Source organism: Bufo gargarizans, chromosome 2 (assembly GCF_014858855.1).
Source record: "Bufo gargarizans isolate SCDJY-AF-19 chromosome 2, ASM1485885v1, whole genome shotgun sequence".
In the NCBI taxonomy this organism is placed as follows: domain Eukaryota; kingdom Metazoa; phylum Chordata; class Amphibia; order Anura; family Bufonidae; genus Bufo; species Bufo gargarizans.
In genome coordinates, this window is record NC_058081.1 from 486,281,940 (window position 1) to 486,426,118 (window position 144,179).

The 144,179-nt window shown below is 44.6% G+C and overlaps 2 protein-coding genes across 3 annotated transcripts; one reads left to right on the plus strand and one right to left on the minus strand.

The window, feature by feature from the left end:
- Positions 1-53,362: 53,362 nt before the first annotated feature.
- ATOX1 (antioxidant 1 copper chaperone) lies at positions 53,363-73,885 on the minus strand. Its single transcript, XM_044281177.1, has 4 exons — positions 73,718-73,885; positions 60,182-60,257; positions 56,066-56,224; positions 53,363-53,641 (listed from the first exon to the last, which is right to left on the minus strand). Exons 1-3 carry the CDS (start codon positions 73,883-73,885, stop codon positions 56,097-56,099), a joined length of 372 nt encoding a protein of 123 aa, XP_044137112.1. The 3' UTR covers positions 53,363-53,641; positions 56,066-56,096.
- On the plus strand, positions 73,834-114,691 carry G3BP1 (G3BP stress granule assembly factor 1). Of its 2 annotated transcripts, none has more exons than XM_044281175.1 (12): positions 73,834-73,949; positions 106,957-107,070; positions 107,199-107,280; positions 107,357-107,530; positions 108,327-108,417; positions 110,228-110,321; positions 110,408-110,621; positions 110,713-110,814; positions 111,134-111,248; positions 111,959-112,084; positions 112,272-112,381; positions 113,579-114,691. In XM_044281175.1, exons 1-12 carry the CDS (start codon positions 73,870-73,872, stop codon positions 113,786-113,788), a joined length of 1,512 nt encoding a protein of 503 aa, XP_044137110.1. In that variant the 5' UTR covers positions 73,834-73,869; the 3' UTR covers positions 113,789-114,691. The 2 variants fall into 2 exon arrangements, with proteins under 2 accessions (XP_044137110.1, XP_044137111.1); XM_044281176.1 differs by lacking the exon at positions 73,834-73,949 and adding an exon at positions 102,014-102,166.
- Positions 114,692-144,179: the final 29,488 nt, after the last annotated feature.

A 144,179-nucleotide genomic window follows, 5' to 3' on the forward strand; every position in this document is an offset into this window, starting at 1 on the left:
TCTTTGGTCCGGATGACATGGCATCCCAGATTTCCAAAAAGAACTTTGAATCGTGACTCGTCTGACCACAGAACAGTCTTCCATTTTGCCACACTCCATTTTAAATGATCCCTGGCCCAGTGAAAACGCCTGAGCTTGTGGATCTTGCTTAGAAATGGCTTCTTCTTTGCACTGTAGAGTTTCAGCTGGCAACGGCGGATGGCACGGTGGATTGTGTTCACTGACAATGGTTTCTGGAAGTATTCCTGAGCCCATTCTGTGATTTCCTTTACAGTAGCATTCCTGTTTGTGGTGCAGTGTTGTTTAAGGGCCCGGAGATCACGGGCATCCAGTATGGTTTTACGGCCTTGACCCTTACGCACAGAGATTGTTCCAGATTCTCTGAATCTTCGGATGATGTTATGCACAGTTGATGATGATAGATGCAAAGTCTTTTTCGCTGGGTAACACCTTTCTGATATTGCTCCACTATCTTTCTGAGCAACATTGTGGGAATTGGTGATCCTCTACCCATCTTGGCTTCTGAGAGACACTGCCACTCTGAGAAGCTCTCTTTATACCCAATCATGTTGCCAATTCACCTATTTAGTGTTAATTGGTCTTCCAGCTCTTCGTTATGCTCAAATTTACTTTTTCCAGCCTCTTATTGCTACTTGTCCCAACTTTTTGGGGATTTGTTGACTCCGTGAAAATTTGAATCAATGTATTTTTCCTTTAAAATGATACATTTACTCGGATTAAACGTTTGATCTGTCATCTACGTTCTATTACAAATAAAATATTGACATTTGCCATCTCCACATCATTGCATTCAGTTTTTATTCACAATTTGTTTAGTGTCCCAACTTTTTGGGAATCCAGTTTGTACAGCCTCACTGCTCCTGTCCTGCAAGTCACCAAGAATGGTGATACATATGGGGACAATACTGCTGCCAGTGGAGGAGGGGTTTTCAGGGGATAATACTGCTGGCAGGGAGATCTAGCAGATTGGGTCTCCAGCTTCTGCCGTTACATGGTGAATGGAGGAAGTGGCATAGCTGTAAGCCAGTTGACATGGTGAACATGTGTCACAAATTGAGGGGGCGCAATACTTGGCTTGCCTTGGGCGCTGGCAACCTATGCTACACGCTATACCATTGCTATGATGTGATGTGGCAAACACAGACACATAATTAGAAAGACATGTTGTTAGTTAGACCCAAACTCTAACTCTCCAAATACATTGGGACAGATTTACTAATACTGTCTAAAAGTAAGACAGTGTAACCTAAGACAAGTGCCAGATTCATCACAGTGACTATTGCTAAATGAAAAAGCTCTTCCATCTAGACTGTCTAGTCTACGTTAACACCAGGGGCAGGGGCTTAACGACCATAGCGGCAGACCATGCGACTGCTATGGGGCCCAGGGCAAGATGGGGCCCAGTCTTAGCCGGGATTATCTCCTCTTCTACTGGAGGTGAAAACTTGGTCAGGATTCTACCCTCTAAAGCAGGGGTGCCCAACCTTTTCTGGTTGGGGGCCACATTGTCAGCCTGAACCAATTCCAAGGGCCGAAAATAAAACTTAAAGGAGATATTACCAACTGAAATACTATATTTTTGGCATATTAAACATACAGTATATATCATTAATGTCTGGTTACACTTCTAGTACTCCCATCTAATGGGAAAATACATGAAAGATACATGAGAGCAGACACTAGACATAGGCATACAAATCTGTTACAGGATGGTTGGGGGCCGCAAAGAATGGTATCGAGGGCCGCATGTGGCCCCCGGGCCGCAGGTTGTGCACCCCTGCCCTAAAGGAACAACTTTTAACAAATAAGGCAGTGGAAAAATTGCCCAAGAGTCATTGAAAAGGGTTTAGGCAGAAACACTTCTGTCCTGTGTGGGGAACCTGGTTTGATCCTTGCTATGGGGCCCTTACTTCTCTAAGTACGCCTCTGATCAGGGGCTTAGATATAGTGGAAGCAAGGGAAGAGGCTGTTATGGGCCAAAACTCAGAAGGGGCCAGTCAGGGAGGAGGACTAAAAGATTATACAATGAGATTATATACAGTGACATGACATACAGTATATACCTGTAGGATATGGATGGAGTAGCTGCCGGCTTGGTCTGAAAGAGTGATCTTGACTAGCTGCAGGAGTAAGGGTTGCAGTGGGGCATTCAAAAATTGAATATATGCCTATCATCCTGTGCTAGCTTGTGTGTGCATGGCGACTTGAATAAATAGTTTCAAGAATAGGTGCACTACTGTGGTGGATGCAAACAGTAACATCTGACTAAACCCTCACACTGATGTTAAAAATGAGACTTTAGCCAGTATATCCTTATAGTAAGGACATATCTGAGCCCGCGCACAACACCAAGGTTTCTCAAGTGGCACGGGACCTAGCGCTAAACCTACCTGTACCGTATGGGTAGTACCAGGAGCCAGTGGGCAAATTACAGCAGCGTAAGGTCTGACTCAAAGCAAACAGCTCCCAGTTCCCTCCAGTGTGACTAACCACACATACAGTGGGAGGAGGGAGGAGGCTTAGAGTCCCACCCATGGCTGGCTGATATGTTGCAGGCCTCACAGGTGCACCTAAATGCTGCCTATGGATGGTAATCAAGGCGCATTTAGATTGGAGTTTATACACCTGCACATATAAATATACATTTAAATGACAAAAGTACATGGTCTCAAAAGGCAGGAAATGCTCAACCCCAAATGCAGTTGCTCGGGGGAGCAGATACTGCGCTTGTGGTCTGTTGCTAAGGGCGATCCTCAGCAAAAAATGCATACAGTGGAGGATGCCCGCAGCAGACCTGCTCCCCCGAGCATAAATGCACAACTGCATTTGGGGTTGAGCATTTCCTGCCTTTTGATACCACGTATTTTTGTCATTTAAATCATGGTGACTTGAACCAACAACACAGAGGTGCCTTTTTTAACTAGATGTAACCTCTGTCCTCAGTATAGCGTGCTACTATTATCTGTGGTTCCAAGATCAGGTTGTATGTTTGGGCTACAGTGGGTCTTATCATAGATACAGTAAGTCTATGAAGTCTATGTGAAGTTAGAATTTTGCTTTGAACACAGTGCAGCTTGTGAGACGTGGCTGAAGCGTTGAGCTCATGAACAGTTGAAAGACTTTCCAAATCTGTTGTGAGTCATATTGAAGGAATGCCTTTCATTAACGTATTTTGTTCTGCCCAGATTTCATACAGTTTTTTTTTATAGAATTGTACAACTCAGTAGATGATAGATTCCTGAAAAGCAGGTTCGGACTGGCCCACAGGGGTACAGGGGAATCCCCCGATGAGCCCCTAGTCCCCCAACCCCTGTACAAGGGGCACATAACACAGTACACTGACTGCACTACATATAGATAGGCAGAGTACAGTATCTTAACCAGCCTATGTTCATATAAAAAACGATGTGGATTATTTAACAGTGTATTATTATAGATGCATTGGTTGGCTCAGGCTGAGACTACTTATAGACAACGGGCAAGCCAGCCAGTATCCTCATTTTCTGGGGGCTACTTATAATAATATAATCACCTAGTAACGTTTTGCTGCTGTCTGCTCCTGTGTGAATGGGTAATATTTTAATGTATCTGTATAGTGGGCCCCCAGAATTAATTTTTACTGGTGGGCCCTAGGCACCCCAGTATGACACTGCTGAAAATGCTTTACACTTCATCTCTTTTCTGCTTTATCATTGTCTTAAATGAACACGAAATACAGAAAATGCTAAAAAAAAAAAAAATTATTACTATCCCATTCCGAGCCCTTGCTCTTTTAAACATCTCCTTTCATTTTATACTAATTGTCTTATATTAGAATTAAATCTGAGAAAAATACACAGAAATATTCTCAGTGCTTTCCAGGAGCTCCGCCAGGTCATTCCTCCTCACTGTGCTATGTCTGGTTGTAAGATAACTGGCTGCAGCACCAGCTTCCCTCCACTGCCCTGCCTGTAGTAGGGCAAAAAGATTGATAAGCCTTGCCCCTTTGCTAAGTCACGATCCTTGGAGGGCGATATGTTGAACCGAGATCAGTGTTTTCTGCGGGTTTTATACAAGGATCCTACAGAATATGCTGCAGATACAGAAGGAGTAAGAACAATTGTATTTCTTGTTTACTTTATGATTCATTTCTTGGATTTGTGTGCCTTTAAAGCTCAAGCGGGCCTTAGGTTGTATGTTGCCCTGTGCAGTACCTTCTGTTGGTGCCCCAACATATAGTGTGGCGTCATACCAGGGTCAAATAATTTGGTTCTGAATTATTAGTTTCGTTAGAACATTGTCTTAAAGGAGTTGTGCAGTATATTGATGACCTGTCCTCAGTATGACCTTCTGCACCCCCGCCGATCAGATATCAGACAAGGTCATGGCACTCATGCATGTATGGCCTATAATCCTCACGCCGACTAAGGCGCTCTCTCCCCAAGGAGAGATTGTACCTTAATCCTGACTTGTCCTCTCACCCAGTTAAGCCAGTACTCTCTGCTCTGCACTGATGAGGGGAAATCACGCAGAAACAGCTGTCTGCAGATGAGTTGCTGGCTTATTTAATATCAGAGTAATATCTCAAGGCTTATTTAAATGGTTGAACATTGACTTATAGGATATCTGCCTTACATCTGGTGGCATTAGAGGCAGAGCTTGTTAAGAGCTCATTTGCATCCCTTTCTTCTCTGTTTGTTTGAATGGGAGGAGCAGTGTAATTAGTTAGCAGGCAGTTAAACAGAGAAGAGGACGGAGCACAGCAGCCTCTTCAAACAGCTGATCGGCAGGGGTGTCGGGAGCCAGACCTCCATTAATCTGATAAAAAATGACTGATATACAGTGGAGGAAATAATTATTTGACCCCTCACTGATTTTGTAAGTTTGTCCAATGACAAAGAAATGAAAAGTCTCAGAACAGTATCATTTCAATGGTAGGTTTATTGTAACAGTGGCAGATAGCACATCAAAAGGAAAATCGAAAAAATAACTTTAAATAAAAGATAGCAACTGATTTGCATTTCATTGAGTGAAATAAGTATTTGAACCCTCTAACAAAAAAAGACTTAATACTTGGTGGAAAAACCCTTGTTTGCAAGCACAGAGGTCAAACGTTTCTTGTAATTGATGACCAAGTTTGCGCACATTTTAGGAGGAATGTTGGTCCACTCCTCTTTGCAGATCATCTCTAAATCCCTAAGGTTTCGAGGCTGTCTCTGTGCAACTCTGAGCTTGAGCTCCCTCCATAGGTTTTCGATTGGATTAAGGTCCGGAGACTGACTAGGCCACTCCATGACCTTAATGTGCTTCTTCTTGAGCCACTCCTTTGTTGCCTTTGCTGTATGTTTTGGGTCCATTGTCGTGCTGGAACACCCATCCACGACCCATTTTCAGTTTCCTGGCAGAGGGAAGGAGGTTGTCGCTCAGGATTTCACGATACATGGCTCCGTCCATTTTCCCGTTTATGCGAATAAGTTGTCCTGTGCCCTTAGCAGAAAAACACCCCCAAAGCAAAATGTTTCCACCCCCATGCTTGACGGTGGGGACGGTGTTTTGGGGGTCATAGGCAGCATTTTTCTTCCTCCAAACACAGCGAGTTGAGTTAATGCCAAAGAGCTCTATTTTGGTCTCATCAGACCACAGCACCTTCTCCCAGTCACTCTCTGAATCATTCAGGTGTTCATTGGCAAACTTCAGACGGGCCTGCACATGTGCCTTCCTGAGCAGGGGGACCTTGCGAGCCCTGCAGGATTTTAATCCATTGCGGTGTAATGTGTTTCCAATGGTTTTCTTGGTGACTGTGGTCCCTGCTAATTTGAGGTCATTAACTAACTCCTCCCGTGTAGTTCTAGGATGCTTTTTCACCTTTCTCAGAACCATTGACACCCCACGAGGTGAGATCTTGCGTGGAGCCCCAGAGCGAGGTCGATTGATGGTCATTTTGTGCTCCTTCCATTTTCGAACAATCGCACCAACAGTTGTCACCTTCTCTCCCAGCTTCTTGCTAATGGTTTTGTAGCCCATTCCAGCCTTGTGCAGGTCTACAATTTTGTCTCTGACATCCTTGGACAGCTCTTTGGTCTTTCCCATGTTGGAGAGTTTGGAGTCTGCTTGATTGATTGATTCTGTGGACAGGTGTCTTTTATACAGGTGACTAGTTAAGACAGGTGTCCTTAATGAGGGTGACTAATTGAGTAGAAGTGTCTAACCACTCTGTGGGAGCCAGAACTCTTAATGGTTGGTAGGGGTTCAAATACTTATTTCACTCAATGAAATGCAAATCAGTTGCTATCTTTTATTTAAAGTTATTTTTTCGATTTTCCTTTTGATGTGCTATCTGCCACTGTTACAATAAACCTACCATTGAAATGATACTGTTCTGAGACTTTTCATTTCTTTGTCATTGGACAAACTTACAAAATCAGTGAGGGGTCAAATAATTATTTCCTCCACTGTATATCATGAATATACTAGCACTGCACAACCTTTTTAATAGCCTTCCTGCAGAAGTGGCAGCTGCAAATGCATGGGATAGGCAGAAGGCCATCCTTCATATAAGATAGGGCCAGGGGCTATCCATAGTATTCAGTATATTGGGCAGACTAGATGGGCTAAATGGTTCTTATCTGCCGACACATTTTTATGTTAATAATGGTCTCATGTGTTGGTAACTGAAATATAATATACTGTATAGTTCCTCATAATGCCAAAATAAATACCACCATGAAGTGCCCAAATATGATCTCTATACTGTATATATATTACGCTAACTACAGTACCAATATTTTTAAAGGGGGGTTACTTTGTTATAAAGTGATGGCATATTGCTAGGATATTCCCTCACTTTACAATAATGAAGGGCCCCCAGTTCTGATTTAGGACTATTCTTCCTGTACATTCCCTGTAATGGGGACACGCAGTGCTTAGGCCCATTCATTCGTGGATCCCAAAGGCTGTACTCATTTCATCATAACTTGAAATTAAAAGTGGTTGTTTGTGCAATAGTGGTAGGACATAAGAATCTATACATATTTGATATCCTTGTAATCATCCTGACCTGCAGAATAAAGTTAAAGTTATTTAAGCTGCAAAGTGAATGGAAAAATATATATGATGCAAAAACAATGGAGAAGTTGCAGTTTTGTTCCCCCCTCCCCCAGAAAGAATTAATAAAAGATTCACATTGCGGCAGAATAAGTAATCGTGTAGATGGCAGAAGCTTAGACAGGCTGTCTAGCCATGCACCACCTTTATCACAGGGGCTCAGGCTGGGTCATAAACATGATGCATATGCACTACGCCAGTACCCCGGTGCAATTGTTTGGTAAAGGATTGTACTGTAATGTTATGTTATACACTGCTATGTAATGTGACACACCAAGTATGCTTAAGCATGAGACAGGCATTGCCAGAGTTAAAGGGAGTCTGTCACCCCCATATGGCCATATCCAGTGCTTACATTGCCCTATAGCACACCTATACATGAATGTTATGGTGACTTTGTCTTTGTCTTTACACTTGCAGAAGCTGGAAAAACAAACTTTGATTTGTATGCAAATGAGGACTCGCAAGTGCCCAGGGTGGCGTTCTCTGTGTTGGAGCCCAGGCTGCTCTGCCTTTTTTCATTGTTTCCCCGCCCCAGCCTCTGCCTATGCTCGCCCTCCTATTCCTCGGTCCGGCCGAGATCCCCCGACTGCGCACTGCTCATTGTTGGCACGGCAGCGCTTTAACTACTGCGCATGCTCCGGCGAACGGCGCAAAACCAGCGGCATTGTGGCGTTTGCCGGCGCATGCGCAGTAGTTAAAGAGATGCAGTCGCGGGATCTCGGCCGGACCGAAGGATGAGGCAAGGGAATAGGAGGGCGGGCATATGCAGAGGCTTGGGCGAGGGAACAATCAAAGTTTGTTTTTCCAGCTTCTGCAAGTGTAAAGACAAAGACAAAGGTACCATAACATTCATGTATAGGTGTGCTATAAGGCAATGTAAGCACTGTATATGGCCATATGGGGGTAACAGATTCCCTTTAACTATCATGGTCTAGCCCTCCCTGGAGCTTAGGGTGTCTGCTGGGACCACCTCCTATTTCCAGAAGATTCTAGTTGTGCCAGTAGGAGGCAGTTTGAGGAAGTGCCTTGAGAAGGCAGCGGGCTAACAGTATGCGCTACTCTTATCAGGCATCCCAGTTCAGTGCCTCTGGAGACTAACAGATCCCTGTGTGTCCTCCACTACCATCAGAGATAGAGGAGAATTTGAGAATTTTCATGGCTACAGCGTAAGCATTAAAGACTTTGCAGTGGCTTAGGGGTAACAATTCGTAAATATGAGCCATTTTACTCCCCCTACAATGGTGCAATTATTGAAAAACATAACTCACAAAAAAAATAAGCTCACATAAAGCTACGTTGATGGAAAAATAAGATATTATGGCTCTTAGAATGTGAAAATGAAAAACATGAAAAATGCTTTAAGGCCCCAACAAGCTTGGTCATTAAAAGGGTTGTACCATGTGAACATTTATGACACAAAGAGCATGTGACCACTGAGGCCAGTGATTGGCAGCTGCAGTCTACTGATCAATGAATGGCGCATGCCAGCTGAAGGTCCAGTGGGGATCGGAGTGGTGGTATGGGAGCAGCAGGATATTTAAAAGGAGTGGGTTTTCTGTTTATTTCATGTAGCCTGTTAGGACATATGGCTGCTCAGGATATCCTCTATTAGGCTCCATTCACACATCCGCAATTCCATTCCGCATTTTGCGGAACGGAATTGCGGACCCATACATTTCTATGGGACCGCACGTCGTGCGGCCCCGATCCGGAATTGTGGACCCGCAATTCCGATCCTGAAGAAAATAGAACATGTCCTATTCTTGTCCGCAATTGCGGACAAGAATAGGCATATTCTCTTAGTGCCGGCAATGTGGATCGCACATTGCCGCTGTCAGTGTTTTACGGACCCGCGGATCCATGGACCTGCAAAACACACACAGATGTGTGAATGGACCCTTAGCCAGAGCAGCCAGTGCAAATTTACTGGTGAGCCCCAGCCTTGTATTAAATACACTGATATTCATTTGAATGGATGCCCAGTATTGTTACATTCAGTGGGCAATCACCATGGGTCAGAGAAGTCATATTTAATCTTGGTGATGTGGCAACTTATTTATTGTAGGGATATAATCTTTTTTAAGGCAGTCTGTCTTCTCCTACAAGCATTATTAAAGAGGACCTTTCACTCGTATACAAACTAAAAACTAACTCTATCTGTGGGCAGAGCGGCGCCCAGGGCTCCCCCTGCACTTACTAGTATGCCTGGGCGCCGCTCCGTTCGCCCGGTATAGGCTCCGGTGTCTCAGCTCCGTCTGTTGTATTGGACTGATTTTTTGTAGGAGGCGTGTCCCTTGCTGCAGTGCTGGCCAATCGCAGCGCACAGCTCATAGACTGGCTATGAGCTGTGCGCTGCGATTGGCCAGTGCTGCAGCAAGGGACACGCCTCCTACAAAAAATCAGTCCAATACAACAGACGGAGCTGAGACACCGGAGCCTATACCGGGCGAACGGAGCGGCGCCCAGGCATACTAGTAAGTGCAGGGGGAGCCCTGGGCGCCGCTCTGCCCACAGATAGAGTTAGTTTTTAGTTTGTATACGAGTGAAAGGTCCTCTTTAAGGCCTCATGCACACAAACGTATTTGCGGACCATATACGGAACTATTAATTTTAATGGGTCCGCAAAAAAACAGAAGTTACTCCGTGTGCATTCCGTTTCTGTATGTCCATTCTGCAAATAAATAGAACATGTCCTACTCCTATTATTGTATGCATTACGGGCAAGGATAGGACTGTTCTATTAGGGACCAGCTGATCTGTTCCGCAAAATACGGAATGCGCACGGATGTCATCCGTATTTTTTGCGGATCACAAAATACATAGAGTCGTGTGCATGAGGCCTAAGTGCAATACTATATGGCTAGCACTGCTAATGTTGATACTCGCCTATTCCCCGTCTGTGCTGCCAAAAAAGCACCACCATAATACATTGAGGGGACTTCTGAGCTCACACTCAGCGGGTCCTCTCCATTACGAGCACAAACTCAGAAGTTCTCTTATTGTATTCCAGGGGTGCTTTGCAGCGGCACAGTGGGGGAAGAATGGTCGGAGGTATCAACATATAAATTGGCAATTCGGAGTCAGGGGCAACATTACTGTGCCAGCGCTCGCAAGAGGTGACAGACACCCTTTGAGAGGTTTAGATTTACTGTGAAGATAATTACTGTAAGTTTTTTAGGACTATTAGGTCATAGCGTTCTGCCAGTCCCACCCAATGGTCTAATGAGTGCTGAATAAATTGTATTTGAGCTTAGATTTACTGCAGGCTATGAGATGTCTCATCATTTACAGCATGGCTTCTGGGCGTGCCTCTGATGTGACACGTTGCTGAGCAGACATGATTTTTCTATCCACAAGCTGAAAACACATCCCCTGCAGCAAAAAAAAAAGAAAGAACCATCAACGTAGACTTCTCCTAGAAGCGGAAGTTCAGCAAAAGGACTGAAGAGATTCTGATATAGCTACTTAACAAGTTTGTACAGTGCCAGAATGAGCAAGCATCTGCCATAGGACTGCAACGTCTACAAGGGTTAGATTGAATAGATGGACCACATCAATCATCAGAATCAGACATGCCCAGAAGCGTGATCAGTGAGGGTTCAGTTGTGAATGGCTATATCATATACTGTAACTTTGGTAGTCTGCTTCTCTACCAGAACAGACTACCAGAGTTACCAAATGTAGAGGTGAATCTACCCTAAAAGAACCCTTGAAATGAGTAACCTATAGGTTACCCCTATAACAGCAATCACCTCCACCAAATGTTTCCTATAGCTGCAATCAAGGTAAAAATAATGGTGGGTAAGTCAAGGTATAACATCATGAGGCTTGTCAGCCCTCCTCCCCAAAAATTACTATATTTTTAAATGGAGGGAAATGGCAGTGTGTCTTATAGTCTGAATGCTAATGACCGCTTCCATTATGGATGCGGTCATTAGCATGCAGGAGGCACAGGGAGCAGAGAGGGAATTACTGCACGGCTGTATTCACCCTCTCTGGTCTTCATCCGGAATCTGCTCTGCATTGTGTCCTAACAGGTCTGATGGAGGACTGATCTGAGGATCCTGACAGTTTGATCTGAGGCTGATGGAGGTCTCATCTGAGGCTCATAGGGGTCTGATCAAAGGCTGATGGAGGTTAGGGGGGTCTGATCTGAAGCTGATGGAGCTTGTGGGTCTGATGATGGTTTCATTTGTTGTCTGATGGAGATTGGGGGTCTTATTTTGGGATCTGATTTGAGGTCTAATAAGGAATGAGGGTCTGATTTGGGGGTCTGATGAAAAATATTTTTTTTCTATTTTTCTCCTCTAAATCCTAGGTGTGTTTTATAGTCCAGTGTGTCTTATAGTCCAAAAATATGATATTTTGTAGCTCAACATTCTTAGACTGTGTCGCTGCAGACCCCTTAACCAATACACTAGGTGGCATCACTAGCACTTCTAATCTATGCAGACATAACATTAGTTTTATACAATTGTAATAAAAATTAGCACCGTCTACGTATACGACCCCTGCCCAATTACTTGGTATGATAGCACTATTTCTACAGGTTAACAAGTTTGTATTTATTCATTGGTCTTAACTGTGTAAACCCTCCCATTTTGCATGTACCAACTGGTTCCTAGCAGTTTAGACTGCAGCTATGCTGACCAAACTGTGTACAGTCTGGACAGAGGTTTCTCCTTGTTTTCTCAGAATGCATCTCTAGGTCTCCATGGTGTTAACCAAGAAGATCTTGATCATGATCATCATTTATGCCACAATGGCAACATATTGTCACGGCTGAGGATGGGGAAAACCCTCAGCCGTGCAATGCCAGAAGATGTTAGGCTGCTCGGCCAGGACGGCAGGATTAGGGAGCAGGTCACCTCCTAAAGCGTCCCTAACCTGACCCTAACTCCTAGCTGCATGGGCCGACCTTGAAGGTAGAAGGGCCCATACTCAGGAACCTCGGATCCCTAACTCACCCTCCTACCGGTCCCTGAACTAGGAGTCAAGGTAAGACGGCCTGTTCCTTCTGGACACGGAGGAACAGGGGTCTCACTGGCCAAGCTACAAGGGATGGGGAAACACATACAACATACAGATATGACAGGGGAACAACTAGTCACGCTGACTGGAACCCATGCATGCACTACTAATGTCCACAGAACAACTAGAGGACACAGCACACATAACACACAGGTAACCAGGTGTCATGGTCTTACCTCCTTGCTGTTCCCTTCGTTTGACATGTGCTGGCGGCCATCTTGGTTTCTGGGTTTTCTTGTAGCCTCCCACCCTGCGGCTCCTCCTTCCCACTGGGAGGAGCTGGATGCCCAGCTCATATATATAGGAGGTCTGTGGCTTCAGTTCCTTGCTTGGTCCTCCTGTGTTCACATGCTTCCAAGACTGCTGCTGCTTCTGGTTCCTGATCCTGGCCTCGTCTGACTACCCCGTTGGTTCCTGATTCCGGCTTCGTCTGACTACCCCGTTGGTTCCTGATTCCGGCTTCGTCTGACTACCCCGTTGGTTCCTGTTCCTGGCTTCGTCTGACTACCCTTCTGGTTCCTGACCTCTGTCTCCGCAAGACCCTGCTTCGGTTTAGCCATCCGTTCGGACTTTGCTTACGGCTTGCTCTTCAATAAAACCTTCTTATTTTCCACTTATCTCTTGTTGTACGTCTGGTTCATGGTTCCATGACATTAGGACCAAGCCATGAATTCTGACGGTACAGGGCCACCCTCGCTACCTACGCTGGTTGCCAGACTTGATCAGCAGGATCACCTGTTGGGTCGGTTCGCTGTGGCGTTGCAAACCCTGCTTGAACGCACGGCTCATTTAGCTTCCGTTGCCGATGGGTCGGTTGTCGCTCCTGGGCCCGCTCCTACTGCCGCTCCGGTTGTTGCGCCAGAGTCTACCCTGACACCTGTTGCTGCGCCTGTGGTGTTTCAGGGTATGACCGGTTCTGCCCCCCTTCCACAGCGCTTTGGGGGAGAGCCAACTCAGTGCCGAGGTTTCCTTAACCAGGTGGGCATTTACTTCGAGTTGCTGCCACATGCCTTTCCTACTGAGAGATCAAGGGTGGGCTTCTTGATCTCGCTGCTCTCGGACAAGGCCTTGGCCTGGGCCAGCCCTTTATGGGAGAACAACAATCCGGTGGTTGCCGAGTTTTCCGGTTTTGTTGCTTCTTTTCGGAAGGTATTCGATGTGCCGGCTCGTGCTGCCTCTGCTGCGAAGCTCCTTATGTCCATCAGACAGGGTTCACGATCCGTAGCTGAATACGCCATTGAGTTTCGTACCCTGGCAGCAGAGGTGGGCTGGAATAATGAGGCTCTGGTCGCTGCTTTCTCTCATGGTCTCTCGGATGCCTTGAAGGATGAGGTTGCAGCTAAGGACCTACCAGTGGAGCTCGAGTCTCTTATTTCTTTCCTGATTTTGATTGACACCAGACTCAGGGAGAGACCTTCCTTTAAGGAGAGCCTGCGGAGGTCTCCTAACAGATTGGCGCCTACGTTTGCTGTCCCACCCGTGCCTCCCTCTCCTCCCACGCCTCCTGGGGATGACTTGTCTGGGGGTGAACCCATGCAGCGGGGGTTTGCTCGCCTGTCTGAGGGGGAGAGGGTACTCCGGAGACGCGAGGGCCGATGCATGTACTGTGGTCGCGGTGGGCATTTTCGGTTGGCATGTCCGAACCGTCCGGGAGAACGCTCGCACCTGAGGTCCTGTCGGGGGCAGATCTTGGGTGGAGTCTCCTCGTCCCCGGTTTCCCGTGTTGACAAACCACTGATCACGGTTGTCCTCTCCTGGGTCGGGGGCTCGGTGACGACCCAGGCGTTGGTGGACTCTGGTGCTGGTGGTTTGTTCATTGATAGAGTGTTCGTTGCCGCCAATTCCATTCCTCTGCAGCCTCGAGGTTCCCCACTGGCTCTTGAGGCGATAGACGGCAGACCCCTTCTGCCGCCACACGTGACTCATGAGACCCTTCCAGTGGGGATAGCCATTGGTGCCATTCACAGAGAGTCGGTCTGTCTCCAGGTTATTTCGTCTCCACACTACTCGGTGGTCTTGGGGTACCCCTGGCTCCAGAAGCATAATCCGACTTTCGATTGGAGATCGGTCGAGATCCTCTCGTGGTCACCGCAGTGTGGGGCTAGTTGCATCCATGGGCCTGTCAAGTTGCTGTGTACTTCCTCGGACTCTCTGTTGCCTCCTGAATACGAAGAGTACCGGGATGTATTCGATAAGGTGCGCGCGGTTGCCCTACCTCCGCACCGCCCATACGATTGTGCCATAGAGTTACAATCCGGTGCCGTTCCTCCTCGTGGCAAAGTCTATCCACTGTCGGTAGCGGAGAATGAGGCCATGGAGGAGTACGTGAGGGAGGCGCTTTCACGCGGACACATTCGCAAATCCTCGTCCCCGGCAGGGGCTGGATTTTTCTTTGTGAAAAAGAAGGGCGGCGAGTTGAGGCCTTGCATCGATTACAGGGGTCTCAATCGCATCACGATCAAGAACGCTTACCCGATACCCTTGATTTCCGAGCTGTTCGATCGCCTCAAAGGGGCCACGGTCTTTACCAAACTCGACCTGAGGGCGGCATATAACCTGGTAAGGATCAAGGCGGGCGATGAGTGGAAGACCGCGTTTAACACCAGGACCGGTCATTATGAATCCTTGGTTATGCCCTTTGGGTTGTGCAATGCGCCCGCAGTCTTCCAGGAATTCATCAACGATGTTTTCCGTGACCTGTTGCAGCAGTGTGTGGTGGTCTATTTGGATGACATCTTGGTATATTCTGCATCCATGGAGGCCCACATTCTGGATGTCAGACGAGTGTTGCAACGCTTACGAGAGAACAAGCTGTTCGGTAAGCTTGAGAAATGCGAATTTCACCGATCCCAGGTAACCTTCTTAGGTTACATCATTTCCGCTGAGGGGTTCTCCATGGATCCTGAGAAGGTTTCGGCTGTCTTACAGTGGCCCCAGCCCAGTGGGCTTCGTGCCCTGCAGCGCTTTTTGGGCTTCGCCAATTATTATCGGAAGTTCATCAGGGACTTTTCCATGCTAGCCAAGCCTCTCACGGATCTGACCAGGAAGGGCAGTAATCCTCAGGTCTGGCCGCTCGAGGCCATCCGAGCTTTTGAGGCTCTAAAGTCCGCCTTTGTGTCGGCTCCGATTCTGTCGCATCCCAACCCTGGGTTGCCTTTTGTCCTCGAGGTGGACGCGTCTGAGACGGGAGTAGGCGCCCTCCTGTCTCAGCGTAGAACACCAGAGGGTCCTCTGCTTCCTTGTGGGTTTTACTCCCGGAAACTGTCTTCCGCGGAGTGCAACTATCAGATTGGTGACAGGGAGTTATTGGCCATCGTGCAGGCCCTTAAAGAATGGAGGCACTTGCTCGAGGGCTCGGTGGTTCCGGTTCTCATCCTGACGGACCACAAGAATCTGACCTACCTCTCTGAGGCCAAGAGATTGACACCACGTCAGGCCAGATGGGCTCTGTTCTTGTCACGTTTTAATTACGTGGTCTCCTACCTACCCGGCTCCAAGAACATCAGAGCGGATGCCTTATCACGGCAGTACTCCGAGCTGTCCGGGGAGGAGTCGATTCCGACTACGGTCATACCCCCGAATCAGATCCTGGCCGCTATTCGCACCAGCCTGACTTCTCCTCTGGGTGAGCAGATTTTGGCGGCTCAATCTGGTGCTCCCTCTGGGAGACCCAACGGCAGATGTTTTGTGCCTGAGGAGTTGCGCACTCGGTTGTTGCGAACCTACCATAACTCCAAGGCCGCGGGGCACCCTGGAAAGAATCAGCTGTCCTGGGCGGTTTCACGTCTGTTCTGGTGGCCTTCTCTACGTTCCGACATCGCCGCATATGTAGCGGCATGCTCCGTTTGTGCCCAGAGTAAGTCCCCTCGGCACCTTCCGTTGGGCCTTTTGCAACCCATAGCCACCGGGGAGCGTCCATGGTCACACCTGGGGATGGATTTCATTGTGGACCTCCCTGCATCCCGAGGCCATACGGTCATTCTCATGATTGTGGATCGGTTTTCCAAAATGTGCCACTGTGTTCCTCTCAAGAAGTTACCCTCTGCACAAGAGTTGGCCTCGATTTTTGCCAGGGAGGTCTTCCGGTTGCACGGTTTGCCCAAGGAGATTGTGTCGGATCGGGGGAGTCAGTTTGTGTCCAGGTTCTGGCGCGCCTTTTGCTCCCAGTTGGGGATTCATCTCTCTTTCTCCTCGGCCTACCACCCTCAGTCCAATGGGGCCGCAGAACGATCCAATCAGGCCTTGGAGCAATTCCTTCGTTGCTATGTCTCCGATCACCAAGACAATTGGGTTGACCTCCTGCCTTGGGCTGAGTTTGCCAGGAACACGGCGGTGAACTCTTCCTCTGGGACGTCTCCCTTCATGGCCAATTATGGGTTCCAACCTGCCGTGTTACCGGAGGTATTCTCTCCCCAGGATATTCCGGCTGTGGAGGATCACCTTTCCGTCCTACGTGCTTCTTGGGTACAGATCCAGAGGTCCCTTGAGGTCTCTGCGCAGCGCCAGAAACTCCAGGCTGATCGCAGACGAGCGCCCGCTCCTTCCTACCAGGTCGGAGACCGCGTATGGTTGTCCACCCGCAACCTCAACCTTCGAGTGCCCACTCCCAAGCTGGCGCCTCGCTTTGTTGGTCCCTTCCGAGTGCTTCGCAGGGTAAACCCGGTAGCCTATGCCCTTGCGCTTCCTCCTGGCATGCGGATCTCCAACGTGTTTCATGTCTCCCTGTTGAAGCCACTGGTGTGTAATCGTTTCACTTCCTCGATTCCTCGGCCTCGTCCGGTCCAAGTGGGCAATCGTGAGGAGTATGAGGTGAGCAATATCCTGGACTCACGCCTGGTCCGCGGCCGGGTGCAGTTTTTGGTCCATTGGCGTGGTTATGGTCCAGAGGAGCGTTCCTGGGTTCCCTCCGCAGATGTCCATGCTCCTGCTTTGCTCCGAGCCTTCCACGCACGCTTCCCTCAGAAACCGTTCCTTACTCCGCAGAGGAGGGGCCCTTGAGGGGGAGGTACTGTCATGGTCTTACCTCCTTGCTGTTCCCTTCGTTTGACATGTGCTGGCGGCCATCTTGGTTTCTGGGTTTTCTTGTAGCCTCCCACCCTGCGGCTCCTCCTTCCCACTGGGAGGAGCTGGATGCCCAGCTCATATATATAGGAGGTCTGTGGCTTCAGTTCCTTGCTTGGTCCTCCTGTGTTCACATGCTTCCAAGACTGCTGCTGCTTCTGGTTCCTGATCCTGGCCTCGTCTGACTACCCCGTTGGTTCCTGATTCCGGCTTCGTCTGACTACCCCGTTGGTTCCTGATTCCGGCTTCGTCTGACTACCCCGTTGGTTCCTGTTCCTGGCTTCGTCTGACTACCCTTCTGGTTCCTGACCTCTGTCTCCGCAAGACCCTGCTTCGGTTTAGCCATCCGTTCGGACTTTGCTTACGGCTTGCTCTTCAATAAAACCTTCTTATTTTCCACTTATCTCTTGTTGTACGTCTGGTTCATGGTTCCATGACACCAGGACATCCGTAGTTGCAAATAAACAGAGACAAAGGAAAACACCAACTGAACATCAAGACATAAACTTCACAGATAAACCTATGACCACAAGGGTGGCCCCCACTGGCAGATGATATACACAGGAGGCTGCTCCAGCTAAGCATGGCTGAAGCAACCCACTGACACATGCCAAACACTGAGGCTTTATAGGCCTAAGAGGCCACACCCACACAGACACACCCAGTGTCTCACACACACAGAAAGGGAGTTAACCCTTCCAACACCAGGGAAGGGAAAACACCACTTAAAGGGGAAGTGCACACAATAACATAAAACCAAGTGCACACATACACACATACCAAATGCAACCGCATGCACAACATAGCTAGCTGCCACGAAACAGCTCAGGCTGCTATGCTGCCACATACATACTGTTGCCAGCGGCAACCACAGGTGAGGCAAATACCACAGCCCTCACCTGTGATTGACAACAGACCAGACCGCTGACAACCGCATGCGGTTCAGGAGTCACGACCATGACCATGGCCGTGACACATATTTGGTTTGCAACAGTTTTTTTGCGTTGGAATGTGAACTATAGGCAACCCTGAACAGTCGCCATGGGAGACCTGTTGGGTAGAGGCAATATTGTTTTACTGAGCAGCAGATGATGATGTCATTCTATGGTTTACCAAGTTGGACAAAAACATCTGATAAATGTATGTCATCATTTGCTATGTCTATAGGAATAGGAGTTGTGTCTGCTGGTTACATCATTTTATACACAGTGAGACAAGAGACACTGTAACCATATATAGAACACTATACAGAGAAATGGGGCACCAGCAGTGGTGTACCTTAAATGGAGGTAGACCAAGTGATTGTTGCAGGGCCCCAGTGGGAAAACAGGCCCTGTCAATGAGCTGCTTTCACTGCTTCCTGACATTGTCAAGTAAATTTCCTGCAACTGCCACTAGGAAAGCTAAAGATTTATACAGCTCCAATTGAGTTCTATGATAATTATATAAATTCATACATGCTTAAACTCCCCCTAGTCATGGCTGCAGGCAATGGGATATGGAGCTCACTGGGAGAAATTAAAGGGAGTGAGCAGATCCAGCAAAGCTCTTAATTACTCAGAGCACATCTTAAGGAGAAAGTTTGTAATATACTTGATGCTCCAAAATCTGGTTGATTGGCCTCCTGGGAACTCCTCTTCTGAAAATCCAACTTCCGTTGACGTCATGTTCTTTTGACAGCCTGGGCTATGGATGTTAATTCACATCTTCTGTTCACGGAACCAACATTTTTCCTCACCTTGAAGCATGCACAGTTGATTCAGGAGTTTGTGCATGCACAAGAAAGGAATTGTTTTGGCCCAGTCCACAGCAGAAGTGATGTCCTATCCATAATCCAGCAAAAAAAAAAACTGTACTGAGTAGCGTCATGTAAATGGGTACCCAGGAGGCTGATCTGTGCAACTTCAGAACAAACTTTCCCCTACAGGTGTGTAATGTGTAATTGAGGTGGGTTTGTGGGACCTGTTTGGTCCTGCAAGACCCCTTTAGGGGGTGTATTCATAGCAATTTATAGCATATATACACAAAAAAGCCATGACTAGCTGTTAGTATTAGGGAAAAATAAAACGTACAAAAAAACTTTTTGAGGCATTTTTCTTCTCTTTTGGTGCATTTTCAGGTCAAACAAAATCACAGAAATATAGTGGCAAAAATGGGGGAACTGCTCAAACCCCAAACACTGTATTGTGTTTCTCATTGGGGGAGCAGTCCCACCGCATGTGGACCTCAGCAAACGACCATCCCCAGCAAAAAATGCGTACAATGGAGGATGCCGGCGCGGTCCACATGCACCACAAAGGCATCCTACACAAAACGGAGCATTGTGTGGATGAAAATATAATTATGTAAATCACAGAAAAAAATGCACCAAACGGATATGCCACTGACTATACTAGCTAGTCATACAAACAGATATTAAAAGCTGAGACTTTTGACAATATATTCCTGTCAGGAACACATCGGAGCCCATCATGCACCACGTCACGGTGGCAAGGGTCCTACCACTACGCTAACTATGGTGTGAACACAATGAGAAACACGCTACAGTGTCTGGGGTTTGAGCAGTTCCCCCATATTTGCCACTATATGTCTGTGATTTTGTTTTATATGTATTGAATGTGCCTTTACCTGGCATTTAAACATTCCTTCGCACCTGGTAGCCTCCATCACACGGTCTGATATGGGTGAGGCTTACAGTCTTGCTTTATTCACATTGCATTAGTTGTCCTGCTATGCGGTTGTGTGGAAGCTTGGCTGTGAGCTGGATTACATCACCTTCAGACCGTGTTCACACCATAGGTAGCGTAGTGGTAGGACCCTTGCCATGCTGAGAGACCGTGATGTGGTGCATGATGGGCTCCGATGTGTTCCTGACAGGAATATATTGGCAAAAGACTTAGCTTTTAATATCTGTTTGTATGACTAGCTAGTATAGTCAGTGGCATATCTGTTTGGTGCATTTTTTTCTGTGATTTATATAATTATATTTTCATCCACACAATGCTCCGTTTTGTGTAGGATGCCTTTGTGGTGCATGTGGACCGCGCCGTCATCCTCCACCGTATGCAAACATTTTTTTGCTGGGGATAGTCGTTTGCTGCGGTCCACATGCGGTGGGGCTGCTCCCCCAATGAAAAACACGCTACAGTGTTAGGGGTTGAGCAGCTCCCCCAGATTTGCCACTATATTTCTGTGTTTTTGTCTTGTTTTATATGTAGTGTATGTGCCTTTACCTGGCATTCAAACACTCTCTTTTGCACCTGGTAACCTCCATTACATGGTCTGATATGGGTCTGGCTTACGGTCTTGCTTTGTTTACATTGCATTAGTTGTCCTGCTATGCGGTTGTGTGGAAGCTTGGCTGTGAGCTGGATTTCATCACCTTCATACCGTGTTCACACCATAGTTAGCGTAGTGGTAGGACCCCTTGCCATGCTGAGAGACTGTGACGTGGTGCATGATGGACTCCGACGTGTTCCTGACAGGAATATATTGGCTAAAGTCTCAGCATTTCCAGGTCAGTGGCACTTTTCCACCAAAAAAGCATTTGAAACCACACATCTAAAGTCATTTGACTATTTTCACCTGTTTCACTTAGGGTACAGCCACACAGTCGGGTTTCCTAATGTAGTTTTGGAAGAAAAAAACAGTAGTTAAAGGGGTAACCTGGTTATAGAATGTTATCCCCTATCCACCCACCGATCACAAGAACAGGGGCCCAGTATCCCATGGAGTTCCCCTGAAATGGACAGAGTGGCTGGTCAGAAAAGCATGCTGCTGCGCCATTCATTCATTCTAGTAGGACCCCCACCTTTATCCCCTATCCTGTACCCTCTGATAATTTTATATAACCAGAATACTGCTTTAATTCATGAAATTCGTATCTGCCCTTTATATCTCTCCTTTTATGATACAATCCTGATTTTGGCTTCCAAAACTGCATCAGGAAACCTGAACATTTGTCCTGTACCTTTGAAGTAGCTCTAAGTCACTTCAGCAACTGGAATTTATATTGTAGAGAAAGTTAATACTTACTAATGTATTGTTATTACCCATACTGCTTCCTTTGCTGGTTGGATTAGTTTTTCCATCAAATTATACACTGCTCGTTTCCATGGTTACGAACACCCTGCAATTCAGCAGCAGTGGTTATAGCAAAAAAAAAAATGCCAGCCTCTCTGGTGGCCAGGACCATGGGAGCTCACATAGGCTGGTGTGTTTTTTTTATAGAATGCAAGCATGGCCACTGCTGCTTGATTGCAGGGTGGTCTGTAACCATGGAAATGAGCAGTGCATAATGTGATGGAAAAATGAATCCAGCCAGAAAAGGAAGCAGTATGGACAATCACATACATTAGTAAGCGGCTTGTATTAACTCTCTCTACATAATACATGCTATTTGCTGAAGTGAGACAACCCCTTTAAGTAATTTGAAATGCATTTACCTATACTGGTACTGGATTGTATACCACTTTGGGCAAACCTGTAATCTCCTGAGAAAAGCCAAGTGAGTGCTGCAGTGAAGGGGGGCCAGATGACTTGGACAGGCAGCCTGATGACTTGGACAGGCATCGGGGCTTGCCTTTTATGGAAGCCTAGAAGAACCAGCCCCCAAGTCTACTAGGCAACTGTCAGTGTATTACATATGCAATATACTGACAGGCAATGGATTACAATACGCATGTATTGTAATGCATTGCAGAGGGGATCAGACCACCAAAAATTGAAGTCCCACAGTGGGACAAAAAAAAATTAAGAATAAGTATTTTTCATAATAAAAAAAAAAAAAGTTTCAAGTAAAAAAGAAATATGCCCCTTTCCCATAATAAACATATAAAGTTGGAAGAAAAAAAAAAGGCATATTAGGCATAGCCACGTCCGTAATGACTGGCTCTATAAAAAATACCACATAATCCACTCAGGTAAACACCATAAATTTTTTATAAAAACTGTGTCAAAAAAGCTATTTTTTTTGTCACCTTACATAACAAAAAGTGTAATACCAAGTAATCAAAAAGTCATGTATACCACAAAATAGTACCAATCAAACTGTTATCTCATCCTGCAAAAAAAGAGCCCTTAAATAAGACAATCGCCCAAAAATATATATATATAACTTTAAGAAAATTGAGACACAAAACACGATTTTTTTCTTTCAAAAATGCTTTTATTGTGTAAAACTGAAATAAAGTAATAAAAAGTAGACATATACAGTATCACCACATCCATAACCACCTGCTCTATAAAAATATCACATTAGCTTCCCCCTCAGGTGAACGCCACAAAAAAAAAATATATATAAAACTGTGCCAAAAAAAAGCCATTTTTTGTCACCTTACATCACATAAAGGGTAATACCAAGTGATCAAAAAGCTGTATGTAACCCAAAAAACTGTCACCTCATCCATGAGCTTCTACATAAGACAATCTCTGAAAAAATAAAAAATATATGGCTTTCAGAAAATGGAGACACAAAAACATGATTTTTTTTCTTTCAAGCACTTTCACCAGGCCGAGATCTTGGAGGTTACGGTGGGAAACCCGGGGCTCATCCCGGACCTGGGCCTCAGTAGAGAAGTGAGATGTTTTAGCGGTATGATATAAGCATGTATAACAGCATTGTGGGGCCCACCCTGGCAGAGCACATCGGTACAGGGCACAGGGTACAGATGTACTGTGCCAGAATTAGCTTGGGAGAAGCACAGGCAGGAGCAGCGATCTGTGCGGCCTTCTCCACTGCAGCAGAAATTGCTCAGTATTTGCAGAGTTTTATACCATCTGGAAAGTGTCTTGTAATTCAATTCTTGGAATTTTATCGAAGTAGAGAAGTAATAGTAATTCCTCAATATAGATTGATTGACTTATTTGATGGCATATGAATTTCTTTTTATCTATGGGCAGCACGGTGGTTCAGTGGTTAGCACTGGTGCCTTGCAGCGCTGGGGTCCTAGGTTCAAATCCGACCAAGGGCAACATCTGCATGGAGTTTGTATGTTCTCCCCGTGTTTGCGTGGGTTTCCTCCGGGTACTCCGGTTTCCTCCCACACTCCAAAGACATACTGATAGGGACCTTAGATTGTGAGCCCCATTGGGGACAGTTGGATGATAATGTCTGTAAAGCGCTGCGGAATTAGTAGCGCTATATAAGTGTGTATAATAAAAATAAATCTAGATCTATTTCCCATTTATTTAAAAAAGCTGGTCTATTTGTGTGATAAGCAACTTATAATATCGAAGTTCAAATGTTTAATTGCGTTGACCTAATTAAAGGGTATTCTGGTTATATAAAGTTATTCCTTATCCACAGGAAAGGGGACAAATATTACATCGGTGTGGGTCCTACCACTGGGCAGCATGCATGCCCAACAGGCCACTGTTCTCGTGAGGGATTCCCGGCGGTAGGACCCCTACCGATCTAGTAGTTATGCCCTATCCTGTGAATAGGGAATAACTTTATATAACTCAAATACTCCTTTAATGCCTGATGCCTGGAAACCTGAAGTATCTGTATAAAAGTGTTGAAAGGTGTCCATTCCAATTTTTGAGTAAAGAATAAAGTCAGAAGAAATTGCTGTTAGTTTTTCTGTGTTTAGTGAGTCATCAGAAGATTTTGTTTGTAAGACATCTGTACTTATTGGGGACTAAAGAAGAGAAAGGTGTATATTTACTTATAGTAGGGGAAAGGTTCAGTCTGATATATATATATTATATATATATATATATATATATATATATAGTTTATGCCAGGTTCTAATTGATTAATATTAAGATTTGTTATATGGAGTTTACTAATGTCTTTTGTATTCTAAGTCCATCCAATTTTTCTTACATTTGCCCAAGCTACAATTATTAAAAGGTTGCACCAATTGGGGGAGGGGAAATTTATGCCTGGAAACAAGTGAAAATGTTGGTGAAAAACTATTCACATCGGGGACTGGAGTACTTTTACGCCAAGCGCACAGAGCGCCATAGATGCTCCTAAATTATGATGAGGTGTGTGCCTCATCAATAATTAGCCGAAACTTACACATAGTTGGAAATCTATGACAGTCGTAGAAAGCCGGTCTTGGTAAATAACCCCCTGTATCTATTCTGGTTCACCCAGCAAGTTCCTAAAGTCTACATGCACCACAGCACATCTTCCATTCATACAGACAAGCAGGAACAGCTGTTCAAATAACAGACATTCTTAATTCCACTGAACAATTCCAGTCTTCAGCTCTGACAAGAAGGAAAATACAGCCTGGTATCAGGAAACCTGGGGGTGGTGAGTGAGCAAACAGTGATACGTAGGCAGACAGGGGTTGCAGCTATAGAGATTCAGAGGTAGCAGTCACAATTGGGCCCTGGTGTCTAAAGGGGATTGAAGACACCACTGCCCAGGAGATTTTGATTACTCCATTAGAAACAGTGTTTAATACTCCCAGAGCATTTCCTAATTAACATAACAGGGGGGAACTACTCTCCTTAGGGGAGAGCACCTTAATCATAGTAACATAGTTTGTAAGGCCGAAAAAAGACAACTGTCCATCCAGTTCAGCCTGTTATCCTGATCATCCCAAAGATGGCAAAAACTCCACGTGAGTTGTAAACCAATTGTCCTCATTTAAGAGGAAAAAATTCCTTCCCGACTCCAATCAGGCAATCAGAATAACTCCCTGGATCAACGATCTCTCTCTAGTAGCTATAGCCTGTAATATTATTACGCTCCAGAAATACATCCAGGCCCTTCTTGAATTCCTTTATTGTACTCACCATCACCACCTCCTCAGGCAGAGAGTTCCATAGTCTCACTGCTCTTACAGTAAAGAATCCTCTTCTACGTTTGTGTACAAACCTTCTTTCCTCTAGATGCAGTGCATGTCCCCTTGTCATGGTCATAGTCCTGGGTATAAATTGATCATGGAAGAGATCTATGTAGTGACCCCCTGATATATATATTTAAATTTATATTTTGCTGTGCAACCCCTGTACAAGATAATTTATAAATATATTAAAAAGGATATGGCCCCATACTGACTCCTGTGGTATCCCACTAGTGACAGTGACCCAATCAGAGTGTGTAACATTAATAACCACCCCCTATTTTCAATTGCTGAGACAGTTACTTACCCACATGCACACATTTTCTCCTAGTCCAAGCATTCTCATTTTATATACTAACCTTTTATGTGGCACAGTATCAAATGCTAAGTCTAGAACTTACCTCCTCATAGAAACTGATTAAATTAGGCTACTTTCACAGTGTCGTTTTGGTTTCCGTTTGTGAGATCCGTTCAGGGATCTTACAAGCAGTCCAAAACGGATCAGTTTTGCCCAAAATGCATTCTGAATGGATAATGATCCGCTCAGAATGCATCAGTTTGGCTCACTTTGGCTCCGTTCTGCCTCCATTCCGTTTTGGAGGCGGACACCAAAACGTGTTGGTGTCTGTCTGACAAAACTGAGCCAAACGAAAGTCAATAGAGGACAGATCAATTTTCTATTGTGCCATATTGTGTCAGTGAAAATGGATCCGTCCCCATTGGCTTACATTGTGTGTCAGGACGGATCCGCTTTCACTGACACAATATGGCACAATAGACAACAGATCCGTCCTCCATTGATGTTCAATGGTGTTCAAGACGGATCCATTTTGGCTATGTTAAAGATAATACAAACGGATCCGTTCTGAACAGATACATGCAGTTGCATTATCTGAAAGGATGCGTTTGTGCAGATCCATGACAGATCCGCACCAAACGCGAGTGTGAAAGTAGCCTTAGTTTAACAGAACTAATCCCTAATCAAGCAGTTGTCACCGCCAGTTCAGTGAGAAGATCTGGCAGACGTTTTTCTCTACCTCTTGTATGATGTTCTTTGTTTTGGTTTCACTTTCTCGTCTCCTTTCCTTCTGCCAGGTGTCACTTTTTTCGACTAATCATCTTCCTTTATAATCCCTCCCATACTGCCTCACTTTGCGGTTTATACTACTTCCTGGATGAGGTGTTCACTGCTGGAGGCTGCATCTGCTGTTTGTACAGATAAGTCTTTTACTTTATTGTGTTTCCTTGCTGGCTTGATTCTAGGTGACCCTGACTCCGTCCGTATTAAGTGCAGGGAGCCGGTGGTCGTGTCCCCTCACTATTATAGGGTTTATAGGTGTCACACAGTATTAGGTATGCGGGCATGCAATCGTCTACCATACAGACCCTTGCATGTGCATAGCAGTCAGGGAGAGCTCTTAGGGTTTTTTAGGGCTCACCTCTAAGCTCGTTAGTTTGGGATTAAGCCAGTCGCTCGTTTATTTATATGTTCCAGCTATCTGCTAACTTCATCCGTGACAGCAGTGCTGATTCGCTGTTATTCATTTATTTTCATTAAGATATTCCAGGATACCATCTCTTAGAAAACCTTCAGTTTACCCACGACACAACAGATGTTAGACTTACCGGTCTATAGTTTCCTGGCTCAGTTTTTTACCTCTTTTTTGAATATTGGCACCACATTTGCTAAGCGCCAATCCTGTGGAACAGATCCCTGTGGTTATAGAGTCCTTAAATATCAGAAGGGTTTGTCTATAAGATTACTTAATTCTCATAGGATACAGGGGTGTATGCCATCTGGACTTGGTGATTTATGTATTTTAATCTTTTTAAGAGGCCACATTTAATGGGGAGTTTACTTTTACATTCTGCATTTCATCTGACAGTTCTTTTTGTTAGAGAATACACTGGAGAGAAAAAATCGCTTTCTCCTTATCGTTCTCTGCAACTCCTCCCTCATCTCTCCTTAAAGAGCCAACACTTTCAGGTTTAAACTTTTCAGGTTACTCAATAGATTGTTCAGTTTTCCTCAATAAATGTAATCCTCTAATACTGTAATCACATACATATATCATCATTACATTCACACATATAAAGTTTCATTTGATTCCAACACCTTCTTGGTGGAGATTGCAAGCTGTTGGACCTCCTGAGGATATGCCATCAATATCAAAATCTTGGACAATACCCTTACAAAGCTTTGGAAGGTTACTGGCAGCAATCACTACAGCCTATTTATAAGCTATGTACAATTTTTACACCAGGGGTGTAGCTAGAACTAACTGGGCCCCACAGCAAATTTTTTATGCCCTTCGCCCCCCACTTACTTAAAAAACAATATATTTAATACACTGGTGCTATCTCCAATATACAGAATACGCAGATGTTGACACAGATACACAAACACTGACACACTTATTTACTTACAGGCTGTAGGTTCTCCTTTCTCCTTTTTCTCTGGTGCCTTTTGAAGGGTAAAGGACCTGCAATCATGTGACACGCTGACATCATCAAAGGTCCTTTAGCTGATCCTTACACCTATGACAGGCACGGGTCCCCAATGTGACTATATCTGGAGGGGCCCAACCTGTCCTGAATTGTAATAGAAAAGACACTGCTCCAGGGCCCATTCTCAACTCGTGCCCAGAAGCAGCAGCTGTAGTTACGCCACTGGTATACGCCCAGTAATTCAGCCACTGCTTTCACTTATGCCAACAAAAAACAAGCAGGGCATGCTTGCTGACAGCGTGCTTATTTATGAGACTGGGCTACTAGGCTTCTAGAAACTATTAGGCTACTTTCACACTCTCCTTTTGGGCTGATCCATCATGGATCTGCAAAAACGGATCCAGTACAATAATACAACCGCATGCATTCGTCATGAATGGATCAGTTTTTGCAGATCCATGACGGATCAATGTAAGTCAATGGGGACGGATCCATTTTCTCTGACACAATCTGGCACAATGGAAAACGGATTACATTGTGTGCCAAGATGGATCCTTTTGGCTCCGCTTAGCCAGGCGGAATGGAGACTGATCGGAGGCAAACTGATGCATTCTGAGCGGATCCTGAACGGATCACACAAACGGAAAGCCAAAACGCTTGTGTGAAAGTAGCCTTACTCTGTCACCATAAAAATGCAATGTACGCTATGGGCAACATGCTATAGAGCAGGAGGAGCTAAGCAGATCGATATATAGTTTTATGGGAAAAGATTCAATATAGCGTGTAATTTATACATTTCCTTCAGTGAGGCGGTCCTATCAGTGACTGACAGCCTTCCCTCTATGACTGTATGATCAATCACTGAAAGGACTGACGCAGGAATTGAAATGTATAAATTACAAGTTTACTGGATCTGTAAAATGGTGGTCGTCAATCTGAGCGATTCATTTGGGATGTCACAAATGTTTTGGATTTGCTGATGTGTGTAGAATTATTTCAGTCATCACTAGCTAATATGTAGGGAATATGTTTTGAAAACCATTAGAAATTCATACTTTAGGCCTCATGCACACTGCTATATGAAATTGGAGCCATACTGAGGTACAGTATGGCCACTTAGGTTTTTACAGACTTTATTTGGGTCATTTATAAAACTGGTGTAAAGTAGAACTGGCTTAGTCGCCAATAGCAACCTACTAGATTCCAACTCATTTTTAACAGCTCCTTTTAAAAATGAAAGGTGGAATCTGATTGGTTGCTGGGGGCAACTAAGCCAGTTCTACTTCACATTAGTTTGATAAATGACCCCCATATATGCCCATAGAAATCAATGGTCTCAAATCTAATTGCCTGCCATATTAAGGAAGAATGGCTGAACACAGCTTGGCCCCAGCTATGTGATACATCCCCCCAGGCCTTCTGAGTCTTGTCTACGTGAGGTCTCATCTCTATTCCTAGGTGCTTGTGTTCAGTTTATGGCCTGTGTTTGTTAATGGGCTACACGAGCTTTCATTTCTTTTTCCTCTTCTCCACTCTTTGTATTGACTCACTTAAAGGGGACATTCAAATACTAGAAGGGAATTTCTACATACTCATGAGCATAGGTTCACTATTAAAATGGAAGCATCTCTACTCTTCTGGACAGCAGCAGACTGAAAGACACAAATCAGACACAAGAAGGTTACTGGCAGCAATCACCGCGGCCTATTTATAAACTGGTACAAAGAATACACCCAGTAATTCAGTCAATGCTTTCACCCCTGCCAAAAAAACAAACCAAGCAGGACATGCCAGCTGATAGCGGCCTTGTTTAGGAGACCAGGCTACTTGGCTCAGGGAACCTTTTATTAAGGGATTTAGTAATATCTCTGTAAGGCCTGATTAACACGTCCATTTTTGGAGGCGGATGAATCCTTCTCTGTCTTCTGATCTGTAAAATGGTGTCCGCCATTTTGAGCGATGTGGGATCTTACATAAATCACTATTGCCAAATCCAAAACTTTTCTGATATCCCGCATAAATCACTTAAAATGGCGGCCACCATTTTACAGATCAGAAAACAGTGAAGGATTCATCTGCAACCAAAAAAGGAAAATGTTAATCCGAGATTTGCCTAGACTCTTTAGACTTCAAGACACGGCATGTGGAATGACGTGTACGATGTTTTAATTAAGCCTTTACATTGAACATACCCTTATATATGAGCGCCATCTGGTGGTTATTTTGGAAAATACTCTTAAAGGGGATATGAAGTTTTGCAACAATTTTTTGTGTTCCAATACAGCTAAAATAAAAATAACTTTAAAATATAGCAACTTTTAGTCTTAACAAAAATTCTAAATTCTAAAATAAGAATAGGATAAGCTAGAACCAGCCGAAAGCCTACCACAACATTCTAAGGATCTGTTCACACTTTCTATTGCTGGGTCCACATTTTGTGTTACTTTTCATGGCAAGAACAGTCCATTACTTCTCTGACTTTTAAAACAAGGAAACCATGATGTACTCCTAGCAAATCTCATAAGTCAAAAAAGCCTAAGTAGCATCTGGAGGTCTGAGATCATGGACTTAACCATTACTGAACATAGGTTAGTAAATTAGAGGACAGATGGAAGGCAGTATGACTGCAGGATCAGACTACATAGAGATTGTTTGTAGTCTGTTACCATGGAGACACATCAGTCTAGAGCTATAGGTACAAAATGGTAGATTTTTTTTAATCAACACAGTTTGCAAAGTTGCTTCACTTTTCATGAAAAATGACAATAAAAATGACCTACAAAGGTGGACTATTTATTTATCAAGAGAATTAGAATGCTGGAAGAATTATATTTACTGGTTATTTTTATTTTTTTTATGAGTTTGCTCTTTAAATTACACATACAGTTTAGTCCAATTCTATACATGTCTTCTAATCTATGAAAATAATTTTGTGTTAGTACCCAAATATGCCAAGACACCTTAGATAGGGAATGTTTAGCTAAAATGTCTTTTCAATGGGAAATAAGGAATAAGCCACTCATACCTCTCAACTTTTGATAAGGACGAAAATCAGCGTGTGCAAATTTATTTATACTAATCTGCGCCTCTATCACTGCCCAATGACTATATATATTTGTCCAAATCTGCCCAGTCCCCATGGTGCCCCCTCACAGTTGTGCTGCCCCCTTAAGGGCCCCTTTACAGTAGTGCTGCCTACTTAGTCCCCCCTCATAATAATGCTGTCCCATTAGAAAAGTGCTCCCTTTTAGTGCCACTTCATAATAGTGCTGGCCTCTTGTTGCCCCATTACAATAGTGCTGCCTCCTTAGTGCCCCCTCTTACAAAAATGCTGTCCCTATATAAAAAAAAAAAAAAGAACCACTCTACTACCTCTGCTCCACGATGAACAGAGCACATCATCTCAAGCCTGTGCTGTGCGCGGCAGGTGCAACGACATCACTTCATTGTGCCAGCTGTTGGGGAGCTGACGGCTCCCTGCTTCACCATTGTATTCACCTGTATCTGCGTCCTCAGGACACAAATGCAATTGAAAACGGGACATGTCACAGACGTCTCTGGTCGCAGGATAGAAACCGAAATCCGGGTCTCTCCCGCTGGTTGGAAGGTATAGTTTATCTCCAATGGGAACAAAGGGCTGAAATCCAACATCTGGGATTCTTGCTCTGAAATGTGTATACAGGCACCTTTATTTGCCCCTTGGGGCCAGAGTGACCTATGGGTCTGTTTTTCACATACATTTTTGCCAACATTCTGGAGCCCATGAAGAGTTGAATCCCTGAACAGACCATAGTATAAACACATAATATTTGAATGTGGAATGTAAAATAAATTTCTCTTCAGAATAATACCTCTGCAAGTTTTTCCTTTCAATAATCTGCCTAGGCCTCTCACCACACAAATATCCCATTACTTACAATTGCGTCCTGTCCTGGCGCGTACAGGTTAAATATTTTTTATAATTTAATAAATTGGGCATTTTAAAACATACAATATAAATTATGATTTTATTTATTTTTTGTAAATTGGAGAATGGGGGTGATTTGAATTGTTACTTTTTTTACATTTTTAAAAGCTTTTATTTTTTTACTCGATTTTTAGTGCTGCTGTGGAACTTCCAATCAATTCCAGTGATCACTGAAGCAGGGAAGCATAAGAACTTTATTGAAGTGTACAAACTTCACTATGGAAGGCCTGGGAGACTTCGAAAGGCCCCAAGCTGTCATATCAACTGAACAGTTCCCACAATCTTGTCAAAGGGAAGGGGACGTTTGATCACCTGGAGAGTCCCCTCCCTCCAACTGACCATGGCAATGGGGGTTAAATGTCCTTGATAAGAGTTGTCTTTGTCTCCGGAACACTGCCAGTGGATATCAGCTCCTGTGCATGTGCCTCTTTAAAGCTCTGACATCCACCATCATAGGCAGAGTGGCCATAGACCCTTCAAGGAAATTTCCCAATGGGCTGATGCCCAGAGGTCCACCCAAACCCTACTCTTGGTCGCCAGCCAGATACATAAAGACCTGATGCTCTCAGCATCAATTAATTTAAACGCATCATACACTTATGCATCTGGCCAGCAGCAGCAGTGCCCTCCTAAATTAAACTGTATTGCAACCGTCAGGACGACGATGATACAGTTTCATACTGTGGCGCAGGCAGCATTTTTTTGTGCTTTGTGCTGTACTGTGGTATTTAGTTCTGCTGAGGCAGTATTTTGTGCTGCACTGTGGTATTTGGTTCTGCTGGGGCAGTATTTTGTGCTGCACTGTGGTATTTGGTTCTGCTGAGGCAGTATTTTCTGCTGCACTGTGTTATTGGTTTTGCTAAGGCAGTATTTTGTGCTGCACAGTGATACTGGTTCTGCTGAGGCAGAATTTTCTGCCTGCTGCACTGTGGTATTGGTTCTGCTGAGGCAGTATTTTCTGCTGCACTCTGGTATTGGTTCTGCTGAGGCAGTATTTTCTGCTGCACTGTGGTATTGGTTCTGCTGAGGCAGTATTTTCTGCTGCACTGTGGTATTGGTTCTGCTGAGGCAGTATTTTCTGCTGCACTGTGGTATTGGTTCTGCTAAGGCAGTATTTTCTGCTGCACTGTGATACTGGTTCTGCTGAGGCAGTATTTTCTGCTGCACTGTGGTATTGGTTCTACTGAGGCAGTATTTTCTGCTGCACTGTGGTATTGGTTCTGCTGAGGCAGTATTTTCTGCTGCACTGTGGTATTGGTTCTGCTGAGGCAGTATTTTCTGCTGCTCTGTGGTATTGGTTCTGCTAAGGCAGTATTTTCTGCTGCACTGTGGTATTGGTTCTGCTGAGGCAGTATTTTCTGCTGCACTGTGGTATTGGTTCTGCTGAGGCAGTATTTTCTTCTGAACTGTGGTGTTTGGTTCTGCTGGGGCAGTATTTTCTGCTGCACTGTGGTATTGGTTCTGCTGAGGCAGTATTTTCTTCTGAACTGTGGTGTTTGGTTCTGCTGAGGCAGTATTTTGTGCTGCACTGTGGTGTTTGGTTCTGCTGAGGCAGTATTTTTTGCTGCACTGTGGTATTGGTTCTGCTGAGGCAGTATTTTCTTCTGCACTGTGGTGTTGGTTCTGCTAAGACAGTATTTTGTGCTGCACTGTGGTGTTTGGTTCTGCTGAGGCAATATTTTTTGCTGCACAGTGGTATTGGTTCTGCTGAGGCAATATTTATTGCTGCACAGTGGTATTGGTTCTGCTGAGTCAGTATTTTCTACTGCACTGTGGTGTTTGGCTTTGCTGAGGCAGTATTTTCTACTGCACTGTGGTGTTTGGTTCTGCTGGGGCAGTATTTTCTTCTGCACTGTGGTATTAGTTCTGCTGAGGTAGTATTTATTCTGCACTGTGGTATTGGTTCTGCTGAGGCAGTATTTTATTCTGCACTGTGGTATTGGTTCTGCTGAGGCAGTATTTTCTGCTGCACTGTGGTGTTTGGTTCTGCTGGGGCAGTATTTTGTGCTGCACTGTGGTATTTGGTTCTGCTGAGGCAGTATTTTCTGCTGCACTGTGTTATTGGTTTTGCTGAGGCAGTATTTTGTGCTGCACAGTGATACTGGTTCTGCTGAGGCAGAATTTTATGCCTGCTGCACTGTGGTATTGGTTCTGCTGAGGCAGTATTTTCTGCTGCACTGTGGTATTGGTTCTGCTGAGGCAGTATTTTCTGCTGCACTGTGGTATTGGTTCTGCTGAGGCAGTATTTTCTGCTGCACTGTGGTATTGGTTCTGCTAAGGCAGTATTTTCTGCTGCACTGTGGTATTGGTTCTGCTGAGGCAGTATTTTCTGCTGCACTGTGGTATTGGTTCTGCTGAGGCAGTATTTTCTTCTGAACTGTGGTGTTTGGTTCTGCTGGGGCAGTATTTTCTGCTGCACTGTGGTATTGGTTCTGCTGAGGCAGTATTTTCTTCTGAACTGTGGTGTTTGGTTCTGCTGAGGCAGTATTTTGTGCTGCACTGGTGTTTGGTTCTGCTGAGGCAGTATTTTTTGCTGCACTGTGGTATTGGTTCTGCTGAGGCAGTATTTTCTTCTGCACTGTGGTGTTGGTTCTGCTAAGACAGTATTTTGTGCTGCACTGTGGTGTTTGGTTCTGCTGAGGCAATATTTTTTGCTGCACAGTGGTATTGGTTCTGCTGAGGCAATATTTATTGCTGCACAGTGGTATTGGTTCTGCTGAGGCAGTATTTTCTGCTGCACTGTGGTGTTTGGCTTTGCTGAGGCAGTATTTTCTACTGCACTGTGGTGTTTGGTTCTGCTGGGGCAGTATTTTCTTCTGCACTGTGGTATTAGTTCTGCTGAGGTAGTATTTCTTCTCCACTGTGGTATTGGTTCTGCTGAGGCAGTATTTTATTCTGCACTGTGGTATTGGTTCTGCTGAGGCAGTATTTTCTGCTGCACGGTGGTGTTTGGTTCTGCTGGGGCAGTATTTTCTGCTGCACTGTGGTATTGGTTCTGCTGAGGTAGTATTTTCTACTGCACTGTGGTGTTTGTTTCTGCTGAGGCAGTATTTTCTACTGCACTGTGGTATTGGTTCTGCTGAGGCAGTATTTTCTGCTGCACTCTGGTATTGGTTCTGCTGAGGTAGTATTTTCTGCTGCACTCTGGTATTGGTTCTGCTGAGGCAGTATTTTCTGCTGCACTGTGGTATTGGTTCTGCTGAGGCAGTATTTTTTGCTGCACAGTGGTATTGGTTCTGCTGAGGCAGTATTTTCTACTGCACTCTGGTATTGGTTCTGCTGAGGCAGTATTTTCTGTTACACTGTGGTGTTTGTTTCTGCTGAGGCAGTATTTTCTGCTGCACAGTCGTATTGGTTCTGCTGAGGTAGTATTTTCTACTGCACTGTGGTATTGGTTCTGCTGAGGTAGTATTTTCTGCTGCACTGTGGTGTTTGGTTCTGCTGGGGCAGTATTTTCTTCTGCACTGTGGTATTGGTTCTGCTGAGGCAGTATTTTCTGCTGCACTGTGGTATTGGTTCTGCTGAGGCAGTATTTTCTGCTGCACTGTGGTATTAGTTCTGCTGAGGTAGTATTTCTTCTGCACTGTGGTATTGGTTCTGCTGAGGCAGTATTTTATTCTGCACGGTGGTGTTTGGTTCTGCTGGGGCAGTATTTTCTGCTGCACTGTGGTATTGGTTCTGCTGAGGCAGTATTTTCTACTGCACTGTGGTGTTTGGTTCTGCTGAGGCAGTATTTTCTGCTGCACTGTGGTATTGGTTCTGCTGAGGCAGTATTTTCTACTGCACTGTGGTGTTTGGTTCTGCTGGGGCAGTATTTTCTTCTGCACTGTGGTATTGGATCTGCTGAGGCAGTATTTTCTGCTGTACTGTGGTATTGGTTCTGCTAAGGCAGTATTTTCTTCTGAACTGTGGTGTTTGGTTCTGCTGCACTGTGGTGTTTGGTTCTGCTGAGGCAGTATTTTTTGCTGCACTGTGGTATTGGTTCTGCTGAGGCAGTATTTTCTTCTGAACTGTGGTGTTTGGTTCTGCTGCACTGTGGTGTTTGGTTCTGCTGAGGCAGTATTTTCTGCTGCACTGTGGTGTTGGTTCTGTTGAGGCAATATTTTTTGCTGCACAGTGGTATTGGTTCTGCTGACGCAGTATTTTCTGCTGCACTGTGGTATTGGTTCTCCTGAGGCAGTATTTTCTTCTGCACTGTGGTGTTTGGTTCTGCTGAGGCGGTATTTTTGGCTGCACTGTGGTATTGGTTCTGCTGAGGCAGTATGTCCTTCTGCACTGTGGTGTTTGGTTCTGCTGAGGCAATATTTTTTGCTGCACAGTGGTATTGGTTCTGTTGAGGCAGTATTTACTGCTGCACTGTGGTATTGGTTCTCCTGAGGCAGTATTTACTTCTGCACTGTGGTGTTTGGTTCTGCTGAGGTAGTATTTTTGGCTGCACTGTGGCATTGGTTCTGCTGAGGCAGTATTTTCTGCTGCAATTTGGTATTGGTTCTGCTGAGGCAGTATTTTCTTCTGCACTGTGGTGTTTGGTTCTGCTGAGGCAGTATTTTATGCTGCACTGTGGTGTTTGGTTCTGCTGAGGCAGTATTTTTTGCTGCACAGTGGTATTGGTTCTGCTGAGGCAATATTTTTTGCTGCACAGTGGTATTGGTTCTGCTGAGTCAGTCAGTATTTTCTACTGCACTGTGGTGTTTGGTTCTGCTGGGGCAGTATTTTCTTCTGCACTGTAATATTAGTTCTGCTGGGGCAGTATTTTCTTCTTCACTGTGGTATTGGTTCTGCTGAGGCAGTATTTTCTTCTGCACTGTGGTATTGGTTCTGCTGAGGTAGTATTTTCTGCTACACTGTGGTATTGGTTCTGCTGAGGCAGTATTTTCTGCTGCACTGTGGTATTGGTTCTGCTGAGGTAGTATTTTCTGCTGCACTGTGGTATTGGTTCTGCTGAGGTAGTATTTTCTGCTACACTGTGGTATTGGTTCTGCTGAGGCAGTATTTTCTGCTGCACTGTGGTATTGGTTCTGCTGAGGTAGTATTTTCTACTGCACTGTGGTGTTTGTTTCTGCTGAGACAGTATTTTCTACTGCACTGTGATGTTTGGTTCTGCTGGGGCAGTATTTTCTTCTGCACTGCGGTATTGGTTCTGCTGAGGCAATATTTTCTGCTGCACTGCGGTATTGGTTCTGCTGAGGCAGTATTTTTTGCTGCACAGTGGTATTGGTTCTGCTGGGGCAGTATTTTCTACTGCACTGTGGTGTTTGTTTCTGCTGAGGCAGTATTTTTTACTGCACTGTGGTATTGGTTCTGCTGAGGTAGTATTTTCTACTGCACTGTGGTGTTTGGTTCTGCTGGGGCAGTATTTTCTTCTGCACTGTGGTATTGGTTCTGCTGAGGCAGTATTTTCTGCTGCACAGTCGTATTGGTTCTGCTGAGGCAGTATTTTCTGCTGCACTGTGGTATTGGTTCTGCTGAGGTAGTATTTTCTACTGCACTGTGGTGTTTGTTTCTGCTGAGGCAGTATTTTCTACTGCACTGTGGTATTGGTTCTGCTGAGGCAGTATTTTCTGCTGCACTGTGGTATTGGTTCTGCTGAGGCAGTATTTTTTGCTGCACAGTGGTATTGGTTCTGCTGAGGCAGTATTTTCTGCTGCACTGTGGTATTGGTTCTGCTGAGGTAGTATTTTCTACTGCACTGTGGTGTTTGTTTCTGCTGAGGCAGTATTTTCTACTGCACTGTGGTATTGGTTCTGCTGAGGCAGTATTTTCTGCTGCACTCTGGTATTGGTTCTGCTGAGGTAGTATTTTCTGCTGCACTCTGGTATTGGTTCTGCTGAGGCAGTATTTTCTGCTGCACTGTGGTATTGGTTCTGCTGAGGCAGTATTTTTTGCTGCACAGTGGTATTGGTTCTGCTGAGGCAGTATTTTCTACTGCACTCTGGTATTGGTTCTGCTGAGGCAGTATTTTCTGTTACACTGTGGTGTTTGTTTCTGCTGAGGCAGTATTTTCTGCTGCACAGTCGTATTGGTTCTGCTGAGGTAGTATTTTCTACTGCACTGTGGTATTGGTTCTGCTGAGGTAGTATTTTCTGCTGCACTGTGGTGTTTGGTTCTGCTGGGGCAGTATTTTCTTCTGCACTGTGGTATTGGTTCTGCTGAGGCAGTATTTTCTGCTGCACTGTGGTATTGGTTCTGCTGAGGCAGTATTTTTTGCTGCACAGTGGTATTGGTTCTGCTGAGGCAGTATTTTCTGCTGCACTCTGGTATTGGTTCTGCTGAGGTAGTATTTTCTGCTGCACTGTGGTATTGGTTCTGCTGAGGCAGTATTTTCTGCTGCACTCTGGTATTGGTTCTGCTGAGGTAGTATTTTCTGCTGCACTGTGGTATTGGTTCTGCTGAGGCAGTATTTTCTGCTGCACTGTGGTATTGGTTCTGCTGAGGCAGTATTTTTTGCTGCACAGTGGTATTGGTTCTGCTGAGGCAGTATTTTCTGCTGCACTCTGGTATTGGTTCTGCTGAGGTAGTATTTTCTGCTGCACTGTGGTATTGGTTCTGCTGAGGCAGTATTTTCTGCTGCACTCTGGTATTGGTTCTGCTGAGGTAGTATTTTCTGCTGCACTCTGGTATTGGTTCTGCTGAGGCAGTATTTTCTGCTGCACTGTGGTATTGGTTCTGCTGAGGCAGTATTTTTTGCTGCACAGTGGTATTGGTTCTGCTGAGGCAGTATTTTCTACTGCACTCTGGTATTGGTTCTGCTGAGGCAGTATTTTCTGTTACACTGTGGTGTTTGTTTCTGCTGAGGCAGTATTTTCTACTGCACTGTGGTATTGGTTCTACTGAGGTAGTATTTTCTACTGCACTGTGGTGTTTGGTTCTGCTGGGGCAGTATTTTCTTCTGCACTGTGGTATTGGTTCTGCTGAGGCAGTATTTTCTGCTGCACTGTGGTATTGGTTCTGCTGAGGCAGTATTTTTTGCTGCACAGTGGTATTGGTTCTGCTGAGGCAGTATTTTCTGCTGCACTCTGGTATTGGTTCTGCTGAGGTAGTATTTTCTGCTGCACTGTGGTATTGGTTCTGCTGAGGCAGTATTTTCTGCTGCACTCTGGTATTGGTTCTGCTGAGGTAGTATTTTCTGCTGCACTGTGGTATTGGTTCTGCTGAGGCAGTATTTTCTGCTGCACTGTGGTATTGGTTCTGCTGAGGCAGTATTTTTTGCTGCACAGTGGTATTGGTTCTGCTGAGGCAGTATTTTCTGCTGCACTGTGGTGTTGGTTCTGCTGAGGCAGTATTTTTTGCTGCACAGTGGTATTGGTTCTGCTGAGGCAGTATTTTTTGCTGCACAGTGGTATTGGTTCTGCTGAGGCAGTATTTTTTGCTGCACAGTGGTATTGGTTCTGCTGAGGCAGTATTTTCTGCTGCACTCTGGTATTGGTTCTGCTGAGGTAGTATTTTCTGCTGCACTGTGGTATTGGTTCTGCTGAGGTAGTATTTTCTGCTGCACTCTGGTATTGGTTCTGCTGAGGTAGTATTTTCTGCTGCACTCTGGTATTGGTTCTGCTGAGGTAGTATTTTCTGCTGCACTCTGGTATTGGTTCTGCTGAGGTAGTATTTTCTGCTGCACTCTGGTATTGGTTCTGCTGAGGTAGTATTTTCTGCTGCACTCTGGTATTGGTTCTGCTGAGGTAGTATTTTCTGCTGCACTCTGGTATTGGTTCTGCTGAGGTAGTATTTTCTGCTGCACTCTGGTATTGGTTCTGCTGAGGTAGTATTTTCTGCTGCACTGTGGTATTTTGTTCTGCTGAGGTAGTATTTTCTGCTGCACTGTGGTATTGGTTCTGCTGAGGTAGTATTTTCTGCTGCACTCTGGTATTGGTTCTGCTGAGGTAGTATTTTCTGCTGCACTCTGGTATTGGTTCTGCTGAGGTAGTATTTTCTGCTGCACTCTGGTATTGGTTCTGCTGAGGTAGTATTTTCTGCTGCACTCTGGTATTGGTTCTGCTGAGGTAGTATTTTCTGCTGCACTCTGGTATTGGTTCTGCTGAGGTAGTATTTTCTGCTGCACTCTGGTATTGGTTCTGCTGAGGTAGTATTTTCTGCTGCACTCTGGTATTGGTTCTGCTGAGGTAGTATTTTCTGCTGCACAGTGGTATTGGTTCTGCTGAGGCAGTATTTTTTGCTGCACTCTGGTATTGGTTCTGCTGAGGTAGTATTTTCTGCTGCACTGTGGTATTTTGTTCTGCTGAGGTAGTATTTTCTGCTGCACTGTGGTATTGGTTCTGCTGAGGTAGTATTTTCTGCTGCACTGTGGTATTTTGTTCTGCACTGTTCTATTGCTGGACCCAACTAATTCTATTGTCTCGCCTTCTGTCAACTTGAACCAACCTACAACATGGGGACACTTTTTCTTTTAAGGCCACTTACATTTTTCCATTTATCTTGACTGCTGAAAATGTATCCAAATTGCTGTAAAGTCCTTATTAGCAATATCTGTGCCTTGTACACGGAACAGTCTGAAAAAGTCCTTTACACCAAGCATTGTATTGACTATTCAGAAGTGAAGCTGGATTCTCCAGTTTTTACTTGTAAGTATACCTGCCTGACGTTGTATACATGGGAACATAAGGAGATTCACGGTATCCACATATTACCTATTATACTCATTTTCTATAGTTTAGTAAGAATACTGTTTTATTACATGGCATAATAAAAGGGGCGACTGCATATTAGGACTGTAGTGGAGCTGACAGATCCTCTCAGTTGCTTGCCTGAAATACTGCCCCCTCCAGAATATCATAATTAGGTCTGAAGCAATGAACATCTTATACTGTTTATTGACCAGTGTATAATGTGATGGAAAGATGAATCCAGCCAGCAAAGGAGACAATATGGACAATCACAATACATTAGTAAGTGCCTTGTATTAACCTTCTACACATTATAAATGAAATTTGCTGAAGTGAGTTAACCCCTTTACGCCGTTACAGCCATGTGGGTTAATGGTTTTGCTCGACAGAAAAAAATGTAACATGCATGATATCCTATATGATAACTAAATGGAAACAAACATGAAGACAGTGGCTGTATTTTTTTTTTTTTGGGGGGGGGGGGGGTTAAATTACTTTAAGCACCATACATACGTGCAGGGGCAGACTGGGAACTTAAAGTGGCCCTGGAAAAAATAAATAAAAGTAGCCCCATTTTGAAGGCAGGTCCAAATTAACTTCTTTAGGACACATGACGTACCGGTACGTCATGATGTCCTGGTACTTAAGGACACATGACGTACCGGTACGTCATGTGTTGTTCCGATTAGGCACCTAGGCCAAATGCGCGGTGGGGTCCCGTGACCCCCCCCCCCCCCCCAAGTCGGTGATCGCAACAAACCGCAGGTCAATTCAGACCTGCGGTTTGATGCGCTTTTTGAAGTTTCTGATCCCCGCGATCCCTGACCGTGGGGATCAGAAACTTTATAATGCCCAAAATATATATGTTTTACCTCCCCCTGCACCCCTGAATTATATTATGTGAGCGGGTGGTGCAGGGGAGTGTTGCGGGTGGTGTACAGTGGGTATACCAGGGTGCCAGCACATTGCTGGCACCCTGGTATAAACGGCTGACATTGGTGATGCAATGTTATCCGTTTAACCCTTTCCATACCGCGGTCCGTACGGACCGATGTATGGAAAAGGTTAACAGCACAGGGAGCTCCCTCCCTCTCCGATCGGGGGGCTGCTGTGCCTTTGCAGTCCCCCGATGGAGAGAGCCCCCCCGCCAGCCCCGTCCTCACCCTTCCCCGTCTGCAAAGTTGTGGCAGACGGGGAAGGTTCCCATGGCAACAGGACGCCTTCTCAGGCGTCCTGCTGTCCATGGTGCTGAACAGATTTGTGCTGAAGGCATAGATCTGTTCAGACAAAGTGTAAAGTTAAATACAGTACAGTACCCTATATAGAGTACTGTACTGTATTATACAGACATCAGACCCACTGGATCTTCAAGAACCAAGTGGGTCTGGGTAAAAAAAAAATGTGAAAAAAAAGTAAAAATCCCAAAACACATTTATCTCTGATTAAACATGAAAAAAAGAAAATTCCCTACACATGTTTGGTATCGCCGCGTCCGTAACGACCTGATCTATAAAATGGTCATGTTACTTTACCCGAACGGTGAACGCCATAAAAATAAAAAACTATGATGAAATTGAAATTTTACCCACCTTACTTCCCCCAAAAAAGGTAATAAAAGTGATCAAAAAAGTCTTATGTATGCCAAAACTGTAACAATCAAACAGTCATCTCATCCCGCAAAAATCATACCCTACCCAAGATAATCGCCCAAAAACTGAAAAAACTATGGCTCTTAGACTATGGAAACACTAAAACATGATTTTCTTGTTTCAAAAATGAAATCATTGTGTAAAACTTACATAAATTTTATACATATTAAGTATCGCCGCGTCCGTTTCGACCGGCTCTATAAAAATATCACATGACCTAACCCCTCAGGTGACCACCGTAAAAAAAAAGTGAAAAAAAGTCATTTTTTTGTCATCTTAAGTCACAAAAAGTGTAATAGCAAGCGATCAAAAAGTCATATACACCCCAAAATAGTGCCAAACAGTCATCTCATCCTGCAAAAAATGAGACCCTACTTAACCGCCTCCGGACCGCCTAACGCAGATGTGCGGTCCGGAGGCGGCATCGCTGCGCAGTCACGCATATACGCGTCATCTCGCGAGACGCGAGATGACGCGCTATGCCGGCCCGCGCATGCGCAGTTCGGGCCGGCATTTCGTCAGGGAGTAAATCGTCATCAGCTTGCCAGCCAATGATCGTGGCTGGCAAGCTGATGATTTTTAAAAAATCCAATCAGAGAGCCAGATAACAGATCATATTTGTAAATATGATCTGTCATATGGCTGCCTGCTCCTCTGCTAGTTCTTTTCGTCGGTTGGATCCAGCAGAGGAGCAGGCTACACAGTGAGTACCCACCAACACTACACATAGGTCCAGATCACCCCCCTGAACCCCAATTAACCCTTTGATCGCCCCTGTCAATCACTAGTGAAAGGAAAAAAGTGATCAGTGCAAACTGTCACATTTTTTTTCACTGGTATTGACCGTTAGGTTTTAGGTATAGTTTAGGCCCCTTGGTTAGGTAGTTTAGGGATCGGTTAGCGCCCAGCCCCCCGCACCGCAGTCCGTTATTCGCTGATTAGCGTATCGCTAATCAGCATTTGTACTTTTATAGTATCTGGAAGTGATCAAAACTGATCACAGTCAGATCTATAATTGTATTAGTGTCACTTTAGTTCTCCCTCTACCCAAAACGCAGTGTTTTGCCCGATCAGGCCTGATCGGTCGCCCACACCCGCCCCACCGCAGTGACAAAAATTTTATTTATTTTTATCGCTGCACATTCACTTTACACGCACTGCGGCGATAAAAAAATCAGTTTTGATATTTTTTATCAACCGCAGCAGCCTCCGGTACTTCGCTAGCCTCCCCTTTGTAAGACAGGCTTGCTTTTTTTTTCTTGGGTAGTCTCAGGGAATACCCCTAAATTTAGTTGCCCACATGTCAAACAGGGGGTATTCTTCTGAAGAGGCCTACAGGCTTCTGACCCAGTTGGATGAGGAGTGGGTACCCTCATCTGATGAATCCAGCAGGTCAGAATACGAACCTGTAGAAAGCAGTGGCTCTCTGACCCAAAGTTCGGACAAGGAGGCTGAGGTCCCTGATAGCACCAGGCGTACTCGGCCCCGTGTCGCTAGACCGCAGGTTGCGCAGGATCCGCTTCAAGAGCAGCAGAGTGGGGCTGGTGCTGTCGGATTACGTGGTGAGGCATACACCAGCAGCCCAGCCCTTCCGTACAACCTGGTGAAGTAGCGAGCACCAGAAGGGCAGTTGAAGCTGGTACGGTGGCACGTGCAGTAGTGACCCCGTCGCAGCCACCGCAAAGACGTGCCCGTAGAGCCCCTAGAATCCCAGAGGTGCTGGCAAACCCTGATTGGCAGTCCCCAACTTCAGCCGCACCTGTAGTTTTCCCTTTCACTGCCCAGTCTGGAGTTCGGGTTGAGACAGCTCAGATCGGTTCGGCCCTGGGATTTTTTGAGCTGTTCTTGACTGCGGAGCTCTTAGACATAGTTGTGGCCGAAACAAACAGGTATGCCACACAATTTATAACCGCTAACCCGGGAAGCTATTATGCCCAGCCTTTCCGGTGGAAACCAGTCCAAGTTTCCGAAATTAAAACTTTTCTGGGCCTCCTCCTCAACATGGGTCTAACTAAAAAGCATGAATTGCGGTCATATTGGTCTACGAACCCGATTCATCACATGCCCATGTTCTCTGCTGCTATGTCCAGGACACGATTTGAGACCATCCTGCGTTTCCTGCACTTTAGTGATAACAGCACCTCCCATCCCAGAAGCCACCCTGCTTTTGACCGGCTCCACAAAATTTGGCCCCTCATAGACCATTTCAACCTGAAATTTGCAGATTTGTATACCCCAGAGCAAAACATCTGTGTAGACGAGTCCCTGATACATTTTACCGGGCGCCTTGGCTTCAAACAATACATCCCAAGCAAGCGCGCCCGGTATGGGGTCAAATTGTATAAGCTCTGTGAAAGGGCCACAGGCTATACCCACAAATTTCAGATCTATGAGGGAAAAGATCAGACCCTGGAGCCGGTCGGTTGCCCTGACTACCTGGGGAGCAGTGGGAAGACAGTTTGGGACTTGGTGTCACCCTTATTCGGCAAGGGGTACCATCTTTATGTGGACAATTTTTACACAAGTGTGGCCCTCTTTAGGCATTTGATTCTAGAACGGATTGGCGCCTGTGGTACCGCACGAACTAGTTGCGCGGGCTTCCCCCAACGGCTCGTTAGCACCCGTCTTGCAAGGGGGCAGAGGGCCGCACTGTGTAACGAAGAACTGCTCGCGGTGAAATGGAGAGACAAGCGTGACGTTTACATGCTCTCCTCCATTCACGCAGACACGACAATACAAATTGAGCGAGCAACCCGTGTCATTGAAAAGCCCCTCTCAGTCCACGACTATAACCTTCACATGGGAGGGGTGGACTTCAATGACCAGATGTTGTCTCCGTATTTAGTTTCCCGCAGAACCAGACGCTGGTATAAGAAGGTGTCTGTATATTTAATTCAATTGGCTCTGTATAATAGTTTTGTTCTCTACAGTAAGGCTGGGAGAACTGGATCCTTCCTCAAATTTCAGGAAGAGATCATCGAGAACCTCCTGTACCCAGGAGGTTCCGTGGCCCCATCCACCAGTGTAGTTAGCCGTCTACACGAGTGACATTTCCCCAATGTCGTTCCTGGTACCTCAACCCAACCGTCACCCCGAAAAAGATGTCGTGTCTGTAGCAGGAGTGGAATAAGGCGTGACACCCGCTATTTCTGTCCTGACCACCCTGCCCTATGCTTTGGAGAGTGTTTCCGGAAGTACCACTCACAGGTACACTATTAGCATAGGGATCATCTCACCAGGACAGGCACACAGGGCTATTAGGGCCCATTCACTCACACAGCTGCTGCAAACGTCTCCTTTCACATGGGACAAAGTGCATAACGCACTTCGCCACATCTTTGGGCGATTTGCGCTTTGCACATTGACCCATGGGGAAGGAGAGGTTTGTTCTATAAAGGTAAAAAAACACAACAAAAAAAAAAACACCAGTAAGCAAAAAGGTTAATGTTCAGTTAAAAAAGTTAAAGTTTATATGTTCTGTTGCAAAGTTAATAAAATTATTGCGTTGCGGCCTGTTTTTTTTTTTTTTTTTTTTTACCTTCCAGGTGGACCAACCGATCGATTAGCTGCAGCACTGATGTGCATTCTGACAGAAGCATTGCGCTGCTGTCAGATTACACGCAAGTCAGTGTATGCGGCGCTGCAAGACGAGATTTCTACTCTGCAGTAACAGATACGTTTGCCAAGGCATACGAGCTGAGGAGGAGGCGGCGTTCCTATGCTTTGGCAAACACTTTGTATGTAAAAAAATAAAAAAATCCCGGCAATGATTTATTCATCCACATCGATTGATGTGAATGGAGAAATCTGGTTTGCCAGGGCATACGAGCTAAGTGGGTATGGATGTTGGGCGGAGCTCCTGTGTCCTGGCAGACGCCTTTCCCCTCTTTTTTTTTTTGGTAGAGATTTTTTCATCCACATTTATCGATGCGAATGAAGAAATCTGTGCCGTTCATTTTTTTCTTTCAGCCCAGAGGCTGAACGGAAAAAAAATCTCATTACCTGTATGCTCAATATAAGGAGAATAGCAGAAACTCCTAATGCTGACCATACATGTAATGATTGCGGAGACCCTCAAATGCCAGGGCACTGCAAACACCCCACAACTGACCCCATTTTGGAAAGACACCCCAAGGTATTCGCTGAGGGGCATATTGAGTCCATGAAAGATTTACATTTTTGTCCTAAGTTAGCGGAAAGTGAGACTGAGAAAAAAAAAAAAAAAAAAAACAATTTCCGCTAACTTATGCCCAAATTTTTTTTTTCTATAAACTCGACAGGCCCCTCATTGAATACCTTGGGGTGTCTTCTTTCCAAAGTGGGGTCACATGTGGGGTATTTATACTGCCCTGGCTTTTTAGGGGCCCTAAAGCGTGAGAAGAAGTCTGGGATCCAAATGTCTAAAAATGCCGTCCTAAAAGGAATTTGGGCACCTTTGCGCATCTAGGCTGCAAAAAAGTGTGACACATCTGGTATCGCCGTACTCAGGAGAAGTTGGGGAATGTGTTTTGGGGTGTCATTTTACATATACCCATGCTGGGTGAGATAAATATCTTGGTCAAATGCCAACTTTGTATAAAAAAAATGCCAAGATATTTCTCTCACCCAGCATCGGTATATGTAAAATGACACCCCAAAACACATTCCCCAACTTCTCCTGAGTACGGCGATACCAGATGTGTGACACTTTTTTGCTGCCAAGGTGGGCAAAGGGGCACATATTCCAAAGTGCACTTTTAGGATTTCGCAGGCCATTTTTTACACATTTTGATTGCAAAGTACTTCTCACACATTTAGGCCCCTAAATTGCCAGGGCAGTATAACTATGCCACAAGTGACCCCATTTTGGAAAGAAGACACCCCAAGGTATTCCGTGAGGGGCATGGCGAGTTCCTAGAATTTTTTATTTTTTGTCGCAAGTTAGTGGAATATGAGACTTTGTAAGGAAAAAAGAGAAAAACAAAAATCATCATTTTCCGCTAACTTGTGACTAAAAATAAAAAATTCTAGGAACTCGCCGTGCCCCTCACGGAATACCTTGGGGTGTCTTCTTTCCAAAATGGGGTCACTTGTGGCATAGTTATACTGCCCTGGCAATTTAGGGGCCCATATGTGTGAGAAGTACTTTGCCATCAAAATCTGTAAAAAATGACCGGTGAAATCCGAAAGGTGCACTTTGGAATGTGGGTCCCTTTGCCCACCTAGGCTGCAATAAAGTGTCACACATCTGGTATCGCCGTACTCAGGAGAAGTTGGGGAATGTGTTTTGGGGTGTCATTTTACATATACCCATGCTGGGTGAGATAAATATCTTGGTCAAATGCCAACTTTGTATAAAAAAAATGCCAAGATATTTCTCTCACCCAGCATCGGTATATGTAAAATGACACCCCAAAACACATTCCCCAACTTCTCCTGAGTACGGTGATACCAGATGTGTCACACTTTTTTGCAGCCAAGGTGGGCAAAGGGACCCACATTCCAAAGTGCACCTTTCGGATTTCACCGGTCATTTTTTACAGATTTTGATTGCAAAGTACTTCTCACACATTAGGGCCCCTAAATTGCCAGGGCAGTATAACTACGCCACAAGTGACCCCATTTTGGAAAGAAGACACCCCAAGGTATTCTGTGAGGGGCATGGCGAGTTACTAGAATTTTTTATTTTTTGTCGCAAGTTAGTGGAATATGAGACTTTGTAAAAAAAAAAAATAATAATAAAAATCATCATCATTTTCCGCTAACTTGTGACAAAAAATAAAAAGTTCTATGAACTCACTATGCCCATCAGCGAATACCTTAGGGTGTCTACTTTCCGAAATGGGGTCATTTGTGGGGTTTTTCTACTGTTTGGGCATTGTAGAACCTCAGGAATCATGACAGGTGCTCAGAAAGTCAGAGCTGCTTCAAAAAGCGGAAATTCACATTTTTGTACCATAGTGTGTAAACGCTATAACTTTTACCCAAACAATTTTTTTTTTTTGCCCAAACATTTTTTTTTTATCAAAGACATGTAGAACTATAAATTTAGCGAAAAATGTATATATGGATGTCGTTTTTTTTTGCAAGATTTTACAGCTGAAAGTGAAAAATGTCATTGTTTTGCAAAAAAATCGTTAAATTTCGATTAATAACAAAAAAAGTAAAAATGTCAGCAGCAATGAAATACCACCAAATGAAAGCTGTATTAGTGAGAAGAAAAGGAGGTAATATTCATTTGGGTGGTAAGTTGCATGACCGAGCGATAAACGGTGAAAGGAGTGTAGTGCCGAAGTGTAAAAAGTGCTCTGGTCATGAAGGGGGTTTCAGCTAGCGGGGCTGAAGTGGTTAAAGGGAACCTGTCACCGGGATTTTGTGCATAGAGCTGAGGACATGGGTTGCTAGATGGCCGCTAGCACATCTGCAATACCCAGTCCCCATAGCTCTGTGTGCTTTTATTGTGTAAAAAAACCGATTTGATACATATGCAAATTAACCTGACATTAGTCCTGTCCCTGACTCCTGGCACATACAGGACTCATCTAAGGTTAATTTGCATATGTATCAAATCGTTTTTTTTACACAATAAACGCACACAGAGCTATGGGGACTGGGTATTGCGGATGTGCTAGCGGCCATCTAGCAGCCCATGTCCTCAGCTCTATACCCAAAATCCCGGTGACAGGTTCCCTTTAAGATAATCACCCAAAAACTGAAAAAACTATGGCTCTTAGACTATGGACACACAAACTTTTTTTTGTTTTAAAAATGAAATCATTGTGTAAAACTTACATAAATAAAAAAAACTGTATACATATTAGGTATCGCCGCGTCCGTGACAACCTGCTCTATAAAATTACCACATGATCTAACCTGTCAGATGAATGTTGTAAATAACAAAACAAAAAAACGGTGCCAAAAAAGCTATTTCTTGTTACCTTGCCGCACAAAAAGTGTAATATAGAGCAACCAAAAATCATATGTACCCTAAACTAGTACCAACAAAACTGCCACCCTATCCCGTAGTTTCTAAAACGGGGTCACTTTTTTAGAGTTTCTACTCTAGGGGTGCATCAGGGGGGCTTCAAATGGGACATGGTGTCAAAAAAAAACAAAAAAACAGTCCAGCAAAATCTACCTTCCAAAAACCGTATGGCATTCCTTTCCTTCTGCGCCCTGCCATGTGCCCGTACGGCAGTTTACGACCACATATGAGGTGTTTCTGTAAACTACAGAATTAGGGCCATAAATAATGAGTTTTGTTTGGCTGTTAACCCTTGCTTTGTAACTGGAAAAAAAAAAATTAAAATGGAAAATCTGCCAAAAAAGTGAAATTTGGAAACTCTCTCTATTTTCCATTAAATCTTGTGCAACACCTAAAGGGTTAACAAAGTTTGTAAAATCAGTTTTGAATACCTTGAGGGGTGTAGTTTCTTAGATGGGGTCACTTTTATGGAGTTTCTACTCTAGGGGTGCATCAGGGGGCTTCAAATGGGACATGGTGTAAATAAACCAGTCCAGCAAAATCTGCCTTCCAAACACAAAACGGCGCACCTTTCACTCTACGCCCCGCTGTGTGGCCGTACAGTAGTTTACGGGCACATATGGGGTGTTTCTGTAAACAGCATAGTCAGGGCAATAAAGATACAGTCTTGTTTGGCTGTTAACCCTTGCTTTGTTAGTGGAAAACATGGGTTTAAATGGAAAATTAGGCAAAAAAAAAATGAAATTCTCAAATTTCATCCCCATTTGCCAATAACTCTTGTGCAACACCTAAAGGGTTAACGACGTATGTAAAATCAGTTTTGAATACCTTGAGGGGTGTAGTTTATAGAATGGGGTCATTTTTGGGTGGTTTCTATTATGTAAGCCTTGCAAAGTGACTTCAGACCTGTAGTGGTCGCTAAAAATTGGATTTCTGAAAAATTTTAAGATTTGCTTCTAAACTTCTAAGCCTTGTAACATCCCCAAAAAATAAAAAATCATTCCCAAAATAATTCAAACATGAAGTAGACATATGGAGAATGTAAAGTCATCACAATGTTTGGGGGTATTACTATGTATTACTGAAGTAGAGAAACTGAAACTGAAATTTGTTTTTCCAAATTTTTGGTAAATTATGTATTATTTTGTGCAAAAAAAATATACATTTTTGACTTCATTTTACCAGTGTCATGATGTGACGAAAAAACAATCTCAGAACTGCCTGGATAAGTCAAAGCGTTTTAAAGTTATCAGCACTTAAAGTGACAGTGGTCAGATTTGCAAAAAATGGCCTGGTCCCTAAGGGGTTAATAGAAGGCGGGGCAAACCAAGTAGCCGGGGTCAACAATACCATAGTGTAAAATACCATCCCAGCAGAACCAAATAACACAGTGTGCACAATATACTCCCCCAAAAGCTGGCCCTCTGTGGTGGCCATCAATAGTTACCATCTTCTGTCCTCCTCCTCCAGTTGTCTTTGATAAAGATATGGAGTAGGGAGTTAGGAGGTGAGGTGCTGGCCACAGCAGTTGAATTCAGGAGGACATGTGCGCACTGATGGCCACTGTTGCTGTCTGTTTGCCTACCACCACGTTCTGCACCACTGCTGCTGCAGCATGTATCATGCCACCAATGCCTCAATAGTCCATTTACGTGTATACAGTTTCCACACGGTTGAAATGTGAATTTTTTTTTTTTTTGGTCAATTTTTACATAATCACTGAATCAATCCCATTTTCTCACAGCTCAGGCTGATTGCAATGAATACACATTGCCTAGCTACTGGTGCCCCATCTTGCCAATATTCCTGTCAGACTAACATCATGTTCTGTACGGCTGCTACTGCAACCTGCATCATGCCACTTGCCAATCATTACGTTCCCCAAATACACCTTTTTTTTTTATCCCATAATAGTGTGTGTTTAACCCCTTCAGGACCCTGCTATTTTTGGAAATATGACATGTCACTTTGGAACGCCTTTACTTATCCAAGCCATTCTGAGACTGTTTTCTCATGACACATTGTACTTCATGATAGTGGTAAATTTCAGTCAATATTTTTCAATTTTTATTTTAAAAAAGAAATACCAAAATAAAAATAAAAAAAGGAAAAATTCACAACTTACAAATTTCTATTTCTCTGCTTTTAAAACAGATAGTGATACCTCATATAATAGTTATCGATTTACATTTCCCATATGTCTACTTCATGTTTGGATCATTTTGTGAATGCCATTTTATTTTTTGGGGACCTTAGAAGGCTTAGAAGTTTAGAAGCCAATCTTGAAATTTTTCCCAAAATTTCAAAAACCCACAATTAAGGACCAGTTCAGGTCTGAAGTTACTTTGTGGGGCTTACATAATAGAAACCACCCAAAAATGACCCCATTTTAGAAACTACACCCCTCAAGGTATTCAAAACTGATTTTACAAACTTTGATAACCCCTCTGGTGTTCCACAAGAATTAAAGGAAAATGTAGATGAAATTTCAGAATTTTACTTTTTTGGGAAGATTTTCCATTTTAATCTATTTTTTCCAGTAACAAAGCAAGGGTTAACAGCCAAACAAAACTCAATATGTATTACCCCGATTCTGTAGTTTTCAGAAACACCCCATCTGTGATCGTAAAATGCTGTTCGGGCTCATGGCAGGGAGCAGAAGGAAAGAAGAGCCATATGGTTTTTGGAGGGCAGATTTCACTGGGATAAATTTTAATTTGCCATGTCAAGTTTGAAGACACCATGATGCACCTCTAGAGTAGAAACTCAAAAAGGTGACCACATTTTGGAAATTACGGGATAAGGTGGCAGTTTTGTTGGTACTATGATTGTTATTGCCGCGTCCGTAACAACCTGCTGTATAAAAATATCATATAAACTAACCCCTCAGGTGGACACCGTAAAAAAATAAGACAGTTGTCCAAAAAAACTTTGGCTTTCAGAATATGGAGACACAAAAAAAAAAAATGTTTTTTTTCAAAAATGTTTTATTATGTAAAACGGAAACAAACATTATAATTTGGTATTGTCGCATGTGTAACAAACTGCTCTATAAAAAAATATCAGTCAGATGAACATATATACATATATTACACTTTTTGTGAGGCAAAGTTACAAAAAATAGCTGTTTTGCCACTGCTTTAATTTTTGGGTTATTAACAATGGTTATCTGACTGATATTTTTTTATAGAGCAGTTTGTTACACATGCGACAATACCAAATTATAATTTGTTTGTTTCTGTTTTACATAATAAAACATTTTTGAAAAAAAACATTTTTTTTTTTTGTGTCTCCATATTCTGAAAGCCAAAGTTTTTTTGGACGACTGTCTTTTTTTTTTTACGGTGTCCACCTGAGGGGTTAGTTTATATGATATTTTTATACAGCAGGTTGTTACGGACGCGGCAATAACAATCATATTTTTCGCCCTATAAGACGCACCAGCCCATAAGATGCACCTAGGTTTTTGAGGAGGAAAATAATAAGAAAAAAATATTTGAACCAAAAGGTGTGCTTTCGGTGGGTTTTGAACTTATGGTGGTCTGTGGATGACACTATTATGGGGGCATCTGGGGATGGCACTGTTATGGCAGCGTAACTCACTAAGTCACGCGCCTGCTTCATTCATAAAGTGGGCGGAGCAGGCGCGTGACAGAGTGTTACGCTGCTGGCTCCCGCCGACTCGCCCGGCCTCCTGCCTGCTATGGAAGTTAGTAGTAAGTACTGTACTACAGCCTGGATTGGAGATGAATTAACATTGCCTATATGATTACTACAGTGAGCGGGCCCGGTGTAGTAGAACACAGTTACTGCACTGGGCCCCGCTGCCATTACAAAACAAGATGCGGCCCCTAGTCCCTCCTCCTTCCCGCTGATACACACACTGGACGCGATGTATCAGTGTGAAATTGCAGCATTCGCCCCATAAGACGCAGTGCTATTTTCCCCCCAACTTTTGGAGGGGGGGGGGGGAGAGTGAGTCTTATAGGGCGGAAAATACGGTACTTTTTTTTATTTAAGTTTTACCCAATAAAAGCATTTGTGAAACCCAAAAATGTTTTAAAAGCCATAGTTTTTTTATTTTTTCCCCCGATTGTTTTATGTAGGGGCTCATTTTTGCGGGATGAGGTGATGGTTTTATGCATTTTATTTTGGTAAAGGGCCTTTTTTTTAACCTGAAACATTATTTTATTTTTTATTATGAAAAACGCTTAAACTTTTTATTTTTGTCCCACTCTGTGACTTAACTTCTGGGGGTCTGATCCCATTTCCAATGCATTACAATACATTCTGTGTTGTAGTACATTGCATGTCAGCTGACTGTATGCTGACAGCCAGCCTGTGAGACCCAGCCTAAGGGGCTGGATCTCACAGGCTTCCGTATAAGGCAAGGCATCGGGCTGCCTTCTCTGCCATTGGGTCTCCGTCCCTGCAGCGCGGACACCTGATGGAGATGCGGAGGGCACCCCTACCCTCCGCAAATCCTCTGCATGCCGCGGTCAGCTTTGTGCGTTTACCCATAGGTATGTTATTGCATTCAGAGCTTAGGGAGGGAAAATTTTTTTATAGAAAATAAGCGAAAAGATATAACAAGTTTTCCTAGGAGGCTAGAGGGGGATATATACCAACTTTTAGGGCAATTGGAGAAACTTCGGTATGGCCCGAAAAATTCGGCGAAACAGACCCAAAATGAATCTCGACTGGTTCGTTAATCTCTATACAGAATTATTTTATTAGGACAACAGGCGCTGTATGTATTTATTACATTCTAGTGACTGGAAAACAAATATCAAAGACAGAAAACAGAGGCACTTAAAATCCATTTCCGCTGCTCATGACCCAATGTCCCTAATAATCTGATTATCTAAAATTCTGATACATGAACGAGATACTAGAGATAAAGACATTCCCCGGCTCATGCTCCACAGTCTCTTCATAAGGGATGGGATGTATGGGTTCTATCTCTACCCAAGCGCAGTTTATTCTTTGATCTGAAAGATAAAAATTCATAAATTAAAATCGATTTAAAGAATTGGAGTAAAAAAATATAGGACAAATGAAAAAGCAAAAAGCCTGAAATGCTATAATATGTAGCTGCAATAACCAATATAAGATCACAAGCACAACGGACCTCCTGGCCAAAACAGCATCCGCGCCATCTGGTGGTTAGCTGTAAACACTGCAACCTTTGGGAACAAAGAAAAATATCTAGATGCCATTTAGGAGCTTCAACTGTGGACAAATGGAAGTACAGGTCCTTCTAAAAAGAATTAGCATATTGTGATAAAGTTCATTATTTTCTGTAATGTACTGATAAACATTAGGCTTTCATATATTTTAGATTCATTACACACAACTGAAGTAGTTCAAGCCTTTTATTGTTTTAATATTGATGATTTTGGCATACAGCTCATGAAAACCCAAAATTCCTATCTAAAAAAATTAGCATATCATGAAAAGGTTCTCTAAACGAGCTATTAACCTAATCATCTGAAAAGATTCCTGAGGCTTTTAAGAACTCCCAGCCTGGTTCATTACTCAAAACCGCAATCATGGGTAAGACTGCCGACCTGACTGCTGTCCAGAAGGCCATCATTGACACCCTCACGCAAGAGGGTAAGACACAGAAAGAAATTTCTGAACGAATAGGCTGTTCCCAGAGTGCTGTATCAAGGCACCTCAGTGGGAAGTCTGTGGGAAGGAAAAAGTGTGGCAGAAAACGCTGCACAACGAGAAGAGGTGACCGGACCCTGAGGAAGATTGTGGAGAAGGACCGATTCCAGACCTTGGGGGACCTGCGGAAGCAGTGGACCGAGTCTGGAGTAGAAACATCCAGAGCCACCGTGTACAGGCATGTGCAGGAAATGGGCTACAGGTGCCGCATTCCCCAGGTCAAGCCACTTTTGAACCAGAAACAGCGGCAGAAGCGCCTGACCTGGGCTACAGAGAAGCAGCACTGGACTGTTGCTCAGTGGTCCAAAGTACTTTTTTCGGATGAAAGCAAATTTTGCATGTCATTCGGAAATCAAGGTGCCAGAGTCTGGAGGAAGACTGGGGAGAGGGAAATGGCAAAATGCCTGAAGTCCAGTGTCAAGTACCCACAGTCAGTGATGGTCTGGGGTGCCATGTCAGCTGCTGGTGTTGGTCCACTGTGTTTTATCAAGGGCAGGGTCAATGCAGCTAGCTATCAGGAGATTTTGGAGCACTTCATGCTTCCATCTGCTGAAAAGCTTTATGGAGATGAAGATTTCATTTTTCAGCACGACCTGGCACCTGCTCACAGTGCCAAAACCACTGGTAAATGGTTTACTGACCATGGTGTTACTGTGCTCAATTGGCCTGCCAACTCTCCTGACCTGAACCCCATAGAGAATCTGTGGGATATTGGGAAGAGAAAGTTGAGAGACGCAAGACCCAACACTCTGGATGAGCTTAAGGCCGCTATCGAAGCATCCTGGGCCTCCATAACACCTCAGCAGTGCCACAGGCTGATTGCCTCCATGCCACGCCGCATTGAAGCAGTCATTTCTGCAAAAGGATTCCCGACCAAGTATTGAGTGCATAGCTGAACATAATTATTTGAAGGTTGACTTTTTTGTATTAAAAACACTTTTCTTTTATTGGTCGGATGAAATATGCTAATTTTTTTAGATAGGAATTTTGGGTTTTCATGAGCTGTATGCCAAAATCATCAATATTAAAACAATGAAAGGCTTGAACTACTTCAGTTGTGTGTAATGAATCTAAAATATATGAAAGTCTAATGTTTATCAGTACATTACAGAAAATAATAAACTTTATCACAATATGCTAATTATTTTAGAAGGACCTGTATATAGATCTCCAAATCCACTGTGGTTCCCTCAGATTTCCATTGTCCTTGATGGGCAGAATATCATTGGACCCAAGTCAACTGTGATCACACATTGGGATCTGTTGAAAATGGACCCTTCACAGATCCTATAAAGACAGAACCTTGACCTGAAGTAAACAGAGTCTAAGATAACACCTAAGTCTACACCTCAGAGTACTCAAAGCTAGTGATGCAAACTGAGCTCCAGAAATAGTGGAATATTTTGCATCACCAGCTCTAGGTATTTTCTGAACAGTAGACTGTCCCTAGAGTGGCATATCTTCTACACTTGAAGGTCTGCTGTGAAGCTCTATGAGGATGACCGATATCAGCCTGGTCCTGTGCTTCTGCAATCAATTTTCAGACAACGATGAAAGGTAGATGTACATGGATGTATCTGGATGGAGGCAAGACCCCTTCATCAGGTACATGACTGGTAGAAGTTAGGGTGAGGGCACATAGCCCTTCTCATCATACGTATGACATAGATCTAGAGATCATAATACGTTTTTACTTTATAAGCGATCACATTTTTATGTTTGAGGTGGTGTAAAAAATATACCATTGAAAATGACCGTTCTTCCTATGCCATGCTATTTGGAAGATAAGTGTCTGGCTTCTTTTCCGGTCTTCTTTAGGGTCTCCAGCAATTGGTCCACGGAATGATTATCAGACTGGATCACCACCTTCTTATTCGGCAAATCAATTTCATACTGAACATCTGAAGGACAAACAACTTCAATCAACCTGAAATTCTTACATTAGTGGTACAATGAATAGTGCCAATGTGGCGTATATAATATGTGGTCAATTAACGGCAACAATAATGGATTTATTTCAAGCGTACGTCTACCTTTGAGCATTGCATAGTTCATACATAGATATAATCCACAAATTCAGTAACGATTCATTTTATAATATAATCAGTTTTTCCAATACAGAGCTCCTGAAAATATATGGATTTATAATGAGATGCTGGTTGCTTTCAGTAATCTGCACCAAGGGTGGGCCCGAGCGACTCTGCTCTCTAGCTCCTCCTGCTTCATCTACCAGCCCCCTTCCCCTTCTTATATGACAGGTCCAGGCTTCTGTATCATCTCATCAACTAAGGTGAGGGAGATGCTGGCACAGGGCCTACATGATATAATAATTCGGGCCCTTGGAGATAAAATGTTATACAACTGTTAAGTCTGAAAAGACGCAAGGAAAGTCCAGCTTCCAATAAACTGACGTTTTATTCAAATGGAAGGAAAAAAAAACAATGAGTACAGACTGTTACACCATCTACACGTTTTGGACTGTTACATCTGGACCCTTACTCATGATAAAGTGCTAACATTAAAGGGGTTGTGCAGGCAGTTTATATTGATGACCTATCGTCAGGATAGGTCATCAATATCTAATTGTCTGGGGTCTGACTACCGGCACCCCCACCAATCAGCTGTTTGAAGAGGAAGCAGTGCTCTCATGGAGTGCTGCTTCCTCTTCATTACACTGCCCGCCGTCTCCCTTGCAGCGGCGGTGTAGTGTAATGACAAGTACTAGTTCCATGGAGAGAGTACTTGTAATTACACTACACCGACGAGACGAAGAGCAGTGTAATGAAGAGGATGTAGTGTCGGATCCCCACTAATCAGATAATAATGACTTATCCAGAAGGTAGGTCATTAAAATATACTGCCTGCACAACCCCTTTAACAAGACACAAATATATACTAGTGAATAGCCAATAAAAGCAGAGATCACGTGCTGAGACATACAGAGGTGTGCGATTAAGACACATCTGTTTTAGGGCTTACAATGGAACAAATATTTAACACTATAATTCGTGTCAAAGACAGCAGAGTTCATTAGTGGATTAGAGGATTTTAGTTTAAAGCAAGCAAATTAAATCTATGTTTTATATGTTAATTTCGGATATCATCTCTGTAGTAACCTATTTTCAATCAGTGCCGCCTCTTTAAGAAAGCTGACGTCCTCCGAACAATAACGACATGCATGGATCATCTCCCCTACTGGTACATTGTGGACTAAATGTTTCCACAAGTGTTAATTTCTTCTGCATATCCTACATTTACATCTGACAGATGGCTGAGAAGGAGAGTATTCACTAAAGGCCATTTACACTGCCTGATGTAGCAAGCGCCTGCTCGTCAGTGGAGGAGACTGCTGCAATTACATGCAGCGATCTCTAATGCCATCACTCGTCCCCATACTGAATCATTGTTTGCTGGCAGCAGATGCTGTTTAGACATTGGGATCTGCTGCCGGCAAATAGTGATTTAGGTGATCGCACCAAAGATCCTATTACCCCTACTCACAGTGATCACGTAAGTATGATTCCCTCTGCAGGTCCAGCCACGCTGGGGAGTGTGCCCAAGAGTCTCCAGTATGAACAACCTCTTTAAAGGGCTTAATATTGATGACCTATCCTCAGGACCCCCACCAATCAGCTGTTTAAAGAGGAGGCAGCGTCTATACGAGCATGCTTGCCCTTTATTACACTGCGCATACATGCAGTGTAATGACAAGCACTCACTCTATTCAAGTCAATGGAGAGAGTGCTTGTAATTACACTTCACCACCGCTCCACAGGAGACGAGACGTAGTGTAATGACGAGGAAGAGGTGCCCACATGGAGTGCTGCCCTCTCGTCTCACAACTGATTGGCGCGAGTGCCGGGTGTCGGACCCCCGCCGATCTGATATTGATGACCTATCCTGAGGATAGAGCATCAATATTAATAGGTGGACAGCCACTTTAAGGAGGACCTTTCACCAGTTTGTACTTTAGAAAAGCGATATCTCATTGTAGCCCATGTTCAATAGATGTGATATTGCAAAAAAAAAATCTTGATTCGCTCCTCTGCTGCGCCCCTCGTTCTGTTTAGGCGCAGTGTATGCTAATAGCATCGGAACACCAGGGAGGAGACATCAGCTTTTCTCCGTGGGCGTTTCTTCTATCTGGCTGTGGCGCTGTCCAATCACAGCGGAGCGCGTCAAAGCCATTGAGAAAAAAACTGCTCACCTTCTCCCTGGCTGTGATTGGACAGCGCCACAGCCAGATAGAAGAAATGCCCACGGAGAAAAGCTGATGTTTCCTCCCCGGTGTTCTGATGCTATTAAATTAGCATACAGCGCGCCTAAACAGAACGAGGGGCACATCGGCGCAAGTGAGGAGCGGAACAAGAAACAATATTTGCGCTATCACATCTACTGAACATGGGCTACAGAGTGAGGTATCGCTTTTCTAAAGTACAAACTGGTGAAAGGTCCTCTTTAAGGGCTATGTACAACTTTGGAGGCAATTTTATTTATTATTGCATGGTACTTATTTTTAGCTAAAATCTTTTTTTCAATTGGTCTTTATTAAAAATATGGAATCCTTTTATGTGTACATAAAAGATTCTGTAGGCGCAGCCTGTGGATTTTCTGTCTATTCCGTCATTTGGGGAGCAGATGGACTCCTTATATCTGCTCTCTGATATTATAAATACTCATTATATTATAGTTCTTATCTTACTGATAAGAACATGGCAAGTGTTTATGACCTCTTAGTAGATTAGAGATAAGGTTTATTAGATGACCAAAAGTACCAGTCACACAGCTAGAAAAACAGTTAACCCTTTGTGACAGAATGGCTTAATATTTTTAATAAAGGCCAATTAAAAATATATGATTTTAGCCAAAAATGAGTAAAATGCAATCATAAACAAAAATTGCCTACGAAGGTGTCCCATCTTCACTAAGCCCTGGCCCTCAGCCATTCCCTTGCCGAAAATGTAGGAAATTAACCCCTCTGTTCTAAGTATGTTTTCTACAAGACTGTAGCTTTCAGAAACCTGCTGAAAATCCTGCCGAATGGCAAACAGCGGAGATGAGCTTAACTCCTGTGTACTATGATCACTCATTTTTAGGTTTAGCGCTCCTTTTTTTTACTTGTGTATTATCTATATTCCTTTAAGATTAGTAATATTGTTACATCTTTGTGACATGGCATTCATTTTTCTTTGCACTCTCCTGGTTAATTGAGCACCATATGATTTCCTATAGTTTTATTGTTAAAGAACTGGTATAGCTGGTTTGGCGCTTTAAGTGACATTTAATAGAGCGTTATTCCCTGGCTGTCCTTTCATCTTGTTTTTGGCAGTGAGTTTTATTTTTTTACATAATCACAACTTCCCCAATAATATTTAAAACGGTCAGCCAAACGTAAAGATCGGAGTGACTTACACAAGAAAGAAAGAAAATGGCGGCTTAGTCACAAAATGTTGCTTCCCTTCTGAGCAGAGAAGTTATTGTGGCCTTGTTCAGTATGTGGGAGGAGATCAGGACACTACATTATCAGACAAAGCTGACTGTAACTCACTTACCAATTGCTGGGATTTCCCGCTCTAAATGAGACAGACAGAACTGCTTATGCCAGGTTTGGTCACAGAGCGGTTCATATGACTGCTGCAAATTGAATCAATTATTGATAAAACCTGACAGTTTTGGGGGTAGTGAGTAGTTCTCATTACATTTAAGTTGACTTTCTGAGGGGACAGTTTTTATATTTAACACCCCTTTAAACAGATCAGTCCTTGGTTGGGGTGTACGGAGATGTCGCATGATCTAACAATGGACAACTTTCCACACAACAAATCAAGCATGTGTACATAAATTATAAGACTTCTTACCTCCAAGCCGAGAAAGTACGCGGGTCACAGCATCTGAACAGCCCGTACAGGTCATGTTCACGAAGAACTCTTCTTTCTGAAGGAAAATCAGAAATAATCATTAACAACAAACGGTGCACCATACAACCGCTGTGACTAGTATACATACTACTTCTATTATAGAAGTAAAGGCAATTAATACCTTCCGTTTATTTACAGCAAGTATCCATGTGCCACGTTTCAGCTCAATCTAAAGTCCCGTTCGATAATGTATTTATTAAAGGGATTCTGCCACCAGGATTATCGATATAGTGATATTTATATGTGCCCATTAGTCTCCATGCAGCGTTTACAATGTGTTTATGCTCTGTGTGTGTGAGATTCTTATAAAAATCGATCTTATTGATATGTAAATCACCTCTGTCAGATGCCCAAGGGGTTGCCCCACGATATGTTGGAGCCCAGCCGCGCCCATCGATCCGGAGCCCAGCACCGCCTACCACTTAATTTATTCACTCCACTATCCCTGGCGTCAGTTCTTCTCAGTGCCGTAGTCTTGCGCAAGCGCAGTGGACATACTGGCATCGACTTCGACAAGTCAACTGCGCATGCGCCGGCTCCCTCGTCGGAGCCGGTAGTCCGCATGGGCGCAAGCTACAGTGTCCACTGCGCCTGCGCGAGATTACGGCACTGAGAAGAACTGACATCAGGGATAGTGAAGTGAATAAATTAAGTGGTAGGCGGTGCTGGGCTCCGGATCGATAAGATCGATTTTTATAAGAATCTAACACACACAGCATAAACAGAGGGATCATTAAAACACTGAATAGAGACTAATGGGCACATATAAATATCGCTATATCGATAATCCTGGTGACAGAATGCCTTTAAAAGGGACTGACCACTTTATGACTACTGTTGACCAATGTAATTGTAAGATGCCTATATGGAACTTACTAATATAGCCTTTGTTGATATTCTGGGACCGTTGCTATATTTAATAAGCCATGTTCCCTTTTGTGCTGTCTGCATAGAAGTCCTGTCCATAAGATGGCCGCTGATGGAGGGTCATGTGACCAGATACATCACTCAGTCCCCTCCATTTTAGCATACTGCACCTGTACTAAACTCCCAACAGTGGAAGTACAGATGGCAGGTGCAGTGTATTTGAATGGAGGAGACCGAGTGATTTGTCTGGTCAGCAGCCATCTTGTCCAGGATCTCTCTGTAGACAGCACAAAAGACAATGGGCATATCTTATGAAATACAGAAAATGGCACAGAATAGCAACAAAGCCTATATCAGCGACAGGAGTGGATTGGGAACTTAAAGTGGCCCTGGAAAATATACTAAAAGTGGCTCCATGATGTAGGTGGGTTCAAACTAACTAAAGGCAGGCAAACACAAATAGGCAGGGATAACAGAAGTAGGAGCAATACCATACAGCCCCTGCAGAACCAAATACCACAGTGCAGCACAAAATGATGCCGCCCTTGCCACAGTATTAACTTTATCACTATCCTGAGGATGACAATACAGTTGAATTCAGGAGGGCACCTGCAAATACTGGCAAAGTGCATAAATACCTGATGCTCCTTCCATTAATTAATGCTGAGAGCATCAGATTGTTATGCACCCAGTTGACAGCTGTGAGGAAGGCTCGGAGAGCCACTTGGGTATCGGCCCCCCGGATAATTTCACTGTAGGGTCTACGGCTAGGCCAACCCTGGTTAGCAAGCACCAGATAGTCAACTTAAAAACACTGATCAATAGTAACCTGAAAGTTGCCCACTCCTTTAACCACTTCAGCCCCGCTAGGTGAAACCCCCTTCATGACCAGGCCACTTTTTACACTTCTGCACTACACTACTTTCACCGTTTATCGCTCGGTCATGCAACTTACCACCCAAATGAATTTTACCTCCTTTTCTTCTCACTAATGGAGCTTTCATTTGGTGGTATTTTATTGCTGCTGACATTTTTACTTTTTTTGTTATTAATCAAAATGTAACGATTTTTTTGCAAAAAAATGACATTTTTCACTTTCAGCTGTGAAATTTTGCAAAAAAAACGACATCCATATATAAATTTTTCGCTAAATTTATAGTTCTACATGTCTTTGATAAAAAAAAAATGTTTGGGCAAAAAAAAAATGGTTTGGGTAAAAGTTATAGCATTTACAAACTATGGTACAAAAATGTGAATTTCCGCTTTCTGAAACGGCTCTGATTTTCTGAGCACCTGTCATGTTTCCTGAGGTTCTACAATGCCCAGACAGTACAAACACCCCACAAATGACCCCATTTCGGAAAGTAGACACCCTAAGGTATTCGCTGATGGGCATAGTGAGTTCATAGAACTTTTTATTTTTTGTCACAAGTTAGCGGAAAATGATGATGATTTTTTTTTTTTTTTTTTTTTCTTACAAAGTCTCATATTCCACTAACTTGCGACAAAAAATAAAAAATTCTAGGAACTCACCATGCCCCTCACAGAATACCTTGGGGTGTCTTCTTTCCAAAATGGGGTCACTTGTGGGGTAGTTATACTGCCCTGGCAATTTAGGGGCCCAAATGTGTGAGAAGAACTTTGCAATCTAAATGTGTAAAAAATGACCGGTGAAATCCAAAAGGTGCACTTTGGAATATGCGCCCCTTTGCCCACCTTGGCAGCAAAAAAGTGTGACACATCTGGTATCGCCGTACTCAGGAGAAGTTGGGGAATGTGTTTTGGGGTGTCATTTTACATATACCCATGCTGGGTGAGAGAAATATCTTGGCAAAAGACAACTTTTCCCATTTTTTTTATACAAAGTTGGCATTTGACCAAGATATTTTTCTCACCCAGCATGGGTATATGTAAAATGACACCCCAAAACACATTGCCCAACTTCTCCTGAGTACGGCGATACCAGATGTGTCACACTTTTTTGCTGCCAAGGTGGGCAAAGGGGCACATATTCCAAAGTGCACCTTTCGGATTTTGCAGGGCATTTTTTACACATTTTGATTGCAAAGTTCTTCTCACACATTTGGGCCCCTAAATTGCCAGGGCAGTATAACTACGCCACAAGTGACCCCATTTTGGAAAGAAGACACCCTAAGGTATTCCGTGAGGGGCACTGCGAGTTCCTAGAATTTTTTATTTTTTGTCACAAGTTAGCGGAAAATGATGATTTTTTTTTTTTTCTCTTTTTTCCTTACAAAGTCTCATATTCCACTAACTTGCGACAAAAAATAAAAAATTCTAGGAACTCGCCATGCCCCTCACGGAATACCTTGGGGTGTCTTCTTTCCAAAATGGGGTCACTTGTGGGGTAGTTATACTGCCCTGGCAATTTAGGGGCCCAAATGTGTGAGAAGTACTTTGCAATCAAAATCTGTAAAAAATGACCGGTGAAATCCGAAAGGTGCACTTTGGAATATGTGCCCCTTTGCCCACCTTGGCATCAAAAAAGTGTCACACATCTGGTATCGCCGTACTCAGGAGAAGTTGGGGAATGTGTTTTGGGCTGTCATTTTACATATACCCATGCTGGGTGAGAGAAATATCTTGGCAAAAGACAACTTTTCCAATTTTTTTATACAAAGTTGGCATTTGACCAAGATATTTTTCTCACCCAGCATGGGTATATGTAAAATGACACCCCAAAACACATTGCCCAACTTCTCCTGAGTACGGCGATACCAGATGTGTCACACTTTTTTGCTGCCAAGGTGGGCAAAGGGGCACATATTCCAAAGTGCACCTTTCGGATTTTGCAGGGCATTTTTTACACATTTTGATTGCAAAGTTCTTCTCACACATTTGGGCCCCTAAATTGCCAGGGCAGTATAACTACCCCACAAGTGACCCCATTTTGGAAAGAAGACACCCCAAGGTATTCCGTGAGGGGCACTGGCGAGTTCCTAGAATTTTTTATTTTTTGTCGCAAGTTAGTGGAATATGAGACTTTGTAAGGAAAAAAGAAAAAAAAAAGAAAAATCATCATTTTCCGCTAAATTGTGACAAAAAATAAAAAATTCTAGGAACTCGCCGTGCCCCCACACGGAATACCTTGGGGTGTCTTCTTTCCAAAATGGGGTCACTTGTGGCGTAGTTATACTGCCCTGGCAATTTAGGGGCCCAAATGTGTAAGAAGTACCTTGAAATCAAAATGTGTAAAAAATGGCCTGCGAAATCTGAAAGGTGCCCCTTTGCCCACCTTGGCTGCAAAAAAGTGTCACACATCTGGTATCGCCGTACTCAGGAGAAGTTGGGGAATGTGATTTGGGGTGTCATTTTACATATACCCATGCTGGGTGAGAGAAATATCTTGGCAAAAGACAACTTTTCCCATTTTTTTTATACAAAGTTGGCATTTGACCAAGATATTTCTCTCACCCAGCATGGGTATATGTAAAATGACACCCCAAAACACATTGCCCAACTTCTCCTGAGTACGGCGATACCAGATGTGTGACACTTTTTTGCAGCCTAGATGCGCAAAGGGGCCCAAATTCCTTTTAGGAGGGCATTTTTAGACATTTGGATCCCAGACTTCTTCTCACACTTTCGGGCCCCTAAAAAGCCAGGGCAGTATAAATACCCCACATGTGACCCCACTTTGGAAAGAAGACACCCCAAGGTATCCAATGAGGGGCCTGGCGAGTTCCTAGAATTTTTTTTTTTTTGCATAAGTTAGCGGATATTGATTTTTTTTGTTTTTTTTTCTCACAAAGTCTCACTTTCCGCTAACTTAGGACAAAAATTTCAATCTTTCATGGACTCAATATGCCCCTCACGGAATACCTTGGGGTGTCTTCTTTCCGAAATGGGGTCACATGTGGGGTATTTATACTGCCCTGGCTTTTTAGGGGCCCTAAAGCGTGAGAAGTCTGGAATATAAATGTCTAAAAATGTTTACGCATTTGGATTCCGTGAGGGGTATGGTGCGTCCATGTGAGATTTTATTTTTTGACACAAGTTAGTGGAATATGAGACTTTGTAAGAAAAAACGAAAACAAAAACAAACAAAAAATTTCCGCTAACTTGTGCCAAAAAAAATGGCTGAATGGAGCCTTACCAGGGGGGGAGTGATCAATGACAGGGGGGTGATCACCCATATAGACTCCCTGATCACCCCCCTGTCATTGATCACCCCCCCTGTAAGGCTCCATTCAGACATCCGCATGATTTTTTACGGATCCATGGATACATGGATCGGATCCACAGAACGCATGCGGACGTCTGAATGGAGCCTTACAGGGGGGTTATCAATGACAGGGGGTGATCAGGGTAATCAGGGTGATCACCCCCCTGTCACTGATCACCCCCCCTGTAAGGCTCCATTCAGACATCCGCATGATTTTTTACGGATCCATGGATACATGGATCGGATCCACAAAACGCATGCGGACGTCTGAATGGAGCCTTACAGGGGGGTTATCAATGACAGGGGGTGATCAGGGTAATCACCCCCCTGTCACTGATCACCCCCCTGTAAGGCTCCATTCAGACATCCGCATGATTTTTTACGGATCCATGGATACATGGATCGGATCCACAGAACGCATGCGGACGTCTGAATGGAGCCTTACAGGGGGGTTATCAATGACAGGGGGTGATCAGGGTAATCAGGGTGATCACCCCCCTGTCACTGATCACCCCCCCTGTAAGGCTCCATTCAGACGTCCGCATGATTTTTTACGGATCCATGGATACATGGATCGGATCCACAGAACGCATGCGGACGTCTGAATGGAGCCTTACAGGGGGATTATCAATGACAGGGGGTGATCAGGGTGATCACCCCCCTGTCACTGATAACCCCCCCTGTAAGGCTCCATTCAGACGTCCGCATGAGTTTTACGGATCCATGGATACATGGATCGGATCCGTAAAAATCATGCGGACGTCTGAATGGAGCCTGACAGGGGGGTGATCAATGACAGGGGGTGATCAGGGAGTGTATATGGGTGATCACCCCCCTGTAAGGCTCCATTCAGACGTCCGCATGATTTTTAGGGATCCATGGATACATGGATCGGATCCGTAAAAATCATGCGGACGTCTGAATGGAGCCTTACAGGGGGGTTATCAATGACAGGGGGTGATCAGGGTAATCAGGGTGATCACCCCCCTGTCACTGATCACCCCCCCTGTAAGGCTCCATTCAGACGTCCGCATGATTTTTACGGATCCATGGATACATGGATCGGATCCGTAAAAATCATGCGGACGTCTGAATGGAGCCTGACAGGGCGGTGATCAATGACAGGGGGTGATCAGGGAGTGTATATGGGTGATCACCCGCCTGTCATTGATCACCCCCCTGTAAGGTTCCATTCAGACGTCCGCATGATTTTTACGGATCCATGGATACATGGATCGGATCCGTAAAAATCATGCGGACGTCTGAACGGAGCCTGACAGGGGGGTGATCAATGACAGGGCGGTGATCAATGACAGGGGGGTGATCAATGACAGGGGGGTGATCAGGGAGTTTATATGGGGTGATCAGGGGTTTATAAGGGGTTAATAAGTGACCGGGGGGGGGGGGTGTAGTGTAGTGTGGTGTGGTGTGGTGTTTGGTGGGACTGTACTGACCTACCTGAGTCCTCTGGTGGTCGATCCTAACAAAAGGGACCACCAGAGGACCAGGTAGGAGGTATATTAGACGCTGTTATGAAAACAGCGTCTAATATACCTGTTAGGGGTTAAAAAATTCGGATCTCCAGCCTGCCAGCGAGCGATCGCCGCTGGCAGGCTGGAGATCCACTCGCTTACCTTCCGTTCCTGTGAGCGCGCGCGCCTGTGTGCGCGCGTTCACAGGAAATCTCGCGTCTCGCGAGATGACGCGCCGATGCGTCCAGGAGGAGAAAAGCAACCACCTTCCGGACGCATCGGCGCGTTAGGCGGTCCGGAGGTGGTTAAAGGGGTTGTCCGGGTTCAGAGCTGAACCCGGACATACCCTTATTTTCACCCCGGCAGCCCTCCTGAGCCTGGCATCGGAGCATCTCATGCTCCGATGCGCTCCCGTGCCCTGCGCTGGATCGCGCAGGGCACAGGCTCTTGTGTTTATAATAACACACTGCCGGGCGGTAACTTCCGCCCAGCAGTGTGTTCGGTGACGTCACCGGCTCTGAGGGGCGGGCTTTAGCTCTGCCCTAGCCGTTTTACTGGCTAGGGCAGAGCCAAATCCCGCCCATCAGTGCCGGTGACGTCACCGGGGTTCCTGTCAGCCCCATAGAGAGCCCCGGTATGTCACCGGAACTCAGAAAAATGCCTTTGCCCTGCGCGATTTAGCGCAGGGCAAAGTCAGGGGGGCTGCCGGGGTGAAAATGGAGGGATGTCCAGGTTCAGCTCTGAACCTGGACAACCCCTTTAAGTATTGTCCATAGTTTTTTCTCAGTATTAGGTGACAAGACCTAAAACCCTCACGACAAACACCATCATGTAAGAGTTCGAAATAGGCACCCAGACCCTAAACACAGGACTGGACATAAGGCACGCAGCAGAACCCCTGTTTTTACTCCCCCAACTGATCATCCCAAACAGGGTTTATGCAGGCAGGAAAGGACAATATTGTTTTGAACGAACACTGTTCGGGGGCATTTTTTAGGCTGTCATTAGGATACAGCCACAATTTTGTCTGGTCTTGTTTTAAAGCTGATAATCTATATTTTAAACAAGACCAAAATGGTGTCACAAGTCCTGATAAATTGCAGCTCTTAGAAATGGGTCCCAGTGAAAGCTGTATATACCAGCAGCTTTCATTCCCAACTTGATTTCTAATAGCTCTATCTCTCCATGTATCTCACCTAGCACTGTGATCTTGTACTTGTTTAAAAGCTTAAATTGTCAGTTTTTCAATAAGGAAAAAATATGGGGGATTCAGCCCGCACAACCCCTAGCAGGTGCAGATTGCTATGGCGAAATACAGATACAAACGCAAAAACACAAATGCAATCGCACTCTGCAAACCAGCACTCTGCCCTGCCTTTATGCTGGATGTTGAATAAGGCATTGGTGTACATTTTGGCCAAAGCGTAATAAGCCACTCACCACGTCAAGGTCGCCTTAATGAGTGGTCCCTAACACTAGTTCCTACCTTTTATGGGCCATGACAGCCACACAAAGTCCAGGAAGCGCAGGTACAGCATGCACGCCAAGCACACTCTGCTTTTAACCCCGTCCGGTGCCATTACAGCTTTCATCGGATCCAGGGATGCAAGTACCAACATGCATGCTGAGCCCACTATATACTTCTCCTGGAGCCTAATGGCTACTGGTAGGTGCTATATAAGCAGACTCAGTTTTATACTGACTTTAAAACCAGCCTCCAGGGCATACTAACTGGTCAGGTGTGCATGGCTGCATGGAGATCGCCACGCCTCCAATATATACTACAAAGAAAAAATATGGGGGATTCAGCCCGCACAACCCCTAGCAGGTGCAGATTGCTATGGCGAAATACAGATACAAACGCAAAAACACAAAATGCAATCACACACTGCAACCAGCACTCTGCCCTGCCTCTATGCTGGATGTTGAATAAGGCATTGGTGTACAATTTGGCCAAAGCGTATTAAGCCACTCACCTCGTCAAGGTCGCCTTAATGAGTGGTCCCTAACACTAGTTCCTACCTGTTATGGGCCATGACAGCCACACAAAGTCCAGGGAGGAGTTTTCCAATAAGACAGACTTGCATCTGTGAGTGCTACTCATCCTGAGATAAGAATAATTCAAGTAGGCCTCCCTCCCATGCCTTCAGCTGGCTATGATCTCAGCCAACCTGGAGGAGGGGAGGAAGTGGGAAGTGTTCACAGGCTGGAGGAAAAGAGAGTCTGTCTCCCTGTTTTACTTGTACATGCCCCAGGAGGAGGATTACTATGTATGTTCTGTGCATGTTATAAATCTCCCTTAACCCCTCCATCAAAATCTCCATTAAAAAAGGGACATTTTCGGGAGCATTTTTACAATTGAGAAGCGACTGATGGGCAGTTAATATGGATTCAGCTATAAGGGATAAAGGAAATAGTGTAATAAAGGAACATAGAGGCTGAATATAATTATGTGATACTGTACACTGTAGATATGGGTATGTATTTTATTACCCGTTTACTTTTTATTGTTGTATGTTTTTATATTGATATGTGGGAGGCATCTAGTGGTGTTGGATTGTTTTTAGGGAATCAAACCTGCCGTGTTTTGAGGCATGCTAGACGCCCCTGACGAAGCATAATTGCGAAACCCGGGTCGGGCAGCGTGGCGATTTTATCTTTGTGATATGCCTTTTGCAAGTGGATGCTTGTGAGTGTAATACATTTATTTTATTTGAAATGGACGAGGAGGTGCTTCACTATCTTGCGACCCCTTGGCATTCTACAGGTTGTGTGGATTAGGGGAGAAGTTTCTGTGGAATCTATCTTTTTTTTCCTATACAAAAAAGGAGCCTTATGGTGTAAAGAGGGATCCCAGAAAATCTGCAGCGCGATCCTATACAAGAAATACAATGGATTCAGCTATGTCTGTTCAGAACTAGAATAGGCTGTTGAAATGTAACTAATGTCCTCTCAGTGGGTTCAAAGTTCTTAAACCAATGTACTATGTATGCAATAAGTGCAAACACAGACACATCGTCAGAGGAGTTCTCGTCATCCATATTGCTGGCATACGACTAGGAAAAGATGCCAATGTCCTATCATATAACCCTCACGATTGCTAGAAGGAGATGACAATGGCTTTAGCAGTGCTGCATGCCACACTGTCTCCTGGAGACTAAGCTTTCGGCGGGCACAATGCATCTTCAATGGCTAGGTGAAGGAGACACCCCCTGAGAAACGTGGCCATCACCTCCCCCCTATACCAATGCTATTGATTAGCATACAAAGGGCCAAACAGAATAGAGGGCACAAGGGAGCAGCAGATCAGTAAAAAAAAAAAAAAATTGCACGATGATATCTCTTGATCTTGGCCTACAACATGAGGTATTGGTTTTAAGGTACTTTCACACTAGCGTTGTTTGATTCCGGCAGGCAGTTCCGTTGTATGCAAACGTATGTAATTTTTTATGACTGGTTAGGCATTTTTCAGACTGATCAGGATCCTGATCAGTCTGAAAAATGCATTGCAATACCGGATCCGTTTTTCTGGTGTCAGGCAAAACGGATCCAGTATTTAATTTTTTTTCACATTTTTAAAGGTCTGAACATGCGCAGACCGGAATAACGGGTCCGTCAATGCAGCTATTTGAATGCCGAATCCGGCACTAATACATTGCTCCTATGGAAAAAATAAAAAATACGGAATCGGCATTCAGGCAAGTGTTTGGATGTACCCTACAATCCTAAAAGTCTGAGAGTCACTGGTCCATACAGGTGAAATGTAGCGGCAAAGGCCTGGGTCCAGCAGTCATTCTGTACCGTTATATACTTTATGGCTGTTTTTCTTACTTGCCCATAAAACTATAAAACATGTTTTTATGAGAAATAAGACCAGGGCTACACTGCGACTTTTTGTAGCAATCGACAGTTTAACTACTAAGTGAAAGCTGCAAGGAATACATTAAGTTGAGTGCAATCTTGTGGACTGCAGCGGTCACTTAATAGTTAAAGGGGTTCTGCACTTTGTTTAAACTGATGATCTTTCCTCTGGATAGATCATCAGCATCTGATCGGCGGGGGTCCGACACCCAGGACCCCCGCCGATCAGCTGTTTGAGAAGGCAGTGGCGCTCCAGCAGCGCCGCGGCCTTCTCACTGTTTACCGCTGGCCCAGTGACGTCACGACTAGTATCAACTAGCGTGGGCGGGGCTAAGATCTGTTCACTTGAATGGAGCTTAGCCCCGCCCAGGCCAGTGATACTAGTCGTGATGTCACTGGGCCGGCGGTAAACAGTGAGAAGGCCGTGGCGCTGCTGGAGCGCCGCTGCCTTCTCAAACAGCTGATCGGCGGGGGTCCTGAGTGTTGGACCCCCGCCGATCAGATGCTGATGATCTATCCAGAGGATAGATCATCAGTTTAAACAAACTGCAGAACCCCTTTAATATCAATCAGCAGCCCTACAAAAAGTCCCAGGCCTAAAACAAGTCCGGGCGCCGAGCAGCCATCCAAGGCACTGGAAAATCTCTGCATGGATAGATGGAAACCTGGTCACCAACCATGACATGTCTCACCAATGGTCGAGGAGATAGTCAGAAACATGTATTTTTGGTGGGTGGTCCAGGTCTCTAAAGCCAGAGCCATAGAACATATATGACCTGGACATTGGGGCAGCTAGATGTCTGGTCCTCCAATGTCAAAGACAGCGGAGAGATAAGACAGAAGAGGGTTTCAGCCCCAGACCATAAAAAAAAAAAAAAAAATAGACAAAATAAATAACCCACCCAAAATAAAACCTGTGCCCCACGGACGTCATTGCAATACTGCTAACCCCTTATTACCCAAAAGTGGACATGTAATATATCAAAAATATTGTTAGTCAATGATGAAACCAAAAAACCTCCTCCCATGCCATGGTTGAACTTGTCGAGAGACGTCTCTTATTTTTTTAACCATACTATGTAAAAAATATATATATATTTAATTTTACTTTTATTATTTCATTTTTTTCAATTTATAAGACAAAAATTTTAAAAAAATATATAATATATTGTATATAAAAAAAAAAACATATTGCTAGCCTGACAAATAAATAATACAGCCTGACAGTGGAGCTGGACGCAATACAGCAGAATGGCTCTTTTGTATGGGCAATGGGCACTTATCATTTGCTATTGACTTCTGAAACCTCGGGTGACCAGCTGGCATCTGGCTATATGCAGGCGGTGCTGCAGGAGATATGTAGCACTAGGAGCTGGCCACTAAAATGACCACGGTCAGGAGAGACCAGAGCAAGACATGAGCTCTCTGCCCTAGGTAATAGAAGGGGGTCCTACGCTGAGGGCCCCTCTCCACAACACCCATATGCTCTGCTCTAGGTAATAGAAGGGGGTCCTATGCGGAGGACCCCTCTCCACAACACCCATATGCTCTCTGCTCTAGGAAATGGAAGGGGGTCCTACGTGGAGGGCCCCTCTCCACATCACCCATATGCTCTCTGCTCTAGGTAATAGAAGGGGGTCCTACGTGGAGGGCCCCTCTCCACATCACCCATATGCTCTCTGCTCTAGGTAATAGAAGGGGGTCCTATGCAGAGGGCCCCTCTCCACAACACCCATATGCTCTCTGCTCTAGGTAATAGAAGGGGGTCCTACGCGGAGGGCCCCTCTCCACAACACCCATATGCTCTGCTCTAGGCAATAGAAGGGTGTCCTACGTGGAGGGCCCCTCTCCACAACACCCATATGCTCTGCTCTAGGTAATAGAAGGGGGTCCTACGTGGAGGGCCCCTCTCCACAACACCCATATGCTCTCTGCTCTAGGTAATAGAAGGGGGTCCTACGCGGAGGGCCCCTCTCCACAACACCCATATGCTCTGCTCTAGGCAATAGAAGGGTGTCCTACGTGGAGGGCCCCTCTCCACAACACCCATATGCTCTGCTCTAGGCAATAGAAGGGGGTCCTACGCGGAGGGCCCCTCTCCACAACACCCATATGCTCTGCTCTAGGCAATAGAAGGGGGTCCTACGTGGAGGGCCCTTCTCCACAACACCCATATGCTCTGCTCTAGGTAATAGAAGGGGGTCCTACGTGGAGGGCCCCTCTCCACAACACCCATATGCTCTCTGCTATTCCCAGAAGCCCCATAGCGGTGGCCACGTGCTCTTCATTCACTGCTATGGGACTTCTGAAAAGAGCAGAGCATGCTTGCCTCCTGATGACTGGAGCGCACAATGCATGCGGCACGGTAGCCTCTTTTTCACTTTGGGGGCCCCGATCTGGAGATAGGAGTGGGTCTCAGAGGTGGGAACCTGCACCTATTTGACATTGATGGCATATGCTAGTGATAGCGCCAGTCCCTCAATGACGTGTTGACACAGAGGCATGTGACCGCCGCAGCTGATAACTGGCTGCAGTGGTGGCCCTTATAATTCAAAATAAAGCACTAATTTCCATGAGCAAAGCCGCTCCGAGGGGGAGGGGGTCACGTAGTCCTGAAGTTTAGCTGCGTTTCGGAAAGCTGGGACATGTTGCACATCGCTTGGAGCTGCGACCACCTCCCGTGTCCATGAATCGGTGGTCACATGGGGTAAAAGGACTTGGCGTTTTGGAGTATCGATGGTCAAGTGAGTGAAAGGGGCTGGCATACTACAAAGGCAGGTGGGGAGCGGAGTGGAAAGTAAAGAGGGGGATATCTAAGCCAGGATCTGAACCAGTGACGCACCAACACAAGGGACTGGGTGGTAGCTCCCTACTGTCTCAACCTCCATCTTTGCTAATAGAAACCATTTACTTGCACATGAATAATGGCCATGGTATCTGTGCCTCTGGAAAACGTCTTTTCTAATATACAGATGTAGCAGAGGGGAGTTTGTCAACAGGAAGAGCTATAGGTAACCCTGCTACAGTACACTAGCTGAGGTAAAATCCCAACCTCCGCTCTGCTGGGTGGATAGAAGGCGGCGGACTTACCGGCATGGCTGGCTGCAGGCTGATGACGGGTGTCTGTGTGGAAGGGAAGCCGTGCACAAGGCCGGCCCCGCTTCCTGTCTCCTCGGGCAGAGGAGGAGCAGCTCTCTCCCCCTCTCTCTCCGGGTCTGCGCTGGGGAAGCCGCACGCACGACATGATGCTGCTGCCATCTTCTGGTGTGCATGGTCACAGAGAGGACAGCACAGTCCTCATCATGGGGGAGCCCAGCACAGAGTATGTACCGCACCTTCCTGCTTATTACTCGGGGCCTGTGGCACTGCTGGCATGGCCGCTGTGCAGGGGGCAGAAGCAAGCCTTCCGGGTCATGGACGGAAGAGCCATAGCAGACCCTTGTAGAGAACTTTATATGTATGTTATACAGTGTGTGACTGGCTATGCCATGGGGGCACCTGAGGGGCTCTGTCACGTCAAGATTTGTCGCACTTTTAACTTATATGTTGGAGAAAAAGAGTCCTGTGAAAACATATATATTTCTTTACAATGGCACCGTATAGTGACTGAGAAGTGTGACGTGAACACTTGTCACGTGATAGTTAAGGCACAACTACACTGCAACATTTGTCGCGCGACATTTTGTTGCACCAATGTCGCACGACAATTTTTATAATGGCAGTCTATGGTGTCGCACTGCAGCATGCAACATGCTGCGACGCGACAGTCGCAGAAAAATCCATCTCGAATGGATTTTTTGCGACTGGCGTCGCAGTGCGACACCGTAGACTACCATTATAAAAATTGTCGCGCGACAAATGTAGACCTAGCCTTAGGCCTCTTTCACACGACCGTATGGCTTTTTCAGTGTTTTGCAGTCCGTTTTTCTGTTTTAGTTGTGTTTCCGGTTTTCCTTATGGCATATACAGAAATTACATAGAAAAAATTGGGCTGGGCATAAAATTTTCAATAGATACGGATGCATTTCCGTATGTTTTCCTTTTTAAAAAATTTTTTTGGGGCGGACTTGAATGAAGCCACGGAACGTGATTTGCAGGCAATAATAGGACAGGTTCTATCTTTCAACGGAGTGGAAATACGGAAAGGGAATGCATATGGAGTACATTCAGTTTTTTTTTTTTTTTTTGCTGAACCATTGAAATGAATACGGTCCATATACGGAACCATATGGAAGGCAAAAAACAGCCCGTAAACGGGGAAAAAAACGGTTGTGTGAAAGAGGCCCAAGACACCAACATGAGGGTTGTGTCACACTATAGCGTGTTGTTGTCCTGGCATTCACCTTCCAGTGTGCTAAAAACCGCAGCAACTTAAGTTTTTTTAGAGCGTTCAGTAAATGCACGCTATGGTACGTGCTGACTTTGCCATGGTCACGTGGCCTTTTTTTCCATGCAGATTTTGAGGTGTATCCCGTGTGGAATCTGCCTCCCATACGGTCACATACAGTAATGCAGGCCCACACATGGATTGGCGCTATTAAATTGGGCTAAATCCACACGAGGACACGTAAATAGGGTGAACTCCGCATCAAATCCGTATGTAACACATGACGATATCGCTGAGGACACCGTGTGTGGCCATGTCCGTCTGCTGTCCGCAGATTATAGAACATGCCCTATTCTCAGTTCTGTTAGGAAAATGCGGTGTCCTCACAGCACGTAGCCATATTTTGCAGATCTGCGGGCTGTCGTGTGCATGAGGCCTAATACTCGGCTCTACAGAGATACAGATATTTTTTTTTAGTTATTTCTCATTGTATCCTTCTATGTTCTATATTTTACCTACATTTGGTAGAGGAACCTGAACTAGAGGACATGTAGACCGCAGGAGACTCATAGCTGTTTATGAAGGTGGACGTAGCATTTAAAAGCGTTTTCTGGGAGTGAAATGTTGGCCTGTTCTCAGGATAGGTCATCAATATCAGATTGGTGGGGTGATTGCCAGCACTGCCCCCTATCAGCTCCTGTGAGCACTGCGGCCTCCTCACAGCATAGGTATCACATTGGATAGTGGCGGTGCTTGGTATTGCAGTCCAGGCTCGTTCACTTGAATGACACAAATATTAGTTTTCACAAAGTTTTCTGCTAAACTTCTTTTAGATCTTTGTTTCAGTTGTTTCTGTGATGTAGTGAAATATAATTACACGCACTTCATACGTTTCAAAGGCTTTTATCGACAATTACATGACATTTATGCAAAGAGTCAGTATTTGCAGTGTTGGCCCTTCTTTTCCAGGACTTCTGCAATTCGACTGGGCATGCTCTCAATCAACTTCTGGGCCAATTCCTGACTGATAGCAACCCATTCTTTCATAATCACTTCTTGGAGTTTGTCAGAATTAGTGGGTTTTTGTTTGTCCACCCGCCTCTTGAGGACTGACCACAAGTTCTCAATGGGATTAAGATCTGGGGAGTTTCCAGGCCATGGACCCAAAATGTCAACGTTTTGGTCCCTGAGGCACTTAGTTATCACTTTTGCCTTATGGCACGGTGCGCCATCGTGCTGGAAAATGCATTGTTCTTCACCAAACTATTGTTGGAAGAAGTTGCTGTTGGAGGGTGTTTTGGTACCATTCTTTATTCATGGCTATGCTTTTGGGCAAAATTGTGAGTGAGCCCACTCCCTTGGATGAGAAGCAACCCCACACATGAATGGTCTCAGGATGCTTTACTGTTGGCATGACACAGGACTGATGGCTACCTTTTCTTCTCCAGACAAGCCTTTTTCCTGATGCCCCAAACAATCGGAAAGAGTCTTCATCGGAGAATATGACTTTGCCCCAGTCCTCAGCAGTCCATTCACCATATTTTCTGCAGAAGATCAATTTGTCCCTGATGTTTTTTTTTGGAGAGAAGTGGCTTCTTTGCTGCCCTTCTTGACACCAGGCCATCTTCCAAAAGTCTTCGCCTCACTATGCGTGCAGATGCGCTCACACCTGCCTGCTGCCATTCCTGAGCAAGCTCTGCACTGGTGGCACTCCGATCCAGCAGCTGAATCCTGGCGATTGCTAGACTTTCTTGGACGCCCTGAAACCTTCTTAACAAGAATTGAACCTCTTTCCTTGAAGTTCTTGATGATCCTATAAATTGTTGATTGAGGTGCAATCTTAGTAGCCACAATATCCTTGCCTGTGTAGCTATTTTTATGCAACGCAATGATGGCTGCACGCGTTTCTTTGCAGGTCACCATGGTTAACACTAGAAGGACAATGATTTCAAGCATCACCCTCCTTTTAACAGGTCAAGTCTGCCATTTTAACCCAATCAGCCTGACATAATGATCTCCAGCCTTGTGCTCGTCAACATTCACCTGAGTTAACAAGACGATTACTGAAATGATCTCAGCAGGTCCTTTAATGACAGCAATGAAATGCAGTGGAAAGTTTTTTTTGGGGATTAAGTAAATTTTCATGGCAAAGAAGGACTATGCAATTCATCTGATCACTCTTCATAACATTCTGGAGTATATGCAAATTGCTATTATAAAAACTTAAGCAGCAACTTTTCCAATTTCCAATATTTATGTAATTCTTAAAACTTTTGGCCACGACTGTACATCGGCCATGTGACCAATGAACATGACGTCACTGGACTAGTAAGAGGCGTGCCGCGGCTTTCTCCTCAAACAGCTGGTCAGTGAGGGTGCGGGAGTCGTACCCCCACAGATCTGATCTTGATGACCTGTCCGGAGGGCTTAAAGGGGTTGTCCAGGTTCAGAGCTGAACCCGGACATACCCTTATTTTCACCCCGGCAGCCCCCCTGAGCCTAGCATCGGAGCATCTCATGCTCCGATGCGCTCCAGTGCCCTGCGCTAGATCGCGCAGGGCACGGGCTCTTGTGTTTTCAATAACACACTGCCGGGCGGTAACTTCCGCCCAGCAGTGTGTTCGGTGACGTCACCGGCTCTGAGGGGCGGGCTTTAGCTCTGCCCTAGCCGTTTTACTGGCTAGGGCAGAGCCAAATCCCGCCCATCAGTGCCGGTGACGTCACCGGGGTTCCTGTCAGCCCCATAGAGAGCCCGGTACGTCACCGGAACTCAGAAAAATGCCTTTGCCCTGTGCAATTTAGCGCAGGGCAAAGGAGAGCATCGGAGCATGAACTGCTCCGATGCTCATGTGAGGGGGGGCTGCCTGGGTGAAAATGGAGGGCTGTCCAGGTTCAGCTCTGAACCTGGACAACCCCTTTAACATCAGTATTCTAGTCCCAGAACACCTTCAAAGGTGTTGTCTCTCTTCAGTAGAAAGTTAATACAAGACACCTACTAATGTATTGTGATTTTCCGTATTGCCTCCTTTGCTGGCTGGATTCATCTTTCTATCACATTATACACTGCTCGTTACCAGGGTTATGACCACCCTGCAATCCTTCAGCAGTGGTCGTGCTTGCACACTATAGGAAAACATACCAGCCTATGTGAGCTCCACGGTCCAATCCACCAGCAAAGCCGGTACTTTTTATAGTGTGCAAGTGTGACCACCGCTGATGGACGGCTCTGTGGTCGTAATCATGGAAATTAGCAGTGTATCATGTGATGGAAAAAGCCAGCAAGGGAGGCAATATAGATAAAAACAATACATTAGTAAGTGTCTTGTATTTACTTTCTCTACATGATAAATGCTATTTGCTGAAGTGAGACAGCCCCTTAAATTATAATGAAGCTGCTGATGCCTTTCAGTATTGACTCTGGGAAGAAGTTCTGTTTTCTGTATGAGGGACTTAACCCCCTCCCTGTGATTTCCCCTGCACATGCCCCGTGATTTGTAATTCACATGTACTATCACTGGCATTGCTCATCTCTGCATACAGTCAGATATGTTATGTTCTGTATAATGCCAGAGCTGGACACAGACTTACAGCACGTGACATGATGCCAGCACGCAGTGCCACATTCCACGCTGCCAGTGAGTTAGATTAACCCACAAGGCTCCGCATGCTAAACACAGAAGCAAAAATCTCTCTGCTCAGACTGATGTTGTCACAGTCCCTCAGGTGACTGGAGTCAGGAGATCAGAGAGACCGGCTGAGCATGGAGGAATCTAACAGCCTCCTTGATTTCTCTTGATTCAGTGTTGATAGGGTTAATGACCACTTTTCTCAGCTGTTGCTCAGTGGTCATCAGGGGCGGACTGGGCCGGGGGGCAGGGGGGCAATTGCCCCCCGGGCCTCCCTGGCTTGCTGTCCCGGCCGGCCGGGCCGGAATACACAGCCGCTTTATGCCAGGGACGCTTTATGCCAGGGACGAGACGGGGAGCAGGGGAGCAGTGCGCCGGTCCTGCGGCCGTAAAGTGATTGCATCTCTGTGCTGGCTGGAGGCGGGAGTCCAGAGAAGCAGGGAGGTAAGTATGTCTGACTGACTTTTTTTTTTTTTTTCTTTATTTCTGTCCCTATCTGGCTACTACTGGGCTGGCACTTTATGAGGGGGGTGTGGGGCAGGGGGCACAATCTGGCTAGTGGTGGCTACTCCTGGCACATTACTGCCAGTAGTAGCCAGATTAGGGGGGGCCCCCCTATAATGTGCCAGGAGTAGCCACCACTAGCCAGATTGTGCCCCCTGCCCCCCACCCCCCTCATAAAGTGCCAGCCCAGTAGTCTACTGGGCTGGCACTTTATGAGGGGGGTGGGGGGCACGGGGGCACAATCTGGCTAGTGGTGGTTACTCCTGGCACATTATAGGCCCCCCCCCTAATCTGGCTACTACTGGGCTGGCACTTTATGAGGGGGGTGGGGGGCAGGGGGCACAATCTGGCTAGTGGTGGCTACTCCTGGCACATTATAGGGGGGCCCCCCCCTAATCTGGCTACTACTGGGCTGGCACTTTGTGCCCCCCTGCCCCCCACCCCCCTCATAATCTGGCTACTCCTGGCACATTATAGAGGGGCCCCTATCTGGCTACTCCTGGCACATTAGTGGGGGGGCCCTATCTGGCTACTGGCACATTATGGGGGACCTATGGCTACTGGCAGATTACAGGGGGGGCTATGGCTACTGGCAGATTATAGGGGGGGCTATGGCTACTGGCAGATTATAGGGGGGGCTATGGCTACTGGCAGATTATAGGGGGGCTATGGCTACTGGCAGATTATAGGGGGGGCTATGGCTACTGGCAGATTATAGGGGGGCTATGGCTACTGGCAGATTATAGGGGGGCTATGGCTACTGGCAGATTATAGGGGGGGCTATGGCTACTGGCAGATTATAGGGGGGGCTATGGCTACTGGCACATTATGGGGGGGCATATGGCTACAGGCACATTATAGGGGGGCCCTATGTGGCTACTGGCACATTATAGGGGGGCCCTATCTGGCTACTGGCACATTATAGGGGGCACTATGGGGACATTAGCTCAACTGGGGATATTACAATGGGGTATTTTGTGCACTGTCTATTATAAGGAGAATTATTTCTACTGGGGGGGTGGGTCATTATGGTGGGCTTTATTACTCCCCCATGGTATGACCCCCTAGTAGCAGCCCCAGCCTCTCCCTGCTCTGTGACCCCTCTGCCCCTTCTCCAAATCCTTATTATGAAATCTTTCTCATTAGGATAAAACACAACATCAGCTCCGCCGAGCCCCCGGCCAAAGCGTAGAAGTGGCGTCCGAGATCCCCAAGGGTCAAGTAACTGTAAGTTTTCAAATGAAATATGTTTATGTTATACACATATAGCCTACACTGTGCCACACAATATACAGTTTCTCCTGCAAAAGTCTTTAAGTGTCATGGGGGGGACACAGAGCAGCGCCCAGCGGGGAGGAGAGAATACACGGATGCAACACTGTATCAGCCAGAAAATGACACTTTCGGCATTATACCAAAAATGCAATTTTCGGCTGATGTGTTTCGGCGGCCGATATATCGGAGCATGCCTAGTTTATTTTGTTTTACTGTGTTCTAATTTACATGGCTGACGGAAGTGGGGGGGGGGGGCTCAGTGGGCCTCTGGGTGTTACTTGCCCCCTGGGCCAAAAGTTGCCAGTCAGCCCCTGGTGGTCATCACTTGTACACTTTATAGTCTCACCCCACCCTTCTGACTATGCGGTAGATAGGGTCATTTTGGTTTGGCTTAGCTGGTGTTAGGTCGTCTCTGGCTTTCCTGTTCTTCCAGCTCTACAGAAGTTAAGTGTCGCATTTGTATTTGTTACATTCCCTGTTGTTTGTATCTGGGCCTGAGACAGAGACTCCCATTCGTCCATCTGGGGAGGAATGGGTTGTCTCTGGTCCTAAACATATTCCAGGGCCTTATAGGGAAATCAGGGCCTAGGTATCCTGCTGATGAATATTCCTACCTTCATATTGATAGGTAGTCAGGGCCTTGATTAGGGTTGTCTAGGAGGTAACCGTTTTTTCCCCTAATTTCCAAGCCCAGTTACTGTTCCCCGTCCCTCCTGTGTTCAGTGTGGAGTTTCTCCCCCACACTGATCGTGACAGATACCTTTCATGTGCTTTCTGCATCTGCATGTCCGTGCTGCAAAAGAGCATGACCGCAAAGTGCAGACCGCGGACCCATTGAAGTCATCCGTATTATGCGCATATGCAGTTTCGTATGGCAGAACATGGAGTGCTGCACTATACAGGGCATGGCCGTCGATACTTTGGGTGAAGTTGTGGCACAGGCAGAAGCAAAATTGCTGCCCTTGAACTGTTGGAGAGCAGCAGTTGTTTCAGAGGGTGGAGCGTGTGAAAAACCGGGAGTGAATGCGATGCCTGAGGTGGTAAACGAGAACAGGTAGTTGTGACAGTCACATAGCAAATAATGCAGAACTATGGTCATATGCGTCCAGAGTCAGCTCTTACAGTGTTGTTCTCTCCCGCATTGCTTCTATGGGGAGGGGTTGGGGGTACCATGCAGCAGCATACTGAGCGACTACAATACAGATATAGATCTGTCAGCCACTAATGTCCGTGCACACAGTTTTACTTTGTATATGCGCCCTTCGTCAGATCTTGGGTTTTAGAAAAATTTACTAAGTACGAGTACAGGCCTAATAGACTGATGTAAAAGGCTTTATTTTATCTAGAATTAACCAACATAGTGTCTATGATTACATTTTTTAAATATATAAGAAAAGGTTAAAAATAACACAGCGGACTATTTCAGGTCGCTGATGGTCTCTCCGCTCAACACAGGAAATGCTTGGAGATGACAGCTCAGCCAATCACTAACTGAGATGGGTTACAGCTGCAGCCAGTGATTGGCTGGGGAAGCATCTCTTGCCATTTCCTATGTATCAAGACAGGACCGGGAAGTCAAGACCAGCAGGGACCATATAAGCTTAGATTTTTGAACGACCATAGGCCAGTGGTGTAATTTATAGGGAATCTATCTGAGAGCACTAGTTGGTGTCTGGGGAGAGCAATAACTTTGGCTCATCGCAGCCAATACATTCTAATACTGTACAGAGCTCCTACGCCGTAGAGTATTAGAACGACGTTTTATGCGAATCGACTTCGGATGTTTCATCCAAAGTTGATTCGCTCATCCCTAGCTGTTATAATGAGGAGTAGTGTGAATATGAAGTGTATTTTCTGCCAGAAAGCTCCCTTAATGATTTTTTTCATTTGCCTACATTACTCCAAAGGCCTCATGCACACGACTGATTTGGCTTCAGTGGTCCGTGTCCGATTTTGCTTCAGTTGTGTTTCCTTGTATCTTCCTTTTTTTATTTTATTTTTGTCTGTCTGACAGGGGGAAAAAAAAGGAAGGTTAATGAAAAGTGTAATTTTATTGCACCAAGGTCTTGTAGAAAAAAAACTGACCCGGACACGGATGACATACCAGTTGTGCATCTGTTTTTTTTTTTTGACGGACCCATTGACTTGAATGGGTCCGTCCTCCGTTTTCCACTGACAAGAATAGGACAGGATATATTTTTTGGACGGACTGGAATCGCGGATCACGGACGCAGAGAAAAAAACGGAGGACTATAAAAAAAAATTCACAGCTCCATAGAAATGAATGGGACCTCCGCTAAACTGTGAAAAATTACGGAGCGGATGCACACAAGGGTCGTGTGCATGAAGCCAAACACTGTATATTTTGCCTCATATACACATTTTTCAAACCAGCACTTTTCTTCCCCATTTCTCAGCCCGAATGCATCCTGGCAGGATGTGTACGTAGAGAACTTCCTGTTAACATCAGCTTCCTGTTAGGTTCATTCTGCAGTAGTCACATCTCCTACACCTCTCCTTGCCATGTTAGCTAGGCAGAGCAAGCCCTATATCATGGTCAAAACTGCTGACAGACCCCCTTGTAGCACCTTCATGACCAATGCCTTACATGTAGATTGCTGGTCGGGTCTTTAACCACTTCAACCCCGCTAGCTGAAACCCCCTTCATGACCAGGCCACTTTTTACACTTCTGCACTACACTACTTTCACCGTTTATCGCTCGGTCATGCAACTTACCACCCAAAGGAATTTTACCTCCTTTTCTTCTCACTAATAGAGCTTTCATTTGGTGGTATTTCATTGCTGCTGACATTTTTACTTTTTTTGTTATTAATCGAAATTTAAATTTTTTTTTTGCAAAAAAATGACATTTTTCACTTTCAGCTGTAAAATTTTGCAAAAAAAATGACATCCATATATAAATTTTTCGCTAAATTTATTGTTCTACATGTCTTTGATAAAAAAAAAATGTTTGGGTAAAAGTTATAGCGTTTACAAACTATGGTACAAAAATGTGAATTTCCGCTTTTTGAAACAGCTCTGATTTTCTGAGCACCTGTCATGTTTCCTGAGGTTCTACAATGCCCAAACAGTAGAAAACTCCCACAAATGACCCCATTTCGGAAAGTAGACACCCTAAGGTATTCGCTGATGGGTATAGTGAGTTCATAGAACTTTTTATTTTTTGTCACAAGTTAGCAGAAAATGATGATTTTTTTATTTTTATTTTTTTCTTACAAAGTGTCATATTCCACTAACTTGCGACAAAAAATAAAAAATTCTAGGAACTCGCCATGCCCCTCACGGAATACCTTGGGGTGTCTTCTTTCCAAAATGGGGTCACTTGTGGGGTAGTTATACTGCCCTGGCATTCTAGGGGCCCAAATGTGTGAGAAGTACCGGTACTTTTCAATCAAAATGTGTAAAAAATGGCCTGCGAAATCCGAAAGATGCACTTTGGAATATGTGCCCCTTTGCCCACCTTGGCTGCAAAAAAGTGTCACGCATGTGGTATCGCCGTACTCAGGAGAAGTTGGGGAATGTGTTTTGGGGTGTCATTTTACATATACCCATGCTGGGTGAGAGAAATATCTTGGCAAAAGACAACTTTTCCAATTTTTTTATACAAAGTTGGCATTTGACCAAGATATTTTTCTCACCCGGCATGGGTATATGTAAAATGACAACCCAAAACACATTCCCCAACTTCTTCTGAGTACGGCGATACCAGATGTGTGACACTTTTTTGCAGCCAAGGTGGGCAAAGGGGCACATATTCCAAAGTGCACCTTTCGGATTTCGCAGGCCATTTTTTACACATTTTGATTGCAAAGTACTTCTCACACATATGGGCCCCTAAATTGCCAGGGCAGTATAACTACGCCACAAGTGACCCTATTTTGGAAAGAAGACACCCCAAGGTATTCCGTGACGGGCACGGCGAGTTCCTAGAATTTTTTATTTTTTGTCACAAGTTAGCGGAAAATGATGATTTTCCTTTTTTTCTTTTTTCCTTACAAAGTCTCATATTCCACTAACTTGCGACAAAAAATAAAAAATTCTAGGAACTTGCCATGCCCCTCACGGAATACCTTGGGGTGTCTTCTTTCCAAAATGGGGTCACTTGTGGGGTAGTTATACTGCCCTGGCAATTTAGGGGCCCATATGTGTGGTAAGTAGTTTGAAATCAAAATGTGTAAAAAATGGCCGGTGAAATCCTAAAGGTGCTCTTTGGAATGTGTGCCCCTTTGCCCACCTAGGCGGCAAAAAAGTGTCACACATGTGGTATCGCCGTACTCAGGAGAAGTTGGGGAATGTGATTTGGGGTGTCATTTTACATATACCCATGCTGGGTGAGAGAAATATCTTGGCAAAAGACAACTTTTCCAATTTTTTTATACAAAGTTGGCATTTGACCAAGATATTTCTCTCACCCAGCATGGGTATATGTAAAATGACACCCCAAAACACATTCCCCAACGTCTCCTGAGTACGGCGATACCAGATGTGTGACACTTTTTTGCAGCCTAGATGCGCAAAGGGGCCCAAATTCCTTTTAGGAGGGCATTTTTAGACATTTGGATCCCAGACTTCTTCTCACGCTTTCGGGCCCCTAAAAAGCCAGGGCAGTATAAATACCCCACATGTGACCCCATTTTGGAAATAAGACACCCCAAGGTATTCAATGAGGGGCATGGCGAGTTCATAGAAATTTTTTTTTGGGGCACAAGTTAGCGGAAATTGATAATTTTTTTTTTTTTTTTTCTCACAAAGTCTCCCTTTCCGCTAACTTGGGACAAAAATGTAAATCTTTCATGGACTCAATATGCCCCTCACGGAATACCTTAGGGTGTCTTCTTTCTGAAATGGGGTCACATGTGGGGTATTTATACTGCCCTGGCATTTTAGGGGCCCTAAAGCGTGAGAAGAAGTCTGGAATATAAATGTCTAAAAAATGTTACGCATTTGGATTCCGTGAGGGGTATGGTGAGTTCATGTGAGATTTAATTTTTTGACACAAGTTAGTGGAAGATGAGACTTTGTAAGAAAAAACAAAAAAAAGCAAAATTTCCGCTAACTTGGGCCAAAAAAATGTCTGAATGGAGCCTTACAGGGGGGGGTGATCAATGATAGGGGGGTGATCACCCATATAGACTCCCTGATCACCCCCCTGTAAGGCTCCATTCAGACGTCCGTATGATTTTTACGGATCCACTGATACATGGATCGGATCCGCAAAACGCATACGGACGTCTGAATGGAGCCTTACAGGGGGGTGATCAATGACAAGGGGGTGATCACGCATATAGACTTCCTGATCACTTCCCTGTCATTGATCACCCCCCTGTAAGGCTCCATTCAGACGTCCGTATGATTTTTACGGATCCACTGATACATGGATCGGATCCGCAAAAAACATACAGACGTCTGAATGGAGCCTTCCAGGGGGGTGATCAATGACAGGGGGGTGATCATCCCATATAGACTCCCTGATCACCCCCCTGTCATTGATCACCCCCCTGTAAGGCTCCATTCAGACGTCCGTATGTTTTTTACGGATCCACGGATACATGGATCGGATCCGCATAAAACATACGGACGTCTGAATGGAGCCTTACAGGGGGGTGATCAATGACAGGGGGGTGATCAATGACAGGGAAGTGATCAGGAAGTCTATATGCGTGATCACCCCCTTGTCATTGATCACCCCCCTGTAAGGCTCCATTCAGACGTCCGTATGCATTTTGCGGATCCGATCCATGTATCAGTGGATCCATAAAAATCATACGGACGTCTGAATGGAGCCTTACAGGGGGGTGATCAATGACAGGGGGGTGATCAATGACAGGGGGGTGATCAATGACAGGGGGGTGATCAGGGAATCTATATGGGTGATCACCTCCCTGTCATTGATCACCCCCATGTAAGGCTCCATTCAGACCTCCGTATGTGTTTTGCGGATCCGATCCATGTATCCATGGATCCGTAAATCATACGGACGTCTCAATGGAGCCTTACAGGGGGGTGATCAATGACAGGGGGGTGATCAATGACAGGGAAGTGATCAGGAAGTCTATATGCGTGATCACCTCCTTGTCATTGATCACCCCCCTGTAAGGCTCCATTCAGACGTCCGTATGTGTTTTGTGGATCCGTAAAAATCATACGGACGTCTGAATGGAGCCTTACAGGGGGGTGATCAATGACAGGGAAGTGATCAGGAAGTCTATATGCGTGTTCACCCCCTTGTCATTGATCACCCCCCTGTAAGGCTCCATTCAGACGTCCGCATGTGTTTTGCGGATCCGATCCATGTATCAGTGGATCCGTAAAAATCATACGGACGTCTGAATGGAGCCTGACAGGGGGGTGATCAATGACAGGAGGGTGATCAATGACAGGGAAGTGATCAGGAAGTCTATATGCGTGATCACCTCCTTGTCATTGATCACCCCCCTGTAAGGCTCCATTCAGACGTCCGTATGTGTTTTGTGGATCCGTAAAAATCATACGGACGTCTGAATGGAGCCTTACAGGGGGGTGATCAATGACAGGGAAGTGATCAGGAAGTCTATATGCGTGTTCACCTCCCTGTCATTGATCACCCCCCTGTAAGGCTCCATTCAGACGTCCGTATGTGTTTTGCGGATCCTATCCATGGATCCGTAAAAATCATACGGACGTCTCAATGGAGCCTTACAGGGGGGTGATCAATGACAGGAGGGTGATCAGGGAGTCTATATGCGTGATCACCCCCTTGTCATTGATCACCCCCCTGTAAGGCTCCATTCAGACGTCCGTATGCGTTTTGCGGATCCGATCCATGTATCCGTGGATCCGTAAAAATCATACGGACCTCTGAATGGAGCCTTACAGGGGGGTGATTAGGGAGTCTATATGGGGTGATCAGTGGTTCATAAAGGGTTAATAAGTAGGGGGGGTAGTGTAGTGTGGTGTTTGGTGCGACTTTACTGAGCTGCCTGTGTCCTCTGGTGGTCGATCCTAACAAAAGGGACCACCAGAGGACCAGGTAGCAGGTATATTAGACGCTGTTATCAAAACAGCGTCTAATATACCTGTTAGGGATTAAAAAATCACATCTCTAGCCTGCCAGCGAGCGATCGCCGCTGGCAGGCTGGAGATCCACTCGCTTACCTTCCGTTCCTGTGAGCGCGCGCGCCTGTGTGCGCGCGTTCACAGGAAATCTCATCTATCGCGAGATGACGCGCCGATGCGTCCAGGAGGAGTAAATCAACCACCTCCCGGACGCATCGGTGCGTTAGGCGGTCGGGAGGTGGTTAAAGATGGCATAACAGCTGCCGGGTTTCTGTTATTTTAAACAGTGACCACGGCATCAGAGGTGACTTTTTTGGGAGGATTTCTGCGCTCCCGGGGCCCGAACAACTGTTTGTTCTCTGTAATAGCCTGGAGCCTTAGGAAGGATCCCCAGGCCATTACAGCTGTAGTTCTTGTGGCGGCCTGCAGGTGGCAGTGTTCCATAAGAACATAGTGAATTTTCCATACGCTGCAATGCTAATTTATTGTAGTGTAAGGCTTGTATTAGACCAGGAGATGTCTTGCAGATAACGATTATAGTCAAAGATTTTGCAACTCGTTAGCGACCAAAAATGTGCTTATTACATAGAGCGATGTTCATTTGTACTTTCGATCGTTAATCATTCACCACAAAGTACCATGACTCTGTGTGATCTTTAACCCCTTCACGACCGCCATCCGTATATATCCGTGATATATACGCAATCCGTATATAAAGCTTCTGCCCCTGTCCTGCTGCTGTCACGGACAGCATACAGTGCAGTAATGCCGGCAAGGGACCAATCAGAGTGGCCCCTTGCCGGCAATCGATCCGATTGGTTAGTCTGTGCAGATCGCGGCAGTGAAAAAATCGCATAGTGTCCTCATGCCCCCCCCCCCCCCCGGATCTGTGCCCCTACCTCTTGTCCGCCTGCACAAATGTGCTGTTGTCTCCACATTCAATCAGCCTGCTGCCCAGTGCCCTGATGCGGTCCGCCCCCTCCCCGCTCCATACATTCCTCCTGCCCCACCTCCCTCAATGTTGGCCGTGACACCCCCCCCACCCACTTCCAGACCAGCGCTGCCCCCGATACTGTTCAGTCCCCCTGCTGTGTGTCATGGCGGCGGCTCTATTCCTGAGCCGCCGCCATCAGCAGCCGCCGCGGCATCCATGGGGTTAATAGAGGGAGATCCAAGAGGGACTTGATAAAAATAAAAAAATGTGAAAAAAATAAAAGTAAAAATAAATAATAATGTAAAATTAAAAAAATTAATTGCCTTTTCCTATGAAAAATGAAAAAAAAAAATACACATATTAGGTATCACCGCGTCCGTAACGACCGTCTCTATAAATATATCACATGATAGACCCTGTCCGATAAATACCATAAAAAAATAAAATAAAAACTGTGTAAAAAAAAGCCATTTTTGTCACCTTACATCACAAAAAGTGCAACAGCAAGCGATCAAAAAGGCATATGACCCCCAAAATAGTACTAATCAAACCGCCACCTCATCCTGCAAAAAACGATACCCTATTTAAGACAATCACCCAAAAAATAAAAAAGCTATGGCTCTCAGACTATGGAGACACTAAAACATCATTTTTTTGGTTTCAGAAATGCTATTATTGTGTAAAACTTAAATAAATAAGAAAAAGTATACATATTAGGTTATGCCACGTCCGTAACAATCTGCTCTATAAAACTGTCACAGGACCTAACCCCTCAGATAAACTCTGTAAAAATAAATAAATAAAAACTGTTCCAAAACAGCCAATTTTTTGGTCACCTTGCCCCATAAAGTGTAATAATGAATGATCAAAAAACCCTATGTACCCAAAAATGGTACCAATAAAATTCTCAACTCTTTCTGCAAAAAACGAGCCCCTGCACAAGACGATCGGCAGAAAAATAAAAAACATATGTTCAGAAAATGGACAAACAAAAACATAATTTCTTTTTCAAAATTGCTTTATGTAAAACTGAAACAAACAAACAAAGTAAACATATTTGATATCACTGCATTCGTAACAACCTGCTCTATAAAAATAGCACATGATCTACCCTGTCAGATGAATCTTGTAAAAAAAAACAAAAAAACAAAAAAAAAAAAAACTGGGCCAAAACAGACATTTTTCAGTTACCTTGCCTCACAAAACACTTAATATAGAGCAATTAAAAATCATATGTACCCCAAAATAGTACCAATAAAACTGGCACCTTATCCCCTAGTTTCCAAAATAGGGTCACTTTTTGGAAGTTTCTACTGTAAGGGTGCATCAGGGGGGCTTTAAATGGGAGATGACATCTAAAACCAGTTCAGCAAAATCTGCCTTCCAAAAACCATATGACGTTCCTTTTCTGCTGCACCCTGCCATGCGCCCGTACATCAGTTTACGACCACATGTGGGGTGTTTCTGTAAACCGCAGAATCTGGGTAATAAATGTTGAGTTTTGTTTGGCTGTTAACCCTCAATGTGTTAAAGAAAAAATGTAATAAAATGGAAAAATCTGACAAAAAAGTGAAATTAAGAAATGTCATCTCCATTTTCCTTTAATTCTTAAGGGGTGTAACAAAGTTTGTAAAATCAGTTTTGAGTAACTTCAGGGGTGTAGTTTCTACAATGGGGTCATTTATGGGGGGTTTCCACTATGTAAGCCTCACAAAGTGACTTCAGACCTGAACTGGTCCTTAAAAAGTGGGATTTGGATATTTTCTTAAAAATTTTAAGAATTGCTTCTAAACGTCTAAGCTTTCTAACGTCCTAAAAAAAGAAAAGACATTTCCAAAATGATGCCAACATAAAGTAGACATATGGGAATGTTAAGTAATACATATTTTATTAGGTATGACTTTCTGTTTTAGAAGCCGAGAAATTGAAATTTTGAAAATTGTGAATTTTTCAATTTTTTTATAAATTTGGGATTTTTTCATAAATAAAGGTGAAATATATTGACTCATATTTAAGACTATCATGAAGTACAATATGTCACGAGAAAACAATCTCAGAATGGCTTGGATAAATAAGTGTTCCAAAGCTATTACCACATAATGTGACGCATGTCAGATTTGTAAATTTTGACCTGGACACTGGGGCATCAATGACCCTTGGTCATGAAAGGGTTAAGCGAGTAGACGACTCCATATTATACAAACAGATCTGTGACTGAGAAAAAATAATTTTTTAGCAGGATGAAAGATCACGATTGGCGATAAATAAGCGATTCCTTGCTTTTTGTTTAATTGCTCATACTCATTACATCTTGCGAGGCTCATTGAATTTTTTTCACATTAACGACATTCAGTAGGATATTCGCCCTGGCAAATATAGGCTCAAAGGGGTTGTGTCACTTCAGCAAATAGAATTTATTATGTAGAGAAAGTTCATACAAGACACCTACTGATGTATTGTGATTATCCATATTGCCTCCTTTGCTGGCTGGATTAATTTTTCCATCACATTATAAACTAGTCGTTTCCAGGGGTTATGACCACCCTACGATGTATCAGTGGTGGTCATGCTTGCCTCACTATAGGAAAAAGCAACTATGTGAGCTCCCACAGTCCTTGCAACCAGAGAGGCCAATGCTTTCTTCTATAGTATGCAAGCGCGACCACCGCTGATCGATTGTGGGGTGGTCATAACCATGGATACAAGCAGTATATAATGTAATGGAAAAATGAATCCAGACAGCAAAGGAGGCAATACGGATAATAACAATACATTAGTAAGTGCTTTGTATTAACTTTTTCTACTTGATAAATGCCATTTGCTGAAGTGAGACAACCCCTTTTAAGGGCTCATTCAGATGGCCATATGCTGTCCGCAAAAGTGCGTATCCATTTTTTTGCGGACAGTTCAGCATGTCCGCAAAAAATGGATTGCATTCTGTATAGACTTACTATAGACTTCAATGGGGCTACGTCCTGATTTTCACTGACAAGTTGAAGTATAGAACATGTTTCATTTGTTTTGCAGAGCCGTGGAATGGGAGAAAAGGGCCCCATAGAAGTGAATGGGTCAGCATCTAATCCGCCAAAAAATGGATCTGCACTAAGGCCTCTTTCGCACGAGCGAGTTTTCCGCGCGGGTGCGATGCGTGACATAAATAGAGTTGTTGCGATACCAAATTTTTGATTCGGTTTCGATACCATGAAAAAGTATTGCGATACTCGATACCATTCGATACCACGCGGAAAAAAAACCCCAAAAAAGCCACGTGCACTCCGCATTTTTAAAAATGGCGAATCGCGCAGTTTTTATTTATTTTTTTTCAGTTCCGGCATTCACCACCTAGATTTTTTTTTTTATATTTTAATAGTTTGGACTTTTCTGACGTGGCGATATGTAATATGTTTATTATTTATATATTTTATATGTGAAATTGGGGAAAGGGGGTGATTTATACTTCATATTTTGGTGGGGGGGTTTAACTTTTTTTTTTTTTTACACTTTTTATTTAATAACTATTTCCCCCCTTAGGGGCTAGAACCTGGGATCTTTCACCCCTTGTCCTATTCAGCCTGATAGATCTCTATCAGGGTGAATAGGACTTCACACTGTCCCTGCTGCTCTGTGCACACAGCATCAGGGATGTTACCATGGCAACCAGGGCTTCTGTAGCGTCCTGGCTGCCATGGTAACCGATCGGAGCCCCAGGCTTACACAGCTGGGGCTCCGATCAGAAGCTGCCACTGCACCACCAATGAGGGGGAGGGGAGAGGACCCTGTGCCCACTGCCACCAATGATTTTAATACTGGGGGGGTTGAGAGGGGCCGGCGCACTGTGCCACCAATGATTTTAATGGGATGGGGGGTTGAGGGGGGGGGCACACTGCACCACCAATGATAATTACCCCTTTTATACAGGAGGCGGGTACTGGCAGATCAGCGGCAGTTAACCCCTTAGGTGCCGCACCTTAGGGGTTAACTGCCGCTGATCGCAGCTCCCTGTCAGGGGCAGGGTGCTGGCAATGCGATTCTGCTGCCGGCACCCGCCTCCTGTATTGTGTTAAAGACTGACTACTTTATATGGGACTCCAGACTTTCATTATTAGGCTACACCGCTCCGTTCGCCCGCTGTGCCCCATTACTGTCTCCTCTCCTGCTCCACACGCTGCTGATTACTATCGGAGCGATGGGAGGAGACATCAGCTTCACTAGTGGGCGTTCCTTCTCCCTGGCTGTAGCACTGTCCAATCGCAGCGCAGGGAGAAGGAACACCCACTAGTAAAGCTGAAGTCTCCTCCCATCACTCCGATAGTAATCAGCAGCATGTGGAGCAGGAGAGGAGACAGTAATGGGGCACTGCGGGCGAACGGAGCGGCGCCCAGGACTAATGATGAGTGCTGAGACATTGCTGGGCGCCACTCTGTGTGGGAATAGTCCTATCATTGGTGGCGCAGTGTGCGCGCCCCTCCTCCGCCCCTCTCTTCTCATTGGTGGCGCAGTGCGCCCGCCCCTCCTCCACCCCTCTCTTCTCATTGGTGGCAGCGGCAGCAGCACAGGGGGGAGGGAGGACAGCTTTCTTCTCCCCGTGCTGCTGAGAGAACATGAGCGCGCTCATGTTCAGAGATACTAGACTGCGCAGAAGCGCAGCCCAGTATCGAAAAAACTGAAATCCCGGTATCGTATCGATACCGGGACAAAAGTATCGATTGCAAAGCACCCTCACTGAATCCTGACCCATTCATTTCAATGGGTCTGTGTATATGAGCGTTTTATTTTTTTTTCACGCATCAGTTCTGCGTTGCATGAAAAACACAGTATGTTCTATATTCTGCGTTTTTCACGCAGCCCTGGCCCCATAGAAGTGAATGGATCTTCAGTGAAAAACGCATTGCATCCGGAAGCAAGTGCTGATGCGATACGTTTTTCACTGATGATTGCTAGGAGGTTAAGAGTATGCAGCACTTGTACTAGCGCAGTGTTCTCTTCTCCGTTTACCTGCCCGCAGTTGCAGCGGACAGCAGGTATAATTACATCTCCGCCATCCCCATTCAGTTCTTTGGGACGGCTCCTTCCTGTTCACTTGAAGCTGTAATTACACCTGCTCACCGCTACAATTGTGACAGCGAGCAGGTAAGGCTGAGTTCACATCTCCGTAAAGGAACAGCCTGCCAGATTCTCTACTTCACCCCCAGGTCCCCATTGACTGTAATGAGGTCCAGCGGTGATCCAAAATCCATAACGCAATTTTGCTTTTACCACCAAACGAAGCGTGAACGAATTTCAAAATATGAAATTGGCTCATCCCTAGTTATAATGCCATCGGATAATATTGGGTACCGAAAAAAAAAATATAGTAGTAAATAGCCTTATAAAGATCTCTGGAAAGCTTGTTCACAGAACTGGTTTGGAGGGGCAAAGAGCCGAGGATAAAACTCACTTGATGGTACGGTTTAGCTGTACCAAATATTCCGGTATGTTTCCTTACTGCTCAGTTGAAATATTTAATGGAATGGGATCAACAGGTCCAAACATGACACCTAGAAGTGAGACTAAAAAGTTCATTCTTGGTTGAGCAGAGAGTCCTTTTTTTTCTCAGGCCTCTTGCACACGACCTTGTACTGGCTGTGCCCGTGCTGTGGAACGCAAATTGCAGTCCGCAATGCACGGGCACCGGCCAGCCGCATGCAGATTGCGGACCCATTCACTTGAATGGGGTCCGCAATTCATCTGTTCCTCAAAAAGATAGAACAAGTTCTATTTTTTTTTGTGAAACGGAAGCACGGAACAGAACCCCACGGAAGCTTCCGTTTCTTTCTGCACCGCATGTCCGGATTTGCGAACCCATTCAAGTGAATGGGTCCGCATCCGTGATGCGGAATGCACATGGCCGGTGCCCACACGGACAAACGGAAACGGAATGCACACGGAGTAACTTTGCTTCAAAAAAGAAATCATTGTGTAAAACTTACATAAATAAAAAGAAAAGTATACATATTAGGTATCGCCGCATCCGTGACAACCTGGTCTATAAAAATATCACATGATCTAACCTGTCAGATGAATGTTGTAAATGGCAAAAAATAAAAACTGTGCCAAAACAGCTTTTTCTTGTTATCTTGCCTCACAAAAAGTGTAATATAAAGCAACCAAAAATCATATGTACCGTAAACTAGTAACAATAATACTGCCACCTTATCCCATAGTTTCTAAAATGGGGCCACTTTTTTGGAGTTTCTACTCTAGGGGTGCATCAGGGGGGCTTCAAATGGGACATGGTGTCAAACAAACCAGTCCAGCAAAATCTGCCTTTGGAAAATGTGATCTTTTTTTATAAATAAAAATGAATATTTTTTTTTACTTCATTTTACCAGTGTCGTGAAGTACAATATGTGACGAAAAAACAATCTCAGAATGGCCTGGATAAGTCAAAGCGTTTTAAAGTTATCAGCACTTTAAGTGCCACTGGTCACTTTAACCCCTTAAGGGGTTAATGACAATTGTGAACGTTGCTTTTTACGCTGATTTTTAACTGTTACACAATGCCATAAAACCCAGATTGGAAGAGTACTGCAGTGATGGTAGACTTCTGAATGTTTTTCCCATCTGCACACAGGATCTTTGGAGCTCAGCCAGTGTGACCATTCTGTTCTTGGTGGTCTCTCTCCACCACTTACTGAGTTTGGGGCAGCCAGCTGTAAGAAGAGTATGAGTTATTCCAAACTTCCATTTAAGACTTACAGAGGCCACTGTGCTCTTGGGAACTTTTAGTGCTGCAGAAATGTTTTAAACTCTTATGCAAATCTGTGTCTCCACAAAATCCCGTCTCTGAGCTCTACAGGTAGTTCTTTCCTCCTCTTGGCTCTGATATGCATTCAAATCATGTCCAGTCAATTTACCACAAGTGGACTCAAGGTGTAGAAACATCTCAAAGATGATCAAGAGAAATGAGAGGCCCCCAGAGCAAGATTTAAATGCCATAGCAAAGGGTCTGAAATATTTTTTCTTTTTTAATAACTTGGCTAACATTTCTAAAATTCCTTTCTCATTATGGGGTATTGAGTGGGGAAAACTTGATTTGTTTTGAATCTGAGAACAAGGCACGCAACATACAAAAAAGTGAAAGGACCTGAAGCAGGGTGGATTTTATTTAAATCAAACTGATTTAAATTACTAGTCAGTAAGGCTTGATTTACCGTATTATTCGCCCCATAAGACGCACTTTCCTCTCCCCCCCCCCCCCAAAAGTGGGGGAAAAGTGCCCCTGCGTCTTATGGGGCGAATGCTGGCAATTTACATCGCAGTCTGCGTATACGGAATGCAAAAAACGGCCTGTAAACGGAAAAAAAAAACGGTTGTGAAAGAGGCCTAACTGTGTGTTTTTTATATTTGTCCCTGCAGCCGTTCTGCTAAAATACACACTTTATCAATATGCTAATGAGTTCCATGCATCGTTGAGGAAATCCTGCGCGGCGCAGTGAGTGAAGGCCGCATTCCTGGTAGAAGTGAACGGCGCAGGCACTGGATTTCCTCAACGATGCATGGAACTTGGACATCAATCACGAGGAGCGGGGCGGGCAGGATCCATGGTTAGTTTTTCGTGCCTCTAGGTGCTGAATCTACACCCACATAGCACCTAGAGGCTCATTAGCATATTGTAAAAGTGTGGTTTTTTTTGCAGAACGGCTGCAGGGAGAAATGTATAAAGCATACTGGTATGTGGTGCAGACACTAGCACATAGCTCATGTCAGTCAGCTACATAACAGAAATTCTCATGGTAGAAACCCTTTAAGGCTTTTCATGCAGTTAACCAGCGCACTGCAGGCTGGGAATCTCATGGGCAGCACAGCAATACTGCTGTTGCCCAAAACATCCAATAGCAAAGCTCCTTACTCGCATGTGTAGGGTTGGCAGCGAGTAAGGAGCTTGTTATTAGGGAGGGAGGCTGCTCATTGGCCAATTTTGGCGCACTGCTTCTCCATGCTGCTCCCGAGTCCCTGATTGTGTAGGCTAACTAGTGGCTCCGTAAAGACGGGAGAGCAGCCTGTGAGGAGGCCAACTGATGAGGAGCTGTGGACGGACAGCAGAGCACTGATCTTGTCCTGCATCGGGGTAATGGGATCACTTGGGGTCCATTCACACGTCCGCATCCTTTCCGCAATTTTGCGAAACAGGTGCGGACCCATTAATTTTCAATGGTGCCGGAATGTGCTGTCTGCATTTGTGGATCCGCACTTCCGTTCCGCAAAAAGAAGAACATGTCCTATTCTTGTCTGCAATTGCGGACAAGAAAGGGCATTTTCTATGAGAGTGCCGGCGATGTGCGGTCCGCAAAATGCCGGACAAGAGGTCATTTTACCTCGAGGAGTCTTGACACCGGATTGTAAAGTACAATGCTAAACTCTCCTGTGTTAGGTGCTTAGCCAGAGCCTGCTGGTGCAGTGATAAGTGAGTCAGTGGGCTGAGCACCTGAGCCAGAGCCAGCAAGACTCACTGATCACTGCACCAGTAGGCCCTGACTGAGTGCAAGAGCCTGCTGGTGCAGGCTCTGATACTCAGCCAGAGCCTGCCGTGCAGTGATCAATGAGTCCAGAGGACTCCGTGATCACTGCACCAGCAGGCTCCAGCTCAGGTGCTCAGCAAGTGCCTGTGGATTAACTAATCACTGCACCAGCACGCCTGGCTGAGTGCCAGGGCCTGTTAGTGCAGGCTCTGGCTCAGTTTCTCAGCCAGGGCCTGCTGGTGCAGTGAGTCAGTGTATGTGCCTCATATCAGTCTATATTATGTTTATGGAGTGCTCTGTGTAGCCTGTATTTTTTTTGCCTCATCGGCATCATCCCAGCAAAGCCATTTCTGCGCTGCCCAGTCATCGCATATGTGGGCACTGGATCTACACAGCAGAACACTGTTGTGATAATCATGGTGCTGATGGGCCAAGGTAAGGCTACATGCACACGACCGTATGTGTTTTACGGTCCTGCAAAAAAAATGGATGACGTTCCGTATGGCATCCGTTTTTTTGCGGATCCATTGTAATAATGCCTATCCTTGTCCGCAAACTAGAAAAAAAAAAATAGGACATGCGGGGCAACGGAACGGACATACTGATGCGGACAGCACACGGTGTGCTGTCTGCGTTTTTGCGGACCCATTGAAATAAATGGGTCTGCATACAAACCTCAAAAAAAAAAACGGACACGGAAACAAACAACGTTCGTGTGCATATAGCCTAATACTGAAGATGCACTGACGACTTGTCATTTTGGCTGCGTTATATTTTAAATATGATGGAGAAAACAGGAATTTTTAAATTGCACAAGAGTCAGAAATGTAAAATTGTCTAAATTTGCTATTTATGTATAGAAGACAATTCTAGCATAGACTGGTAAGGGTTTCCTGCAAAATGGCAAATTCTTAACGTTATTTAGGTATTATTATTATATCAATTACTTCAACTTTGGTACTCCTCTTCGGCTGAAAATACTCCTCAAAAACGATAAGAGGAGTATTTTTACTCTTTTTGAAAAAATGTAATGTGACCTCTGTGTGCAAATATTAATCTCAATATTAATATGCATTTTGAAAATTAAACAGGATTATTAGTTTACGTATCGACCAGGCCACAGGGGCATGCATGTGAGTGGCCGGATGATGGGTGTAGTAGTTGTACTCTCAGTTCTGAAGCTCCCTGGGCCGGCTTGCAGTGATTGGAAGTGATTTCTTCCCTTCGGTGCACACTCCAGTTCTGGGCTTCTCCAGCCTGATGACTGTTGAGGTGCAAGGCAGGGACGCCAACACTTTTCAGTGTAGTAGTTTACTTTACTGCAGCAGTCAATGGTTAAAGGGGCTGTAAATGACATTTCTCATGTGGACAAAGGTAATACAAGGCACTTATTGTATTGTGATTCCAAAGCCAGGAGTGGAACCTATAGAGAAATTATCATGGAAAAATCAGCAGCTCGTCTGGTTTTCTAAAATCGACTGCATTTCAGGCAGGTGTCCATATACCCTTGGGCTAGTCTCCGACGAGTTCACATGAACGTGTGTGACCCGTGCATGCAAATTGCGGGCCTCAATGAAAGATCGCCGGCCGTAGGTCAGCCGCATCGGATCGCGGACCCATTCATTTTAATGGGTTCGCGATCGCCCGTTCCACAAAAAGATAGGACATGTTCTATCTTTTTACGGAACGGAAGTACGGGACGCAACCCCGCGGAAGCACTCCGTAGTGCTTCCGAGGGGTCCTGTTCCGTGCGGCCATTCCGCAATTGCGGATTTGCGGACCCATTGAAGTGAATGGGTCTGCATTCGTGATGCGGAATGCACACGGAACTGTGGCCGTGTATTGCGGCCCGCAATACGGGCACGGATCACACACGTTTGTGTGAACTAGGCCTTACCACGACTGATGCTGTGAATTCCCATCTCGCTGGGGCTCTGCTGAACTGTAGGTACTGCATTAGGCCCCTTTCAGACGAGCGAGTTCCATGCATCGGACTCGCAGTGAGAGTATGCGGCAGCTTCCGTCCTGACCTCCCAGCGCTGATGGGGTCGCATAGCATTATATTGATTTTATGATGCTATGTAACCCTTACAGTTCTGGAATGTATTGAATAACATTGACAGCATTATGTCAGTATACAATTTATGGGCCTGCATCCATTCTGCAAAAGATGCGGACATCACACCGTGTGCAGTCCGCATTCGTACTTCTGTTCTGCAGCCCCGTAAAAAAGATGGAACATATCCTATTCTTGTCTGCAATTGCGGACAAGAATAGGCATTTCTATCATAGGTCTGGCTGTTGAATGTACCCTGATCTTGTAGAAGGAAGGTCACGCAGAGGCATATAGCATCATAAATCAGTATAATGCCGTGCGCTCCAGCAAGACGAGCAGTGTCCACAATGGAGGATCTCGCACATTTACTTATTTTATGTACTTATATAGCGCTACTATATTCCGCAGCTTTACAGACATTGGCATCCAACTGTCCCCAGTGGGGCTCACAGTCTAAGGCCTCAGGCAGAAGGATGTTGTTCTGGTCCGCATCCGAGCTGCAGTTTTGGCGGCTCGGATGCGGACCCATTCATTTCAATTGGGCCGCAAAAGATGCGGGCAGCACTCAGTGTACTGTCCGCATTCGTTGCTCCGTTCCATGGTCCGCAAAAAAATATAACCTGTCCTATTCTTGTCCACATTTTGCGGACAAGAATAGGCAGTTCTATTATTGGCTGTCCATGCCGTTCTGCAAATTGCGGAAGGCACATGGACGCCATCCGTGTTTTGTGGATCCGCGGTTTGCGGACCACAAAACACACAATGGTCGTGTGCATTAGGCCTAAGGGTCTATCAGTATGTCTTTGGATGGAGTGTGATTTCCGGACTGCACAGAAAAATGGATGCGATTATAAGAAATATCGTCCACGAGCTGCACCAAACAATGTGTAGTGTGAGCTGACAGCAGACTTATCTGCCATATGTGGACATACGTACAAGTAGTTTATGGAGATTTCCACGCAGATTTTGCTGTTTTCACAAGTGTTTCTTTCAGAAGTTGTCCCAGATTTTGAATTGTAAACGCTGAAACCTACACTGAAAATCCGCACAAGCAATTGGCGTGCTGCAGATCTCAAAATTCGCACCCCAGGGGAGCGGAAACAAAGTGTGATTTGGGAAATGTCATTAACTTTGCTGGAGCTGTACTATGCTGCAAATTTGTGCATAGAAAAACGTGTGTAATACACATGATGTGCAGATACCCTATGGCCGCCTGCACGCGCACATAAGATCCGCACAAATTTCCGTGCGGATTTATGTGTGTTTCTGAAGCACATCCGCAGTGTCTAGTTGCGTTTTGCTGCAGATCTTAACCTTTCATTGAAAAGGGTGAAATCCGCAGCCAAAATCGCAAACATAGTTGACATGCTATTAAATTAGGAAAACCGCGCGGCAGGTCAGTTTTATGGTATCTCGTGCATTGCTGGTACTGTGTTTTTTTTGCATGGGGATCCGTGTGGAAAAACTGCATGAATTGCGCAGCGTGTACAGGTGGCCTTGGGATAAGTTCAGACGCTGCAGATTTTAAGAAATCCACGCACCTGCTGCAGAAACGACCCCTTTCAGATGTATGGAAGTGAGTTTTATTTTATTTTGTCTCGGAAACTTCTGCTACTTGTGAATGTATTTTTGTAAAAAGAATATGTACGGTTATTTCTGTGACTATTTAGCCTTTTGATGTGAACCTGCCCTTAGCTTTTACCACTTCTTTCCTTTTTACCTCAGTACATTATTACTGAGGTAATAGGAACAGCGGGGGCTAGTTCATGACTAGAGATGAGCGTATTTCGTATTATGAAATTGGTTCACACTTCGTTTGGTGGTAAAAGGTAAATTGCGTTATGGATTCCGTTACCACAGACCATAACACAATTCTATGACGGAATGGCTTTAGAGGCATTCCGTCATAATAGAAGTCGATGGGCTGCATAACGGATCCGTCCTGTTTCTGTTAGGCTACTTTCACACTAGCGTTCGGGGCTCCGTTTGAAGGCTCTCACAAGCGGCCCCGAACGGATCCATACTGCCCTAATGCATTCTGAGTGGATGCGGATCTGCTCAGAACGCATCCGTCTGGCAGCGTTTGGCCTCCGCTCCGCTCAGCAGGCGGAGAGGCCGTGCGGAGGCAAGCTGATCCGTCCAGACTTACAATGTAAGTCAATGGGGACGGATCCGTTTGAAGTTGACACAATATGGATCCGTCCCCCATTGACTTTCACTGTAAAGTCTGGACGGATCCGTTTGAGCTACTTTCACACTTATAATTTTTTCTAAAATATAATGCAGACGGATCCGTTCTGAACGGATCCCATCGTCTGCATTATATGAGCGGATCCGTCTGTGCAGACCCCAGACGGATCCGCTCTGAACACAAGTGTGAAAGTAGCCTCATGCAGGGGAGTCCTTTTCTGCATAACAGAAAAGGGACAGATCCGTTTTACAGCCCATAGACTTCTATTATGACTGAATGCCTCTATGGTCCGTGATAACGGAATCCATAACGCAATTCACCTTTTACCATCAAAGTGTGAACGAATTTCAAGAGAGGAAATTCGCTCATCTCTGGTAATTGAGCTAGGAACAGCAGGGCCTAGTTCCTGACCCATATATATCACTTTATTATGGGATCCGTCTGGCATTCTAGCCCCATTCCCTCCAGTAGGTTGTAATACTGAGAGGGCCACACTGGTGTTTGTCCATGAATGGGACAGTGTAGCGTTTAAGAACCTTTTTCGCTCCTGTCAATCAATCCATTTTCTCTTTCTTATTGGTCAGACGTGCGCTTTCCCCGCCTCTCTTTATGGTTGCCCAGGGTTTCCCGCCCAGTATCACAGGGGCATCTACTTCCCCACAACCACACTAGCTTAGTGTAAGGGGAAAAAAACTACGCCAACCACAGCCAAGCTCTTTCCTCTGTTACAGGCCTCACAGTATGTACCGCCCATTGTGCTGTGTCCTGAATTTCTATAGGCTGCTTGTTATAGACTGTTGCGGATCACGGAAATCATTCTGGAATCTCATTAGCTAGCGGAGCCGTCGGTCATTTCCTGACTCCGCCTACTGGACATGTGGCGTCCAATAGGCTTTTGAAACGGTAGAGTCGCGCTTAGCGATTGGCTGAGCGCACTCAGCGGGTTAGGTTGTATACTTAGTATATGTAGCCGGCAGCTGAGCACGCCGTTGCTTGTGCCGACGCTGTTTGAGGTAAACTAAGGCCGTTTCGGAGCGCAGAGCCCGCCCCAAGCCGGACCTTCCGCAGGTGAGAGGCTCTCTCGGTTTCCCCGTACGCTCCCCTTGTCGCCATTAGCGTGAAGCTTGTTGCCGTCGCTTAGAGCCGGGCTGCCGCCTCTTTCTCCTTGAGCGTCGCGCCTCGTACCCCGGGGCTTGCGGCCTACGCCATTATTTCCAGCGCGCCTCGCAGTGCGTACACGAGTTGACTCCAAGCCGGGATGTGACCGGCTCTCCACGATGCGTTCTGGAACCTCCCCGGCTTTGTCTCCGCCACACTTCCGTCTCATTGCCATGCGTCTTGTGAACGGCTCTTCCTGAGAGCAGCCGAAGCTACAGGGAGTAAAGGGCAGAAATAAGGATTTTATATTAGTCTTTAATTTTCAGCGGTCAGCCTGTCTTGGTCTATTGGGTGGTAAATATGTGTTGCCCTGTATGTCTTACTGCACAGGTGGATTGGTATGTCCCGTCCGCCCCTATTTTCCAGGTGACTTTGGAACTGGCTGCCTTCTGTTGTGATCCCTTGGCAATCATGGACTCCGAGATGGCTCTATAAACATGTCTGTTTGCCTTTACTTTTCCCCCTCCTCCCTCTATTGTGTGTTATGTAGGCCGTGCTGGTACAGACCAGACAATAGTATTAGATGCTGGTAGTGTCCCCTGTGGTACCAATCATCTGCCTGTACAAACGAGCACCGATAGAACATTGGACAGTGTAATACTGCCTTCAAAGTGCTGGGACCCCAGAGTTGTTGGTTCTGCTGCCCCATGCACGGGTGACGGGCTCAGCTGGGCTAATTTGGGGGGAATCTACCGGGTGACAGTCTTTTACCTAAATGATATGCCAAACGTCTTGCTGCCTCCATGGGATGGGTGATAAGTGGGTTACACGTCCCTCCATAGCGTCTGCGCCAGGTTAAAGTTGTGACCTGGTGGAAAACAGCTGTACTGCAGGTACCTGAAGCAGGTGTTTTGAGATTTATTAAAGGGGGGGGCCTCCGCTCCATGGGGGCCATGTCACGTCTGTTGCCCACCCAGCCAATCGCTGGCCTCTGTTTTCACTGAATGATGGATGCGACTTCATTGGATTCTATAGTAAAGACTTGCGATATGCAAATCTGACGGTGAACATACCTTTTGAGGTCCCCATACACTAGACCAGGGATGCTCAACCTGCGGCTCTCCAGCTGTTGCAAAACTACTCCCAGTGTTCCCTAATAGCTGTAGGCTATCCAAGCATGCTGGGAGTTGTAGTTTTGTAACAGCTGGAGGGATGCATTTTGGGCATTCATGCATTAGACGTAAACCTAACCCATGTGTCTGGCAGATTGAAATGTCTCTGTACTCCTGGGAGATGCTGTATGGGCTTCTCTAACTCCTGTGTGCTGTAAGGACCTTCTGAAGCCAGGGGGTCATGTGACACTGGAAGCCACAAATTAGGGCTGCAGTAAACAAATATTTTTGTAATCGAGTATTCTATCGATTATATTTCTCTGTATTACTTTATACATGCCAAGGTGGTGCCTGCAGCCTCCATTAACTACTCTCTCTCCATCTGCCCCCTCTGGTAACGCAACCCCCCCCCCCCCCCCCCCCCCCCCCAGTATTAATCATTGGTGGCAGTGTCAGTTCCGATCGGAGCCCCAGCAGTGTAATGCTGGGGCTCCGATCGGTTACCATGGCAGCTAGGAGTCACGCTACTGAAGTCCTGGCTGCCATGGTATGTTAGTGAGCAGAGAGCAGCGCATTATACTCACATGCGTTGTGGCCGCCGGTCGCTCCTTCTTCTCATAGGTCTGCTAATGCTGGGGCTCCGATCGGAACTGCAAACTGCCACCAATGATGGGGGGGGGGGGACCCTGTGGGATATGGCCGGCACATTCATTGGTGGCGCAGTGGCCACAGTCCCTCCCCTCCTACTCTGTCCTCATTGGTGTTCAGCGGCAGCCGCGCACAGTGGGGAGGGAAGAGACTCCCTCCTCCTCCCTCCGCTGTGCCGGCCGGCTCATGTGATGTAACGATTACTCGATGCAGGGAAACTGCATCGATTTAATCGAGTTATTCGAAGAATCGTTTCAGCCCTACCACAAATCGAAGATTTACTCATCGTTATTAACAGGGTGCATAGGCTATAACCATAACTTTTATATCCCGCAGCTGCCTCCGAGCCACGTGAGTTTAGCATTTGATGTGACCTCGTGAGGTAATAAGGTTTGTATGTGGCATGGGATTTTTCTTTACGGATGAAAATCAGAGAGAAAGCCTTGGTGTCCACAGGTGCCTTCTCAAACAGCTGATTGGCAGCGGTCCTGGGTGTGGGTCCCACTGATCTGATACTGATGGCCTGTCCGGAGGATAGGTGATCAGTATAGAAAACCCATTTAACTAGCCACTGAAAACGTATACCATTACCAACTATTAAAGGTGCATGGGCACCTCTAAAGTGAGTAGAACAGGCAGCGGGTGCCGTGTCTGTGAAGCAGCAATCTGGTAATTGTCTGGGCAGTGCCACGTCCATTGCATGATGGATACCAATGGTGCCTGATCACCTCATTGCCTCGTGTGTCATTTGACTGGTCAGTAAGTATAGCGCTGTTTACCATGGTGGTTCTCCTGAACAGAAACAATTGTGAATGGCTCCTCTTTCTTGGGTTTTATTCATGTGGCATGGGCATTCCTGGCTGTGGTCACTGCTCCTATCCTGGTGGGTTTACAGTCTGCTGGTTTAGACATGCAGATCTCTGCCCAAATGCCTATAAATGGGTGCATTTGGCATCTGGATGCTCAGAACCTGTTGACATGACATAAAGCCCGTCCGGTTGTAGATTTTGAGGACATGCTCCCGTGTGTCCTCCTCTTCACTCCCTGGTGGCTATGCTTGCAGGGCAGGCTCGTCTGGGACACGTTTACCAGGCACTCGTGCTGGTTTGCTCTGGAAGCTCTCCCTTTTTGTTACCTCCAGGTTTTGCACTGCCCTCTTCTCCTGCTGGCCTGCCATGAATAGCGGAGCTGTTATTAGTAACGTGAGTCCAAGTTATTCCCACGTCCCATAAATAGCTGCTAGTGACAAGGAGGCTGCCGATTGCGTTCTAGCTCAGGCTTTTCTCTTTCATTATCCTGCATTGTGGCCAACCAACATGGCTGGCTCTGCAGTTTCCAGAGGGGTGGTCAGTGAGGAGCTGGACAGTTTACACATTTCCAGTCACGCTGGCCCTTTAAAGCTGTGGTTTTGATAACCCAGCTCTGGCCTCAGAGACCTGTAAAGTTCAGGTGTTGCCAGTAAGTTAATTGGCAGTGGCATAGTACATATGGCTGGGTATGCCAGAGCACGAGCTGCTCGGACTCATTAAAGGGAACCTGTCACCTAAAAAAAACACCTCCCAAACCACCAGCATTACAGTAGCCAGCAGTATGTTCCTAAAGATCCTTTTCTTCCTCCGGCCAGATGCACCAACATCTTGAAAAACAAACTTTAAGAGCTCAGTCATGTTCATAAGCATGGGACTGAGTGCACTTCAGATGGTTCCTTGGGCTACTCTCACACTCTAGTTTGGTGCGGGTCCGTCATGGATCTGCACAGACACATCCATTCGGATAATAAAACCCATCTACATCCGTTTGTATCTTTAACATAGCATTCTGAATGGATAAGGATCTGCTCAGAATGCATCAGTTTGCCTCCGTTCCGTCTCCATTCTGCTTTGGAGATGGACACCAAAACGCTGCGTTTGGCTCCACTTTCAGACGGACAGCAAAACGGATTAGTCCTTGCACACAATATAAGGCAATGGGGACGGATCGGTTTTCTATTGTGTCAGAGAAAACGGATCCGTCCCCATTGACTTACATTGTGTGCAAGGACTAATCAGTTTGGCTCCACTTTGTCAGACGGACAGCAAAACTCTGCAAGCAGTGTTTTGATGTCCATCTCCAAAGCGGAATGGAGACGGAACTGAGGCAAACAAATGCAATCGGATCCTTATCTATTCAGCATGCATTAAGGCAAAACTGGTCTGTTTTGGACCTGAACAGATCTCATTAATGGAAAGCCAAAACGCCAGTGTGAGAGGTAAAGCAAGGCCTGGCCTCTCAGGTGCCGGTGCATGCATCTGTGTGTGCGTCTAAGAATTGATGGCTGAAAAGGTCAAATTCAGCCAACAATCGTTGGAAATTGTACTCGTGGACTACTGTCATGCCGAAGCTGGGATCTGTGAGGTCGAGTTCTCTTTTTTTTTTTTTTTTTTTTTTTATCATATCCATAAAAGGGGCAAGTACATATGCATTCTACCGTAGTGTCTGGTACCTGTTACTACTGGTTCCTGTGGTGGTGGCAATAACTGTATTGTCAGGTGAAAGGTGTGCGCTTAATAAAGATAAATCTAGAGGAATGCTGTGCCTACACTGGGTTAAAAGGTGCCAAATAGCCAGAGGAGGAACAGATGGCAAGTACTACAGTAGCAGCAGGTGCACCCTCAGGGCAGACTGGCATTTATGTCCTGTCTTCCACAACCTAAGTGTAGACGTAAAGGGAACCAGTCACAAAATACCTCAGTATAACCAGCTGACATTGGAGATGTGCCCTTGCCAGCTGAATCGAATGGTGTTGGTGCCAACTTGCTCCTTGGCCACGTTGCAGAGTAAACCACATTTTAATGGTATACATAGCCATTGCACCCAGAGGCTCCGCTCGCTCTCCTACAGGCAGTGAAGACGCGATCACACCTTGCCACGAAGCCTTGTACCCCCGTCACATGGGTTCTGGACTGCTGTGGCAGATAAATCTTGTGTATGTCCAGCTTATGATCCAGTCTGTTTCTTCAGATTTCAGTTGACCAAAGAAATGGTGATGGAGAAGCCAAGTCCCCTGCTTGTCGGGCGGGAGTTTGTGAGGCAGTATTACACCCTGCTGAACCAGGCACCAGACTTCCTGCACAGGTACGATTCTGCTTCTGGAAAGCTTTACAGATCTTCTAGACTTGTCATTTTTTATAAAGGAGTATGGGATTTAGTTGACAAAAAGCTGAAATTGCAAAGTATTGAGTTTATTCTCACTTTCCTCTTAGGTTCTATGGCAAAAGTTCCTCCTATGTTCATGGTGGTTTGGACAGCAATGGAAAGCCGGTGGATGCTGTATATGGGCAGACTGTAAGTTCTTGCTGGATTTCACTTTTAAATGCAACTTACCAAGCACATGAAATAACCTGTATCTCTCTTTCTGTAGGACATCCATAAGAAAGTAATGTCCTTGAATTTCAAGGATTGCCGAACTAAAATCCGGCATGTTGATGCCCATGCCACTCTGAACGATGGGGTTGTGGTACAAGTTATGGGTGAACTTTCCAACAACAGGCAACCCATGCGGCGCTTCATGCAGACCTTTGTGTTGGCACCTGAGGTAGGCTGTCCCTTCTGCTAATGTAGCTTCATGGATGATGGCGTGTGTTTTATCTGAGGTCACAATTTTAGTTGCCAATGTGTAAGGGTGTGTTCACATGGGCAAAGTGCTCATTGGAAAGATTAGTATTTTGACCTGTGGCAGAAAGCTGTTCCGGAGCCTCCAGCTTCTGCCATAGGTCCTTTTCAGTGGGGCTGCCCAGTATGTGGCCACCTGTCATGGTCTCGGTGCTGTTTCCAGTGTAGAAAAATGGGGCAGGACAAGAATAGGAGGTTGATTTTTAGAGTTGATAAATGCATCAAATCTGTGTTGAAAACTGAGCGAGGCCTAACACAATCTTCAATGGATTTCTACTCAAACTGCATCAAATACAGGTGAAACTGGAAAAATAAGAATATCATGCAAAGCTCATTTATTTCAGTAATCCAACTTAAAAGGTGAAACTAATGAGATACTCATTTCATGCAAAGCGAGATATTTCAAGCCTTTGTTATAATTTGGATGATTATGGCTTACAGCTTATGAAACCCCAAAGTCACAATTTTGTGGTACCCTTTGCTCAGGGGGGATGGATTAATTAGCTGACTAGACTGTGACACTTTGAGCCTAGAATATTGAACCTTTTTCACAAAATTCAAATTTTAAGCTGCATTAATGCAATTCCTTTTAATTTGCATTATTGAAATAAATGGACTTTTGCCCGATATTCAAATTTTTCACATTTCACCTGTATATCATACTTTAAGGATGATTGTGAGTTCTAATGTGGTTTTATTTTTTATTTTTATTTTTTTAGGGATCTGTGGCAAATAAGTTTTATGTCCATAATGACATATTCCGTTACCAGGATGAAGTTTTTGGTGACTCTGACACAGAACCTCCAGAAGGTAATTATCCACATACCCATCTTATCCTTGTTTACACTGAACTTAATCATATGTATTCAGTCTCGCCTTGATGACGCTTTCTTTAATTAAAAATTTCAGTGAAATCAATCGTATGTGGTTTCCTTGCTTTGGACATTATGGAGTATTTTGCACATCATTTAAAGGGTTTCTGTTACCAGATTTAACCCTATTAAGCTAGCTGACAGCGATTTGCTAATATCAGCTAAACGTAACTAGCCTGTTCCTACTTTTATCTAAGCCCCCGTTACACCAGAAATCTAACTTTTATAATATGCTAATTAGCCTCTAGGAGGGAGGGGGGCGTTGTTTCTGCTCCTAGAGGCCCCGTTCTCCCACGTTTGTCGCCTCCCTCAAAGTCCTGATTGACAGGGCCAGGCAACGCCCCCCCCCCCCCCCCCCCCCCCCGCTCCAAAGGCTAATTAGCATATTATAAAAGTTAGATTTCTGGTGTAACGGGAGCATAGATAAAAGTAGAAATAGGCTAGTTGGGTTTAGCTGATATTAGCACATTGCTGTCAGCTAGTTTAATAGGGTTAAATCTGGTGACCAAAACCCTTTAAGTGTGCAATTGTAGACAACACATGGCCAGGCTGGAAATTGGCCTTAGAGAGAACACGACGGCAAGATGTTCAGTATTTAACTAGGCACATTACCTTGTTTGTCCAAGTGTGTTGTCCCCATTGGTGCCCTTGTTTAGATTTTGTTCCATGTATGCAGAAAATTATCCTTATTCTGCGCTTTCTCCGTAGCGATTAACTCAAGGAGGCCCATCCTCTGCATTAAGCTTGCTGTTCCCAGGTCCCGTCCTGCCTCCTGCACCTTGATTGTTTCAGAGCTGCGGTTACTTCAACCTCACACAGATGATGGTCTCCTCTTGGGTGTCTGTGCAGTGAAACAAACATGCTGTTCCCACTGTCTGGTGCATGCACAGTGTATTCCTGAAGCCAGGAGCTGTACACCCAGCTTTACTGTGCATGCACTGTGAAGGAGAAAGATTGCCTGTCTGAGATTTGGATAGGAGATGATGTAACCACAGCTCTGAAACATCACCCAAGGATCTGGGTGCGGCAAGCTTGACTTGGGGTGCAAGAGCCAATCTTGATTTAAAAAGTGCTCATTAGCATTTGGCAGGAGCACTGAATAAAGATTCTCCGTATACATGACATGCAAATTGAAGATCAGGGCACTAATGGGGACAACATGCTTGGACAGATGAGGTCATGTGCTTAAATATCAACTATCTTGATGTCAGGTTTCCTTTAAGGCCCTTTTACGCACCCCATTTGATGGGCAATTAGAATGAATGAATCATTTGTTCTAAATAATTGAGGGAAGAGTGGCATTTACATGCAGCAATCACCCCCTCTGTATGGGAATGAGCCACCTTTACTTCTATGGCTCGTCCAGCAGCAGCAGATCCCTCTTTATCCAGAGCAATGTGCTGTTAGCCTACAATTAGCTTATGTACCACATAAAAGGTGTGGTCACCCAATGAACTACTGCTAGCTTGGGGCAAACAGAGGAACAAGGGGAAGACTTCTAAGGGGAGTTATTGGAGACCCATTCAAGTTGGATCAGTCTGCTTCCTACTTGAGAGATTGGAGGGATCCCGTGGCAGCTCTTCACATCATTTTTAGAAAGGGGTACACTTGCTAATACTGAGCCAGGACACATCCACAGCATACATTGTTCTGCGATTGTTTCAGTACCATCAGGCTGAGATTTCTTGAACTGTACACGGCCAAGAGCTGGGATTTTAATCTTAATTTGGTATTTACTTTTTATTAAGAATCGGATGAGGAAGTAGATGAGCCTGAAGAGAGGCAGCAAACTCCGGAAGTGGCTGCCACAGATGACAGCGCATACTATGATCAAACTGGCACGTAAGTTACATTCCTCCTTTTGTTTAGTAAGCCAGCCTAACTGACAATATTAGTCTCCCTTACTACTACCGTTACTGCCATTTTAGAAACAATGACTTGGATGAACCACTGGAAGAGCAGATTGTAGAGCCTGAACCAGAGCCAGAGCCTGAACCAGAGCAAGAACCCGAACCAGAAGTGACTGAAGAAAAATGTGAGCCCGTGTCTGAGGAACCTACTCCAGAAGAGGAAGAGGTGGTTGAAAAGAGCCCATCTCCTCTTCCTGCAGATCCAGCACCAGCAGTACAAGAAGACTCAAGGGTAAGTGGCCTGAGTGAACTTGAGATGGCCAAGCTGGGGTCATATTGTAGAAGAGTGTTTCTAATTATCATTCAATATATTTATTTTATAGGCCTTCTCATGGGCTTCTGTAACTAGCAAAAACCTTCCACCCAGCGGGGCTGTCCCAGTGTCAGGAATACCCCCACATGTTGTCAAAGTTCAGCCATCACAGGTAAGCTATTTATCTAGTCATCCTCTGCTACCCCACCCTCAACCATGTTCCGTCCTAGTCGGCTGGTTGTTGCCTACATTGGTTGTATGAGGCTTTCCTAAAGGGGCTGTATGGCAAAGGAGCCGTCTACTACCCCCCCCCCCCCCCCCCCCATGAAATTATGATAAAAGAAAATCCTGCTGACGTTTTTTGAAACATTTTATAAAAGCTCTTCTTGGTCTGACTTGGGTGTCTCTCTTATTTAGTCATACATCTTTATTTAACGTTGATTAACTTTCAGGATTAAATTGCATTTAATTGCAATTTTCTTTTATTTTAGCCCCGACCTGAAGTGAAAATTGATAACCAGACGTCACAGAGACCACCACAGAGAGATCAAAGAGTCAGAGAACAGAGGATTACAACAGCTCCTCTACGACCTGGGCCCAGACCTGGTGAGTATACATTGATGTAGCCCACAGCAATCAGATTCCAGCTTCTTGAAAATGAGTCAGTATGCGAACAAAACTTTACAAGGGGTAGTGGAGTTTAATGTGGTACAACTCCAGGCAAACTATGTAACGCATGTCATCTTTCAACAGAGTTATCACATGGCCTATCCATAGACTAGGTGATAAATACTTGATACCTGGGACCCCTAAAGATCAGGATAGAGGGTCCCAGAGTTCCCTTTGTGAATGGAGTCATAGTGTGTCCACATGAAATCTCCCCCATCCCACACCTTCCATTCACCTACATGACTAAGTGTTCTTTTTCTGTTCTGCCTTGTTGCAACTTTGTGAAAAGATTCACTGATGGATTAAGTCTCTGTTCACACTGTGTACACTGTTGTTTCAAACATCAAATATACAGTCCTGTAGGTTTGTAATGTTGAGGTCTTCCCTGGGGACCTGGTGTTTAGAGACTGATTTGATCTATTTCATTACATGCCAGACATGTTGCTGTGTCAACATTTAGTGTGGTGGTTTTTTATGCTCTCTGCTCTACAAGACCCACATGGAAATCACGGCAAGAATTGCTGTCAGTGGGTGCTCATTGAAACCAATGGAAAGTGAAATATGCATGGATTTCAGTATGGAATAGACGCAAAATCCTTATGGAAAATGTTCCATATGCTCAAAAAAGTTGTTTGTTACCTTTTTAGTGAGAGAAGGTGAACAAGGAGAGTTAGAAACTCGACGCATCAACAGGTATCCGGATAGCCATCAGTTGTTTGTAGGCAATCTGCCTCACGATGTGGACAGGAACGAGCTCAAGGAGTTTTTCCAGAGTAAGTTTCTTCAACGTGTGTGTGTATATGTATACGTGTGTGTGTGTGTGTGTATGTATGTATGTGTATATATATATATGTGTGTGTATATATATATATATATATATATATATATATATATATATATATATATATATATATATTTTTTTATTTAATCTGTGTTGTGAATATTTTACATGTCTTCCAGCTTATGGCACTGTTGTTGAGCTACGTATAAACAGTGGTGGAAAGCTTCCCAACTTTGGCTTTGTGGTCTTCGATGATGCAGAACCAGTGCAAAAAATCCTTAGCAGCCGAGTAAGTGTTGTTTTTTATTTTGTGTGCCTATAGCTTTACTCAAGCATGCTGAACAAGTCAACTGACTAGAGGACATGATGCCATTAAAATCTAACTGCAGAAGCCTGGCTGTAACAGCAAGGATCAGAGAGGGTGCTGTGCTGTGTAGACAGATTCTTCTAGCAGCCAAGGCCTTGGCAATGGCCATCAGGCCTGCAAACTTTGTATTGGGCTCGTCCTTAACCCTGGGTTCACACCTGAGCCTTCCTCAAACGCGCGTTTTTATGCGCGTTTTTTGTAATAGTAAACGCGCGTTTGACGCCCGTTTGTGTCATTGACTGCAGTGTCCTATGGCCACAAACGCGCGTCAAAACGCCCCAAAGAAGCTCAAGTACTTGTTTGAGCGTCGGGCGTTTTACAGCGCGTTCGTACGCGCTGTAAAACGCCCAGGTGTTAACCCTTCCCATAGGGAAGCATTGGTTTTCATGTCTTAAGCGTTTTACAGCGCGTTTGAACGCGCTGTAAAACGCTCAGGTGTGAACCCAGGGTAAAAGTATCTCGTACTGGTGATCAAGTTCTTTGGTGGACCAGCTCAAGGCGAGGCCATTTATCTTGTGGATAGGGGATAACTTAATAGAACTGGAATCCTCTTTAAGTGCTTTGTGCTGGGGACTGCAGAGGTGTCTCTTATCAATGGGGAGTACAATCTGTTCACTTGTCACATTTAACCTGCACAGTGAACTGTGGGAAAAGTCAGAATTGTGCTTTTATTGCTCCTCCCCAAAAAGACTGAATAAAAGGGGATTGAAAGTCACATGTACTTCAGAAATGCTACCAGTAGGAGCTCATCCCACAGCCCTCATACACAGAATAATAAACTGGTGGCTCTCAGAATATGGAAACACAATACAAATAGATTTTACATATAAATTGTGCAAAAACAAACAATATACCGTGCATAGTATTGCTGTTTTCATACTGACCTATAGACTTAAGGGTAGTAGTTATCCCAGGTGGTGAACAGCATAATGTTTAACTCCAAGCAAACCCAAATCTGGAAAAAATCACTTTGAAATGAGCCTAGTCGTTAAGAGGATAAATGTATTTGGCTAGTTAGGAATGTTTTTGGGGAAAAATATCTCCCAAGAACCTCACCATAAATTGCCAAAACCACATGGAATCTGTTCTCCATTCTAATGTAATTTACTCTTCACACAGCCAATCATGTTCCGTGGAGATGTCCGCCTGAATGTGGAAGAGAAGAAGACCCGCGCAGCTAGAGAGGGTGACCGTCGTGGTGAGAGGCCTCGTGGCCCTGGAGGGCCACGTGGAGGTCTTGGAGGGGGTCTGCGAGGACCACCACGTGGTGCAATGTCACAGAAACCTGGCTTTGGGGCTGGAAGGGGCGTTCAAGGTCCACGCCAGTGATTTTTGGCTTTTCTGGGGTTGTTTTTCTTTTTTCTTTTGAGTGGCTTCTAACATCAGATTGGGTACAGCCCTCTTTTGTCCTGCAGCCTTCTGAAACTTGGGTCTTCGATGTCTTGGCATATTTTCCCAACGTGACGGACTGCTACACTTCACCTGTCCCATCCCAATTGTGTTGCAATTTTACAGATTTTTTTTATTTTTATTTTTCTCCCTCTTCTTGACTCTGTTCCCAGAATCCAGCATTTGTTCGACAGTGTATTTTAGGGGCTAAAAGGAATAATGGATAATTAAGCATAATGCTGTCTTCAGAAGTCAGATACAATGGAACATTACCTGATTTTAGGCAAATCCACCGATTTTGAATGCTGGTGTAGCATCTGGGCTTCTGACTGATGGAAAATTTGACACTTTACTCAATGCCCTTTGTAGAAAGGGCTCTCCCTTGGCACAGTATTCAGGTGTTGAGAGTAGATTATATCCTTTGAAGCTGTGAGTAGTGATGAAGATGCAAGTGGCTTAGAGAAGCTACTTCAAATCTCCATCCGTGCTGTTTTACTTCATAAAAATAAAGGGTGTTCATTGGAATTTCTATACTAACTTTTTTATACGCCGCTATCGTGGAAATGAAAATGATATCATGGAAACTACTGTTTTACCATTCAAATTATGGCTTTTGGGATTGGTTTTAAATGTCTAGCTACTTGACTTTAAAACACATTGAATTTGTTTATATTTTTTTTTTTTCTTTTTTTTTTATAGGGATTTTTTTTCCTCATGGTTTTTAGTTTGTATTTGTAAAAAAAAAAAAACAAATTTCAAAAAGAGCAAAATTGTTGTGCCTTCTATTTATCTCTCATTCCAGTCTCAGCAAGTTATTAAAAATAAAATACCTAAAAATTTGAAGTTTGTGTTGAGAATCCCAGCACTTTCAATCTGTGGCTTTATGACATTTTTGTGTGTTTTTTAACTCTAATATGGAACATCTCGCGCATCATACTGGGATTTCTCAGGCTCAGCTGTACAGTTAAAACAGTACCGACAGGTCCATAGGGAGTCTGTATTCTGCTGTACACAATCTGCATTAGTTGCTGTAACTGTAGTATCTGCTCTACAGAATTGGTACAATTTTAAAATCTGCTTATATTAGGACTAATGGCTTTATCATGGCTGAGGGGGGTGCGGTAGGTCTAGGTGTTGTGGTCATAACATGGATGCTACAATGCAGCTTGTGTTACTGTCCCACATAAAGGGAATCAACAAGGTAAGGCTACTTTCACACCTGCGTTAGGTGCAGATCCATCTGGTATCTGCACAGACGGATTCGCACCTATAATGCAAACGATTGTATCCGTTCAGAACGGATCCGTTTGCATTATGAAGAACAAAGTCAAAACGGATCCGTCCTGACTTACATTGAAAGTCAATGGGGGACGGATCCGTTTTCAATTGCACCATATTGTCAGCGAAAACGGATCCGCTTACATTGTAAGTCAGGACGGATCCGTTTGGCTCCACATCCAGAGCGGAACGGAGCCAAACTGATGCATTCTGAACAGATCCTTTATCCATTCAGAATGCATTGCTGCTTAACTGATTCATTTTGAACAGTTTGAGATCCCTGAAACAGAGAGGAGAGAATATTTTAAAAAAATGCTACAAGTTTTAAATTAGAGGGGCAAAGGTTTAAAAGTAATACCAGGAAGTATTACTTTACTGAGAGAGTAGTGGATGCATGGAATAGCCTTCCTGCAGAAGTGGTAGCTGCAAATACAGTGAAGGAGTTTAAGCATGCATGGGATAGGAATAGGGCCATTCTTCATATACTGAATAGCCCCTGGCCCTATCGTATATTCGGCAGACTAGATGGGCCAAATGGTTCTCATCTGCCGACACATTCTAGGTTTCTATGTCTGAAATTGGCCTAAGGCCACTTTCTCACTGCCTTAATGGTCATTATTTGTAAGCCAAAGCTAGGGGTGGTTTCCAAACGGGGGAAAGATGCAGCAAACCTTTCAATTACGGTTTGTCGGTGCAGATTTTATCCCAGACTTTGGTTTACAAATGCTGACTGAAATATGACATGCAAGCGGCAACACAGAATTTATTTACTTATTTTATGCACTTATATAGTGTTACTATATTCCGCAGCGCTTTACAGACATTAGCATCCAACTGTCCCTGATGGGGCTCACAATGTAAGGTATGCGCCTGAAATGCACTGAATGTCTGCCTTAGACCACCTGTCACCACGAATTGCAGTGCAATCTACAGTTTATAGAGCAGGAGGAGCTGAGCAGATTAATATATAATTTTCCCTTTTATCCTATGTGACAGCATACCATGAGTTCACTTGCCTCCATCAAGGCTGGGACAGGAAGAATAAATTAGACCTTCCTCTGACTCCTCAGTGTCTTCCAGTCCATTTCAGGTGGGAGACAAGTTATTCCTAATGGCAGTTGCTATGTGAAGGCAGACAGGTGGCTTTTTTATTTTATTTTACCTTATGCCTTGACCACATGAGGGACGCAGGCAGCATACGTTCCCTCGTTGGGTTTGAGGTGCTGAGGACTCTGCTCCTTACCTCACGGTTTGCGTGTCGGGCATCGAGGTCAATGTGGCGACCGGACAGGGAGTTCCTCCGGTCTTGTGCGCACTACCTGTCGCAACACAATACTTTCGGCTCTTCCGATGACATCACAGGAAGTTGGGTGCATTCCAGCAAGAACTTCTGGTATGCGTGATGCCTTGAGGGGTGAAGCTTAATTTGGCACGCAGATCAAGGTAGAAATCGCCATCTGACCTGAGGTCTGCAGGTAAGGGGTATTTTAAGGGGACTAAGGCTACTTTCACAGTTGTGGCAGAGTGATCCGGCAAGCAGTTCCGTCGCCGGAACTACCTGCCGGATCAGGCAATCTGCATGCAAACGGACAGCATTTGTAGACTGATCCGGATGCAGATCCATCCCACAAAAGCATTGCAAGAACGGATCCGTCTGATTGTCATACGGACAAACTGATCCGTTTCTATTTTATTTATTTTTTAAAATTTTACCGGTGTGCGCATGGAAGGATACAGCATTGCGGTATTTTTTATGCTGGATCCGGCACTAATACGTTTCAAAGTAAATTAATGCCGGATCCGCCAACTGATTCAGAATTTTGGACTCGGATAATACTGTAGCATGCTGTGGTATTTTTTCTGTCCAAAACGCTTTTCGGTGACTGAACTGATGCATCCTGAATGGATTTCTCTCAATTCAGAATGCATGGGGATAAAACTGTGATGGAACTCTGTGCCAGAAAAGAAAAATGCTAGTGTGAAAGTTCCCTAAGGTTTTACAGAGACCTAACAGTATGTCTGAACTGGGGACAAGTCAGATGGAGAGCTCTCTGGGGCCTACTGTTGTAAGTTACTTGTTACTTTCACTTGGAGGGTTGCTGTTTAATTTTACTTATGCTAACCCCCTGGTTACCGCTGTCCTCTTATTGCTCTGCATGCACACAAGGAGAGAAGGATAATGCTCGGAGAGCTAAAGCAAGTCCAAAAAATATGAAGTGTGTGTTATGTTCGGTAAAATTACCAGAGGCTTGTAATAAGAAGCTCTGCAAAAAATGTACTGCCAATATACGGCAATAGATTTGGATCCCTCTATTAGGGAGGAGTTAAGGGATGTAATCGGAGAAGAAATGCGTTCGGCCCTGTCTGAAAATCCTGTGGATGTTCCTGGTACCGCTACATCAAAGCGTAGGGACCCTAAAATGGTCTGCTCAGATTGTTCCTCCTCAGACTCAGATCAAGATTCTGAGTTGGGCTCCATTCACACGTCCGCAACCTGTTTTGCGGATCCGCAAAACACAGACAGCGGCAATGTGCGTTCTGCATTTTGCAAGACCACACATTGCCGGCACTATAGAATATGCCTATTTTTGTCTGCATTTGCCGACAAGAATAGGACATGTTCTAATTTTTTGGGGAACGGAATTGCAGAGTTTCTTTTTTCCTCTCAGATAAAAAGGTCCATAGGTGAGTCCAAGATGAGATGTTTAGTGTACTAGAATAAGAGATGAATTGATAAAAAGGAATGGAAGGCTCCAGATAGGAAGCTATTTATTCCAATAACAGACACTGACTTCCCTTTAGTGAAGAAGGGGCATTGTTAACCTGTCCAAAAGTGGATGTGTTTCTTTCAAAATTAAAGGATCTAATGCACTTTCCTTTGAAGACATGGGGTCCCTAAAGACCCCATGGATAAAGTAGATTCAGGTCTCTGGGACTCTGCTGCTGCCCTCTTCAAGCAAAATCTGGCGGGCCACATCTGTCGCCAGATCTCTTTAAAAGGTTACAACAGTTGGATTCCCTTATGAAAGTTGCCCCCCCCTCTCATGACTCATTAAAAGACTCCTTCCCTCTCTTACTTAAAGACAGTGGATTTCTTGTCCGATTCTACCGCAGAGTCTGTAAGGATGACTACAAGAACCAATTCCTTTTCATAGAAACCTAATGTTTGGTCAGGATTTAGAAAGTATTTTGGAAAAGGCTTCGGATTCAAAAAAAAATAATCCTTTCACTGTTAAATAAAAGGAAATTTCCCTTTTGCAGCGTTAAGGAGGTTCCTTCCAGTCCAAAAGATCTGACAGGGAGGGATAGTGGCCCAGGGAGAAAAGTCAGAAGATTGGTAGAGGCAGAGGGTTCTTGTTTAACCCCCAAAAATTCTGAATCTTCCAAACAATGACACCAGACTTCAGGTGGGAGGAAAACTAAAATTCTCTACAAAAGAATTGGATGAGTTATAAATATTATATCAGAAGGTTATGATATTCCTTTCCGTCTTCCTCCAACCAGAAAAAACTAGAGGGTATCTTGAGTCTTGGCTCAAAAGGCTATTATCCTGGTTCCAGCCCTTCAACAAATAACAAGTAAAAAAAATCAAATGGATTCTGTCTGATAATAAACTTAGAGCCTGAACAGATTCCGAAATTCAAGATGGAATCTATAAAATCCACCAAAAGTTATATAGTTAATACGGTTGAAAAAATACATCAAGTTCAACCAAGGGATAGGTGGGGATGCGAATCCCAGAAGGAAGTGAGACTCGGATTTCTACATGCTACAATGTTGTTTACTTTTAAGAATTCATCTAAACCCTTTTTAAAACTGTCCACTGTTCCTGCTGTGACCACATCCTGAGGAAGTCTATTCCACAGATTCACAGTTCTTACAGTAAAGAAGCTTTGACGCTTATGGAGACTGAACTTTTTCTTCAGCAGTCGGAGGCAGTGCCCCCTTGTCTTTTGAGGGCATTTTACATGGAGCTGTTTTTCACAGTATTTTTTTGTATGGCCTATTTATATATTTGTATAGGTTAATCATGTCTCTTAAGACTAAATAAATTCTATTTTAATCTTTCTTTATAACGAAGACTCTCCATGCCCCTTATCAGTTTAGTCGTTCTCCTCTGCACTTTTTTTATTTTTATTTTTTTATATAGGAGCAGAGCATTCTTTCTATGGATTAGTGCCCAGAACTGAACTGCATATTCGAGATGGGGCTGCACAAATGCTTTGTAAAGTGGTATTATTACATCCCTGCCCCACGAGTCCATGCGCACATACTCCTGTATATAGTTCCTTACGAGTCCTTCAAACATTTTTCCCACAACAGAAGTTAAACTAACTGGTCTATAATTATCTGTGAAGGACCTAGATCCTTTTTTTTTTTTTTTTTTTTTTTATATATATATAATATGGGCACATTTACCTTGTGCCAATCAAGAGAATTATTTAAAAATTATAAACAGGGGCACAGCAATGACTGAGTTCTTTAATTACTCTTGGGTGTAATCCATCTGGACTAGGAGCCTTGTTCACATTTACCTTATTTAACTTATCTTGGACCATATCTACAGTTAGCCAATTGAGTATATTACTGGATGTACTAACACCCCCAGCACCACAGATATCAGCTCCTTTCTCTTTTGTATATACAGAGCTAAAAAAAACATTTAGTAACTGCCTTTTCCACTTCACCACCATGACAGCCCAGAGAGAGATTGACCCCTGACCTCTGTAGGGGCAGAAACAGAGAGAGGTTTAAAAGGACCCCTCCCACCACCATTCACCAGTGTGTTCCTGCCCCTATAGTGGCCAGAACAGAGTAAAAGTCCTCTCTGGCTTTCAGGGAGGTGAAGTGGACCTCGTTTATTATTTTCAAATACCTGGGTGACCGCATCGGTGGTGCTCCTTGCCTCCCTTGCGGGTCCTTTTTCACCCAGAGATGCGTCCCCTGCTCTCCGGCGGACTCGTTCTCAAGCTGACAGGGGACGCCGGGGTCACGCTCCCTGTTGAGGGAAGCCTGCCCTGAGCTGCCGCGGGTCGCCTACCTCTCTGAAGTAGCCGACCGGAAAGACGCTCTGGGCTGTCGCGTGCGTCTGATGTCACTTCCGGGCCGCAGGCCGAAACCCGGAAGTGGATGGATTTTTATAAAAGACGCTAGCAAGCACTTTCCCGCTGCGCTCTCTGCATCGCTCTCCTACCGGAAGATGTCGGACCAGGAGAAAGAGCCACAGCAGAAGGAGCAGACAGCTCCCGAGCGCCCTTGCGTGAGTAGCCCACATGGGCAAGACGGCAGCTTAATAGTTGGCAGAAGGGGGGGTGCGCCTTAGAGGGTAACCACTATCCCCTCCCCCTGGTGGTGTCTGCTGGTATACTGCATTTAGTCTTGCTCCTATACCAGATTAACATAAATTAAATGGGCTGCCTCTCTCCTCTCTCACTTAGGCCAAACTTACTTTAAAAAAAGTTAAGAAGACCGCCAGATGCATCCAGTGCTCCGTCAGGCTTCCTGAGGATTACACAAAAAAACTGCAAGGATTGCATCGCTAAAATAGTGAGAGATGAACAGCCCTCAATTATGCAGGAGTTTAGATCCATGATCCAGGAGGAGGTTAAGTCTTCTTTGGCCTCCCTCCGTGAGGATACCAGGGAGATCCGCCCACCTAAAAGACCCAGGGGGGCAGACATCCCCTCTGACTCTGAAGATTTAGAGGACGATGCCTCATCCTCTAAAAAAGAGAACGACGACCACCTATCTGAGGGCGAGATCGTTGAAGACTCCAGAAAATTTTTCTTCACTCCCAGTGAAATGAGTGACCTTCTAAAAGCTGTCAGGGATACCATGGGGGTAGAAGACATTCAGCAACCCCATACGGTTCAGGAAGAAATGTTTGGGGGATTGAGGGTCAAACGCTCCAGGGTATTCCCCATAAACAAAAACATTAAGGAGATGGTGATGGATGAATGGGCCCATCCAGAAAAGAAGCTGGGTATATCCAAGGAATTCAGAAACCGCCTTGCATTTGACCCATCAGACTCTAAAATTTTTGACGAGGTCCCTAGAATTGACGTCCAGGTGGCCAAGGTCAATAAGAGAACCTCACTTCCATTTGAGGATTCCTGTCAGCTAAAGGACACTATGGAAAGAAAGGCTGACAGCTTATTAAAAAGGTCCTGGGAGGCAGCTATGTTTAGTGTCAAGACAAACATAGCTGCTACTTCAGTCGCTAGGTCTATGTACCTATGGCTGAATGAATTAGAGAATCATCTAAGCAGCAAAACGCCTAGGGAACAAATACTAGATTCCATTCCCTTGCTAAAATCTGCCACAGGTTTCCTTGCGGACGCCTCTGCAGAGACAATTAGATTTTCAGCCAAGGATGCAGCCTTGTCCAATGCGGCCTGGAGGGCACTTTGGATGAAATCTTGGTCGGGAGACATCCCTTCCAAGATGAAATTGTGTTCCATAGCCTTCTCGGGTGAATACGTGTTCGGCCCTGTACTGGACACGATCCTCGAGAAGGCTACTGATAAAAAGAAGGGGTTCCCTGAGGATAGGACCCCTAAAAAGAAACCCTCCTTTCGTGGTCAAAATACCCAAAGCAGTTCCTTTCGTGGTAAAGGTAAAACCGGACGTTGGAGTTACCCCAAAGGGGGGAGAGGTAGAGGGTACCTGCTTAATCCCCAAAACAAGGGCGGTGAGAAACAGTGACGCCAGGATAGGGGGAAGACTATCCCAACATTTTGCTCAGTGGCAACAGACTTCTCCGAGCCTCTGGGTGCAAAATCTTGTCAGGTTTGGATACAAAATAGAACTATCTTCCCCCCCTCCGAATGTATTTCTGATTTCTCACCACCCTTCTCCTTTTCAGTACAGCCAGATCTGGAAGGAGGTCCAGAATCTTCTGGACCTAGGAGTAGTAATTCCAGTTCCCGAGCTTCAACGGGGGCGGGGGTTCTACTCCAGCCTTTTCTTGGTAAAAAAGCCGGGGGCGCCTTCCGCATGATCATAAATCTAAAGAGGCTAAACAAATTTGTGATCTACAAAAGGTTCAAGATGGAATCTTTAAATTCTACCATCCCCTTAATTCAAAAAGACGCGTCCCTCTGTACAATCGACCTGAAGGACGCATACTATCATGTTCCCATTCACTCCGTCTCAGAGGTTCCTGCGTTTTGCAGTAACGGATCACAGGGCGTCTGTTCACCACTTCCAGTTCGTGGCTCTCTCCTTCGGGCTGGCCTCAGCCCCAAGGATTTTCACGAAGCTGGTGGTAGAGATGGTCGCCTTCCTGAGACCTCAGGGGGTGGCGGTTGTCCCTTATCTAGACTACTTTCTACTTATTTCAAACACGGTGGTTCAGTCTATAGCAGATCGAGAAATCTTCTGCTCCCTTCTGACATATCTAGGTTGGGTGATAAACCTAAAGATGTCCTCCCTAGTTCCAAATACCAGGGTAAAGTTCCTAGGGGTTTTGCTGGATTCGGAAAAACAAACAACCTTCCTTCCAGCAGAAAGAATCCAGAACCTACAGTCATCAATCAGAGCCTTCCTGAGACGTCGCTCCTTCTCGTTCAGAGAAACGATGAGCCTTTTAGGTCAGATGACAGCCTGCATTGTAGCAGTCCCATGGTGCCAGGCCCATTACAGAGCCCTTCAGTCCTGGCCTTTAAGAAAATGGGACACAAATCTGACCTCGTTGGACAGAAAGATCCTGATCCCGGGCCACGTAAAATCTTCAGTCCGGTGGTGGCTTCACACAAAAAATTTAAAAAAGGGCATGGTCTGGTTCAAGACCCCAGCAGTACATATTCAGACCGATGCCAGCATAAAAGGATGGGGCGCAAAAATTTACTCCGATCTGTACCAGGGAGACTGGCCTCCGAAGATTGCAGCTCAGTCCTCCAACTACAGGGAGCTCAGGGCAGTTTGGGAGACAATACGAACAGCTGCTCCAAAACTAAAAAAACAACATATAAAGGTCTATTCAGACAATGTAACGACCGTGTCCTTCCTCAAGCATCAGGCGGGCACACGATCTCAGAAGCTGGAAGGTCTATCCAGGAAAATCTTCCTCTGGGGAGAAAAAAATGTAAAATCAATATCGGCAGTTCATTTAAAAGGAAGCCTAAACTGTGCGGCGGACTTCCTCAGCAGGACTACCATAGACCAGGGAGAATGGTCCTTAAACATCGAGATCTTCAATCTGATTGTCCAGAGATGGGGCCTTCCAGTAATAGACCTATTCGCCACAAGGACAAACGCAAAGGTATCAACCTTTTGCTCCCTAAACCCAAGGGACAGGCCCCTAGCGATCGACGCCTTCTCCCTGCACTGGGACTGGGACCTTGCATATGCCTTCCCTCCATTCCCATTAATCCCAAGGGTTCTCCAGAAGATCATCAGGGACAGAGCCAGAGTAATCCTGGTCACCCCATACTGGCCCAAGAGGAGCTGGTTCTCGATCCTAACCAAACTCTCCCCACAGGAAGCATTTATTCTCCCAGGGAGAAAGGATATCCTGATCCAGGGGCCGGTTCTCCATCCTCATCCGGAAATCTTCAGCCTCTCGGCCTGGATCCTGAGTCCAACCTCCTAAGGCAGAGAGGTCTCTCTGAGGGTGTTATATCTACCTTGAAGGCCAGCAGAAAGAAGGTGACTAACTCCATTTATTTCAAGATCTGGAAAAGATTCTGCACCTGGTCAGGCGACGAAGCCCCAGATCAAACCAGACCAAATATACAGAGGATTCTGGATTTCCTTCAGAAGGGACTAGAGTTAGGGTTAAGTCCTTCTACCCTGAGAGTCCAGGTCTCAGCACTTAGCGCCTATTTCGATTCCGAATTGGCCAGCCATAGATGGATCCAAAGATTCCTAAGGTCTGCAGCCAGACTAAGACCGTCCCTCAGATCAAAGATGCCTACCTGGGACTTAAACATTGTCCTTAGAGGACTCACAGGTCCACCGTATGAACCCATGGACGCAAGTTCCCTAAAGAATCTTTCTCAAAAGGTGGCTTTTCTTATAGCCATAACATCAGCAAAAAGACTGAGTGAGATCCAAGCATTGTCAATAAGACAACCATATCTCACGATACAGGAGGACCGTATCACCTTGAGGCTAGACCCTACGTTTTTGCCAAAGGTAGTAACAGACTTCCATAGGAACCAGGAGATCATTCTTCCCTTCTTTTGTGTAAATCCTAAAAATTCTGGAGAGGAACGTTTCCATACGTTAGACGTCAGACAAGCAGTACTAAAATACCTAGAGGTCACTAAGGACCTGAGGAAGGTGGACAACTTACTAGTGCTCTTCTGTGGTAAAAATAAAGGGAAGGCAGCTTCCAGATCTACCATTGCCCGTTGGGTAAGACAGACTATTACAGACTGCTACAAGATCGAAGGCATCAGTTGTCCAGAGGTCATTCGGGCTCACTCCACAAGAGCTATATCTGCCTCTTTCGCTGAAAGGGCAGGAGCTTCCCTAAATCAAATATGCCAGGCTGCAACCTGGTCTAATGTTAACACTTTCATTTAACATTATAGGCTCGACTTATCCAGGTCTTCCGACCTCGCATTTGGTCGCAAGGTCCTTCAGGCCGTTGCCCCACCCTAAGTCGTATATAATCTGTTACGTCTCTCTGGGCCGTCATGGTGGTGAAGTGAAAAGCCGGAATTAGACTTACCGGTAATTCATTTTCCACGAATCCACCATGACGGCATGATATCCCGCCCTAAAAAAAAAACAAAAAAACTTTTGGTATGAGGTAATACCAAGAAGGAAAAAAAAAAAAACACAACACTTTGAGTTGTCTCACTTGTAAACTGGTGGTTGTAGCACTATAATCTGGAACTCACTGGTGAATGGTGGTGGGAGGGGTCCTTTTAAACCTATCTCTGTTCCTGCCCCTACAGAGGTCAGGGGTCAATCTCTCTCTGGGCCGTCATGGTGGATTCGTGGAAAATGAATTACCGGTAAGTCTAATTCCGGCTTTCCTTATCTGCAGAGACTACCCCCCCCCCCCCCCTCTCTTTTGCCACCTGCTGTTTGTTTTGTATTTTTGCTAATTTTATTTTTTCAACCCAGGGAAATTAGCCTTTTTAAAATTCAATGTCTTTGCTCTGCCTGACAGAGTTTGCTTCTTATAGTTTAACGGGAATATAATTATATTGTGGTCACTATTACCTAGTGTTTATCGAACAGTAACATTTCCAACAAGCTCTGTATCATTAGAAATTACCAGATCTAACAGAGCATTGCCCCTAGTGGGAGCTTCTACAAACTGGCCCATAAAGTGGTCCTGCAGCAAGTTGAGGAATTTTCTCCCCTTTGCGGTTGAGGCAAAATCGTGAATCCAGTCAATGTCTGGGAAGTTAAAATCTCCCATTATGACCACTGTACCAGCCTGTGCAACCTGCTCTATTTGTTTATACAGTTGTGTTTCCATCTCCTCTGTGATGTTAGGGGGTCTATAGATTGCACCAATATTATTTTTGCCTTTGAACTTCCACCTATAGCCCACTCTCTATCTACCCCCTTATTATTAAGACCCCCAGATCCTAGTTTAAAAGCTACTCCAGCCATCTATCAATTTTTCTCCCAGAGCAGTTCCCCTCCCCATTAAGGTGCAGCCCATCTCTACTGTAGGACCTGTAACCGACAGAAGTTGGCCCAGTTCTCCATGAACTCAAACCCTTCCTTCCTGCACCAGCTTCTAAATCACTTATTTACTTCCCTAAGCTCCTGTTGTTTCTCTGGTGACGCTCGTGGCACTTGTAGTATTTCTGAAAACACTACCTTGGAGGTCCTGGACTTGAGCTTCTCTCCTAGTTCCCTAAAATCGTTTTTAAGGACCTTCCATCTCCCCCTGACTTTGTCATTGGTGCCAATGTGTACCATGACCTTCCCCAGCCTCACCAAGCAATCTGTCAATCCGATCCGCAATATGCCGAACCTGAGCACCCGGAAGACAACATACTGTTCGGCATTCATGGTCTCGGCGACAGATGACCCTGTCTGTCCTAATAACAGAGGCCCCTGCCACCAGCATCTGTCTAACCTTTGCTGCACTCCTTTTCCCATCCTTCCTGCAGTGGTCATCCTCCTGGTTGGTAGGAGAAACAATCTGCTGCAGTGTTGCTGGCCCTGGGCTTTCACCCCTAATATCAGTCTGTTAAAAGGGGGAGACTTTCTGGCTTCGATAGATTTAAGAGATGCATACTACCATATTCCGGTATGCGAGAGAGCTCAAAGATTCCTTCGTATACCAGTTTTTCTGGGGAAAAAAAAATCTACATCATTTTCAGTTCCAATACCTCCCCTTTGGGATCACGACAGCTCTGAGGGTTTTTACAAAAGTAATTATAGAGGTGATGGCTCGCCTGAGAAGATGGAACATCATAATAATCCCCTATCTAGACGATTTCCTAATTGTAGTAAATTCAAAAGAAGGTCTAAAAAAACAATCTGTTCCAAACCTGTCAAACCCCTTTTTAGGGGTTCGGTTAGATTCCACACATCAAAAAAAAAATCTTCCTTCCCGCACAAAAAGTGGCAGGGGTAATAGAGAAAGTTTCAAGCTTCCGGGGGCATTCAGCTTGTATGATCAGGGAAGCTATGAAGCTGCTGGGCACGCTAACATCATGCGCCCCAGCAGTAAAATGGGCCCAGTTCCATACTCTGGTTCTTCAGCAGTGGTTACTAGGGAACTGGAACAAAAGTCAGGATTCGGTAGAGCAAGCGATTAAAATTCCCTTATCAGTAAATCAATCTCTGCAGTGGTGGCTAAATCCAGATCATCTGCGGAGGGGTGTTTCCTGGAGTCCTAGGCACCTAGAGATTGTCACAACAGATGCAAGCCTTTGGGGATGGGGAACCCATTGCTCTCATCCCTCTTTCCAAGGACAAAGAGCCGTCTGATCTCCGGACCAATCTTCAAACCTGAGGGAATTATCTGCGGTGTGGGATGCTCTAAAAGCTCAAAATATATCATGGAAAGACATTCAAGTAAGAGCAGACAACCTGACAGTAGTAGCCTATCTAAACCGTCAGTGGGGAACAAGCAGTGTAAGCCTAAATCTGATGGCAGAAAATATTTTTTCCTGAGCAGAGATTCATCTGAAGTCCCTGTTTGCAGTACACCTGAAAGGATCCCTAAATATAAAAGATTTTTTTTAAGCAGGGTATCTCTAAGGTAGACAGAATGGAGCCTAGAAGAACAAGTTTTTCTCCAGATAGCAGACAGGTGGATCTGTTCGCTTCCGCAAAAAACACGAAGCTCAGAAAGTTATTTTCCCTAAACTCCTTTGACGAGAACATGGGGTAAATGCACTGTCCCAAAATGGGACTTTTATCTGGCATATGCCTTTCTGCTGATTTCCAGGGTTCTGAAAAAGATCCGTCAGGACAGAGCTAATGTTATCTTAATAGCACCATTATAGCCGAAGAAATCGGGGTTCCCTCTTCTAAAGCTCCTTTCAGTTCAGAGCCCATGGATTCTTCCCTGGAGGCAAGATCTGTTATCCCAGGGACTGGTTCTCCATCCCAAGATAGAAAAATTACATCTGCCTGCTTGGAACCTGAGAGGGTGGCTTTGAGATCCAAGGGCTTGTCAGACACTATAATTAGAATACATTTTTGAGGTTACCTTCTTTCTGCCGGCCGCCATGCTATTAAAGTTTGGAAGAGATTCTGTGGCTGGTGTATTCAATCAAAAAAATCTTCACATGTGTTTTCCATTCAGTCAGTATTAGGATTCTTGCAATCGGGGTTCGAGAAAGGGTTGCTCTCAAATACCTTAAGAGTCCATATCTTGGCATTAAGTTCGGTGTTTGATAAAAAGATTACGGATCACCCATGGGTCATCCGGTTTCTTAAAGGGGCAGATAGATTGAGGCCTTTTTCTAAGGCCAATGGTATCTCCCTGGAATCTTAACTTAGACCTATCTGGTTTGACCCTTTGAACCTCTGTCGGAAGCCTCTCTAAAATACATTACGATAAAGACCCTATTTTTAGTGGACATTACCTTGGCACACAGGGTAGGCGAGATTCAGCTATAAAGAATTCCCTGTCAAGATGGATAAAAATTATGGGTTTGATACCTATATGAGTAGGAAATTGGTGGTGTGAATGGAAAAAAAAGACTCTCTAGGGTCTAGGCTGTCGGTTCAGAAAGACACTGAATAGGAGCCGGAGGAGGGTCTAATTTATTCTTCCTGTGCCTACCTAGATGGAGGCTGGTCATCTCTCATGGTATGCCGTCATGGAGGATTAATGAAAAGGAAATTACCGGTAAGTAATATGTTTTTTTACAGATAGATTGGGTTACACTTTATTTAGGGGTACCTGCGCACAGATGCATGGAAATTGTGCATTACCGCACCAAAATCCACAATTTCTAAAAGCGTTCCTTCATTGGAAAAGGGTGAAATCCGCAACTAAAACCACAGATGTAATTGACAGGCTGCAGATTTGGAAGTCTACGTGGCAGGTCAATTTCTACACAGGAAAATTCATTTTTTGTGTAGTCTGATAATTCCGGCTTTTTAAGAGGAATTATGGCACAGACAGATGCGCCAATTTCACAGAGAACCCGCCTGCGGCCGCGTCCTCTCTGCCTCTCTTACATTTCAATGGGAGGCAGTGCTGAGGATTAGGGAGCAGCGGCTAAAGTTGTGGCTGCTCCAAGAAAGGACATGTCCCTTCTTTAAGCCACTGCTCCCCCATCTTCAGCGCTGCCTCCCATGGAGGTGTATAGGAGGCAGAGAGGACACGGCCACCGGGTTCTCTGTGAAACTTCCGCACAGAAATCCCGCTCAAAAAGCCACTATGTGAACAACCCCTAACACTTTGCTGGTACTGTAAAATGCTGCGTTTTTTTTGCATGGAAAAAGACACATTCCACAACATGTGCAAGTGGCATAAATTTCTATCACATGCGGAGGAATTGCTCCCCGGTTATAAACACGCTACAGTGTTTGGGGTTTTTGAGCATTTCCTCCCATTTAGGCCACTTTATTTTAGTGATTTTCTTTATATGTATGGAATGTGCTATTGCGCAATGCTGGTAACATTCTAGTGCACCTGGTAGCCAGTGCCACGTCACCTGTTATAGGTGGGGCTTGCAGCCCTATTCCTTCTCCCACTACATGAGTGATCTCACTATGGAGGTATGTGGGAGCTTGGCTGTGAGTTGGATCTTAGCACCTTTCAGACTGTGTTCACACACCATAGGTAGTCTAGTGGTAGGACCCATGCCACACTGAGATACCTTGACGGTGGTGCAAAAGGGCTCCGCTGTGTTCCTGACTGGAATACATTGGCTAAAGTCTCAGCTTTAACATCAGCCTGAGGGATTAGCTAGTATTTTCAGTTGCATATCATTGTGGTGCACCTTTTGCAGCGATTTATGAATAGGACAAGGGATTAAAAGATCCCAGGTTCTAGCCCTTAAGGGAGCTAATAGTAAGTAAAAAGTTTTAAAAAAAGTAAAAAAAAAAACAAAATACTAAAAGTTTAAATGTCCCCTTCCCAATTTTACATATTAAATATATAAAAAAAGAAACATTACATAGCACCACGACCAAAAAAGTGTGAGCTGTTAAAATCTCCTATGCGGTGAAAGCCGTAACAAAAAACAAAAAAAAGTGCAATTCGCCATTTTTTTTGTCACCGTGACAACTAGAGATGAGCGAATTTCATATTTTGAAATTCGTTCACACTTCGTTTACTGGTAAAAGGTGAATTGCGTTATGGATTCCGTTACCACGGACCAAAACGGATCCGTTCCGTTTCAGTTATGCAGAAGAGGACTCCCCTGCATAACATAAACAGAACGGGTCCCTTTGCAGGCCATAGACTTCTATTATGACAGAATGTATAACGGAATGCCTCTAAAATTGTGTTATGGTCCGTGGTAACGGAATCCATAACACAATTCACCTTTTACCAGTAAACGAAGCGTGAACGAATTTCATAACCTGAAATTCGCTCATCTCTAGGGACAACCCTAGAGTGGATAACTCCCAAGTACTGTCACCGGCAAGAAGATTACCTTTACTGAAGTTTACACTAGTTACCCTTCGGATGGGCCACAATTTTTTTTTTTGTGGGCGTGCTTTAATGTCATATTTTTACATCCAACCTTCTCTGCATATTGATATACCATCACAAAGGTTTATGCTGTTTTTAGACTATAGAGCTCTATATTGTGCATATACCTATAAGTGCTAATGGGTGGACACCTACTGCTTTCTCCAGGTGCACAAGTTGTTCTGATCAATGGTCAGGTAGGTTGATACACTGCTCCAAATTAGACAGATAGATACGTGCATGCACGGTGAGAGAAATAACACTGACACTAGATAAGGTCAAAGCATAACTCTAATTTATATACCCTCCATATTAGTGGGAGGAGTGGGCTCACATGATTGGTCTTTTAGCAAGAAGGAATTCAAGTTTCAAGTCTTTGCTGCAAATAGTTTCAATCATAGAATGCATACTGGGGGTTGTCTCTCGGACAGACACCATTTTGTAAGTGACGAGCAAGTGTCCATTATATTCCATAACAAAGTGATCCTTTAACAGTTGCATGTGCATGCCATTTACTGTACTCAACAATTCATATTGCTGTTGTAATTCCCTTCACATGAAGTTAGCAGTGTATAGGCCCCTGAAGATGACACCTGTAGGGTCACAGTGAGCAAGTTTGTATTTTTGGATTGCGGAGTCAATCTGAACAATTTTAGATGTTTCAAAACATGGATTACCTGCTTAAACTGTTCTTAAAGCATACCTTGAGTTTTCAAAAGTTTGCATAATGGCTATGCTTGTTTGTACAATCAAAACTGAAGGTATAGGTCTTTTTCAGCCTAATCTGCTGCACAGCTAGTTGCATTTCTCTCACAAGCAGTGCAGTGATGTCCTTTTCCTTCCCACTATGTTTTCAGTTTAGGAGCTCAAAGAACAGATAAGGATGCGGAAATCACACTTTCAGAAAGATGGGTGCCTCCTGTGATGTTCAGAAGCAGTTATTTTATCAGGCTCAGGGTCTCACCTAGCTCTGACACTTCCTCCCCGCCTTCTTCTGTGGTTCTGTTACTAGAGACAGATCTTGCCTGACAACAGGCAGTGGACTGCAAATTAGTTGGAAGTGAGACCCCTAGTGGCTCTGACTTTACAGTTTATTTTATTTTATTCAGGTGGATGCAGGCAGATTTTTTTAAATGAAGAGATTTTAGAAATTTTCTAGTTACGGCATTCTCTATTAAATTGTGTGTAAGTAAAGTGACTCTTTAAGGCTACTTTCACACTAGCGTTTTTGCTGGAATCAGCAGGGTTCATCAAAAACGCTTCTGTTAGGCTACTTTCACACTGGCGTCTCTGGGTCCGCCTGTGAGATCCGTTTCAAGGCTCTCACAAGCGGCCCAAAACGGATCAGTTCAGCCCCAATGCATTCTGAATGGATAGGGATCCGTTCAGAATGCATCAGTTTGCCTCCGTTCAGCCTCCATTCCACTCTGGAAGCGGACACCAAAACGCAGCGTTTTGATGACCGTCTGACGAAACTGAGCCAAACGGATCCGTCCTGACTTACAATGTAAGTCAATGGGGACGGATCCGTTTTTACTGACACAATATGGTGCAATTGAAAATGGATCCGCCTCCCATTGACTTTCAATGTAAGTCAAAACGGATCCGTTTGCATTATCATGAACAAAAAAAAATATGTTTTTTATTTTTATTTTTGCTCATGGTAATGCAAACGGATCCGTTCTGAACGGATACAAGCGTTTGCATTATAGGTGCGGATCAGTCTGTGCAGATACCAGACTGATCCGCCCCTAAACCAGGTGTGAAAGTACTGATAATACAACCATCTGCATCCGTTATAAACGGATCCGGTTGTATTATCTTTAACATAGTGTCAGATTATGTCAGAGAAAACAGATCCGTCCCCATTGACTTGCATTGTGGGTCATGACGGATCTGTCTTGCTCCGCATCCCATGACGGAAAGCAAATCGATGCATGCTGCGATTTTCTCTCCGGTATGAGAACGCAACCAAACGTAACGGAATGCATTTTGAAGCATTGCGTTCTGTTCAGTTGCGTTTTGTCCCCATTGACAATGAATAGGGACAAAATTGAAGTGTTTTTTTCCGGTATTGAGACCCTATGATGGATCTCAATACTGTAAAATATTAACGCTAGTGTGAAAGAAGCCTGGTGTTAGCCATTGCTGCACCATTGTTGGTCATCAGATACAGTGCTGCCCATAATTATTCATACCCTGGCAAATTTTGACTTAAAGTTACTTTTATTAAACCAGCAAGTAATATTTTGACAGGAAATGACATAGGTGTCTCCCAAAAGATAAGACAATGTACAAGAGGCATTATTGTGGAACAAAAAAAAACATTTCTCAGCTTTTATTTACATTTGAGCAAAAAATACAAGATGTTCCGCACTTTGGAAAATCTCAGGGGATGTGGTCGGAAGCCAAAAGAGACACCTGTGCTGGCCAGGAGGATAGTTAGAGCGGTGAAAAAGAATCCAAGGATCACCACCAAGGCCACCCTGGTAAATGTGGGCTCTGCTGGTGGCAATGTCTCAAGGCAGACAATCCAACGGACACTGCACAATGCAGACCAAGGAGGATGCCACTTCTCCAGATAAGGCACACAAAAGCTCGCTTGGCCTTTGCAAAAGCTCATCTAGACAAAGAAGACTACTTCTGGTCTTCTGTCTTATGGTCAGATGAAACTAAAATTGAATTGTTTGGTCACAATGATGTTTCCTTCATTTGGTGTAAAAAAGGAGAAGCCTTCAACCCAAAGAACACCATTCCCACTGTCAGAGACAGCACACCAGATGAAGTTGCTATTTAGGCTTTATTCGTACAGTAGTACATACGATTGCATTTATGGCTAGTGCAACGTTTCGAGCCCTGATACGGTGCCCTTTATCAAGCTTCAGCCTGGATTGTGACGCCATGTTCGCCACAATCCAGGCTGAAGCTTGATAAAGGGCACCGTATCAGGGCCCGAAACGTTGCACTAGCCATAAATACAATCGTATGTACTACTGTATGAATAAAGCCTAAATAGAAACTTCATCTGGTGTGCTGTCTCCGCCATCTTTTGTGGAAAATTGTATACAAGACTCCTTGGGTGGAAGGAATTGATTGGAGGCGTGCACCCACAAAAGCCTTTTACACGAGTGCTGTGGTTACTTTTGATTGGAATATATACCATTCCCACTGTCAAACATGGTGGTGGGAACCTAATGCTTTGGGGAGGGGGGGGGGGTCTCAGCCAATGGACCAGGGAACCTAATCACTGTAAACGGCACCATGAAAAAAGAGCAATACATGAGTATTCTCAACGACAACATCAGGCAGTCTGCAGAGAAACTTGGCCTTGGGCACCAGTGGACATTTCAGCATGACAATGACCCAAAACACACAGCAAAAGTGGTGAAGAAATGTTTAGCAGACATTAACGTTTTGGAGTGGCCCAGCCAGAGTCCAGACATGAATCCAAATGAGAATCTGTGGAGGGAGCTAAAGATCAGGCTGATGGCAAGAAGACCCTCGAACCTGAAAGATTTGGAGCTCATTGCTAAAGATGAATGGGCAAAAATACCTGTGAAGACATGCAAAAAGCTGGTCTGCAATTATAGGAAGCGTTTGATTGCTGTAATAGCCAATAAAGGCTTTTCTATTGATTATTGAGAAGGGTATGAATAATTTTGGACTGGACACTTTTTGCTCAAATGTAAATAAAAGTTGAAAAGTGTTTTGGTTTTTTTCTTCCCCCCCCCCCACAATAATGCCTCTTGTACATCGTCTTATTATCTTTTGGGAGACACCTATGTCATTTCCCATCAAAAAATTACTTGCTGGTTGAATAAAAGTAACTTTAAGTCAAAATTTGACAGGGGTATGAATAATTATGGGCAGCACTGTAGGTACCTATGTCATGGTATGTGTAGCCAAAAATGAACCATTTTCTGCCTGATGTCCTACATTTTGCCTTAAAGGGGTTGTCCACTTTATTCATAGTGATGACCTATCCACTGACATGACACTCGGCACCCCCGCTAATTAGCTTTTTGAATAAAAGTCTGCACTTGTGCGAGTTCTGCCTTCTCATTATTTACCTGCTCGACATCACAGCGGCGATCAGGTGTAATTACATTTAAACTATCCCATTCACTTCTATGGGACTGCTCCTTCCTGTTCAAGTATATAGGACAGAGCCGCCCCGTAGAAGTGAATGGGGCGGCTTGTAATTACATGTGCTCACTGCTGCGATGGTGAGTAGGTAAACAATGAGAAGGCAGCACTTTCACGGAGCATGGCCTTTTTTTTCTTTTTTTCAACTAGCTGATAGTCGGGGGTGCTGGGTGTCTGACCCCTGCTGCTCTGATAAAGATGACCTGTCCTGAGAACAATCCCTTTAATTTTTAATTAAAGCATCAGCTTTTTGTGATCTGCATATGTGTATCATGATCCAAGACATCTGATCTCCAGGGCTTACACTGCGAGCATGAGCCCTTTTGGATGACTGACTATAAGAAAATGTAATAATTGGAGGTTTTCAGTAATTTTGTGACCTTATAGTCATTGCAGTATAAAGGAAATGATCTTGTTGCTAGTTTGTGAATAACCTGAACAGCAGGCTATGAAGGCCGTAGTCCATGTTGTTGCATGTTCATGTTTGGAGTGGATTCAGGACTGGAACTCCACAATTAGCAGGTTGAGGGGTAACTGGTTTTATGCAATAACATAATACAGCTGAGAACATAATAAATGAGGTTGTTTTGGCGGCAGTTTAGCATATGTGCTACCAATGTGGTCATGTAGTGAGGTGGGAGACTCAAGACCTCTGTCCTGTTGATCTGTAGGAGTCCCAACAATGGGACTCCTAGCAATAAGCCATCACCCATTCTGTGGGAGACAACCCCTTCTATTCTATATCTGTATTGGGTAAGTAGAGATCCCATCACTACAAGGGTCATGGCGACATATCCAAGGCTTTGATCAGTGGGTGTCTCAGTGCCAAGACCCTCACCGATCACTAGAACGAGGACAGAAAAGTACTCACATAGCCTCCATTCCATCTCCTGCAGCGAGGAGAAAGTGTGCAGTATGTGAGTGCTTTTCTCTTGTTTCAGTGATCCCCACTGAAAGCTCATTGACCCTTTAAGAAATTGTTAATAAGCACAGCATGCTTGACCTCTAAATTTACATTATAGACCTTTAAGATGTGCGTTGTCCTCAAGCTTCACTTTTCATCTAAAATAAGCACCAAAAACACAGAAAAATTTCAGAAAACTTTATTTTCAATATGAATAGCAATGAATGGTACGTGGGATAATAAATATATTTTTATTTGTATGTACAATAACAAATGCTACATTCCATGTTCAGACTCGGATATCTGTAAATGTTTTAATTTTCATTTTTTTTTTTCATTTTCTTCTTTACAAGCCAAAAAAAAATATTCGCGTAACTTTTGCTCTTTTTCATGCAAAAGATTATAAGTATTAGATAGTGAATCATTTTTTCTAGTGTTGCTCTGGCATTTTATAAAATAATTGCATAAAGAAAGCGCTTTGCGTTATTCATCTTCGTCAAGCTGCAGGATATAGAAGCACTTGGCGCCACTGACATAGAGATATTACAGACGTCTGGAACCTATAATTTCTCTGTTACATTTACAGCAAATGTGCTCTTTTGTTCTGATCCATCTCTTGGCTTTGGAAAGTTTCTACATCACTGGGGGATGATGGGACAAGACTTTTACGTCTCATCGAGAGTCATTATCTGAGTATATACCAATATTTATACAAAAGGCCTGGAGGGCTCCCAGATATATATACGATTTAATATTTCAAGTCTTCTGTAAGGATCCTGGTGAATAGATATTGGGCTTATACAGAATGGATGGTAGTTATGCAGACTTGTGAGGTTCACTTAAAGGGTTATTTCAGGCTTTTTTTAAATAAAAACGGGCCTTTCTTCTAACCTGTGGAGGAAAGATCATTTCGTTTTTTACTTACCCATCTCTCACTTCACTGACATCCCCACTGCACTTACGCTGTGGGCTCTTCCACTTGGGTCCTGACCAGATGTGCGCCCTTCTCTTCCTGTGCAGCTGCATTTACCATTTTGCAGCTGAACAGGAAAATAAGCGCAAGTATCCGGTTGGGAGCCGGGCAGAAGAACAGGGATGTTGTGAGGGGCAGTTAAGTACTGTACTTACTAAACAATCTTTCCTCCACAGGTAAGGCCAGGTTCACATCACTGTATGCTTTTCTGTTCCTCTGATCTGTCAGAAGAACAGAAAAAAACCCAGAAAAAAGGAAATTTTATTTCGAGCATCCATTATGCATCTGTTTTAGCTATTTCCGTCTGAGAGCCGTTATTTTAGATGGAAGAAAAGTACTTCTTCTTTTTTGTCTCCTGTTCTTCTGATGGATCAGAAGTACGGAAAATAAAACTGTGATGTCAACCTAGCCTTAGAAGAAAGGCCAGCTTGGAGAATCCCTTCAAAATATCTTATGGGTTATCCCATCATTAGAAGTAATACTTCCTGATCAGTGGGGGAGACGACTGTCAGGATCCCCACTAAGGCTCAGAATGAATGGGCCGCAACGTCAGTTAATCACTATTAGGGCCTTCACAGATTTCCCTAGCCAGCAGTGCTCCTACCCGCCAGTTGTGCAGAGAACACCACACCACAGTCACTTCAACTGAGAATTGGATGTACTAATTTATATGCTAATTATCATCCATAGACCTTTTGGTAAAGAATGAACACACTAGGCTACAGAATATAAAGCTGGTCATACACACAAGATTTTGGCTAGCCATGGGAACAATCCAACTGGACAAAATCAGACAATCTTGTCAGTCCACATACTTGCATTTTCAGACCATGCACAAAGAACCTGATGACAATTTTGTCAGAAGGTAGTCTGCCCTTACAATGGTCATTGCTCCCAACGAGTATCTCATATGTATAGAGCAGACCGTATTATGGATATGTGCTGTACAGATCTCTGATTATAACATCCGTAGAAATTGTTGTAAATTGGAAACATAGAGACCCAACGGGCAGCAGTACTTAAAGGGGTATTCAAGCTACAAAAATGTATCATCTATCCGCTGCAGTAATTGCATGGGGCTCATTGAAACCAGTGAAACTGTCTGTATAATGATCTTGGTCCTATCCTTTATTCTGACTCTCTAACTTGTATGACCTGGGGTGGTCCAAGAGGATGTAAAGGAATGGGGTTGTGTAAAGCAGACAAAACCTTTGCAAAAACTTCAGTTCAGCTCACCTTGCTCTATAATGCTGAGGCTGCATTGACTGCCTACACCGTGCAAAAAAGCATTAAAGGGTTAGCCAACTTCCTGTGGCATTTCTCAAAATGCCAGAAATGGTCATGTATGCTCCATGCAAACATACATGATTACTGTCCTGAGGAAGGCCTTCAGCTGCCCCAGTATCAGGGGAGTAAACATGCATCTGTCATAGTCTTCATCGGCTGCAAGATGGTGGTGATGCTTCTTCGGCCTATTCCCAGGTAGCTAATTCTGCGCATGCCACTGGGCGCATCTGGCGCATGTGTAAATACAGGCAGATTCAGAATCCCCTGTGCCTGTGAATGTGCCTGATGCGTCCATTTGGATGCATAGAAATAAAGGTACCCAGGAACAGCCCAAGAAAGCAGCACAGCCATATTAAAGCCTGTGGACATGGTGCATGGAGGACTCCTTATGGCATTTTGAGAAATGTCATGGGAAACTGGCCCACATGTACGTTAAAATACTGAGGTAAAACAACACTTATGAAGATATCCTCTTTACTCAGCGTTACTACTTTGAAACTGGAAAAAAAAAAGATTAAAAAAAATAACTAATCAAGTTATTACTTCCTCCCTCCTGAGGTTAGACTGAGAAGAACAGATTTAAGTAAAAGGGCAGTGTTTAAGTTATGTGGAGGGGTTAGCCAGGATTAGAAAAACCTTAAAACAGCTCCTCACTTGTCCACAGGTTCAGTCTAGTATGACAGCTCAACTCCAATACCACACACAAACCGGTGGACAGAGGAAAGCAGCCATGCTTTCTAGCCCTGCAGAACCCCTTTAGCACCAAGCAACTAGAAGCTATGCCCCTTTTAGGAAGATCCACCTCTTTTCAACCAGCCAAAACATGGAAGAAATTCCGTTTAGCAGGTTTAGGGCTAGATATAAAAGAAATAACAAAAAAAATATATACAATTCATGTCGTATATTCATTTCACACTAATGTTCAATAGTATATAAATTTGTGATGCACCAGTTAGTGTTTTCAGTTCTGGAAGTCAGGTCTGAGATGCTTTAGAGGGAACTTATGAGGCCCCATCCGGCGGTTCTTGGGCATAAAAATTAGCAAAATTTGGTGCACACCATTTTTATAGAGTGACTATTTGTCACGTGGGTGTGGTTTGCTGGATGAGTAGGTATAGGACAGATTTATTAAATGAGATTTTTTCAAAAGGTCACAAAAATGGTGCACTCTTACTCCACTAGGCGAGGTAGCGGGAAACTTGCAGTAACATCTTAGTGCGCAAGTGTAAGATCTCATGATAAATCTCCCCCAACCAGTTTATTACTTATGTGTAATGTCTTTAATTACCATGTATGTTGGACTATAAGACAAAAAATCTTGCTAAAAGGTGTCTTAAGTCAAGAGGGCCTGTGTGCCAGAATCTCCTGACCTTGTACTTAAAGGCTATGGACACCTTTGGGGGCATTTTTTATTATTATTGCATTATACTTATTTTGAGCTAAAAATCATTTTTTCAATTGGTCTTTATTAACAATATGGAATCCTTTTTTTGAGTACAGAGCTGAGATGCTGTAGAAGCAGCCTGTGGATTTTTTTTGTCTTTTCTGTCATCTGGGGAGCAGATGGACTCCTTATCTTTGCTCTCTGACATTACAAAACACTCATTATAACTAGTAGTTCTTATCTTACTGATAAAAATGTGGCTTAAATAAGTGTTTATGACCTCTTAGTAGTTTAGAGATAAGGGTTATTAGATGACCAGCAGAAAGTGAAAGTACTGGTCACACAGTTAGAAAAACAGTTATCCCTTTGTGACTGAACAGCTCAATATTTTTAATAAGGGCCAATTGAAAATATGATTTTTAGTGAAAAAGTTAAATGCAATCATAAAAAAATTGACTCCTAAGGTGTACATAGCCTTTAATAACTGGGTGGTGATTAAACAACCAGGTGTATCGACACCTTATTTTACACCAGACGACCAAGGAACAAAATATTAACCCTTAACATTATACCTAGGATCACCAGGCACAACCTTCTATTTTACACTAGACCACAGAAAAAAATATCACTCTCCCTCCAATAAAGTGGGGATTGCCCTAGACCAGTGATGGTTAACCTTTTAAAGACTGAGTGCCCAAACTGCAACCCAAAACCCACGTATTTATCGCAAAGTGCCAACACAGCAATTTACCTTGAATAACAATATAGTATATCTTCCATGTACATTATCATTTAGCTAGAATAGCCTGCCTACATTAAGTGCGCCGCCTGTGCTGTGCATAGTGTGCTTTGATGAATGGCAGGAAAAGTCTAAGGCTACTTTCACACTTGCGGTAGCCTTTTCTGGCAGGCTGTTCCGGCGGGGGGAACAGCCTGCCGGATCCGTGCTGCCGCAAGTCCACCGTGCCGCTGGAGGTCCGCTCCGGCCTTATTCACTATAATGGGGGGCGGTCCAGGGGTCCGGCCGCAGCACGGCAAACATGCCAAGAGGCGGCCAGGATAAAACTACAGCACGCTGTGTTTTTTGTCCGGCCGCCTCTCGGCATATTTGCTGTGCTGCAGCCGCACATCCGGACTGCCCCCATTATAATGAATGGGGCCGGAGCGGACTTCCGGCGGCACGGTAGACTTGCGGTAGCACAGATCCCGCAGGCTGTTCCCCCATCCGGAACAGCCTGCCAGAAAAGGCTACCGCAAGTGTGAAAGTAGCCTAAGGAGTATAGGTACACCATAGACTTTTTCCAGGGTGCGGGTGCACACAGAAACGGCTCTGAGTCGCACCTCTGGCACCTGTGCCACAGGTTCACCAACACTGCCCTAGATCAACAAGGCTAATGAAAATAACTTCTTTGCCACTTTGCCATTAGTTTTTTTCGTCTAAATGAGTGCATCCTTTAGGGCTCATTCAGACGACCATATGAATGGGTCCGCATCCATTCCGCAATTTTACGTAACTGGTGCGGATCCATTCATTTCAATGAGGCCGGAAAAGATGGCAAACCTCTATTCAGAAGATGATCATAGAAAGGGTGTACCCGGGGAGTGGGGTGCATGTGTCCTGGGTGCCAGGTGGGTAGTGGCCAACAAGCCACTTTCCCTTCATCTAAAGTAAAAGACAGTTTCTAAGCTACAAAATTTAGAGGTTTTGGGCTATTTCGCTTCTAGAACCTCATTATGTCAGCTAGAAAATTATAAGGTAAAAGCATTTAACTTGAAGGTTGTCCACTGTTTTTTCTGTTTTTTATTTTTACCTGTTTCTAGGGATAAATGATAACTGAAATCTACTCCAGTCTGGTATTTTTCCTTGGTTGGGAGAGACTTATCATCTCTCTGCACCAGTTTTCTGGCAAATTTTTGTCGCAAGCCACCCTCGCCAATTTCTGAAAAGGGCTTAGTGAGGACGGGGAGGTGGGCACACTTTCCGAAAAAAGGGGAGTGAGGAGGGCAGGAGAGAAGGGGCCCGACATATTTATCTATATTTGTGGCAGTTTTCTCACGCAAATTAAGATAGAAATCTAGAGCAGCTGTGAGCCCCCGTAGATTTCATTCCGATGCACGGACTGCGGACTGTGTGTGCCTCATCATAAATTAGGCAAATCCTCCCGCAGCACAGGGGATATGATAAATCCCCCATAAGAGTTTCTTCCATGATTACATTAGAAATATAGCAGTTCTCCAGTAATTTACAGTAATAACCTCTTTATAAATGGATGCAATTTACTGATGTTGTACCAACTAAGGCTACTTTTTGCACTCACGTTTTGTGCGGATCCGTCATGGACGGATCTGTTTATATAATACAACCGTCTGCATCCGTTCAGAACGGAGCCATTTGTAGTATCTAACATAGCCAAGACGGATCCGTTTTGAACACCATTGAAAGTCAATGGAGGACGGATCCATTTTTTATTGCGTCAGTGAAAACTAATTTTCATCAGATGGCAAGCTGCAAGCAGCGTTTTGGTGTCCATCTCCAAAGCGGAGTGGAGACTGAACTGATGCATTCTGAGCGGATCCTTTTCCATTCAGAAAGCAAACTGATCCATTTTGGACCGCTAGTGAGAGCCCTGAACGGATCTCACAGACGGAAAGCCAAAACGCTAGTGTGAAAATAGCCTGATGCATAAACCTGGGAGACACATCACGTTAAGACATTTCTCTACAACATAAAAGGATTCACCACCCCAAAGTGCTTCTAATCTATTAGTCTACGGCCTTTTTCACATGAGCCTTCTTGCAATCTGTTACTGTATATGGTGCACATTTTATGCTAAGACTATTCATGTCTGTGGGCATATCATTTCAGGCAGTATTGGAAATCAACAGAATTTACTTCCAAATACGCCAGTCTGTGGGAGATGTGCAGGAAGGAAGAAATATATGTACATGTAATCCGGATGAATCACGGAAGCAATACTGATGATGACCATATGGATGGTATATCATCTAGAATCCGTGCATATTCTGGAGGCAGAATACGGAAGAATTTCAATATGCTCGTGTGAAAGAGGCCTATAGGTGTAGACAAAGGTGCTTTCCGTAGATAAAAATCCATAAAGTGCAATCCTAAAAAAGTAGCATCTGTAGTCAGCAAGAAAATCTATCAGAAGTTATAAGGAACCAGTCACTGGTACAGATCTCTTTATAGATGTGAAGCCATGGGTTCAGCTAGTAAAATCTCAATACAAAGTGCCAGTCAGGAGATGGAAAACGGCTATGCCCCTCCCATTGGAGGGCGTACATGACACCTTTCTGCAAGACTTGTATTTCCAAGAAGGTCACTGACTGGCACGTCAGGGGGCTACAAGGTGGGCACAGCCACTAGTTCAGCTTTGATAGTTCATTAGCCTAAAAGGTGGCTGTCCTGGTGACAGGTTTGATTTGAGAAATGTAGTTGTGCCTGGTGGGTGTTATTGCAGCACATCAAACTAACAAAAGTGTTCAAAACATAAAAGAAAAGATTTCTGAATCCCCACCAACTTCAGTTTATTGCTCAAACATGCATTTTCATGTTAGGACTCATGCAGATGGCACAGCCATATGCATTAACCCTATAGGCACACAGAATCCTTGTGGTTTAGTGTGCTCCCATATAGTGCTTCTGTGAGGCACCATATTCTCCCCTAGACATAACGCTTCTAAGGGCCAATATAATATAGTTTTTCATACGAATCCATGAGGAAAAAAAACTTGCGAGACTCCATATATAATGAAAGGTATAAAATTGCCCAGCACAGACCCTCAGAATCTGTGATGAGACAACCCCACTCATATTGGAGATCATGAGGGAAGCCTTGGCCAGCAGTGCCTGCTGCAGTAGAAATGCATTATTCCATGCTCATTCAGATGAATAGCTGTCCATGTAACGTGACATGGGTGACTAAGGTTCTCCAGAATGGCTTCCTGCTCTGGCTCTAAGAAGGATATAAACATAGAATAGATAAGAACCATTTGGCCCATCTAGTCTGCCCAATATACTGAATACTATGGATAGCCCCTGGCCCTATCTTATATGAAGGATGGCCTTTAAGAGGAACTCCTTCTATGATGTCCCATACCTCCCAACTTTTTGACCGTTCAAAGAGGGACACTTATGGTCCATTGAGTGAAAGATCAATTTTTCCTGTATATTTATACACTTCAATAGTTTTCTCTTCTAGTGCAAAATCTGAATGTAGAACCTTCTAAAATTCTAATTGCATCAAATTATGAAATGATATACAAGGTGGGCTCTAATATACAGAGAGGAACCAGACAAAAACTTTTTGGATCAATATAGTAACGAAAATCTATACCTCAGATGAAAAAGAAGGACATTTATGGAGCAAAGAGGGACTTGGGTCAAAAAGAGGGACACTTGGGAGGTCTGATGTCCAAATGCCATAACAGGGCAAATGGAGGGAAGATGTCTTCATGAGACATCCCGTTTAAGGCTGCTTTCACACTAGCGTTCGGGTTTCCGTTCGTGAGCTCCGTTTGAAGGAGCTCACGAGCGGACCCGAACGCAGCCGTCCAGCCCTGATGCAGTCTGAATGGAGGCGGATCCGCTCAGACTGCATCAGTCTGGTGGCGTTCAGCCTCCGCTCCGCTCGCCTCCGCACGGACAGGCGGACAGCTGAACGCTGCTTGCAGCGTTCGGGTGTCCGCCTGGCCGTTCGGAGGCGTGCGGATCCGTGCGGATCCGTCCAGACTTTCAATGTAAGTCAATGGGGACGGATCCGTTTGAAGATGCCACAATGTGGCTCAATCTTCAAGCGGATCCGTCCCCCATTGACTTTACATTGAAAGTCTGGACGGATCCGTCCCAGGCTATTTTCACACTTAGCTTTTTTTAGCTAAAATAATGCAGACGGATCCGTTCTGAACGGAGCCTCCGTCTGCATTATTATGGGCGGATCCGTTCAGAACGGATCCGCCCGAACGCTAGTGTGAAAGTAGCCTAATATGGTCAAGTGCATGTGCTTAGACTGTAATCACACAGTCATACTATCGTCCTGTGTGGAAAAATAAGGGTACGGCTACACTCCGATTTTGTTAGTGACACGTGGTACGTGTCCGTGTCCCACCTAAGTATCGCATGTGTAGTGGGGCTGCCATAGAAATGAATGGGGTTGCAGAGTGACTCACACGTTTTTTGTGACCATGACACTCGAATCCAGTGTTGTGGTCACATCAACCGTGCGAGTCTCTCCGCAACCCCATTAATTCCTATGG

Excerpts from the sequence above, each read along its gene's own strand:
- ATOX1 (XM_044281177.1), bottom strand. The coding sequence starts at position 73,885 with ATGGCAGCAGCATCATGTCGTGCGTGCGGCTTCCCCAGCGCAGACCCG. Across the intron at positions 60,258-73,717 it reads GCCTGCAGCCAGCCATGCCG|AAAGAAGAGTTCTTCGTGAA; the intron begins GTAAGTCCGCCG and ends ATTTTCCTTCAG. Across the intron at positions 56,225-60,181 it reads CGTACTTTCTCGGCTTGGAG|ATGTTCAGTATGAAATTGAT; the intron begins GTAAGAAGTCTT and ends TTTGTCCTTCAG.
- G3BP1 (XM_044281175.1), top strand. The coding sequence starts at position 73,870 with ATGATGCTGCTGCCATCTTCTGGTGTGCATGGTCACAGAGAGGACAGC. Across the intron at positions 73,950-106,956 it reads ATGGGGGAGCCCAGCACAGA|ATTTCAGTTGACCAAAGAAA; the intron begins GTATGTACCGCA and ends CTGTTTCTTCAG. Across the intron at positions 112,085-112,271 it reads GCTCAAGGAGTTTTTCCAGA|CTTATGGCACTGTTGTTGAG; the intron begins GTAAGTTTCTTC and ends CATGTCTTCCAG.